Here is a 144,179-nt window from a genome sequence, read left to right as displayed (position 1 = left end):
TCATTGCCTTCCAGGTTCTAAACCACCTTATCCCTCAGGCAGCGGGCCAGATGAAGAACAGATGATTCCTTTTTTTTTCTATTGTTTTAATTTAATTCTAATTGAATGTATGGCTGGAGAGGCCTTAAATGGACTTTTATTTTTTTCTGGTTAAATTTCCTCAGGGATTGTACCCCAAGACCTCTCTCTTTGTGATAACTTATTCTGGCCAGCAGAGCCAGGGTCTATTTATTACTTCTCCCAACCACCCCCCTGCAAAGCCCTAGCAGGAGGGCCCCCCTCCCCTGCTCTGCAGTTGCTGATGACTAGAGAATTACTCAAGTGTGAACTGTTTCACTGTCTGTCACTTTGCTCATTAGGCAAGTGAGAAAATGTATCTATGGCTCTGTCTCATGGTCCTCATTAGCTTAGCGGCACATTTTTACTTCCCTTATTTGTTTTAAAGATGAATGCATAAGGAAGAGTATTCCGTTGGTGTTCCTCAGTATAATTTTAAGAAGCAAAAGCCTGGATAATCTTATTATCTTCCCAATAATTGTGTTGTTCAGACGATAGGGAGAGGGTAATTGCCTCTACTACATTTCCAGCCAGGGTGTAACTGTTTTAGTTGCAGCGAGGATTGAAGTCCTTAGCACTGGGGTAAGATCACAGTGTTTTCAGAAAGATAGTAAACAGGCACCCCAATAAGGACAAGTTAAATAAATTAATGAGACTGTACCCTGAGGATGTTGTTTTATTTCCTTCCAAATACACTAGCCCCTGTGGATAGAAGACATAACATTATTATCATTACCTCTGTTTAAATCTGATTCTATTTTCACCTGGAGATTTAGCCAAAGGTTTGGTTTGGGGAGGGGCAGTGATAGAGGAGGGTTATGTGGAGTACATTTAAGATTTGATTTTTATGGAGCATTCTTTACAGGTATTTATGGTTGTTTATCATCTCTAGATTTATTTACTGAGATGATAAAACAAAGCTGAGATCACCCAATATCATTCAAGAGTTTGACATTCTGTATGCCTTCCTGATAGAAATGTGTCAGGCTATTTCTTGTTTGCTGCGCTTGACTTGGGGTGTTTAGGATCCATTTTTGTTCAGATACATAAATGTTTTTCCAAACACATTAGCATCCATGTGGATTCCCCGTCAGAGATACACAGTGGCTGATGATATAAGTGGGGAACATCTGTCTCACAGGGCTAAAGGACAAAAAGGGGCTATTTTCTTTCCTTTAAACTGGAAACTTCTATCACACATGTAGCATGCTAGAATTGTCACTAGCAGCTAGGGTCAGGTCACACAAAGATCTGCATTACAGAACAAACAGATGAGCAAATATGCAGACTATGTTCCGTTTATTTGCATTTTCAGATCTAGAATCCTAGATCTAAGAAGTGTGGTGAAAAGCATTCTCCTAATTTTATTTAAAGATGAACTCTTTCTTTTCATAACAATGCCAGCTAAAATGCCCGATTTTCATCTCCTGCAACCATTTTCTTCATTCAGAGAAATGAGAATGCACATAATCCATTCAAGGGAAATAGAATGCATTATTAGAATATGACTTGGCCTAAGTAGCTAATCACTTTTTATTAACACTTTTTGGCCCAGGGAGTTGGGATTTCTCCAAGCTGACTGTCAGGGTAGGGATTCTGGGAGTCTATATTAGTAATTAGCATTACAAGATCTAGACTCCTGGGGTGATTCAAATTAATACAAAATAAAAGTGCAAATTTCTAAATAGCTTTGAAAGCCATATCTATTATTAAATTTATGTTATTAAAGCCCTTTCCAGCCAGTACGACAGGAGTCCAAAGCAGAGGGCTTCCTTAAATATTTCTACAACAAGTCTTGGGCTCTTTAAAATTAAATAAAGGAGCATACAATGAAAGATCAAACGAATTTTCTGTACAATTGAGTTACGCCTTGGCAGTCAAGGTTTCCACCAAACCAAATCCCTACAAAGCAATACTAGTTTCATGGTCACAGTTTCATTTGGACTTTCCTTGATACATTTGGCAGCTAACTTGAGAGCATCCAAAAACTGCTGGTTGCATTGGTGGTTCAGTGGTAGAATTCTCGCCTGCCAAAAACTGCTGGCAACATCAATCACTCATTTCATAAGAAGGCACAAAGAGGCGATAGGAGGGCACTTGGCATGTTACCATTTCTCCACCATGAAACCCCTCCCAGGCAGGGTAAAAGAGAAATGGTGTAGCATAGAGACATTATGGAGGATTCCTCTCCCAATAAGGTCCTACTAATGTGTAAATAACCTGCTTTCTCTAACCATGTCTTTAGCAGTCTAAGTGGTTAATTGTTATTGATCAGCTCTGCCCACTGTTCCAATATCAGTCATTATTGAAAATAATCTCAGTATCCTTCATTAAGCATGCATCTGTTTCCATGGGAATGCATTTTAAACACAGAAAGCTACTTGAGCATTATTGGTTTCACTGGTTGTGCCTGCACTGAGGGCTGTGGTTGCCCAATCTGTCATAGTTAATCAACTCTCATCTCTTAACACTGGCTGCAGTTATCAATGAGGTAAGGATTAATATTCTGGGCGAAGCAGATGATAAATCATTTGTATATAATTAGTGTACAGCAAGGTTACAGCTGACATGAATTTTTATCTTAATTATGAGAGAAATTTGTTCCATTAATTTAATTTAGTTTGCATGAGTGGCTAGACACCTAACAAAGTTAATCTTACACCTGTCATTACAACATTAAGGAGAGAGCCTTGTGTTGAGGCGCTAGACTCAGGTCCTCCTGCAATGAGGATAATGTTGTTCATCCTGATGTGAAAATAGATGATCGTAGACAGGAGATGTAAAGTCGACTCTTTTTAAGTTGTCTCCAGGGATTTATGGGAGAATATTGAAGCAACTCAACTGAAGTTGCTGCGCTTTGGATACCATAAGTCCCCTTTCAAAAATTACCTCTCTTCTGCCTTGTAAATCAGGGGAAGACACTAGATACAAGAAGAGATTTGTTCTGTTGTAAATGTATATATGCTAACTTCAAAGCCTTGGGCCAGAGAAAGCTTTGCCTCATGACAAGCTATTGTTGCATTTGTATCAAATGCAATGAATTAAGAAATGTGTGCTGTTTGGGTTATCTATGCTAAGTGCTTTGTGTTTATATTATAATTGAATAGAAAAATTCACATACCTTGATCTACTGTACAAGTGGTAATTATGCAGGAGTCCTGTGGACTTCAAAGTACTCTACAAACCTAAACCCTGTACTGATTATCCAAGTAATTAGGAAGCCTGATCAATGACATTTGATTGATAGATTAGGTGGAGCTGTTTATGCAGCCAAATGTGATCTTCTTTATCTTCCAAATGATTATGTACGCATTTAAGATTTTATATATATATATATTTATATAAATATATATATATTTGCTAACCTGGTTTATTTTAAATGACTTTCTTGTAGACTTGCCTCTGTGATTACTTTGCTCTGGATGTCTGACCTGGTGCAGTGGAAATCTTTAAAGGAAAGGGGGCAGGAAGTTACAAAGTCACAATACAAAAATCTTTGTATTCATTATAATTGAGGAACCATTACAGTGAGGTTGAAACAGAACTAAAAAATGGGATCATTCCTGAAACTGCACCTTTGTAATATAAGCTCCAGGGTCCAAAGGAGTGGGCCTTTGCATTTAGGAATCCCCCAAATCAGCCTGCAACTGTAACGCTAATTGCACAGTAAGTCAGATTAATGTATTGTAATATTAGTCCACAATTATCACTTGGAGATAGGGTCAAGAAGTGTATAGTTGGTTATTCACAAGAAATGACTGATTTAAAAACAAAGAGCTCTAATGGAATTCAATAGTGCTTTTCAGTCATTCTGCTTGGCATCTCTATTACCTGAGATGATTCACAGTCCATTATGGGAGCTTCCATGCTAATAGAATGTCTATCTTCTGTAATACAGACACATCAGAGCACTAACTGGGAATCTGTCACAATGAATTTCATCTAGATTTCACTTCATCTCTTCATGGACTGTAAAATTTGCTCTTGTACAATGCCTAAATTTACTGTGGGTAATTGAGAGAGATCTATAGATGCAGCAGCACTCGGTAAAAAGCAGTTTTCCAAAGATCTATTGTAAATTGTGCAGCTTTGCCTCAGCTGGGGGAAAGATTATGGTGAGCTGAATCTTGCCTTTACTAATGAGATGTTTTGGCGAGTTCAAAAGAGAGAGGTGGGAGTTGCTTTGGGGGATTCTGCCACGTGGAAAAAGGAAAATAAGGAAGACACCTATCTTTCATACCCAGGAAAGCTTTGCAAAAGGGACAAAAATAAGTTTGGACACAGGCTTCATTACCTTCCATGGGAAGTATAAATCAGGGCTACGATAGACATAATATTTTCCAAATCTGCCTGCGTTTACTTGGCAGAAAAAGAATGTCTCATCACGACCCAGCCTTCCAGGAGCTTCCATTCACCTCCCCTTGCAGCTGTAGGTAGAGCAAATTCCATCTCTCATTTGCTAAACCTTCTGTTTCACAGGTTGTTAATCCTAACTAAAATATTTGGTATTAAGCTATCTGCATGAATTGTTGATAAAGAATTAAGATAACATTTGAGCTATTAAATATAATGTGTGCTCATATTTTTTCAATGGATACTTGGGTTACTGCTCATAAAGTATACACGCTAACCTTCTTTTTTTTTTTTCTTCAATCCGTTTCCCTTTCTTTATTGTACTTATCCCCATCAAAAGCTAAACAGAATCACTGGGTGCCCTTAACAATCATAGGGTTTAATATTTGTTAGCCAATTAGAATTGTGATATATTCTATAGCTTTTTTCCTAAGCCAGGAACTGAATAATAGCATCATGCTTCACTGGCAGTGAAGTGAGCTGAGCCTTTACATTAGGAGAAAATCAGAATGGTATGACTGCAGTTCATTACTGAAATAGGTAACTGATGAACTGAAAAGACAAAGGGCATTGTTAAATGAAATGTCATTATTAGAGGTGCTCATGTTTAACAAATGTACTGTAAGTTAATTCAGTAGTGTTTTCTATAAAGTTCTTCCCTGAATGTTCACTGCTCATTTTTACTGTCTCTGCATACCTAACATCTCCTTAAAAATTGTTTTAAAGGAAACAATGTCAACTCCCAATTAGGGAGAGTAATTAAACCTAGGTCAGAACCGTCTTCTGAGCTTGGGTACTAGTGTCACTTTCAATGCAGACCCGGAGCAGAAGCCATTGTGTTTCCTTAGCTAGATTTACATGCAATATGCTATGATGGAAATAATGCTTAAAAAAAAAAAAAAACCCAAACAAACAATAATTTGGCAGACGACATGAGAAAAATGTTTTCCGCTTAAAGAGAAGAAAAGCAGAGAAACCCCCTTTGGCATCTGTGCAAAACTGTTTGCTTGGCTTTGGAGGTGATAAAAATAATTTATGAAGCTCTACATTTTTAGCAAGAGGAAATGACCTCAGCTTTTGGCAATCTGATGCAGCTAGTGAAGCCTCTCTACTACTTTTATGGATTTCCTTGAGCTGCATATTCTGTGACCTGTATTTCAGATTTATTGGCAGATACATAAGCCACATTAAGTAATATAAAATGCAGTGAATGCATCAAACAACTCAACAGGGACCGACTGACAGCGAGCGAGGAGAGGCTGCCTCTTCGAAGAAGTCACTCCGAATTGGATACCTGTTTATGCATTTGTCTAACCAGGCTCTGAGTTTTTGCTTTAAATAAAGACATTATTTCAAAACAAAAGCATCTCCAGATGAACACATAATATATTGGGTGGCAGGAAGAGGGTGCATGGCCAACTTTAAAATCTAATCAAACCTTCAGGATTTTGAGTTTGTGAACACTTTGTGCTTCCAGTGTGGAGAGAAGCGTGACTTCTCAGCAGGAGAAGGGGATTCTCCAGCATGTTATATAGGATTCTAAGTAAGATAAGTCAATGGTATTTTGATGAGGGAGATACAAACTGACCAACAATGTATTTTGGTGAATATATATCTCCCTGAGTAAGAGAAGAAAAGTATATTGGCGGAAAAGTGTATAAAATAGTGCCATGCACTAAGCATTTAAAAAGGAACTAGGAGAATTTTCATAAAATCTATATTCCCATCCTTGACGCCATAAAAGGCTGAGGTCCAGGGTGGCACAGTGGGAAGGGAACCAAGGTGGCAGTAAAATGACCCAATTTCTAGGAAAGCCAATTTTGTCACCAGGGGCAACTCACACACACTGCAGCTCAGCATGGGACTTCTGGCATCCCTTCCAGCACAAAATTCCTTTATTCTTTAAACAATGAGGTCCAAACAATTGATGGGAGAGAAATGAGATCACATGGTACAAGGACACCTAGACAGGCAGTGAACTAGTTAGGAAGATTCTGACCCTGGCATGAACACAAACAGAAAAAATGGTGGACTTGTGGACTTTTTATAACTATTACATTGTACTATTAAGAATTACCTTTTCAAGTTAGTCTTGTGAGACTCAGATAAAGATATTCCTCTCCAAATTCCTTCCCTGTAAATTCCACCCTACTGTGACCTCTCCTCTGAAAATAGATGGCTTTGTTTGACCCACTTAATTCTGTGCACAGGAACAGGCTCAAGGCTCAGTTTAAGTCCTGGTTTTGCCACTCTTAGCTGTATGACCTTGGCAATTCTCCTAACCTCTCTGAGTTTCACTTCCTTCTTCTATAAAATAGGGGTGACAATAGTAGTACTTTAACAGATTTTTGTGACAATGAAATGAGATCCAATTTGTAAAGCATTTAGCACAAGGTATGGCAAGAGTAAAAAATTCTCTATATTAAATAGTATCATCATTATTGTTGATATTATTATTAGTCTATTTCATGCCTTTTCTTAATAAAAGAGCAATTCATTAAAGTCAGAGTCTCAGCAATTCATGTCATTTGTGTCCCCTCCAGAGCTGGGCTCACATGATGTGTTCAGAAAATAAGTAGTAAGACATAAAGACCTGTTAAGGTAGAGAAAGGAGAACGAGGTTTAGTAGTAATAGAATAAAAGTGTCTGTGCTCCAGTTTCTTGAAGAGGTCCTTTCTAATAAGGACCTCAGTTACAAAACGCTTACCTCATGCCAGGTACTTCATATGCTATTTCTAATCACTATTTTATGAGATATGCATTGATATCCCTGTTTCACAGAAACAAAACTTGGAGTTCATGGCAGGTCAGCCATATTCACAAGGGATCCATCAAGGAAGTGAGAGAAGGCAATGCAAACCCAGGGCTGTTAGCTGTAATGTCCATTTCTACAGCACAGCCCTTTTACAGACAGATGCTCATTCTCTGATCAAGCAACACCGTCACCTCCTGCTGGTGAGTGTGGGAAAAAATGAAAGATAAGGGAGACATAGAGCACTCCCTGCTGAGTCACAGAGCAAAATGTTTAGCAGGCAATGGCAAGAGTGAAAAGCTGGCAGTCGGTCTTCAAAAATGCACAGTAGGAAATGGAAACAAAGTTCCCGGTCCTTTAGGGTTTGCCCCCTAGCAATTACCACAGCCAGAGGTTTAGGACAAAAGATGATAAACCTTGACTACAGATACTGAGAAACAACAGATAATGAATGCCTCCTTACTTGGAAATAACATGCCTCACACTTACCAAGGTCCTCTGCCTCCCCAGATTGCTCATCAGCTTTAAGTTAGGAGTGGAATAAGATGGGGGAATCCATACTGGCAAAGTTGGCATGGCCTAAAAAGAAAAACAGGATGGATGAGGAGAGGCAGCTAAGACCTATGGTAAAATCCCAATTGGAAGTGCTGATGCAGGTTATGGCTTGGACTGGGGCCAGTGGGGAAACATGTGGCCCAGGCAGGACATGCTGGTGGCATATTGTCAGGGAGGACATGGTATTCGAAAGCCTTTGTCTGACTAAAAATATCTGGTCTTTCCAAATAAGCATTTCCAGATCTGGATATTATCTACCCTCCAAAAGTGTTTCATCCTGGATCTCAGTTATTTTCTAGTCTACCCAAAGGTCAGAAACCCTGGTTGATAAAATATAGAGCACAGGAATACATTTGCCGTGGGTATGCATTCTTAAAACGCTTCACAGTGAAGGAGTCCAGAGCTCTGTGAGCTAATTTAATAGGAGAGTTGAGGCAAGAACCACTTCTAATAACTCAGAACTGAAATAAGACAATCACCTGAAAAATTCAGGTAACCGAAACAAAAACGAGGGGGACTTTGTTTATTTAAATTATGAGGATAATTGCCTCAATTCTCCAATTCCCCTCACTCGGGTAGACTTGGCTTGAGTGTATCAGTATCCATGGTGACTCATCTAATAAGTAAACTGCATTAGCTCTGCTACTAGCAGAGAGGAAAGGGAAAGGTCTTGAAATCTATCTTTCGTGGCTTCCTTCCAGAAGAAGGGATTTCATTATATCCTGAAGACATGAGGCAGTTCAAAGAGATTTGAAATATGGAATGAGAGAGAGGAGGAGGAGAAACGCAGGCTTATATACTTGCTTTTTAGTTTTATTTTCATCTATGAGAATCAGACGCTAGGAATAGAGACTCCAGGGGGAGGCTTCATTCTTCTGGGCCAGGGTTTTGTTTTGGTTTATTCTATGGTTGATAGGTTTCCAAAGAGTTCCCCCACATGAGGAAGCGCTCACATTTACCCTTATGTACATAATTTCAAATAAGCTGACAGAGGATCCTTGTTCAAAAAAACAAAACCCAAGATTTTATAATCCATGGCTAGAATGAAACTCGATGGAACAAATTCATGATAGCACCTAGTTTAATAAATTCAGACAGTGTGGAATGATATTAGAAATCATCCCAAAAGAGGCCCCACAATACCTGCAACAGCAGAACAATAACTTGCTTTGCATCCATCTACTTTCAAAAACCATTTTATGATTACAAGCGTGTAAGCTATTCTAATTATTACTGTAAATAATTAATCATTTCCTTTACAATCACTTATTAATTAGCTGTCATAACACTGTTGTGAGTTAGTTGGAAGACAAGGATTCAATATTCAGTTATTAACACCTAATTAAAATATTCATTGTTTTCCATATGTTGTTTATAGCTTTCCTTCCTCACACTGGATCACAGGATTTCGCTAACAAGGAACATTGTTCCCTATCTGCTTAGCAACATCGCCATCTGTTGTTGGGACATGGAAAATATCCTTTTCTGTTTTTTCACATAAACAATAGCTCAATTCTTACCTCTCCACTTTTATTTGGAATTGAAAAAGTCTGGCGCACAATGTTCTCCCCCCGAAATATTTTTCTTGACTTTATTTCTCTTGCCACAAAAATATGTCCTACTGACCAAAGCATGCAGTAGCATCACCCAAGTGGCAAACTGAGTGAGCCCATTAAAATACCAGGGTGAAAAATTCTAGGTATGCCAACTTAGGCAAAGTTCAGGAAAGGGAATTAGCAAACAAACTTGGCTCACATAAAGGCACAATTAAGGGAGATTTAAAATTGAATACCGGGCCTCCAGGCGCTTGAGCGCCTCGCTGTGAAGCTGTCAGCAGCCAATGCAGCACAGGTTCAATCCCGGCCTGCTGGCCCGCAGGTGAGAATCCCACATGTCGCAGACCTCTCCTGTCTTACCCGCTGCTCCCCTCAGCAGTGTATTTCAGTCAGTCTGCCTTTTCTGTTCCTGCTCTGTCTCTGGTGAATCCTTTCACCCTCCTGCGCCTCTGGCCTGTACCCTGGTTCTTATATAAATAAATAAATCTTAAAAAAAAAAAAAAGAACTTGATTTAGGAAAAAAAAAATTGAATACCAACTCACCTACAGGTATACTCTGTACCAATTCAATTTTATACTAAAAGCTCATATTTGTTGGGTGATTGCTGAGGTTCAAGCACCGTTCATTCTTGCAACGACTGAGTGATAGACTGTTACTGTGCCCATTTTATAAATAAAGAAACCAAGGCACTGAAAGGTAAAGTATTTTGCTGGTGCAGGACCAGCTACATAAGTTCTGAGGTTTGGTGCAAAATGAAAATAAGGGTCTCTTGTTCTAAAAGCAGGAGTCCGTTCTTTTTAAAAGAACTAAAATAGAAAGCTTTTTCTTTTCTCCCATAATCTCCCAACTGATGATTTTTTGTTTTTTTTTTTTTATATAGAGGCATGTTTTATTTATTTATTTATTTGTTTGTTTGTTTATACATGCACTGGGTACAGTCAGAAGTGCGGGAGGGTGAGAGAATTCACCAGAGCCAGAGCGGGGAGCAGAGCAGGCAGAAGGACCGAAGTACACTGCTGAGGGGAGCAGCGGGCGGCAGGAGAGGGCTGCCCGCCATGTGGGACCCTCTTCCAGTGGCTGGGGAGCAGCCGGGGATCGAACTGGCGCCACAGAGGCCGCGGGCAGCTTCGCAATCCAGCGCTCAACCGCTGCGCCACCGGGGAGGCCCTGATTTTTTGTTTTTTAACATCATTCTAAGCAAGGAAAATTTTCATTGTAAGTTATTAGTATGAATTATGCCATACATTTTTATATTATAAAATGTAAGTTTAAATTGCAAATACAAGAAGACAGCAGAAATGCTGCACAAAATTACCTCAAATGTTTTTATTTCACTTGATATGTGCACATGCTACCAACACTAATTTTTGAGTAAGAAAGAACTGAAAGAAAAAGAAGTTACATGGTTAGCATGGTTAGCTAAAACAGAAATAAAATAAAGGATGTGGTATAGGTTACCTGTCATTTGTGTTTCTTCAAATGCCATTGTCTTCTTTCTGCTCAAATGGAGAGTCAGTCAGACACAAAACACTTCTATTCACTTCAAGTCTCACTGAACTCCCACGTACTATGGGTTCCCCAGAACTCTGTGCTCATGAGGCATTGTGAACTCCACGCGGGGATGAAGCGGCTGGAACGGTGGACTCCCATGCTGCTCTAATCTCCTCTACTTACCAGCATGCCACAGTGATTTGTCTGACTTTACTTACAAAACACAGTTCAGAGGGCCTCCCTGGTGGCGCAGGGGTTAAAGACAGCACTATCAAGCTACTGCCAGTCACTGCAGCACAAGTTCAATTCCCCAGCCAGCCAGGGAGCAACAGACATGGCGCAGCAGACCTCTCCTGACTAGCCCACTTCTCCCCTCAGCAGTGTATTTCAGTCAGTCTGCCTGTTCTGCTCTCTGGTGAATCCTCTCACCTCCCTCTGGCCTGTACCCCAGTTCTTGTATGCATAAATAAATAAATCTTTAAATAAAAAAACCACAGTTCAGAGATAAAATGAACAAGGATTTCAAGACAGTGACAGCAGCATTAAACTAAGAGTGAGGAACTCTGCATATGGGGTATCATTAGGTCACACACCCACAAAGCAGTCCCTGGATGATGGTATATGCAGAACTTGGGCCATCTGAACCCAGGGCTCATACTCTTAACTACCATGCTCTGCTGCCCCTCAGACTGTGCCCAGAGGCATCGCCAAAAGGTTCTATTTTATATGTCCATTATTCGTAGAATTAAAATAAATACTATGGTAGCTGGAAGTCCTTAGAAGTCCAACATCCTCATCTTACAGATAAGGGACAAGCAGCCTAAAACGTCAAGATGACAGCCCTGGTGTCCTGAATCCAGACCTCTTCAATCAAATTGTCAAGTGGATGCCTATCTCTTTTCCCCTATGGAGCTCTTCCTCATCCCACCCTTCTCCTGATGATCCCCTTCTCCATTCCTACTCTAAAGCAACCCCAATCAGTTCCTGAGTTGAAGAATATGGTCTCCTATCCCCGCCACCAGAGCCCAGAGCTGGTGGGCAGTCCCATCAAAGCCACATATTCCACAAGAATCTCTCCACAGCTGTGGGAAAAGTGGCACCCTCTTTCCCTGGAATCTTGAGACATCATGCAACATCCAGTGGTCAACTTGTCACCATGTGGAGAGGGACTGTGTAGAATGAGGTCAATGTGGAGGAAAGTGGAGCTGAGAGATGCAGAGAGAAACAAATCCCAGGGTGGGTACAGCTTCTGCGCATCTTGGTTGAGTCCACAGTTACAAAAACGATCAAATTAATTCCCCTTTTAAACTTAGGCAAATTTGAATCTGATTTCTGTTATTTGCAATTAGAGATCCTGATCTCACACAAATCAAGATAGAAATTTGGGAAACATTATCTAAACCCAGTCATGGGGGCCTCCCCGGTGGCACAGCGGTTGAGCGCTGGGTTGCGAAGCTGCCAGCAGCCTCTGCAGCGCCGGTTCGATCCCCGGCTGCTCCCCAGCCACCGGAGGAGGGTCCCACATGGCGCGCAGACCTCTCCTGCCGCCCGCTGCTCCCCTCAGCAGTGTACTTCGGTCCTTCTGCCTGCTCTGCTCCCCGCTCTGGCTCTGGTGAATTCTCTCACCCTCCCGCGCTTCTGACTGTACCCAGTGCATGTATAAACAAAAACAAACAAATGAATAAATAAATAAATAAAACATGCCTCTATTTAAAAAAAAAATAAATAAATAAACCCAGTCATGGAAACCACGCTGAGAACGCAATCCAAAGACTAAGCTCTTAGGACTTTCACTGGAGGCGAGAATAAGGTAGAAGAGCCAGTGAAGGAGACCGAGTAGGGCAGGAGAATTTCCAGGAGACCTAGCACAGGAGACTTTCACAGGAGAGAAAGTCTACCAGGTAGGAGTAGGAAAGGGGTGTAGACAAGGTCAGGTAATACCAGAAACTTAAGTAAGATAGGACTGAAGAGTTGACTGACACTTAGGAGGTCAGTAGAGACTCCAAGTCAGGAGTCCCTTGGGTGGTAGAAAACAAGGCCAGGGGTTAGGGGTTAAAGAGAGACTGGGAAAGCTTTGTGTTTAAAACAGGGGTGGTCAGGGCAAAAGGGCAGGAGGCCAGGTGGTAGGATGGAATGGCCACCTACCTGCCCAGGCTCTGTGACAAGAGAGCCACTAAAAAACCCAAAAGGTCAAAACACCAAAAAGCAAAACCAAGGGCTATAGCAATACAACACCCACACAGCAGGGGCCTATGTGCTATAGCCTACCAAAGGACAGTGCCTAATAAGAGGACAGGTCACTGTCTATGGGTTCTCACCCCTGCCTGCACAATTGCAAAAGACCTTAGGCCAGGAACAACAACCATGAGGTTTATTTTACAAACAGGGGAAACAAAGAACTTACTGTAGCCACAAGTAGCTGCCTATCTTGCCCAGATAGTGTCCGTGATGGTCGCCACTGACACAACTAGACAGCACTGGCCAAAAGTGATGGTCACTACTGGTCCCCCGAGGCAGTGTCAGAGACACCATGTGTTAACAGCTCTTTGTGAGTTGTTGAGCTACACCGACAACAAATAGCTTTTTGAGACACCGGGCCCAGGAATTTGGTGCTCCTTTCAGGCAACAGCAGAGACAGGACCCAAGGCCCAGCCTCTGACAGAGGTCATTGGCTTCTCTCCTCGGATGTCATTTGCTGGATGCTTCTTTCCTTCTTTCTTCTTCGGAGGACAGGAACGGAGTCTTCCTCTTCTTTCTTCTTCCTTTGGAGGCTGGAACAGTCTTCTTTCTTTCTTCAGAGGCTAGAACTGTCTTCTCTGTTCAGGGGCTGGTGTCATCTCTTCTTTTAGGGGGCTGGAATTGTCTCTCCTGTTTCAGGGGGTTGGAACCATGTCTCCTTTTAGGGGGCTAGAACCAACTCTCCCTCAGCTGTCTCTGATCCTGGCTTATATCCTCTTTTAGGGTGCCCCACCCACAAGTCTGATTGGACCATTTTTCAATTCTGTGGCTGATTGGACGATTGAGCACCCATCAGTTCATAGCTCATACCTGACTGATCCATTCCATGATGCAGGAAGTGCGCTGTTATATAAAAGGGTCTGAGGAGCAACTGCCACAACTGACTTGTGGTGGCGCTGCAGCGGGAGAGAACAGCGCTCCTGCCGCTGGCTCCCACCACTGAAGTGGCTGGGTTCTGGCAATAGATAGAGTATACGTATTGATGGTGACTTCCTCCAGAGTCACAGCTCACATGGAAAGAAAGTAATCTCTTTTTAAGTTGAATCTGCAAGGACCAGGGGAGCCAAAGCGACCTCAGTGGGTGAAAACTGGCAACTCCAAATGAAAATGTCGAAACACTTTTGGAAGAAGGAAAACAGACAGGACTGCTTTCTGTCTTGCCTAACAAAATGGAGGAAGAGAGATCCCTCCTGGCCCACTTGGGGAGACGGTGGGGATTGATTCACCTGAAACAATTAGGACTGAGGCCCCAGATAGCTTGGAAAGCAGGAGTGGATCTCCACTGAAAACAGGGGGAACAGTCTGAAAACCTGTTAGACCAACTGGACATGTGCCTCGGTTCCCATGGCTTTCCTGTTGGCTCACTAATTCTCTGATTCCCACAGGAAACCAGAGCATTAATCTCCAGAGACATTGAAGGGTCAGAAGCCTGATTCTAGAAGCCCCTAGCAGAGTGAGGCTCGGGCCCTAAACTGAGGGACTAGTGAGCCGCTAGTACCCAGAGATCCCTCCTGCCTCCTGTCTTTTACCTGGACACCAAAAAATCCTATGTATTTGTCCCAAGCAAAATATAGAGTCTCTCTACAGAAACAAAGCAGAGAGAACAACCAGTGGTTTGTACTTTGGCACTTCAGCTAAGTGGGAAGTACATTTAGCAGAGTCATCTTCCCTGTGTTGCTGAGTTAGGGTCAGAAGAGGAATCTGTGGTAAGTGTGGAGAGAGGAAAATTGGTGCAGTCTCTGAAGGTTGATGCCAGGCTCCCGGCAACAGGCATTCTCCAGATGTTATCACTGGCTGCTGGCTCCCCCTGGTGGTGCAGGGCAGCTCCTCCAGCCCCCAAGATCTTCAGTTGGATATTTGGGTCAGACAGGTATCCAGCTCCAAAGTGAAAAGCTCCAGCTGTTTTAGCAGGTCACCTGCACCCGTCATTGAAGCTGAGGTAGTTAGAACATCCATGCAGCCTCTCCCAGTGGAAATTTCCCTGGAGAAAATTTGGGACATGAAGGAAGAAAAGCCCTCAAGTCAAAGATGCTCAGAAGATTCCAAGGTATGCCCCCCTGAGCTCGGTCACTGGAACCTGGGAAGTGCGGTTCCAGTATAGACGTGCAATAGGTCAGAGCATGGTTCCCAGGGCCCTTGGCCAATCGCAAGCACTGCAATTGGAGACCTAGAGGCACATTCACAAGGGCAGTTGGAGACAGTGATTTTCTTCTTTCTGCCTCCTGTTAGTTTTCTAGAGCAACCATAACAAATACAACATGCTAAGCGGCTTTAAACAATAGAAATTCACTGTCTCACAATTCTGGAGGCTATATCTAAGATCAAGTGTCACTAGGGCCATACTCCCTTGAAAACCTGTAAGGCAATCCTTCCTAACCTCTTCTTAGCTTCTGGTGGTTTGCTGGCATTTCCTGACATGTAGCTGCATAGTTATATGTGGTTAGATTTGAGGATTTGCTTTAACATTAACTTCACTTCTTTATGTTTCAGGTCTTCAGCCGTAAAATGAGAGGGTTGTATTAACTTATAAAAGGAAGAACACCCACACCCTATAACACACACCAAAAAACCACTTTATTTTTCAACAAAACGTCTGGATTTTGTCCCTTTGCCAGACATAGTACTAGGCCCAAGGACATTCCTGTCAACAACACAGGCATATTCTCTGCAGCTTCATGAAGTTTATAGTATGGAGGAGATGTGAGTCAAAATAGAATAAGCAAGTAGTGGTACAGTTCTACAATGGAATACTGTAGCAAAGGTGGGTGTGGCATATACCCCTAAAACGTGCAGTTTTGTGAACTAGCATTATAGTAATCAATCAATTAATAAATGTTGCTACTCACAATGAAGTGGATGTTTTTTTACAGGCACAATGGAGAACATCTAGACCTCCTGGTGGCACAAGGGGTTAAGTCTCAGCACTATGAAGGTATCAGCAGCCACTGTAGCACGAGTTCGATTCCCCAGCCAGGGAGCTACCCACATGGCACAGCAGACCTTTCCTGTCTCGCCCGCTGCTCCCCTCAGCAGTGTGTTTCAGTCAGTCTGCCTGTTCTGCTCCCCACTCCATCTCTGGTGAATCCTCTCACCCCCCGTATCTCTGGCCTACACCCCAGCTCTTGTATTAGTAAATAAATAAAATAAATTTTGAAAAAATAGTCAGGAACAGGGAAACTCGCCCATGATGAGAAAAGTGAGAAAAGAGAATTAGTGGACACAGCTTTCTGTGATGTCTGAAATGTTCTATAGCTTGACCTGGTGGGTAGTTCCTTCGATTTATGTACATGTAAAATCTCTTCAAGAGCATGCATTTTACTGAGCATATGCCATGCCTCAATTCAATGTAACTAAATATCCCACATACAATTTGTAGCAAGAGCTACCATCAAAAATGACAGTGTTCAATAAGAGGCCTGGAACTAATCTGGGGTGTGCAGCATGGCTTCCCCGAAGAAGCTTGGAGTACAAAGAGGGGGTCATACTTCACAGAGAAATGAACCTGCAGGAGATGCTGAGGTGGAAAAAAAAAATGGTCTCTGGAACATGTGAAAGAATACCAGAAAGACTGCAACACAGGGAGCCATGAGGGAATGGTGTGAGACAAGCACAAGATACCCGGAGGGGTCAGAGCAGGCAGCAACCTGGACAGCACACTCAGATGCAGGAACTATCAAGGGGCATTCTAGGAGGAGAGACATCACAGATTGTTCAGAAAAAAAAGTGGTTCTTCAGTTCAAGCAATATGTCTACTGGCTGAGTTGACCCATGAGAGTCTGTAGCAATATTTTATTTTCCAATTTGCATTTGGAGGAGACCTTTAACATAGCCCTTCACTTTTCTTCTCATTTTTCCTGCCTATTTTGCACAAAATAACAGTGCCACTGCCACTGTGCACACAGGACCATGTGTGCACTCCTCTCCCAGATGTAACCTCCAGGGATGGACAGCATTGGATGTGCAGACCAAGACCGTTTTTGGTCATCCAGTGCACCAGGCTCAATCAGGCTTGCATTGCAACAGCAGCGCTCCCCCTGGTATTGAATGACAAAGTTAGGAATGGGTACAGGCAGTCAGTTAGGAACCGGGTGCCCCAAGCCCTCAAGCCCATTAATCAATCTGGCCATTTATCAGTCTGAATAAGGAATAATCGGTTGGAACCAGGAGGTGCGCCCCAAACTAAGGTGTCCCAAGTGCACTGATCAATATCATTGAGAAACAATCAGTTGGATTCAGGGTGGGCCCCAACCCAATTAAAAATGCAATATTCAGAACACCAACACAATAATATAATGCTGACGCAACAGACCACAGCTATTTCTGGAAAAACACGCCAAATAATGTGGGAAACTCAGTGGGTTTCAGTAACCTAGGAGACCCCTCGGGCCCCTACCAATCAGTGAGACACAATCCAGAGCTGTTCAATGGCCGAGCCCACATTCAATACACATATAAACACTTACTTCTTGCCCCTTCAGTGGCTACCCACTCGACACCCCTCGCTTCTCAGAAAGCTTTCCTGTCCTTCCTCCTATCTATCAATAAATCTCTTGCTGTTATGCGTAACTCTGGTCTCAATGTTCAATCTTTCTTCGCCTCTGGAACTAGAACTGAGAGCAGTCGCCAGGTTTCCCTAGACGCCCTGGTCTGATTCATCATCTGTAGTCAAACAGACATGTAGATTTTATCAGGGGTTCGCTATCTATGGTTTTAGCTACCCATGGTCAAACGTGGTCCGAAAATATTACAAGCAATTAGAAATTTTCAGGAGGAGAGAGCACATTCACATACTTTTATTATAGTATATTGTTATAATTGTTCTCTTTTTACAAGTTTTTATTTTAATCTCTTACCATGCCTAATTTATAAAATCAGCTTAAAATGAACTTTATAATCATGTAGGAAACATATATATATATAGAGAGAGAGAAAGCGAGATAGAGAGAGCTCAATACTATCTGCAATTTCAAGCATCCATTGCAGGGCTTGAATATGTCCCCCAAGAATAAGGGACCAAACAGCATTTGGTCAAAGTTACTCAGGTTTTCTACTGCATTTCTCAGGGTGTTTCCTATGTTAATATGCATTATGACTCTCCAAAAGGGGGAAACAATATGCAACCTATTTCAACCAGGGAGCCCTGGGGGCGGGACATTATTAAGAAGGTATTATTCAGTGAAGAACACTGGAAAATGGTTGGAAGGCTGACAGCACAATGCTAAGGTACTTTTTACTACTCAATGATTGGTGGCACTACAAAAAGCAATAATCTCCTTTTTCTTATAAGGCAATCTTCTGCCCTCCCTCCATTCCAGCCCAGATCCACATCCAGCATGCCATGGCCCACTTCTATCTTGCTCCTTTGCCATGGGTAAATTGCCCGGGTGGGAGACAAAGTCCACCTAAGCTTAGTCAGCGAAAATGGAGGCACAGATGTGGGGAAGTCAGGGAAATGAGATGAGCTCTGAGGGTTGGGAGCTGGTCTGAGGACTGGCCTGCAAAGAACCCTGCAAATGTTAATTCTGCTGGAACCCTGGAAATGAAAATTTTTGGTATTCAACCCTAGCTTTGTATTTTCTTTGCAATTTTCAAAATGCGTAGTCTCATTTATTCTAGAAGAATAAATATAAATAAGTGACATAAAGCTGAGTTTTTATTTTACTTTTGCCTTTAGCAAAGTTTTCTTTTTTCACCATTATCTCCTCATCTTCTTCTACATTTGTTCTTTGAAAAGTTCTTTCTTCTTCATTGGCTGTAGATTATTCTCTTTTCTGGTAATTTTAAGTACCTAAAAAAAACTTTGCTTAACTCCCTATATTGTTTACTCTTTAACCCTTTTAATAAATCACCATGAAGCTAATTGGGCTTAGCTACCCATCCTATTACTGTTAACAGGTGAAATAGTGTTTTTCATATCTCAAGTCTAAAATCATGTTATTTGTTGCAGATAGTTTCAGTGCAATAAACTGCAAAGAACCCTGAAAGTGTTAATTCTACTACATCTGACATATTGAGAACTTTTGGTATTCAACCCTAGCTTTGTATTTTCTTTGCATTTTTCAGAATGCACAGCCTCATGCTCTCCTTCAAAGGCTTGGTGTTATCCAGAAGCAATTATGAAGAAAAACGAAATTACCTTTCGTCATTCTATCTATTCCGGGCCCTGGAAATGCAGACTGACAATGAGTTGACAATTATTTGCAATCCACTTTCAGTTAATTTCAACATAAATTGAGCTTGAGGACTGCTGACAAATAAAATATATTATTCATCTGAAAACATTCTCTTTGGGGCTCCATTTTTCCAATCTATTTCATTAGCGATCATGATCAAACTAAGTTGAGAATTGATTTATGCAATAGTTATCCCTCTGTAATAATTAATTGAGAAAATAATACTTTGGTGGCGCTTTGAAAAGGAGCAGTTTCTAAGGCTCTTTGATAAAATAGAAAACTTAAAATAATTATGAGGCAGTGATCCTAAGGGAGTAGATATGCATTGCCTTTGCGTTTTTCCATGAGACACTAGACTTAAATCAGAGTCTGGGATAGCTCCTTGAATCTCAATTCAATTCATCTAACAATTTTTGCATACGTACTACATGCCAGGCGCTGTATGCTAGGTCTGTGAGCACTACAGAAATGGAGCATCCTCAGTGAATGTACATGAGCAGATAGCAATATATTGTATTCACAGTACTGATAATGCTATTGTGGACATACAACAGAGATTTTTTTCCTAGTCATAGAAGATCCAAAGATCAATTCTGCTTGAATCATTGGGAGATACCTCATGGGAGAAAATGACATTGGAACTGTTACTAAGGCAATGGGTACACACTTAACTGACTGGGATGAATGGTTGGAGGCTGGAGGAATCACAAGTGCAATTACCCGAAGAAAGGATAGTACAAATAATTGCAAAGAACTAAGAAAATTGTGGGTAGATTTAAGAAGAGGTGAGAAATCTAGGGATGCTGCAAGAGGTTAGGAGAGGAAAACATACTGGGACTAGATTGTGAGGGGGAAATAAGGCCCATGGATTATTTTTATTTGTTTTTTGTTTTGCTTTGTTCTGTTTCTATTAGCTTTTTATTATTCTCTGGTCCCTGGGATGAATTCTATATTCATTTTTTATTATTAATATATTTTATTTTATATAATTTTTACATCCTTTTTCATTTTTGCACACTATGCATTTTCATTTTGGTTATATTCCCCATATGGTTCCACCCCCCCTTATTTTGACCCAAATCTTTCCTCTCCTCCTCTCCCCTCAGTGTGTCTCTGGTTTATAGTTGCTTGTTGATGTTTATTTTTTCTTTATTATAATTAGTCTTTTCCTGGTCTCTTATTTAGCTTTTCTAAATTTCCCACTATGAGTGAGACCATCCAGGATTTTTCTTTTTCTTTCTGGCTTATTTCGCTGAGCATGATCGCTTCCAACTCCATCTATGTTGCTGTAAATTGCATTAGTTCATTTTTTTGATTGCTGAGTAATATTCCATTGTGTATATGTACCACATCTTCTTGATCCAGGCGTCTATGTATGGACTATTTTTAATAAGTGGATTCTTTTAAGTCAGGAGACTGTTATTCAGATAATAAATCAGATGATAATGTCATGGGATGAATGATATTGCAATCATCCTGGTAAGAGGACTTAAAAAAATTAACAAGAGGAAATTTTCAAGGATAAAAACCTTGGGAGTCGGGCCTCCCCGGTGGCGCAGCGGTTGAGCGCTGGGTTGCGAAGCTGCCCGCGGCCTCTGCGGCGCTGGTTCCATCCCCGGCTGCTCCCCGGCCACTGGAGGAGGGTCCCACATGGCGCACAGACCCCTCCTGCCGCCCGCTGCTCCCCTCAGCAGTGTACTTCGGTCCTTCTGCCTGCTCTGCTCCCCGCTCTGGCTCTGGTGAATTCTCTCACCCTCCCGCGCCTCTGACTGTACCCAGTGCATGTATAAACAAAACAAAACAAACAAATAAATAAATAAATAAAACATGCCTCTATAAAAAAAAAAAAAAACCTTGGGAGTCATTTAGTTCTTTCCCTTGGAACTTAGGATCATTGAAATTAGAGGTTGGAAGGATCTGGTGGGTGTTGGAGTCATGGAGATTGTCAATAAGAGGAAAACAAACTATGAATTCTGTGCTAAGGTACTGAAAGATGGTGGAAATGTCTTAGAAGGATTAAAAGGATATTTCTTCATTCTTTGGTTCACTTATTCATTCAAAAGTTTATAATTGAGAACCTACTCTATTGGCCACTGGGTCACAGACACCAATAAGATCTATCCTCAGCAGCTTTGATCAAAGGGGGAATTTTTATGGGGGGGAGAGGGATTAAAACAGGGGCAGGGAGAGCAGAAGAGACTATAGTGATGGTTCACGGGCGACTTGGTGGTGGGAATTTATGGGGACTGTACATGAGAAAACAAACTACAAAAATGAATAATATTATATATCATTATTATACATCAAGCAACAAAAGATTTCAAGGCTAGTTAAAGAAGCAGAAAGCAGAAGTCATGGAATTCAGGACAATATGCATATTACAAGGTCAACAAGACCTTGGAAAGAGAAGGCAAACTAATGCTGCTCTACTTTGATGCTCACCTCACTTTTCCATGCAGGAGGACAAGAACAGAAGGGGGACAATGTATATGTTGTATCTTACCCCCTGTGAAGGATTTTTCCTAGAAAATACCTACTTGTATTTTATTTCTCAGAAGTGGATCACGTATCTATCCTATTCCTCATGGGAGGAGTTTAAGTGAGCACATTTTTAAGCCCAACAAGTTCTACTAGTGAGGAAGAAGCAGAATGGACACTGCATAGCAACCAGTAAGTACATCTTACATGTTTAAATATATATTTTATTATATCCTTCTGATTGATTAAAATCTGACCGGAGTACAGAATGCTAGTTTAAAAATCTTTTTTCTTTGGAATTTTGAATGCATTACTTCACTGTATTCCAGTTTCCGTGATACTCTTGAGAAGTCATGCTATTCTGATTCTTATTCCTTTGGTATGTGACCTGGTCTTGCTCTCTGTAAAATCTTAGCACCATTGCTTAATCTCTAATGCTTTGAAGTATCATTATAATATGCTTTGGGGAGTCATTTTTTTTTCATTTATTATGCATGACATTTGGAGGATCTTTTTAAGCTGGACACTTCTTTTATTATTTGTCTGAAAACCACCTCCCCTATTGTCTTTTACTAGGATATCTTACCTCTTGGACATTTCTTTGACTCTATCTTTCAACTTTCCTATTGAGTTTTTTGGTTTAACTTTCATTTTTTAAAATTTCTAAGAATGCCCTTTTATTGTCTAATATTACTCATTAGAATTATAATGATCTATAATTATAATTATGTAATTATAGTGTACAATGTTGTTAAAGGAGGATTTTAAAAATAAATTTGGGATTTTGGCTGCGGCTCAAAGCCCAAAATGTTTTCTACCCCGATATTCCAAAGGGAGCTGCAAGGCCATTCATACAAGACTAACTACAAGATAGTAAAACAATCCTGTGCCTTAGCCCACCTCTTGCCTGTAGCACATATATGAAGATAGATAGATAATGATAATGAAGATAGATGGATGGATGGATAGATAGACAGACAGACAGAAAAAATAGATGATGGATGTAGAGACTCTTCAGAGTGAGTCAGGATTTTTTTTAAGAGATGTATGAATATGAGAGTGTGAATATTAAAACTAGCTACTACTCTCCATCCTGTAAGCCAAGCAAGGAGAATGCACACTCCAGACTGCATACTTTATGATTCACACTCAAGACTGCAGTTGTCTGTATGAGTAGAGACCAACATCTCAGCCCCCAGCCAACTTCTGCTGAGCTACGGAAACCTATGCAGAAACCTGGGTAAAGTGTGGGGAAAAGAATGTTTTGGGGAGAATTAGATCCATGTCCTCTGAACTTAGGAAGTCAGGTAGGCTGGGGTGGGGGATAAGAGTATGCACAGAGATCAATGCTTTCTAATTACCTAAGACTGCCTAGAGATACCCAGGTAGAAAAAAGGAGGGACTAGACTGGGAATGGTCAAACTTCCATAGCTGGATTAGACAGAGATTCATGAGTTTTCCCAAAAACTAAGTATAAAACCAGCAAAGTAAAAATGAGTTTGAAAGGACTCCATCTATGGTCTCTGTACCACTAGAATGAGCTTCCATCAGTAGTATGTGAAGGCAGAATTAAGGGGATATCATGAGACATCAGCTGCATGATGTTTCTAATGAAATGTAGAGAGAACGCCAAGGTCAAAGTTCCATGAGACAGTATGCAAAACATCTTGGAAAAGCATCTTTATCAGAATGGGTCGACTTTGGGGCACCTGCCATACAGAGGCATCAATACCAGATAAAGTAGGCCAATCAAACACAAGCTGGGGAGAGGAAGAGGGTGTGAACTAGGTGAGATGTTGAAGATTATATAGACTGGGCTATTCTGAAAAGGACACTAAAGTGCCCAGAAGAACCTTAGCATATGTACAAGTTCTCATCCAGGTGTGAGGGAGAGGAAATCTAACAGAACAACTTTAAAGAATATGGATGAGAAGAAATCCAGGTTCTTTCCTGCTTATCCCAGGTAAAACCCATTTTATAAAACTGGTTCTAATAGTATTTGTCTTCTATTCTGTTCTCCTGTCCTTGTGGAATCATATTTTTGCCATCATTTTATTTGCACTTTAAGAGAGAGATACCTGTGTTCAGTTCCCTTTTTAACTACAAGTTAATGCAACTGTTACAGGAGCTTGGGGTCTGGCTACTCACAGCTCATAAGCCAAGAGACACAAGAGTTGGTGGAAGGAAATCAGGTTTAATTAGGTACCTGTAAACCTGGTGACACAGCAAATTACTATCACATAAAGGCAGTGATTTTTTTTTTTTGGGGGGGGTGAAGGGGAGTTAGGGAGTGAGCACCAAAAGCTCCTTTACCAGGAAAGGTTAACTTACTGAAATTTGAAATAGGAACTCAATGGGTTATCAGTTAGTCCCCACTACATTTTTCACTTAAATATTAGGTGTGTTCCATTTACATAACCTCACATAAGAGAAAAGTTATAACTGGTCAATTTTCTTGGAACTACCATCTCAATGCCTTTCTCTGAAAGGACAATCATTGTCATATCGGCCACCTGGTGGCCACTCTGATGAACTCAGAGTGTTCATCATTGCTGCTACATCACCTCCACTTTTTTTCTGTTCACCCTTTGGTTCATCATCCATCCATTCAACCATCCATCCATCCATCCATCCATCCATCCATCCATCCATCCATCCATTCATCCATCCATCCATCCATCCATAGTGTACTTGTTTGAGGCAGGCTGTGGACATGTAGATAAACAGAACACATAGAGCCTGTGTAAACAGGGAGAAAGAAATGTATTTTTAAAGGAAGATTTGTAAAATCTAAGACTCTACGTTCAAGTCTGTCTCAATGTTTTTTTTTTCTTAAGTGACTTCCTCTCTGCAATTCAATAAAGGATACTTGAGCCACTGCATCATTAAAAAAAAAAGGCCAAAGAAACAAATTCCATCAATCCTACTACCTTCAGTTTGTAGTCAGGTTTCTCCAAATAGGAGTCTACTCACTCTGTCTTCTATTTGTTACCTGTAAATTTGTTTTAGTAGTTGTTTTTCTTAATTTTAATTTATTATAAAATCATTAAAGTATGCCAAAATAAGAATAATATATTACCCACATATATCTCACTCACTTTTATCAAATATTGATAGGCTATCACATTTGCCTTAGATCTTCTTTCCCTAAGAAATAAAACATTACAGTAGAATCGATGCTCTCTGATCCTCTTACTTCTCCCTTCCTGTTCCTTCTCCTTCCTTCTGCCCAGAGAAAACCGTTGTGACCATAACTCGCATGCATGTTTTCATGCTCCATCATGTTCCATAACATTGAATTATATAATTTTAAATGTTTGCAAACTTAGAAATTCATTGTTTGTTGCTTTTCTTAAAAAAATCACCTATATATTTATAAGCATACCTTGTTTTATTTCACTTGGCTTTACTGAGCTTTGCATATATTGTGTTGGTTTTTTTTTAAGATTTATTTATTTATTTATACAAGCACTGGGTACAGTCAGAAGCACGGGAGGGTGAGAGAATTCACCAGAGCCAGAGCGAGGAGCAGAACAGGCAGACCGATGAAATACACTGCTGAGGGTAGCAGCGGGTGCAGCAGGAGAGGTCTGTCATGCCATATATTGTGTTTTTTAATAAAACCCTCCACCAGGAAAGCAATTAGGACTCACTGAAGGCTCAGATGATGACAATATTTTTAGCAATAACGTATTTTTAACTAAGGTATGCGTATTTTTATACATAAAGCTGTTGCACACATTATAGACTACAGTATAGTAGGAAACCAAAAACTGGGAAACCAAAAACTTCCTGTGACTCAATTTATTATATTTGATTTATTGCTATAGTATGGAACTAAATCTGCAATATCACTGATGTATGCCTATATGCTTTTCATATTTATGCGTATTTATATACATAACTCTAGCTCTCTTTTACCATTATATATTAATTAACTGTAAGGAGATAATTATAAATTATACACCCATTCTTCTTTTGATGAATATTTACACCATCAATATTTTTCCACCTTAAACAATGTTTGCCATAAGCAGTCTCATGTACCTCTCCTTGTCCACATGTGTTGTTCTTGAGAAGAGAGTCATTCCCTCCAAGTCTGAAAAGTGAGGAAGAACCTCCCCAGGAGTCCTCTCCACCAAGGGTCTTCACTGATTCTAGTCTCTTTGCCAGAGACTAGAAATGCTGCTCCCCAGAATGGGGTTCAGTCATGTGTCAACACAGCCTGAGAACAGAAATGAGTCACTTTCCAGGTTGATTCTATCTTGTAACAGCTCCACTGCTTAAGATGCAGGACCAGAAGATGAATTGTGGTCTCTGTATTAATCAGTAATTCTGATTTCCTTTTCTCTTACTTTTGTTGCTGCTATTAAGTGATGATACAGTGGTTTGAATAGAAACATGTTATGATTATAATTTTTAGGACAATATTTTATATTTTGATCATTTAATTGACAATCTTATAACTACTCCCTTATCATACTATTTGTAAATGGCGTGATTAGATTTGGTTTTTTTAAGATTTATTTTTATTTATTTATGCATACATGAATTGGGCCGTAGACCTGAGGTGCAGAAGGTGGGGGGGGTAAGAGGATTCACCAGAGACAGAGTGGGGAGCAGAACAGGTAGATCTACTGAAATACTCTGCTGAGGGGAATAGCAGGTGAGACCAGAGGGGTCTGCTGTGCCATGTGAGTAGCTCCCTGGCCAGGACCACAGTGGAGACAGCTTGATAGCCCTGAGACTTTAACCCCTGCACCACCAGGGATGTCCCTAGATTTGTTTTTGTTTTTTTCATTTTATTTTTTTAATATTTTATTTTATATAATTCTTACATCATTTTTCATCTTTGCACAATGTATGCATTTTCATTTTGGTTATATTCCCCATACAATTGCACCCCCCACCCCTTATTTTGACTCTAGTTCTTCCTTTTCCCGCCCCTCCCTCTTCCCCCCCACGGTAGTGTGTCTCTGGTTTATAGTTGCTTGTTGATTTTGATTATTATTTAGTATTGATTAGTCTTTTTCCTGGTCTCTTATTTAGGTTTTCTAAATTCCTGCTATGAGTGAGACCATCCGGATTTGTATTTTAAAAATCCACTCAAGGGCCTCCCCGGTGGCACAGCTATTTGAGTGCACGCTGTGAAGCTGTCCGCAGCCTCTGCAGTGCCGGTTCAATTCCTGGCCGGCCAGGGAGATTCCCACATGGCGCGGCAGACCTCTCCTGTCTTGCCCACTGCTCCCCTCAGCAGTGTACTTTGGTCCTTCTGCCTGTTCTGGTCCCTGTTCTGTCTCTGGTGAATTCTCTCACCCTCCCGCACCACTGGCCTGTACCCCAGTGTTTGTATAAATAAATAAATCTTTTAAAAAATCCACTCAAAAAATCCTGAAACACTGTGACAGTTTGTCATGCCAAGAAAAATGTGAAGTGTCTTAAGCTAGCATTTCATAAATCTATAATATATATGTGGAGCTTCTTAGTAAATTAGTTTCCTCTGACTTAGAGAAAAATGAAAGTGAAGTGTGTCTTATTCCTAATGTAACATCGCTCCTCTTAGTCCAGAAAAAAAATATTTTTGGGTCTCTATTTACAGTAATTTTGGATTTTCTCATTTATCTCACATGGATATTTGATAAAACTGTAATTCCCGGGATAATGTTATAGAAATGTAGTTTGTATAGAAAAGAATTTCTTAAGTCAATGGTTTCCTATTCTTCCATTTCCAAATTGTTGTATTTTGGCTCTTACTGTTTACCAAGTTCCCATCACATGAACTGTAGCACGCGTTTCATACTAGTAATCACACCACTGAGGAAACTTGAAACTCCAGGTCATTTCTATAGGTCAAAGGCTGAATTAACTCCAGCAATAGGGCTGACATGCTAATTTAGCAAATAATTACTTTTTTAAGCCCTGTAATGGCTCTCATCACATTTTGGTGACATCTAACCTCTGTCCCTCCTACCCCTTCCCTACCCCCATGGCCCATGAGGTCCTACCCAGGGTGCACCCGTGGCTGGCTCACTGCCCCTGCCCTCTCTGTTTCTGTCTTTCAGAATCCAAGCTCTTCCCACTCTGCTATGTGGCACCACGGGCTGGAAACACTTTCCCTTACTCTGTCTCCAGCTCACACTCAACCCAGGTCTTAAATGTTATGTCCATGGAGAAACCTTCACTGACTTCCACTCAAAATCATTCCTCTGTTCCACTTTGTCATCCACACTTTCAACGCTCCATTAATGGCACTTATTTCCACATATAATCACACTTTTTTAACGTGATTATTTGTGGGTTTTTTTGTTTGTTTTTTTTTTTATAGAAAAACCCTATTTATTTGGCTTAAGGTCTCACTAAAGCATACATGTTCCAAGTGATTGTTATCTATTTTTTCTTAATTTAAAATTATGAGGGACTAGGATGCTGAAATAAATGCCTAAAGCAAATCAAAGATTTAAGACTGAGAGGATCCTGGAGCACTGAAACCATGTTTATCATAAACTCAATATTCCAACACTTACCAAACCTCTTTGTTCTATTTCTCAGTTGCCTTTTCACAAAAAGTTACTGGTATAGACAAGTGAATGACACATACTTGCCTCACAACATTCAATTTTAGATCACTACAAAATTTCTTATTTTCTATATCCAATTAACAATTTCAAGTCATCTGACACTGTTACTATATTCCTCTTGCCTGTAACACCCTTAATATTCCTTTGGAAATCAGATTCAAGCCTTTTCTCTGTAAAGTCCTTCAGTAAAACTGTTTGTTACTTTTCTTAGCACACTAGAACTGACTTGAACTGTTTATTTGCTTAAAAGTTTGAAAGGATAATCAGCTTAAGGAAAAAAAAAGTCCCAAATCAATGACGACTTTTATTATTGCATCTTAAAGATGTATCACAAATAGGTCTAAGAAATCATCCATTATCTTGCTGCTCTGTAGCTGGACAACTTAAATCTTACTCATCAGCTTGCTGAACTGTTCCCTTTTCAGAAACATAGATACCATCCAAAAATTTCCTGATATCCTTGTTTTTAACTGTCGTGGCTTGCTGAATCAAAGCAGCTGAATTTGATACAAGTTCAATGTCGTTTCCTTCAAGAATCAACTCATCTTTCTGGGCTTGAGATACTGAACAAGCAACACCTTGTCTCATTCGAACCCTGCGAATGTATTTTTCACCCAAGAAATTTCGGATTTCAACAAGAGACCCATTCTCCTGAATAACAACGTTGATAGGGAAGTGAGCATACACAGACTTCATCTTATAACGGAAGCCCAGTGTAACACCCTTGATCATGTTCTGTACATGACTACAGATAGTGCGAACAGTAGCCAGTTCCTTTCTATTTCCCCACCATTTGTCAACCCGGAGCCTCTTCTTTTTCTTCCCAAGCAAACTGAGTTCGACATTGATGTGATTGAAGTCCCTCCGCAGGGTGCCTCTGGGGCCCTTCACAATAACAGTGCGACCCTTCAGGGATATGTCAACATTTTCTGGAATGTCGACAGTCTGATTGCTGAGAATGGTCTTCATTCTTGCTGTAGATGCGGCAAAAAGCAACGTGATTATTTGTTGACTGTGCATCTTCATCCCTCAGCTTCATTTTGTATACTAGTGTTTTCCAAGCAGAGATTAAATCATAAGGCATCTGGAAAGACAGTTCTCCTCTGTGCCTGGCTTGGTCAGGTTATGTCATGCTGACGATGCTCAGGAACAACCCACAAGTCTCAGAGCTATGGCAAACACCGACCTGTCTCACGCGTCTGGGTTCAGCAGGCCTTGGGCCCAGATCCCCTCCCTTCTCTCACCTGTTGCTCATCCAGGAGCCCAGGGAGAGGAAAAGGTGGTTGCAGGGGGTTGTTCTCATGATGGGTGATGGAGTGAGGAGAAGAAAGTGAGGGAAACACAGGCAGTTTTTAGCACCTCGGCCCAATTTCATATCTTCCCACATTCCTCTGGTCAAAGCAAATCTTATGACTGAAAGTCAGGGCAGGAGTTTGATGTCAATAATGGCTGAGTGCCAACTACTAGTAATTCCTCCCAGTCCCTGTGAAAACCCCAAGTGCTGCTGGAGTGCTGAATCACTCTGCAACTGTTCTCAGGGCCTCGCACACAGCAGGTACAATGGATATTTGGTGAAAAATTAACTTTGCCTCCAGACCCCTTATAAATAACTTTACTCAGTGACTAAGGAGTGCTATGGCATTAGATAAAGCTCTTAAAAACAATTATTTCTTCTATGCAAAGGTACCTCATTTTAACTTTTTAATGTGAGGCTTAGAATACATCTTTCATTCATTTAGTGACAATTTCTATCAGGAACTCTCTATTCCTTTTATTTTTCTATTAAAACTTTACTCATTTTTCTATTAAAAATTTCTTTCATTTGTAAGAACTCTTGTCACAGATAATGAATATTTTTGCACTTTGTCTTAAATGTTTCAATGCTTTTTGACAGGCAGATATTGCTAGTATTTCCTTCATGGCCCACTGAGCCAGCATGGCTTACTGGCTACAAGATGTTGCTGCACATGAGTATGCTATAATGCCTTTAACCTTTCCCTTATTACGGACTATTTACATAAGCTCCAGGTTTTTCTCTCATGAATAAGACTGCATGAAGATCTTTGTACATAAATCCTAAAAGTTGGAGTGTCATCCAAAGATACCTTTTATGTTCTTGATACACTTTGCCAAATTACTATTGAGACTTTATACTTTATACCCACCCCTAATCCTCATATCCAAGATGCCCATCCTCCAGACCCTGCTCAGAAAGCCTCACTAGCCAGCGCTGAGCAGCAGCAAGCAAGGTGAGGGGTGAGAGTGGGTCTTGAGGGGCAAAGGGAAGCTGTTCATACTCTGACGCTCCTTCTACCTAGAATGTTCTTCCCTGAGATCTTCCCACCATACCTTCTTGGGATTTAGGTCTCCCTTCAAATGGCACCTGAGAACTCTAAACTGACTGATCCCTTCTTCTAAAAGAGCCTCTAACTCCATCTATTCCCTATTACATTACATTGTTTTTTTTTTTTTCTGAAGAGCACTTAATCCTACCCATTATTGTCTTATTAATCTCCATGTTTAATTTCTGTTGGTAATTATCTTGTCTGGTTTGCTGACTGCAATATCTTGACAACCAGGAACTGTCCTCAGGCACAGAGCAGAAGGGTTCTCAAATTGGCTCAATGCACTCGCCTGTGAAATTTCAAAAATCCACTTGCCCTCCCAAAGAAGAAATGTTTAATTATTAAATCACTTTATCAAGAAAACTTAGGCCATCATTTTATTTAGGAGATACAGAACACAGCATATATTGCCAAGAATTTTTACTTGTTATTATATAGTTGAACCCTTCTCAAATCTTTTCCAATGGAACAGTTTGGGCAAGAAAATTATGGAAATTGTTGGAATTCTTGAATAGCTTTCATTTACTTGGGAAAATGCACTGGAAGAACTCGTGTGTTTGTGTGTGTGTGTGTGTGTGTGTCCACGCTCACGTGCACATGCGCATTCAGGTACTGCATTGCAAGCAGAAGTAGAGTGCTTATTAGGTTTATTTCACCCACTGGGCTTCCGTTTTTACTATAAAAATGTGACACGCTAAATAAAAGATGTTGCACTGTAAAATTTTACTGCCTGAGACTAGACCAGCACACAATTAAGAATTTTCAGGAAGAACTCATTTAACATAGATTCTTAGTTAGTTTATGGATCTTAAATTTAGTGTGCCATAAAGAAACATAATCATAATGAAGTTATTGTTCTGTTTTATGTAGATGTAAAACAATACATTCCAAGTGAAAAATTCAATGTTTATGCCTCTCTGTGGGCCAATTAAATCAGCAACTCTGGGGGTAGAGCCCAGGTATTTGATAGCTTTTGAAATTCCCCAGGCAATTACAACGTGCAGCCCAGTTTAAGAACCACTACCATGGAAGGCACTCAGAAAGGTTTGTGAATGGACAGATGGATGATGAATAAACAAAAGGACATTGTGACCAGCATAAATATGGGACTTTGGTGCCCAGTACTGCCACAAACATGCTATGGGACCTAAACTGTGTCACTCTACTTTTCCAAACACTCATAATTGCACTAGATGCCTTCTAAGTCCTTTCCTGCTTCAAGACTTCACCATTGGGGCCTCCCCGGTGGCGCAGTGGTTGAGCGCTGGGTTGCAAAGCTGCCCGCGGCCTCTGCGGCGCCGGCTCGATCCCCGGCTGCTCCCCGGCCACAGGAGGAGGGTCCCACATGGCGCGCAGACCTCTCCTGCCGCCCGCTGCTCCCCTCAGTAGTGTACTTCGGTCCTTCTGCCTGCTCTGCTCCCCGCTCTGGCTCTGGTGAATTCTCTCACCCTCCCGCGCCTCTGACTGTACCCAGTGCATGTGTAAACAAAAAAACAAACAAACAATAAATAAATAAAACATGCCTCTATTAAAAAAAAAAAAAAAGACTTCACCATTGACCTTTTTATTAATAGCAAGAGCCTTCCACAGAGTGGAAGAGCTGAGAATCACAAGGACAGGATGAGTGAGGCCTTATAGAAAACATCATCTAGAATAAAGGTGGTTCCAGCAGGGAGCTCTTTATTGTGGCTTCCTTTTATTCAAGAAAGTATTTGTGATGTTCTGAGAGTCTTGCACTTAGAAGACCAGCATATAGCTCTGTGCTGGATTTGCAGAGCAGGGACAGAATGACCTTCAATCCAAAAATATTCACTAGGTAGACAAAATGCGTCTGGGTGCTCTGAGCTAAGGGAAAGGAAGAGACATAACTTTATCTGACAGAGTCTTCTCTGACATTGTTCAAAGTCTTCTCCAAGGCTGTGCAAGGGTTCCTCTATCAAACACAGGCATCGTGAACTTCCTTAACTGCTGCCAGAGTTGTTTTGCTGGGATCTTTGGGGGGAGAAGGGGGAAAGCATGATGGTAACCCAGCTCTGCTACTGTCACTCAATACAGACAGTAAAACAGGACAGTTTCTTACTAGGAAAGATAACTGCTCATGTTTATTTAAAACATTGCAAAGTCATTTACAAAAGGGCCTCCTAGCCTACCTGAGTCCTATTATTTTTCAGGCCCTATTCCCCTGGCTGCTTTATATACAGCTATTTATGCTTGCCTACTAGGTGAGACTTTGCCACTTGTCCCTGGGCATTAATACCTGTGTGCTCACCCAAAAGGGTCAGAAAGTATCACCATCAATATCCCCTTATGCTACACTATCTCAGGAAAGGACAATTTTAGGATTGCAAAAATAACATATTTGAGAAGTTATGAGAGTGGGCACCTTCTAGTTGAGTTTCATTTGCTTTACAATGGATGAGAGCAAGATGTCACACAACTTGGACAACAGAATACCTGTCTCAACATTGTAAGATGAAAATTCAAATTTCTGAAATTATTAGGGAGTAGGGGTAGGAGTGGGGAGTGGTACACAGTTCTGCATTAATTTGCTGACTGCATTTAAGAAGTAAATGGCTGTTCTTAGAGATGTTCCAATTTGTGTACTCTGGTTCCAGAGAAATCTCTGTTCTGTTAGGATAAACTCCAAGAGAGAACAAAAGGGGCAAACAATATCTTCAAGAACAAAGATTTATATTAAGTATCTTACTTTTTAAGATGCTAGGGATGCAGGGAACGCACACAAGTAACAGGGTGGTCCCCAGGAAAGGGGGAGGTTCCAGGTTTCCTGCCCCACCCAAAGGAGGGTGGAGCTGAGCAGAGAGAGAAGAAGCTGCAGAGGAGACTGAGGAAGGATGCAGGATGGAGCCAGAAGGAGACCTGGAGGAAGCACATGGAGCGGAGAGACACGTGAAGAAACTACACTTGCCTTTTGGTCGTGGAATGGGTGACACAGATGTGGGTGAGACCCGTGGGGAGGTGACAGTGGCAGTTTTTGTCTTGATTTTGATTTTGCTCTTTTCCTTCCAGACTTGTCTGGTTGTTTCTGACCCTTTTCTGTGGGTCCCCACTGGAAGATGCTTTAGTCTTGTGGCAGACTTTGGGGGCCTTGCTCTGGGCCAATCCCATTTGGATGGAGTTCTACCCACAAAGGGACAGGTAGCTTTGGGTGCTTGATTTAGAAACTAGATTCTTTGCCTTTCCTGTATTGTTTCCTAATGGTATTAAAGTTCCTTCCCATTAAAGTCTTGTGTTTTGTGTTGATGCAGCGGATGGCACAACCCATGTAGAGCAGGCAGGTTTGCGGGGTCTGGGCTGCCCCTCTCCCTGCCCTGTAACACACAGACACACACAATTGATCTCAAGGAGTTTCTAGCGTCACACCCCACTCCCCAACACACAAGACTCTCTTCTACAGTCAAAGTTTTCACAAGTCATTTTTTTCCATGCAGCTGGCACAGGGCGTGGAGGCGTGGAGCGGCTGGGATTGTGGCCAGGGAGGCAGTTTTGCGCCCTCCTCCAGGACAGAGAAGGAGAGCATCATGTAAATGATGTGGCAGCTAAAATGCCTGAACCAATTCCAAATTCTCAGAGATGACCTTCCCCGTGAAAAGACAGGCTGGGGCGGCGGTGCGGGAGGCAGGGGGCAGGGGGCAAGACCATCATCCACATAAGCTTTCCTAGGGCATGAGACGCACCGGCTCGAGGGCGGGGGGGGGGGGGGGGGGGGGGGGGGGGAGGGTAGCTCCCCCAGTGCGCGCCCGGAGGCCGCCCTCATCCGGGTCCCCGGGCGCGTCGCGCTCGGACTTCGTGATCGGGACGCGCCGGCCCCCAAGTCCCACTCGGGGCTGGAAGCCGCCCGGGCATCCGATGCCCGTGAACAGCAGAGACTGATGCCCGTGAACAGCAGAGACTGGTGCCCGAAGGAAAAATCCCCTGAAGATACAGGAGCAGCCCCTTTTTTTAACAAAGCATCTCTCAGAAAAACTGAGCGCCCTGAAGGGCAACCGCAGAGAGCGCCGGGCCCGGCCGGAGCGGAAGAAACGCTGCCACTCGGAGCCCGCGCGGCCCGGCCGTGACCGGGGCGGCTCCGCGCAGGCGCAGTGCAGCGGCGCGAGCTCAGCCTCAGCGCGCATGCGCGGCCGGCGGCGCTCCGGGCTGGCGCTGGCGGCGGCGTCGTCGGGGGGAGTTTCCGCTGCGCGCCCCGCCCGGTAGCAGCTTCGCGGCCGGCGCGGGTCCTCCGCGCGCCCCGACGGTCCGCGGCCGCTGCACGTCAGTCGGACCCAGCCATGGGGCTGCCCAAGGGGCCGGAGGGCCAGGGTCTCCCAGAGGTGAGGACTCCGGGTCCCTGGCGCGTCGGGGTTCCCGAGCAGGGGCCGAGCCCCGGGGCGGCAGGCTGGGGGGCCCGGGCTGCATTCGGGGCGCCCTGCCCCTTCCCCCGTGTGTGCCCGCGGGGCGCTCCGGCGTGGTCGGCTGCGGGCGCCGCGGCTCTCCGGGTGGGCGTGGGCCAGGCTGACCGGCGGCTCCGGGTTCCCCGGGGACCGGTCGGCCTGCCCAGCCCTGTACCTGCCTGCACGCAGCCCGGAGGGCCCGGGGCCCCACCATTGCCGCTTTCCTGGGCAGTCTCCCCGGACCCCCAGCGCGCGGGGCCGCCCCGAGGGCCGAGCCCGCTGCGCCCGGAGTCACGAGACGCGCGCTGGGGCGGCCCGGGCTGCGGCTGTGCAAAGGGCGAGGACCTTGCCGCGCCCGCCGCCGCTGCCCGGGGCCCGCCCCCCGCCCCAGCCTGCTGTCGGCTGGGAATGCCGTCCCACCTGTACCCCCCACCTGGGCCGGGCCGGCAGAGGGGAGTTTGGGAACCGAGCGCGCGCCTGGTTGTGACCAGGGTTCGGGGTGGCCACGCGCTCTCCTGGGGCGCTGTGGGGACCGGGTGCGGCCACCAAGCCCCTGGCGAAACGTGGCTGCTTCCCCAGGAGATAGTGGGGAGCTTTTCTTCTAAAGGTGTTAGGGAGGTCCCCCACTCGCTGGTGGGGCAGGAGAGTCGGTGGTGTCTGGATTTCCACGTTGGCGTGGAGTGGCGGGAACGTGCAGTGTCTTTGGCCAGGTGGTTTGCGTATCCTCTTGTCCAGTTGGTGTCCTCAGAAGCTAGTTAAGTTTACTAGATGCATGAAAGAAATGGAATACATGCTGTACCTCTGTCCCTCTCTGAAGGTTCTGAAGTAGGCATTTGGCAGAGACTAACTGTTCCTGGACATGGTGAGTGGTCCTCGTATTGAGCTGCCTGTGCTAGTCTGGCCGCACCCCCAAGTCCGCAGTTCTTTCATCCCACAAGTAGTAATTGAGGGATCACTGTTCTCTGAATAAAAGCTGAGGATTTAGTTATGGCATGACAGAGATCGAAATGTGGTCGTAGAATGCAAGATCATTTTGTTATCTTACGAAAACCTAACAAGTAATCTCAGAACCCTTGTTTTAGGCAAAACCCTAAACACAAGGGGTGAAAAAGTTGCTCTGATGGAACGCAGGATTGTGAAGACTAGGATATGTTGTGTGAAATTTGATTTGATGATTCTTTTTTGCCACTTGTTTATTCTAGGCTCTCATCAGGTTTTCACTGGGCCTTTTGCTGTAGATTTCTGTCTGGTCTCCCGGGTTCTACCTTAAACCCCTGCTATTTGGCGCCCCATAGTATAACCAGTAGGGCTTTTCTGAAATAAAAAGCAACTTACTTCTTGTGTCCTGTGTTAATTCTTTTCTGACTGATAAGAGCCTAAGATGGCTCCTGGCATTAGGAGGCAGACAGGGTGAATATAATCAAATTTTTATTATTCAGAACAGTGTATATGAATATGGATAGTCTGTGTCATTAAGTTATTGCTAGTTAATTCATTAAAATCAGGGTTTTTAAACCCTTTACTGTATGTGCTGTAGAGAAAGGTAGGTCATCCTGGCCTAGCATTCCAGCTTACATTATGTGTATAGTACAGGGCAATTGAAGAGTTAGAGTATCTGGTTTAAGAGCCTACAGTTATCTTTATTAGAATTTTATCAGTCTTTTAATGATTCAATGTATTAGCCACCCTGGCCACCCTGGTGGCTTTTTATGGCTTCAAGACAGTATTCTTCCATTCCTTGTAGTTAATCTGTGAAGTTAATTTGGAGTCTTATTAATACTTTCCAGTCAGTATGCTTTGCCAAAGTTATTTCACAGGTTCTTTTGCAAAAGTACCCTTTTCCATTTGGGGGTGATAGACAAGAAGCATGGGTCATCTTTCTTCCCTAGGGTGGCTAGTGGGTGCCATTAGGTTCAAATTGAGACAGATATGATCCTTCTGTAAAGTACTGTCTTGTTGGGGGTGTTTTCATGATAAATGATGGTCAAACAAATGAAGGTTTCCTGTTTCACAGCCCAGGAGTTTTACAAAAAATACTTGTATCATTCTATTTCCCTTTTCTTCTCTATCTTTGTGAATCTTACAGCTCTTTGCTTTCTCTTTATGTCTCTCTACGTGCAGATATTTCTGAACCATCCCAGATTTTTCACAAAGAAGGAAGGCGTGAATAATTAATATTACTTTATTTTTTGCATGTCCACTAGGACCTAGTGAATGCTATCCTTCACAATCTCTGATAGACTGGACCAGTGTCATTTGAGAGCGAACTGGAATAAGCAGTAGCTCAAGGTTGTTACCTCCACCATCCCTCATTGCACGGGATTATTAGTCACTTTACTAGTTCCATGTTCAACTATATGTTAATGTATATGCCTGCTCTCAACAGTTTGCATTTCATAATAAACTTAAATTTCCATTATCAGCTTTATGACTGTGAAAACATACTTTTTTTTAAGCTTTTTTTTTAATTTTTAATTTTTTTTTTTTAAAGATTTATTTATTTATTCATACAAGCACTGGGTACAGTCAGAAGCGCAGGAGGGTGAGAGAGTTCACCAGAGCCAGAGCGGGGAGCAGAGCAGGCAGAAGGACCAAAGTACACTGCTGAGGGGAGCAGTGGGCACCAGGAGAGGTCTGTGCGCCATGTGGGATCCTCGCCCGGCGGAGGCCGGGGATCGAACTGGTGCTGATGAGGCTGCACACAGCTTCGCAGCCCAGCGCTCAACCGCTGCGCCACCAGGGGAGGCCCTGAAAACACATTCTTAATCCATGACTGACTTAGATCACGCATTTTATATAATGATGGTGCATATCATTCCATATTTAATGAGTGTGTCTTTTAAGCCAAGTGCTGCTTCAGAGGAGTAAACATGGATGAATAATATATATGATTCCTCTCCTGAACCAGCTAATAGTTCACTTGGAAAGACAGACATGTATGTTAACTTGAGGCATGTCACTCAGAAGAGGCTGAACTGTGAATGCTATAAACGAAAAAGAACTGCAGAGGAATGATGAAGTCAGCCTGTATTTGTCAGGGTTGCCATCGAATAGGAACTAGAATTTGAAGATGGTTTCTGGTGGTTGGAGAATATCAGGAGAAAGGGAGGGGGCCTGAACAGTGAAAAAATGGGATCAAATAGTGCTTTTCTAGGTTGGCCATAGCCATGTCTGGATTTTTGGTGGGTAGAGCATGGAAGTAAAGGATGAAGCTTAAAAGATAAGTTGTGGACAAAGATCTGAAGCCAAACTGAGAAAACTGACATTTATCTTACATATTATGGGTAGTGCCTTACATGAGGACAATGTGGTGAGCCTGAAAGCTGTGATTTAGGAAGTAATGAGTAAGACAAATTAACAGGGCAGAAATTAACGGTTATTTTCTAGAGCCAGGTAGTTTTTGATTTTCTGCAGGAATGGAGGAAGAGAGAGCATAGTTCATGAAAGTAAATGGAGTCAAAAGTACTAGAATATTTAGTATTAATTAATTAATTAATGTATTAATTAATATAAATACATCTGGAAGTGAAAGTGGGTTATAAGTTAACATTTTTAACTTAAAATTCCTATATGATCATATTTATTAAATTTGTTGTTATTAAGATAATCTTGTTATGTAATTGCCCACTAGTTTATATGGGTTGAAAGTCTTTTTATTTGCTTTAGAAATCAAAAAGAGAAGGGCAGAGAAGGAAACTTCTTTGAAGTCCCTTTTTGTTCTTGCTCTTCTTGTCAGTGACTTCTGGGACCAAGATGAATATAAAATTAAAAACAAAAATCCCCCAACTTGTTCTTATCTGTTAGGAGTTTAAAATCTAGCTGAGAAGATTGTCAAGTATATTGTGTATTAGCAAACAGGGAGGTATTGTGCGATAATCTTCCTTTCTCTGGATTCTTTCAGTGTCTGATGAATAGTTTGTACTGTGATGATTAACAACTGGTTAAAGATTAGGGACCCAGTTCTTTTTGATTCTGCAGAACTATGTCCCCAGGTTCCTGCATGAGTGCAGTGATCGTGTCATCTGCTCCTTGGCAGTGAGATTGTAGCATCAGGGAATATACCTTGTGTTCTTGTATTCAAGGCAGCTTTTATCAGCTTAACTTTTACCTTTTGTTTTAGGTAGAAACAAGAGAAGATGAAGAACAAAATGTCAAGTTGACAGAAATTCTGGAGCTCTTGGTGGCTGCTGGCTATTTCAGGGCAAGAATTAAAGGCTTGTCTCCTTTTGACAAGGTAAGAGGAAATCTTTCTTACCATTAGGGTGTTCTTTGTCAGGATGGCATGGTAAACCATGGAAGGAGACAGAGATTGTATTTTACTTTCTCCATGTCCATGTTTCCATTCTCTCCAATTCAGGTTCATTATGGAAGTGTTCAGATTTTCTATTAAAAGAAAATAATATGCTTTGAATTTCTTCACTATGCATGAAACTTTGGTAAATGAGAGAAACAAAAAAAAAAAATTTAGTTTGAAGGCAATAAAACTTCTGTAGTATGAAATAATATGAGTTAATAAGAAGCTGTCCCAAGTCAGTGTGCCTGATATACTCTGAATGGTAAATACTAAGTTTGGAGGCGGGATAGTCAGTATGGGATGAAGTCTTTTTTTAATTCAGTAGAACTTTAAACAATTATGTGCATAAGACATAATAGGAATTGAAAGCACAAAGACAAAGCCCTTATACTCCAAGAACACAATGTCTTCAGAGTGGGAGAGACAAATAAACCTATACACATAAAATAAGTGTCATTATGCAGTTAATTTTGTCAGTGAACCATGCACAGAATCGAAGCATCCTAATCAGACAAGACAGGCCAAAAAAATCTTCCTGGTGGAAGAAAGTGTTGAGTGATCCAGTGTGCGCCAATGCTCTGCTGAGCCACATAACGAAATCGCTGTGGGCTGTTTTGTAATACAGATGTCTGGGCCTTGCCCATCAAAATTCTGGTTACTTGGTCTGGGCTGGGGATTGAAATCTATTTTTCCAGCCATCTCACTTGAGTCTACAGCAAAGCCAGAGATAAAAGAGTCACTGTGTTTTGTTGTTGTTGTTATTTTTGTTTTTCTGGTATCAAGATATGTCTGAAAGGCTTTTGCGTCCAAATAGATTTTTAGCCTTAGTCTCAGTTGCAGCTCAGAGAAATTGTGTGAGAAACGTAGAGCAGGGATTCATAGCAGGTAGATGAAAAAAAGTAAAATGTGTGGAAATTAAGTAATGAGCCACAAAATGTCAGTCTTGCTATTCACATGTTTAGGCCATAAAACACTTATTTCCTCTGGAATCTGGCACTTGCCTGAAACTGGGTTAAGACTTCTCTTGATTGAGAATTAATATCTGTGTCCCCTTCACTGTATAGAAGATCTACATATGATATATCCATCTAGTAATAAAAGTCACATGGCCCCATTCCCAGAGCTCGTAACCACATGTGCCTAGTAGCCATTGGACAATGGAGAAAGTTTCACTCAGCACTGCTATTTTTAGATGGCTTATTATTGATGGAATCAGGATGCATATACTCTCTTTTTGTGTTTACTGGTTCTGTGCAAACTATGTATAGTTTATCTGTATTCTTACCCGCACCCCAAACTGGAAAGAGAAAATAAATGTTTTCTTTGTATTTTACAGGTTGTGGGAGGAATGACTTGGTGCATTACCACTTGCAACTTTGATGTAGATGTTGATTTGCTCTTTCAAGAAAACTCTACAATAGGTCAAAAAATGTAAGTGATAGGATTTGTCATGGAGAAGTCTAAAAGGGGAAAAGGGGCTAACTTTTGAGTGCCTGCTATGCCAAAGGTTATACTGAATGCTTTGCATATTTCATTTTGTAATTTTTTAGATTACTTTATTTTCTTTACTTTACTTTATTTAGATTACTTCATTACAAATGAGTATTTTCTTTTTTTTTTTTTTTTTTTGTTTAAAGATTTATTTATTTATTTTATACAAGAACCAGGGTACAGGGATAATATACCACAATCAACTGGGATTCATCCCAGGGGCACATGGATGGTTCAAAATCAATCGTTGTAAGAAAATCGATCATTGTAATCCAACACATCAACAAAAAGAAAAATAAACACCATATGAGCATATCGATAGATGCTGAGAAAGCATTCAACAAAGTCCAACATCCATTTATGATGCGCAGGAGGTCAGAAGCGCAGGAGGGTGAGAGAATTCACCAGAGCTGGGAGCAGAACAGGCAGACAGACTGAAAGCACTGCTGGGGAGCAGTGGGTGAGGCAGGAGAGGTCTGCTGCGCCATGTGGGGTTCTCCCTGGCTGGCAGGGAATCGAACCTGTACTGCAGAGGCTGTGGACAGCTTCGCAGCACGGAGCTCAACCGCGCCACCGGGGAGACTCACAAATGAGTATTTTCTTACCTTCATGGATTATGAAATTGAGACCGAAAGGAGTCACGGTCATACAACTAGCATATACATGTCATTTTATATTCAGGTTATTTTTAATAGTTTTTCTTGATTGAAGTTTCTGGTGACTTTTTAGTGTATCTCATCCCGAAGCTAATTTGAAGGGAAATGGAATAGGGTGAGGAAAGGAGACTCTCCCTCGCCATTACCCCATGTAAAGCAGAGCCTCACTTTGTTTGTCATTAGGAGGAGGCAGCGTGGACTCCTGCTGGAGTTCCTGCTGAGGTCAAGTTACCCTACCTTGTCTTCCATAACCCCCACCAGGACTTGGTGATTTCATTAGGCCATTTGGGATCCCATTTCTTCCCCCTCTGGCAGTGGACAACTGTGTGACCTTGGGCAAATCTCAGATCCCTTATTTGTAAGTAACAGAGTTTAAAATCTCAGATTTTTATTCTTTTATCATCACCTTATTTTCTGAAGCCTTATCCTCCCCCCAAGAAAAAATACTTCTGAAAGGATTAAAGATGGTTTACAAATAAATGCAGGAAGCAATAACAATGGAAAGATGAAGAAACAAAAGCAAAGCAAGGAAAAAGGGAAAAAAAGAGACAAAAGGTAGAGATGGAGATAAAACTATTACATAAATTTGACTCAAATCTTTCTGGCAGCCAACAAAAAGAGAAAAGCAAGACAAATTGCCCAATTCATGGTTTCTATAAAGTAAGAAAAATGGTTGCATCAGAATTGCAGAAGTTCTGAGAATATAAAGACCAAAAGACTTATCTCGACTCCTCATTAGAGTACATACTGTGAGCACAGTGATACTACGCTCATGGATGCCCAGCCACAAATAACAGGGCTCTACATCTTAACATTTGTCATTCTGAGACTGTGGTGTTGCATCCCGAGACCTGTAGAGAGAAGTCCCTCCCTAGGAGGCAGTGTGGTAGAGTCCAGGTGGGGGCTCTGTTCTCTGCTGGTCAGGCTGAATCCAGAAGTAGATTTTTATTCTTGTTTTGTTTTTGTTGTTATATAGGGGTTGCAACCATCAAGTTCAAAAAAAATTCAAATACCACCAGAGGGAACAAAATATGCAGCTCATATCCCTTCCCTTCCCCATTCTACACTCTAGTTTTATTCCCCGGAAAGAATCATCTTTGTTTAGATTTTCATTTCTTCAGTGTGGTCACTTACATCTCCAACCATGTGTATACTTTCATTCAAGTCTAATGTGAGGAGGAAATTAACCCACCTAGGCTTATCACTGCACCCCCTTCAGCTTTTCACCATTGAAAATAATATTGGCAGCGGGTTTGTCATATATGGCTTTTATCATGTTAAGGTGTGTTCCTTCTATTCGGAGAATTTCAAGGGCCTTCATCATAAATGGATGTTGGACTTTGTTGAATGCTTTCTCAGCATCTATTGATATGCTCATATGGTGTTTATTTTTCTTTTTGTTGATGTGTTGGATTACACTGATCGATTTTCTTATGTTGAACCATCCTTGTGCCCCTGGAATGAATCACAGTTGATTGTGGTGTATTATCCCTTTGATGTATTGTTGGATTCTGTTGGCAAGGATTTTTTTTTTGAAGATTTTTGCATCAGTGTTCATTAGGAAGATTGGCCTGTAATTTTCTTTTTTTGTGCTGTCTTTGTTTGGTTTTGGTATTAGTGTAATGTTGGCTTTGCAGACGTATTTGGTAGTATTCCTTCTTTTTCAATTTTCTGAAAGAGTTTGTGTAGGATGGGCACTTATACACTGCTGAATGTTTGGTAGAATTCGTTTGTGAAGCCATCTGGACCTGGGCTTTTGTTTTTTGGGAGTGCTTTGATTACTGCCTCAATTTTGCTGCTTGTAATTGGTCTGTTTAGTTGTTCTATTTCTTCTTTGTCCAGCTTTGGATGATTATATTGTTCTAGGAGTTTGTCCATCTCTTCTAGGTTGTTGAATTTGTTTGCATATAAGTGTTCATAGTAATCTTTGATTATTCTTTTGATTTCTACTGAGTCTGTTGTGATTTCTCCTCTTTCACTTATAATCCTATTTATATATGTTTTCTCCCATTTTTTTCTTTGTGAGCCTGGCTAGAGGTTTGTCTATTTTGTTTATTTTTTCAAAGAACCAACTTTTGGTTTCATTGATCACTTGTATAATTTTAATGTACTCAAGCTTCTGTTTCTTGATCCATTAATATAAGATAGTTTCTTCTGGCTCCAAACTACATGGAGTAAAACCTTTGGTGTCTCAGCTTTTCCTTCTATCTTTCAATCTCCATCTACCATCATAATATTTCTTTTGTGATGTTCAGGGTGTAGTATCTGTTCTCTAATAGTTAAATTGCCCATACTTTACCTGTAGGTAGATTCAAAACATAGATCTATAAATTGTGTTTATGGTAAAAACTAAGAATTGTGAAGGGGTCAGGGAAACAAAAATATAATGTTCTGGATAGTAATGGTGTGGTTTGAAGGAAACTATTCAAAATATCACAATCCAATGGAATTTCTCTTCATTTATTCATTCACTCAGCAAATATTTATCCTTACTATAGCATCAGTCATAGTTCTGTGTACTTTGGCTGCATTAACGAAAACTGTTCTGCAGTCATGAGCTTATAGTCTAGGGGGAGACAAACTTTAAAGAGCTAATTTGATAAATAAATAATACTTAGAAGAATAGTGTGCTATGGGGAAAATTAAAGCTGGGAAAGGGCAGGAAGAGGGATAAAGGATAGGTGGTGGTTGTAAATTAAGTCAGTGGAGGCCTCATTGAGAAGGTGATAAGGAAACCAAGATTGGGGGGAAACGGGTCCAGGCAAAGAGAACTATCAGTGTACGGGCCCCCAGAACAAGGTTGCCTGGACTGGATGAGAAGGGGGAGCTGTAAGAGGGAAGCACATAGAAGTTTCGGGAGCCAGACCAGGCAAGGTCTTGTTGGTCAGAAAAGGACATTGTGCTGGGCCTCCCTGGTGGTGCAGCGGGTTGAATACTGCCCTGTGAAGCTGTCCTCAGCCTCTGCAGCGTGGGTTTGATTCCCGGCCGGCCAGGGAGAAACCCACATGGCATGGCAGACCTCTCCTGTCACGCCTGCTGCTCCCCTCAGCGGTGTCCTCAGTCCATCTGCCTGTTCTCCCCACTCTGCCTCAGGTGAATTTTCTCACCCTTCTGCACCTCTGACCTGTACCCCAGTTCTTATATAAATAAATAAATTTTTTTTAAAAAAGAAGCTTTTGGCTTTCAGCTCGGAGGAGGCCAAGGTGCAACTTTCTTCAGTCGTCCCGAATCCGGATTCATCCGACACCAGCCGCCTCCACCATGCCGCCTAAGTTCGATCCCAACAAAGTCAAAGTTGTATACCTGCAGTGCACCGGTGGGGAAGTCAGTGCCACGTCTGCCCTGGCCCCCAAGATTGGACCCCTGGGTCTGTCTCCAAAAAAAGTCGGTGATGACATTGCCAAGGCAACTGGTGATTGAAAGGGACTGAGGATAACAGTGAAACTCACCATTCAAAACAGACAGGCCCAGATTGAGGTGGTACCTTCAGCCTCTGCCCTCATCATCAGAGCTCTCAAGGAACCACCGAGGGACTGGAAGAAGCAGAAGAAGCAGTGGGAATATCACGTTCGACGAGATTGTCAGCATAGCCCGGCAGATGCGACACCAATCTTTAGCTAGAGAACTCTCTGGCACCATTAAAGAGATCCTCGGTACCGCCCAGTCCGTGGGCTGCAACGTTGATGGCCGCCACTCTCACAACATCATCGATGACATCAACAGCGGTGCAGTGGAATGCCCTGCCAGTTAAGAAAAATCAAGGAAAATCACAATAAAGGATCATTTGACAGTGGAAAAAGAAAAGAAAAGAAAAGGACATTGGGCTTATGCTGAGCAAGATGTGAATCCTTGGAGCGTATTGAGTAGAAGAGGAGCATAATATTGGGTTGTCAGAAAAGTCATGACATATTTTCCTATGAATGACTTTTCCAACAGCCCAATATTTATTTTGTTTTAGAAGGAATCCAGAGATTGATGAATTAGGAGGATGATGATGGAAGCTGGCAGGCACTAGCATATTATAATCCACGTAGGAGATTAGGGCAGTGGGCTAGCAGTGATGGATTCTGGATCTATTTTGAAGGTAAAGCCAACAGAATTTCCTTGAGGTTTTTCTTGGTTTTTGGGTGCAAGAGGGAAGTCAAGGATGATTTCAAGATCTTTGACCACCTCCCAACAAATGGAGGTGGTCTCTATGAGTCACTGATAATCAGATTATGTATTAATACAGCATTTTTTTCTTGAGTTTCTGATTGCTCTTTTCTTGTTTACAAAGAAGCACATTCCTTTACCGATAGCTAAGATCAGCCAGCTTCTCAATCATTTTATTTACTTAGCAGGAATTTATGATCTTCTTGTGGATACTCTTGTTTGAAGTATCTTTTTGTTCCACTTTGAGCTGATTGCTTGTTATCCCTTTGGCACTTCTGATGCACATCTCTTTCTGGGCTAACCTTACTATTTCTTAGATTCTGTGTATCTTTCTTTTGAAATTACTTTTGCCTTTTATAATGGCTCTTGGCCCCATTTTCACCTTGGTGCAGTAGTACTCTTAACAGAATATTGGAGCATAGTTTTTTTATATGGGTTTTTAATCCCTTATCTATATTTCTGAAATGTAAACACCACCAAAGCCTTTTTTCCCAAACATGAGTACAAAATTTAGCTGGAAGCAAAACATGACCTGAACTGACCTAAGACTATTCGTAGCCTTTATTGATCCCACTGACCTGCAGTTTTGCTGCAGAAATGTTAATTTCTTTGATTACAAGGTGTGCTGTAGATTACACCAAGATCCTGCATAACACATAGTACATGCCCCTTAGATAACACAAAGATAGAAACTTCTGAAGAAAAAGTCCTGAATTCTGAACCCCATCTGACCCTAAAGGGTTTTAATAAAGGATTAAGGATCTCTTATGTTCTAAAGTAAGTGTTTGATGTATAGCTTTTAAGTGTGGAGGCATGAACTATAATTGTGGGCAAAGCTGGGGACAGAGGTTTCCTGACTAAAGACCCACCAGACTCAGCAGTGCACTTGGGTTTTTACTGTCTGAGGGGAAAGTCATAGCCAGAGGGCACTGAGTTATCCAAAACTCTTTTCTGTTTGGTTTGGGGATGTGTTCTGTGTTTGAAGTTCCTCCATGCAAAGCTTTTGGTTAGGTGCAATTTAGACTAATGCTGCCTTATGTTGTGGGGTGCCTTAGTGTATCCCTGTTGGTGTAATGGGTAGCCAGGCAGCGCTGTCTAAGAAGTTCACTAGTGAGGGCATAATTTTCTTTTAGGCTGTCTTCCTGATCCTTCTTTCTTGAGGACTCCATCTGCTTCTGCCATTCGTCTCCAGCATATCTTAAAGCCCCATTACTAAAGGGGCCTATGTTCAGAGATCCATAAATGAGATTTTAGTCTTATATCTGAGTTTAAATATCACACTTTTACTATATGTGGAGTACTTGCACATGCATTTTATTAGTTAGCTTTCACAACAATCTTTGAATCAGCAGGGGAGGGGCTATCCCCCATTTCATAATGAGACTATTGGACTAGAGGGAGTCGAGTGACTTGCCAAAAGTCTTAGAGTGAGTGACAGAGCTGGAATTTGGACCCTGGTTCAGTTCACCCTTTCTCTGTTTGCAGTTGCAGAAACAGCACACTGAACACTCTTAAAACTAAAGGAATCAATCACTTGCTGTTGTGAGTGAGCCTATTAAAATCTTAGACCAGGAGACCTGCCTGCAGAGACTTCAGTAGTAGTTACTTTTCTGATTTTCAGAAAGTCAGAGGCTCCTGCCTGAGCTATAGGGAGAGAAGTCAAATAGGGACTGCTAGATTTCTGCAAGAAGTCTTCTTGATTTTTCCTGGCACCCAGCCTGCCAGTGTTCCCTCTAGTTCCGCAGTCCTTGGCAATATAAGTGCTTTCAGCCGTTTCCAACTGCTGCTGAGACTGCAGACTTAGCAGTAATCTCTGGGAGGTAAGCTTAAGAGGGTTGTAAACCCTGGGGTGATCCTCAACAACCTTCCCTCAGGGCCTTTGTGAGCTGGCATAGAAAGCCATATCTGAGTAGTGAGTGGCCTAGAAAAACCTTATCTCAGGGTACAGGGCCCCAGTCTCTTGTTTTAGAGCTAGTGAATGGTTCTAGACAATCAGTAACCCCATGTAGACCCATGGATCTGCATCCACTAGAGGGAGCTTTTCTCCCATGGAACCAGAAGGTAACGGTGAGAAACAGTGGCCCTGCATGTACAAATAGTTAGACCTGCACGGAGCAAGGGTGCAGAGCCCAGCTTGGTGATCATCTTCATTGCTCAGTTTGGACTGTGGGGAGCAGAGCTAATTAAGGGTCCATCTCTTCTCCTCACAAGTTTCAAATAAGAAACAAGGTATGTGAATCTGATGAAGATCAAAATAAAAAATTAAACTTGTCGGAGAGAAAGCCATAAATATGTCACAAGGTGGTTTAGTTAATACTTCCTTACTGAACTGTCCCATTTAAGTCCCAGAAAGAGCTGGACAACCACTGGCTCCCTCCACCCCCCTCATGCTAAGCCACACATCTCATGGCAGAAAAGACAAATGAATCCCAAAGACAGGTGCTCAGAAAGGAGGGACTGCTGAGCAGCTTAAAACTACATGACAGTTTCCTTCTACCTCTCAGACCTTTAGGATACATCTCCCTCATGCTTCCCTCTGGGGAGCTGGATAGTCCCTCCTCCTGTAAATGTGTGTGGTGGCTACCAGTCTTCCTCTCTCCATGTCTTTCTCTTAACATGTTATACTTGACATTTGATATAACCAGTTCAGCTCATGTGGTAAGTTCTCACCTTGTAAAACTTTTTTCCAAATAGAAGCATGGGGTTGACTTGTGTTCTCTGGGAGCTGTCCCATGGCAGCCATTTCGTTTTTGTCTCTAAATTACTTGGTTCTTACCAAGACCGAGGGAGTGAGACCTCAGGGGAACGTGGTAAGACTATCATGACCATCACCACATTTTGATCTTAAGAGTTATCTAGCGCCTAGAAAGGATTATTGAACTGTAGAGAGACAACATAGACAAGTTTTCTTTGAGTAAGAATTAGGGGGACTGATAACTATTTTTCCATATAAAAATGTTAGAAATAACAACTACTACCTCTCATAACATGATAATTTTATCAAGAAATAAAGTAGAAAGAGCATATTTAAAGGGTGAAGGCAGTTTTGTGCCTTATGTTCACACACACCCCTAAATTGTGGTGATTTTTCTCATTTTGTAGTCAACCAGGAGAAATTTGGTCATGATCTGGCACTGAGAGGCCCTCAATTTTTCTGGGCCTCTGCCCAGACTAGAGACATGTTAAGGCCACTTAGTGTGTTCTCACCCTCTGCTTGTTGTCTTCTCCTAACAGAGCTCTGTCAGAAAAAATCGTCTCAGTCCTGCCAAGGATGAAATGTCCACACCAGTTGGAGCCCCACCAGATCCAGGGGATGGATTTTATTCATATATTTCCTGTTGTTCAGGTAAGAGCCTCCTGTGGTTTCTTGTCTTCAGTGTGGTGTTTTGTCCTCTATTAGAATTCCTGTAATGGGTCTGACTCCTAGGCCATCTGGCCTAGATCCTGGATCCATGGGTATGGTATGGATTTGATAGCAGCAGAACAGCTTCAAAAGGCCTCAAGGAATGGCGTCTACCCTAGTTTCATACTGTCACCTGTCAGGATTTTGAAAAAGTCCCATTAGTTCCTTTTCATTGCTCTTTTAGTGAAGCTGTAATTCCACGTGTCCTCTCCCCCAACCCCGCCTTGCTGTGGACCCTTTTGACCTAAGCAGCTTCATTTTATTCCTTGCTTGTCCTTGTTCTTTCTTGGTAACCCATCTTTCTTTCAGGTCTCCTCATACTTAGGCTATTTCTTTTCCCAGGAACTTACCCTCAGGTTGAAAATTTTCCTCTCCTTACCTGCTCGCTTGACATCTTCTTTGGACCTCAGTTCCACCAAACCTCCTTGAGAATGCTCCCCCAACCCACTCATCTAGAGCAGGTCTTTGCTGTGTTTACTTATACAGCCACATTCCCTTCTGGAAATCTTCCTTACTGAAGTTCGTGACCATAGACATTCAAGTGTGTGCTTATTCATCTCTCTTAGCCGACTGTAAGCTTCAGGCACGAGCCCCACGAATGTCTTTGCTCACTGTTGTGTGTCCAGCACTTACAGAATTTTAGTCATTCAGTCTTTATTTGATGATTAAATGTCTGGTGGGAGCCTCTCACCACGTCGGCTCTGATGTAGTCCCAGTATGTGAGGAAAGTCTCTCCAAGAGGGTAGTTGATTTGTTTAAGGGCAAAGAACTGGTGAGTGGAGAAACAAAGATGCCAGCCTAAACTCCCTGTTGCCATTCCACCATTCACAAAGCCAGTAAGAAGTAAGCTGCATAGCCCTTGCTAGAAAAGTTTTCTAATTCTCTGATAAGATTATATAGTGTAGGGGTAAAGAGCATGAACTCTGGAGACTTCCTGTGTTCAGGTCTTGACTATCCCACTTTCCAGTGGGTAACCTTGGGCGGATGACATGCCTCCTCATCTGCTAAAAAGTAAAAATAATAGTACCTACTTGACAGGATGAGAATTAATGTGTGTGCATCTAGTTGATAGATGGAACACTTTAGTAAGTTTTTCATGTGTTACATACATTCAGTTTTTGCTGTTGTTATTACTCATCCTGGGAATGTTCCTTCACAATCAACTTCAAATCAAATAACTTAAAATTTGTAAATGTGAGACTGAGACTTTACCTCAGTATTTGATTTGTATGTTTGTTATACTTTGACTCTCAGACGCAGGGAGGTGGTATCTGATCCTTTTTTTGAAAACAGGAGTAGGGACCCTGGATGATTATTACTGAAACCTTCAACACTGGCATGCTGTGAAGTTGTTGCCTTCCCCCCTAAAGCCTGGCTGTCTAGTGATTAGACTTTACTCCTCCTGTGCTAGAACTTTGGGAACAAAAATCTAGTCCAGATATGAAAGGATGATGGAGAAGAAATTGATCTTCTGGAGTTATGGGGGCATTTTGAGTGTCTGAGGGTGTTCCATGTTGAGTGGAATGCTGGAGGGCTTCCTGTCTGATTGTGAGAACCTCACTCAGCAGTTATCAGATTTCTTCATTTCACAGACCTGTAAAATTTTAAAACTAGAATGGAGGTTGGCCTTTGGTTACATCTTTATTTTGCCCTACAAGGAAATTTTAAAAAGTAACTACTATCATGCTTGCTCTGTTATTTCCTAAGAGAAAGGCCATTTAATCCCCAATCTCAAAATAATGTACAATCCTTCAAATTGAATACATTCAGCATTATGAAAAATTTGCTACATGCCTGTAATTTCTTTCTGTTTTGCTGGAGGTCAGTGAACAGTCACGGGCCAGCAATTGGGAACCATTGAACTAGTTGTCTTGCATGGTTTTAGAGGCCTATCACCATCTTCTTACCACTTAGAAAAGCTTTGGTAACAATCTCTGAAAGCCAGTCAAAAGGAAAATGGATCTCATGTGCAATGACTGATAGTTCTGGGTCATATCTCTTTCTTCCATGTGGGACTTAACGAATCCTATGATAGGAGGCATTTTCCTCAAATATAGGTACCCATGGCAAAGCGTGATCACCCAAGAGGGCAGTTCCGGGCCTCCCCGGTGGCGCAGCGGTTGAGCGCTGGGTTGCGAAGCTGCCCGCAGCCTCTGCAGTGCCGGTTCAATCCCCGGCTGCTCCCCGGCCACCGGAGGAGGGTCCCACATGGCGCGCAGACCTCTCCTGCCGCCCGCTGCTCCCCTCAGCAGTGTACTTCGGTCCTTCTGCCTGCTCTGCTCCCCGCTCTGGCTCTGGTGGATTCTCTCACCCTCCCGCACTTCTGACTGTACCCAGTGCATGTATAAACAAAAAAAAAAAAAAAAAAAACCAAATAAATAAATAAATAAACATGCCTCTATTAAAAAAAAAAGAGGGCAGTTCCTGTCCTTCATGCAGAAACTGCAGCAGGGTAATCTGTTTTTTAAGGGAATCTTGAGCCTCCACGGGCTTCACCTTCCATATCCGAGCACACTCTTCAGGGTCCAGTAATAACTCAGTGTAGCTCTCATTCACTCAGGCAGACCTGAAAAGGAAACGAGGATGAAAAGCCAGAAACTGGATCTCCCAATCCAGATACAAGCAACAGCAACACTGAATTGAGTTGAGCAATGAGTCAGCCTCCTTAGTTGTCCTGGACTGTGGTGCTGGGATGGAGAGGCGGGCGAGGAGCTGCAGTAGTTCTGTCTGATCTTCTGCCCCTACTTGTGAAATTTAGTCATTGTTTCAAGGTGGAATGGGGTGAAAATAAAGGAAAGATACTAACAACAAAAGAATATTCCTCATACAATATAAGCTACCATTCTTATCCTGGGCAATTACGTCCTAAATACATACTTTCCTTGAGCGGGCTGCCCTCTGGGAACACACTTTTCTTCCCTCCCTGCCATGCTGTGTACCATGTCTCTACTTTCTCAGTAGCTAAACCTCCCCAAGTGTGGCTGCACTTTCAGGGAAACACAACTACTATCCCAAAACTGAGATGGTATAGGACTGTCTGAAGAGAGAATGGCAGCCCTGGCAGATGGCATCCCCCTCCATAATGTTCTTCAGTAATAAAAGGAATGAATAGAGAGGCAGGAAGGAGAAGCTAAGGCTGCTTTTGTACTTTGCATTCTTAGCCTCAGAGGACCTGGATCTTCTATAGATTATGGGCTGTTGATGTGTGTATATGTGTGTTTTAATTACCTAGTTTTAAGAGAAAGGAAGAGCAACTACTTCTGCATATCAGCCCAGTAGGATTGGGAAACAGTTCATAAAACCCATCTGTTTACTCTTCTATAAAGGAACCTCCAAGTTCTGAGTCCAATTTTGTGGCTTGCTAGCTATGAATCAATGGGCAAATTATATATTCTCTTTGATCCTTAGGTTCTATAAAGCACAAGTAGTATCAATTTCCTTATAAATCTGTGCATATTAAGAGAGAGTATTTTGAATGCCAAACTTACCTAAAACCTAGAGCTGTGTATAGTACACCCTGTTCTCATATATGAATATTTTGGAGATTTTTTTTCATCTGTCCAATGAGGGATTAACTAGGTATCCTTAGTATTTCTCTCAGACCTTTTCTTTGGTCTATAGTACAAGCAGCACAGGAAGGAGTTACATTAAACTGGTATGACCACTAGGGAAAACAGTATGAAGACGCCTCGAAAATTTAAAGACTAGAAGTACCAGATAGATGATCCAGTTATTCCATTCTGGATATTTACCCAAAGAATACAGAAACACTTACTCAGAAACATACATCCAACCCTTTATTCATTGCTGCATAATTTTTTTTTTATAGAGGCATTTTTATTTATTTATTTGTTTGTTTGTTTTGTTTATACAAGCACTGGGTACAGTCAGAAACGCGGGAGGGTGAGAGAATTCACCAGAGCCAGAGCGGGGAGCAGAGCAGGCAGAAGGACTGAAGCACACTGCTGAGGGGAGCAGCGGGCGGCAGGAGAGGTCTGCGCGCCATGTGGGACCCTCCTCCGGTGGCCGGGGAGCAGCTGGGGATCGAATCAGCACCTCAGAGGCCACGGGCAGCTTCGGAACCCAGCGCTCAACCGCTGCGCCACCGGGGAGGCCCCATTGCTGCATAATTTTTAATAGCCAAGATTTGTAAACAACCTAATTGGCCATCAGTGGATGAATAAAGGATATGTGATAAATAACAGTCATGCATCTTTTAGAAATGGGGGTACATCCTGAAAATTGCATCCTTAGGTGATTTTTGTCTTTGTGCAGGTATCATAGAGTAGTTGCACAAATCTAGATGGTGTGGCTGTGCCGCACCTAGGCCATGTGGTCCAGCCTGTTGGAACCACCATCATACCTGTGGCCCACTGTGACCCGAATGTTAAGTTAATCAACACTTGACTAATGGATGCTGTTTATAAAAAGATGAAATCTTGCCAATTGAAACAACATAGATGAATCTAGAGGGTATTGTGCTAAGTGAAATAAATCAGGTGGAGAAAGACCTCATGTGGTCTTTCACTCATGTGAAAGGAAGATTAAAAAAATAACAACAGATTTTTAGACTATGAAAACAAAACGGTGGCTACCAGAGGGGAAGGGAGATGGAGGTAGATAGGTCAGATAAAGGGGTCAGGTCTGTGGTGGTGAGTGGAAACTAGACTTCTGGTGGTGGTCACGGTGTAGTTTACACAGGAATTGAATGAGAATGTTGTATACATGAGACCTGCTACTTAAATGAAAATTAAACAAAAAAAGAATTACATTAAGATCTACTAGTAGACAAGGGACTATGATGATGGTAAACGGGTGAATTGGTGGTGGGAATTTCAAGGGGAAATCATACATAATACAAAAATGAAGGATGATGTGATAAATATATAGAGATGTATATATTTTAAAAAAAAAAGGATTGCTCCAATGAACGTAAGAGTGCATTTAAAAAAAAAAAAAAGATCTGCTAGTAGAATCAGGAGGTTGCAGGGAAAGGCTAATTTGTGTGTTGTATTATCAGGTATTACAAAGCACTCTTGTACTTGTGATTTCATTTGCTCTGACATGAAAGGGACTGACATTCTCACCTTTTACACAGCGAGTGAAACTGAGACCTAAGGCTCTGACGTGAGGCTTTAAAGCTCTCACACAGCTGCTTTGCTCCAGGCACCACTGGATCTTAGCGTTACAGATGCTTACTGGTCACAGTGGAACAGTGTGTGTTGCTAGTTTCTTAGCATCTCATCAGTTCACATATCGTGATTTGGGTTCACAGGTTGTGCCATCTCAGAGTTGGCCTCCACTGCAATGGCATTTCTTTGCTCTCAATTCTTACTTCTCAACTTTCTTCCCCAGTGGCTGGTGAAGAGAGCTATAGAAACTAAAGAAGAGATGGGTGACTACATCCGCTCCTACTCCATATCCCAGTTCCAGAAAACCTACAGTCTGCCTGAGGTCAGTGTTCTGCTTTTCTTTTCTGGCTAAGAAGCTGAGTGTGCATTTAGAGATTCCCAGGAAGGAGTGGAGTGAGCTCAGCCTCCATTACAGTCCTGCCCCTCTTCTTGGCATCTCTGCCTCTGTCTGGTCAGCATTGAAAGTGGGCCTCATGGCTCATTATAGAACTGCCTCTTTAAATGGGTATTGGGTGTAAAAACCTATAGTTTTGTGCTTTTCTCTCAATGTTGTTATTTCGTCCAGATCTTTACTAAACTGTAACACGCGTTTATTTTTGCATAGCCAAGCAAAAGTCTTCGAGAGACCACCTTCCTAGGATATTCCTGTAGTAAGCTTAAAAATCATTGCCACAACAGCAACAGTAATAGTTGATAGCCATCAAATGCTACCTTCCAGTTCTAGCACATCTGCTCTTTAATCTTTATGAGGATTTTCCCCTGACTTAGGTGTTGTTCTTGTTTTACACATGGAAAAACTGAGGCTTGAAGGTTAGGTAACTTGCTCGATGTTTCAGAGTTCAGGATTTGGAATGAGAACTCTTGCTTTCAGCACCACACTCTGTGATCCCCCTTTTTCTTACTGACTCTAGGGACTTGTTTTGGAGCCCTCTACAGAGGCCCTACAGCTTTTTCCCATGCAAAATATATCCTAATTTTTGAGAAAATTGAGACTTTCTCCACCAGAGTTGTGATGAGAATTCAATTTATAAGGCAGATTTCTGAGCAGTCCAGTTGAGTTTCAGTCTTCATACAGAATTTGTTAACCCCTGTATTTTGTCTTGCAGGATGATGACTTCATGAAGAGAAAAGAAAAGGCCCTCAAGACAGTGGTTGATCTCTCAGTAAGTTCCTCTGCCCATGTTTTTCTGTACAAGAGGTAGGTTCATAGCTTCCCAGTGGGCTTTTGATTTAATCAAAAGACTGCTCCCTGAGGTCTCCATCTGCTGGGGTTACCCAGGATCTGGCCTTGGATGTGAGAGATCCTGCCTGCCTCTTGTGCTCAGTACCAGGACACCAGCATTCATGGGTAGAACTTGCCACAACTACTGCCCTGGAGTTTTGTTCGTTTCACTTTTAAGGAAGAAATATTTCAAATCCTTTCTCATGTCTGCCAGTAGCAGGTAAACCTTGAATAGGTACAAAGAACAGATAATGAACTGGAGATGGTAAGTTGAGGTAACCACCCACCCCCACATGGCCTGGAGAGGCAGAGTAGTCTCTGAGTTTTGTATGGGGAGCTCTGTGATAGACTTTTTTATTTCACTTATTTGTAATATAAGGAGAAGACCCGTCCCTTAGTAAAGGGAATAATATCTTTCCTAAATGACCAGGGGCTATGACTGGAGAAGTACCAACACCTGCTGTGTTTGTGGAGTCAGATGTAAAATTAGAACCTCTCACTTTTCACCGGGTCTTTGATTTTGCACATATTCCTGGCATCAGTTTTGCAGCATGTTCATGACTTACTTGAGGACTCTGGGTTGTTATCCATCTGGGTCTCAGAGACTCAAAAGTAATCAGAGTAGTTGGATACCTTCCCCCTCTCCCCATCTTCAGACCCTTATGGTGACATCTGCTTTGACCTTACCACTTGAAGGCCCCTTGTCCGGCTGCAGAATGGATGCCTAGTGGAGGCTTTCGTGTTATCTTCTCATTTCATCTCTTACATGTCACCATTATGTCTCAACCAGCATGTCTTTTTTAGTATTACTTAGAACCTTTTTTTAAAAGTTAAATAATAAACATTTTCAATAGTTTTTAAAATATTTAGCTTATTCATGTCCTTAGGCATCTTTAGAGGACGATGCCAGCTCTTTGCATTTGTATTTGGTTATTAACACATTTATCTGGCTTTTTTGGCACATGATGTTTTGTTTTAAAAAAGTTATTTTCTTTTTCCTTCTGTATTAGTACTGTAGTAATAATGATGAAAAATTAGGAAATGGAGAAAAAGTGCAAAGTCTAAACCACCCATGATACCACCAGCTAGAGTTAAGCACCGATACTCCAGATAGGAAAACCAGTTATGTCTATCAGTATGCAGAATTTAAGGTCACAAAATGTGGCTCTGTAGTATTTTGTTGCTTGCTCGTTTTGCTCATCAGTATAATGGAGGCGCGCTCTCCATGCCTATGAACATACTTCCGTAGTGCTTTTAGTGACTAGATTATTCATTTGTGGTACTAATTTAACTAGCTTAGTTGTGTCTTTCTTTTTCCTTCTAGCCATTATGTAGGACATCTTCAAAGCTAAGTCTTTTATTTTATCTCTAATTATTTACTTAAAATGCATTCCACAAAATAGAATTGGGCCACAGGTCATGGGAAGAGTGTTAGTACCTCCTTCAAGATTGTAAAACAGAAAGATGGCTGTGAACTTTCTCTTTTGAGCTCATCACTTTGGATGCTCACTTTTTGTCTTGGCATCATTTTTTTTTCCCCCAGTAATTGTTCTCAACAAGTTTGCTTTCTTTGAAATGTGTGACTTTCTTGACTTCTGCATACCTCCTTTTTACAAAATAGCTAGCTGCTTTATAGAAGCCCTGCTTGAAGGAGGTGGTATTTTCAAAGGACATAGGAAAACTATATTACAGCCACCCAGGAAGGCTGGACACCTCTTACCACCTTCAGGTCTTGAATCACAGTCATAATGGTTCATTTGTCTTGCTTGATATGCGGTAATACAGTTCACTGCCGCCTTTTCTGAGCTGTCAGCCTTCTGTAATCATGAAGTATCTGTCCTGTGCATTAAGGTTAGAGGATCCATATACGCATTTACTGTTGCTTGAGCATTTTTGGGTAATGTTTAGAATTTTGAATGAGAATAGAAAATAGAACAAACACAGAAAAGACTTCTTTGAGCTTCTAGTCTAGTCGAAAGGAAATGCTTTGTTGAAGTGGTAAATTGAATCACCTAAGACACTTAACTGGTGAATTGAATCACCCATGCCACTTAAAATCACTGCTCCAGTGTTTCTTCCATAGTTAATGCTGTGAGGACACCCTTTTCACCTAGCAAATAAAACGTGAATTTGAGGACATAAGTAAAACAATATTTGTACACTTTATTAGTAGTAAAACATATACGTAATATGCATGTGAAAAACCCATGTCCTAACTCTTACTCCATGTCAGTACTGTTAAGTGTGTCAGTTGGTTAATCCTCACAGCTCCTCTTACACCTGTTTTACAGGTGGAAAGCCAAAAGTTAAAGTAACTTCACCCAATTTGGACAGGTAGTAAATATTGGAGCGAGGACTAAAACCCCATCTGCTTGACTGCCTGTGTTCATTCACCAGTGTAACTGCATACTCCCTGTGTGCCAAACTGCCTTCTAGGAGCTGAGGGGAGAGCAGTGACATACCAGCTGTAAGGGAATTGGGGGCTCATCAGGTAAAAGCTATGGCCATGCCTTCGTGGTGGCATGCATGGGCTTTCTTTGGTGCTTTGACAGGTTGGCTTGCAAGGGAGGGGACTCTGTAGCATGGGACCATCCAGAAGCTTAGGCAAAAGAGGCACAATCCAGAAAGGGAAGGTGAACCTCCCAGAGTATCACAGTGGGGGCTCACATGCCTCAGTTTTGTTTTTCAGCAGAGAGCAGGGAGTTTCTGGTTCAGAGATCTTCAGGGCACCATCAGCAACTTGAATTTATCCTGTCTGGCCAGCAAGTATTAGATGAAGTTTCCATAGAGTTTGTAAAGGACTAAAATTCTGCCATTTTGGGCTACGTTTGAAATAATTGGTTGTGTAAAAATTTTGAATTTGGTGCTAGTAGCAGGCTAATAGCAGCCTGCTGTGAAGAAATAAACCAAGGAGTCAACATATAGAAGTTGTCTTTGGCTCACTTACATAACACAGAGACCTTTTTGTTATCCACCAAGTTATATTGTTTGGTACAGACGCAAGGAGACCTGAGGTAGAACTTATACTAGACCTCAGAGAACAGAGACATGCCTGCAGAACAGAATTCATATAGAGAATAGAGAAGGAAGGTTTGAGAGTGTTTGAGAGTGCCCTTGGAGAAAACCCTCTCTCCCAGCTATCTTCCCTAACTATAGACATGTTCATCTCTACAGAAAAGATTGCCATGCATCTAGCCTGTATCATGTCCTCCATTCAATACCTAGGGACATTGTTTTGTTTGTTATTCCATTAATTTGAGAATCAAACAGCAAACTGTCCCACTTAATAACTTTTTCTTATGGGATCTCTCAGGATATTGCTCTTGGTGGCCCCTCTTTACGTGGAAGGTGAGATTGTTCACAGGACTCCCAGGCTGGTGTATCTGTTAGAGTTGGATTTATGCTATTAAACCCTGTGAGAATGAGATGTCAGGGTCTGTGGAAACTACTGGAGAATGTCAGTTTCTACTGCATTGGGTGTGGTCTGGCCCAAGGGAGCTTTTGAGTGGAGAATGCCAAATCGGTAGTAGCAGTTGCACTACCTGCTCTGTTGTCTCAGAAAGTAGTCATGAGGGGCCAGGGATCAGGGCTTTGCTGCAGACGCTGCTGTGGCTGTGCCCTACACTGCTCTTCCCCATCTTTAATCTCACTCATAATCCAACTTGTTGAAGTAGCCATCCATGATTCTCACAGATGCAGGAGTTCTTTGCTTTACAGGAGGGTCACCTTCATTGTTTATCCCCACTCATGTGTCCTTTGGCATCTGCTGAGATGCATGATCAGAACCCACCATGACTAGTGATGAAAGCTGAGGTATAAAACGTCTTGTGGAGTGCTGCAGAGTCCCAGTTCTGGAGTCATTCTGTCTTTGTGATTTACTTCCTTTGTAACTATGGGCAAGCTATTTAACTTCTGTGCCTGCTTCATCATCTGTATACATGGAACAAGGATAACAAGTCTCAGAGGTGTAAATAGCAAATGGGCAGCACCCATATAGAGGAGTATGTATCTGCCTGGACATACAGTATTCAGTACATGATAGCCATTTCTGTGGTTCCCATTGTTGATGACAAACGATAAGTTGATTCTGCATACCTTTTTAAGAGCTCAATCATATATCAAGCATGAGGTGTTTCTCTTTTATTAATCTCAAGCTTTAAGTTACTGATAGAATTGTGTTACCAAGTCAGTAACTTCGCAAGATTAAAAGAACACCAAGGATGAGACACTAGGAGTATCCAATATCTATTAGTTCAACACTCATTTTACAGATAAGGAAATGGACCTGTTGAGAGGAACTGCCTTTCCTAAGATCATACAACTAGCTAGCGGTGGAGACAGGACTAGATAACCTAACTCTTGTTGGTTAAAGGGGTGATAGCAATAATTTTTTTTTATGGTTGTCATTTAGGTCCCTATTAATCAAAGTATTGCAGTAATCCACATGACTGCCTTAGATTGTATAGTGAGTCTCCTGAGAGGGTTCAGCTGAAATGACTGGTGAGTAGAACATCCACCAGGGACAATATAGTGCAGTGGGAAAGCCTCGGGACTAGCAGCCAGGGCTCAGGAAATGGACCTGTTGAGAGGAACTGCCTTTCCTAAGATCAGGCGCAGAGGACTGGGCCTAATACCCTCCCAGTGATCCTAGAGAAACGACTCACTCTCTGCTTCTTAGTAATAAAGTGGAGGTAATATGGAGGTAATAGCACTGCTTGCCCCTGCCTTGCAGTATAGTTATCATCTGCCAAAGGTGAGGTGTATATGAGTTGCTTTAAAGTGTAAGGAGTAATTACACAAAGGCCAACATTTTCATTGTTTGGCAGAATAAAAGGTCCTTGTACTGTTGGTTTCAGCTTGCTATTGTTTTGGAGTCAGTCCTGTTTTTAGAAGAATCCAATTTCTGTCTTGGGTCATTGACTCTATCAATGGTAACTAAGGAAGATAGCAGTTAAGCTCAATTATATAGTACTGCTGTAACAGTGGGGCTCAATGGAAATTAAATCGTACGCAGTAACTGACGTCATATGGGTTCATTCTATTTTTCATTTCCCCATAAATCTATTTTATGTTACTTAGAGTTTCTTATTCATGTAGACACCAGCAGCAAACTAGGGAATATTTGTGGCAGCAAATTATAAAAACAGTCTAGCAGCATTTTTTCAGACCATATTCCATTCCTTTTCTACAGAATTCTTGGGATTATTATAGTTATGTTATAGAAAGAATTTTTTTGATATGTTTGAAATTTTTCATAATAAAAAGTAAAATTAAGTAAAGTTAATTAGAATTATCAAAGAGTGGACAATTCTAATTGAATAAAAATGTCACCAGAGAAATAACACAGTAATGCTTGTCCTGGTGATGTCTGGTGGAAATTAAATGTGGTGGACTCTGGTAGTGGAGAAGCAACTTGCGTGAATAGCTGCCAACTTGTACCCAGAGCCCTGAGCAGATATCACTAAGGTATTATTTGACTGCCAAGTTGGCAGTCAGGAAAGACATTCAGTTGTAGAATGACAAGTCAGGTCATATGGGAGTAAAGATGTTCATGGAACACCTTACATGCTCTGTGCTTTGTTTAGGACACACACACACACACAAACATTTATAGTGTCAGAATGTGTCTTATACAAGATAATCTACATTTGTTGTGACATAACTAAATCATATTCTAATTAAAAAATTAGTGAAAGATTATAGTGCATTTTTGGTTTTCATTTATCTAAGGATAAATTCATATCACTTTTATAAAAATTTCATATCTCGGAAGGATTTGGTATCTAATTTTCTGGTTGTAGAACCTAAGAATTGAAATGTCCTTAACTGTTTAAGGATTTTTTTTTTTTAAGGATTCTGAGTAGATAGATAGATATCTGTAGATAACATATAGATAGATAGATAACATGTATCTGTGCCTCTGTGGTTTGTGCCTCTCTGTAATAGAAAGAGCTGGATATGTAGTAACTGTAGAAAATTGTATTTTTTCTGGAAAGTCTTAATAAATAATATAAAATGTTTGAATGGAGAAATAAGCTTTGCTTCTTTCTTGCTTCTGCAAGATTCAGTATCATAAAGGTGTTGGTTCTTCTCACAGGAATGTGTAAATTTGGTGTGATTCTAATTAAACCTCCACAGTTTTTCATAATGAACTTGAAAGGCTGATACTAGAATTAATTTGGAGGAGAAATGTGTAGGAATAGCCAGGAAATTTGGAAAAAGACAGTGGAGACTGGATAGAGCCAAAGAGATTGAAGAGGATGCAATTAGCACATGTTGCCTACACATGCCATTTCAAGTCAGGGAAGGGAAAAACTATTGGTGATGGTGGCACTATTCATTTTCCATTCAGAAAATGGAAAAAAAGTTAATCCCTACTTCTTACTACAAAAAAAAAAAAAAACCTGAATAGATTGAAAGGCTGAATTTAACTATAAAAGTAACATACAGGAACTTTGTTCTTCATAATCCCTCACTTAGGAAGTAAGATAAAACTGATGTTTGACAAACTGATGTCTTAGGACAAAAAAACACCAAGGTAAAACAGTTTTGACATTAGAATGGGTAGAAATATTTGCTACCAATATAAATGTCAAAGGAGCAGACTGCTTCCTTGAAGGTAGGCCGGGAACCCCCAGGTGCCTGCTGTTCTGCTGGAAAGCTGTACCTTGCTGCAGTGGAAGGCTGGCACTGCAGGCTGGCTGTGTGGGTCCAGCAGCTGGTCAGGAGGATAGCCTTCTCACTCAGTACCTTGTCTGCCTCATCCACCTAGGATGTTTACAAGCCCCGTCGGAAATACAAACGCCAACAGGGAGCAGAGGAGCTGCTTGACGAAGAATCGCGAATCCATGCTACACTTTTGGAATATGGCAGGTAATGGGTGCAACCCAGTCTAAACTGTCTATTTTATAAAACCATTGAAAAGAAAAACTAATTTCAATTGCTTCAGTGGGATTACCTTCATTGACTTTTATCTGCCTGAGTTTACTGTTTGTGGACTGAGATTTCCAGCATCAAAGACTGCCTCTCCCCTTCTCGGGGTGTTGGGTTGTTTGAAGCATTTGTGGAAAGTGGGATGGTTTGTCCTTTGTGCCTTGGCCATTTGTTAAAATCTTTAGGTATACTGAAGCATTGAGAACAGTTACAACAGTTTTGCTTTAAATATTGGAATAATAGTTTTAGTTTTCTGTGAAAATCTGTCCAGATTAGAAAAATGAATTTAAAAGTAGTTTTGTCACTTCCTAAAAACCATCTCTAAAATTTAAAAAAAAAAATTCTTACAGCCTCAGTTTTTACTTAACACACAAGGGAGTACTTCTCTCATTGGATTTTTTCCTGGGGTATTAACGTTCATTTATGTCCTGCATTTTCTACTTAGGGTAGCTGATGCCTTGATGTGAGTATGTCTCCTGGTGCTTCCTTCCTTTGTGCTAAGAGTGCTGTGTGCTGCTCTGCCTCACAACCTGACCCTCCTTAGGTGGCTAGAACTAACGGCTCTGCCATTAGCATCTCCCTGAGTGAGCTTCTGAGGGCTTCCCCTCTAGGTACTGCAGATAACCAGAAGGAAATTTGGCTTAGTTGGCTTAATTATATCATCTTTCAAATGGATTGCAATCACCACTTATTTTTGTTTTTTCTGTTTCAGAGGGGGTACTGTGGGGTCAGATCCTTTCTTCCTAAGTATGAAATCCAGTCTTATCTCATTCAAAGGAAGTTGTTAGTTCTAGCTCTAAACTGAGTGTAATGACTTCCCCCACAACTCACCAGTTGCTGCTGTGAATTGAACTTCCCTTCTCAGTCAGGCACTACCAGACCAGCTATGTAATTTGCAGGACCAGATATAAAATGACAAAGCATTGTCATTGTTAAAAATTATTAATGACTAATTATAAAGAATTTCAAGACAGCAGCCACAACCAAGTGTGGGTTCCTTCTGAATGTGGAACCTGGTGCAGCTGGATGGGGTTGCACATTCTAGGCACTGTGGTCGGGCCTTTCCAGCCAAGGCCACAGAGTATGGGGGGTAGGGGGCAGGGGTTGTGGTAGATTTTGTTAGTTTGTGTTGATATATTTACATTATTGTGGAGACTCAAGCATCCCTGAGGGTGAAAAGGAATCAGAGATTCAGTAAATGGTTTGCTTCACTGAGATTAAGCTGGCAATTCAGTTTTTTGTTTTGTTTTGAAATTCTCAGTTTCAAACGATCTTTTCCATGTGTTGGAGATGGTGGTTGCTCTCACATGTGGTAGCCAGGTAAATTCGGAGCATCCCTGCTCTTCCTCAGGATGGTTGTGCATTTTGATGCCAGAGTCTAGCTTGGCTTTTCAAATTTGCAGTGTAAGAAAGAACAAAGTGTCCCAATTCCAGCTGATTTCTAGTGTAGAATTTGTTGAAGGATTTTTATTTTTTTTATGAAAGGAGGTATGTTGCTTTCTTTTAGCTTTTCTGCTGAAGAGAGAGTGGTTTTGTGAGAGGTAGAGCTATGGACACTTAATGGACATACTGATTATTAGCTCATTCTCCTTTTTGAGAATGATTACGACAACATAAGGAAGTTTTTAAAATAGCTTACTCAACATCAACTGTACTGTTAAGAACTATTAAGAGCCTCCGAATGTCAACTTGAATCAGGTCTGTTGGACTCCAGATGTCATTATCATCATACAAATACTCTTTGAGCCTCCAGTGAGAATTTGTCTCTTGTTTTTAGGAAAAATAGCCCTAGTCTTTGTTGTTTAGGCTGAGACGGAATAAGAAGAGAGTAATTATTAAAGTTGATAGAGCAAATTGGATAAAACTTAAAGCCTCAGCTTGTGCGTTTTATTCCCCCTCCTTGGGAAGACCCCCTCCCCTCCTTTCTGGCTGTCAGACTCTTACCCCAGGATTCTATTCAATACTCTCCACTGTGTGAAGATTGTCCTCATTAAGTGAGGATTATTTAACACTATATATATATATATATATATATATATATATATATATATATATATGTGTGTGTGTGTGTGTATATATATATATCGAGAGAGAGAGAGAGAGATAGTGTTTTACATATATATAGCATTTGTGTGTGTGTGTATGAAGGACTTTCAATAGTTTGTCCTGCATAGTAAACAGTGAATGTCAACTCCTAGGCATAGTCATAATCATCATCTATATCATTAGCTGCAGCAGTTTTTAGTTCTCAAATCCCTTTAAATGTGACCTTTTGATTCCAGTGAGGATCCTGTCCAGAAGGTCCCCTTTCAGTTCTTGTCCCTGTATAATCATCTCCCCTACTCTAACCCTCCCCCAGCCCTTTTTGGGGAGTCTTAACCCCTCTCCCTTCCTTTCCTCAATCAATTAAGGATTCTCCTCTCCTGGCTTGGGACTCGCCCTGCCCGACACTCGCTCTCTCCTCACCATGATGAAACCCCTTAATTGCTCAAACGCCACCTAGGAATCCAGATCTCCCTTTTGTTGTCAGTGCTTCTGTTTTCATCTCACCCTCTTGATATGAGAGAAGGCGTTTGCCTCCAGGTCTGGGGCATGAGAAGATCAACTGGGTGGGGGTAGAACCAAAGCTCTATTGATTCTGTAGGACTTTAGTAGGGTGGGTAAGCCAGAGCTCATGAAAGGAAAGGTGGGGCCAAATTGAAGCATATGGCATTGCAAATTAACTGGCACTTAAGAAAGTTCAGGACTGACAAAGCAAGAGGAAAGGGAGAATTCAGGCTGGAGTATCATACCTGGGAAAGATAAGAGAGAAGTAGATGCGTGTGTGTTAGGAATAAGTTGAAGCATCTTACTGCTCTTTATAAGGAAGAGATGATAGACATAAAGGGATAGTTTCTCCCGGTGAACCCCAAACACATGCAGAGTCTCCCAGAGATCTGGGACCATTGAACAATGAAGCAGGGATTAATAGGCAGCTGAGCACAGCTCTTCTGTGTCATGGAAACATTACCACCATGTCACATGCAGATGACATCTTTAGAAATGTCAGTTGGACTCCTCATTCATTCAGCAAACCAGCAAACATTTGTTGAGTATTTATTTATATGGCAGGTACTGGAGATATAAAAGTAAGTGAAACTATACATTAATATCCATGGCAGCATTTTTCACAGTCATCAAAAAGTAAAAACAACCTAACTCTCCACAAATTGTGGAATGGATAAATGTGTTTATCCACACAGTGGGTATTATTTAGTCATAAAAAGGGAATCAAGTAATAACTTGTACTACAGTATTGATGAAATTTGAAAACATGCTAAGTGAAAGAAGCCAGACACAAAAGGCCACCCATGATGTATGATTCCATGTATATGAAATGTCTAGACTAGGCAAGCCCTTGGACAGGCAATCCATCAGTAGTTTCCAGGGATTGGCATGCAGAAAACAGCACTAACTGCTAACAGGTCTGGAGTTTCTTTTTGAGGTAATGGAACTATTTTTGAATTAAATAGTAGGAGTGGTTGCACAAAATAATGAATGCATTAAAGCACTGAAGTATACACTTTAAAATGGGGAATTTTACCTCAATTTTTAAAAGGTAGTGAGTGAAGAGTGAGTGAATTTTTAAAAGCAAGTGAAGAAAACCCCCTCCAGGACCTCAACAGATCACATTTAACATGGTTATTGTGCACTGTGGGGTGGGTGCATTGGTGGCATAAACACAGAAGCACACATCTGGGGGCCTCACATAGTTTGGGGTGGTCAGAAAAGTCTTATGAGCCTCTGTCTTTAAGGAGAAGTAGCTGAGACCCCAAATGCAATTGAATTACTCATATTTGGTTGTTTATTGCTTTATTTGGGAAATCATAAAATTCCTAGGCCTTAGAAAAGGGCATTCTGCCTGAGCAGATGTCTTCTATCCTAAGGTCTCCACAGAGGAAGGGCCCGGAAAAGCAAAAACAAAACCAAGGTACAAGGATTCCTCAGTGAGACCCTCTGTCAGTCAGAGTGCCCTGGTTGAGAACACAAAACCTTCCCATTAGTTTCAGCAGAAGGAACTGATTATAGGGATTGATGGGAGGGCTTGAGAGCTGGAATCTAAGTTAAGCCAGGGTCACCTCCCTAGCTTCACCTTAGGATTAGGCCTCCTAGGATGCCACGACGGCCTCCACACTCGGGTGTAACTCCAGCAGTTACACCCTAACTGCTGACAAAGAAACCGCGCCACTCCTGCCAAATTAGGAGGCCACTATGTGAGCTGCTGGCCCCAGAACCAAGTTGCTTCTACAGTAATCATCTGCACCAGCGCAGTGAATCTTTTGTGTCCCCCATCTCCTATCTAGCTGTTGCATATTCAGAACTCCCAAAAGAGAGCAATAGGTAAAAATTAAATAGTTTTCAGAGTCCTTGGTGCAAGGGACTGTGGAAAGGGTTTTTTGTTGTTGTTGTTTTCCAGCCTCTCTAGTGTGGGAAGATGTAATTGTTACTGATTAATACAAGGTCCTTTATGAAATTTCTCTGGATACTCAATTTAACTTTTGCCATACTCTGGGCCTGTAGATTTATGCCTCATGGACGGGCGCATGAACCAGCAGTGACTTTTTGATCTCTCCAGTCATAGAACAACCTATTGCAAGGTGATACTTTTGGCTTCTTGATTTTTGCATTTTCTGTGGCTTATGTTTAATTTATTCCTTCAACATACAATTCAAATACAAAATGTGCAAGTGGCATCGGTGCCCTCATGGAGAAGTGTACAGATATGCAAATGGCAGATGGACAATTACCATCTGGGAAGCGAGGGGACATGTACAACTGCAGGATTGGGTCAACTGGGGCAGTGTCTGCGCATAGGGGCTGCTTTAGAGAGGAGGTAACTGTGGTGCTGAGGTGTGAGGAGGGAGGAGGAAAGTGGGAGGAGTGAAGAGAATGCCCGGTGTGTGCAGAACTCCCTGTTCAGGCAGTGGGTGGAGGGGAGCAGTAAGATGAACCCTTGTTAGACAGCTCCATAGAGGAGAAGCCCAGTGAGAGTGCTGACGAGGTCCTGTTTCTCCTGAGGACAGAAGGACAGAGACCTGCCATTGATCAATGCAACTCAGGCCAGTGGGGTGCTGGATATGGAATGGGGAGGAAGAGTGGAGTGAGGTGAGGCTGAGGCCAGGTAAGAGGCCAACACATGCCGACCCAGCAAGTGAGGCACGTGAGGGCAAGAACAGAAACTCTTCATTTGTCTTTCTTACATGGTTACAAGTAACTTTAATTCCTTATAAACTATTTAAAGGTAAGTGAGTTCCTAATTCAAAGAGTAATGATGGCGCTTAAAGAGAACTCTGTATGAAAGTTCCCAGGTACAGTATTTACATGGCAAATGGAATGGCTGGCCTTTATTCAAAAACAGTAGAATCTGATCATGGCTTAGGCACTTCAAACATTGCATCTATTCACCAAATATTCTACTTTCTCTTTGGTGTGTTTCATTTCAAAATCTAACCAAAATGCATTTGACCAAATATATGTGATTTTTGAATTGTAATTAAACTCCTCTTTTTTTGTGGCCTGCAGGAGGTATGGATTTAGTCGCCAGAGCAAAACAGAAAAGGTAAGAGAGCATCAATAATGGGAGAGCATGTTTGAGAGCTGGACGTCCCCCTCCCCTTGGTCTCTCTGACGCTGTCAGGCTGCCCAGCAAGGATAGGAGGGCTCTGGGTCTTGGACAGCAGGGGCAGCAGGGATGTGCTGCTGCTCTTTCACTGCATCTCCACCTGCTGGCACCTCTAGCCTGCTGTCTCCACTAGTCATTGTAGGGCTAGAAGTGAAGGGCAACTGAAAGTCATGGCCCCAGGGTCTAATCCTTGGGCTCTAAGACCTATAAAGATGTGAAGACAAAGTCTACTCCTATGGCACTGAGCACTCAGCTGATGAGAGACCCCAGTCAGGTGTGAATAGGGTGCTGGCAGAGAGATAGAACACAGGCCTGAGTCACAGGCCTGCTCTGAGACAACCTCATGTGGGAAAATCAGGTAAGTTGAGATGGGGTTTTCGGACTTCCCATGAGTCTCAAGATTCTCCTTCGCTGTTTGTTATGATCCCTAACTGTTAGCAGCAGGGCAGGCATTTAAATCTTCCCATGTCAAACCTTTACTGTGTTCCAGGCCCCTGTTCAGGGACCTCCATGTGTTTATTTTTACTTACTCCTCTGTACAACTCTGTGAGGAAGGTAGATTACTGTTTCTCAGTTAGAAAGCTGAGATTGGAAGCGGGTCAGTGGTTTTTTTGAGATCACATAGCTCCTAAAGTATCTTTTTTTTTTTTTTTTTTTTTTTTTTTTTTTTTTTTTTAATAAATTTTATTGTTATATTCCCCATACAATTGCCGCCCCCCATTCTGACCCCAATCCCTCCCCTCCCGCCCCCGCTCCCCTAAAAGTGTCTCTGGTTCATAGTTTTTTGTTGATTTTGATTTTCACTTTCTTATAGTTTTTCATTTTCCTGGTCCATTATTTAAGTTTTCTAGATTCCTGCTATGAGTGAGACCATCCGGTATTTTTCTTTTTCTTTTTGGCTTATTTCGCTGAGCATGATCCCTTCCAGCGCCATCCATGTTGCAGCAAATTGCATGTGTTTATCTTTTTTGAATGCTGAGTAATATTCCATGGTATATATGTACCACATCTTCTTGATCCAGTCATCTATTTTTGGGCATTTGGGTTGTTTCCAAAGCTTAGCTATTGTAAACAGTGCTGCTATAAACATAGGGGTGCAGGTGTTCTTTGGAATTGATGTTTCTGTGTCCTTTGGGTAAATACCTAGGAGTGGAATTGCTGGGTCATATGGAAGCTCTATGTTTAGTAGGTCCAGAAATCTCCACACAGCTTTCCACAGTGGTTGGACCAGTTTGCACTCCCACCAACAGTGCAGAAGAGTTCCTTTTTCTCCACACCCTCGCCAACATTTGTTGTTGCTAGTTTTTTTAATATGTGCCATTCTCACTGGTGTAAGATGGTATCTCATGGTAGTTTTGATTTGCATTTCCCTGATGACAAGTGATGTTGAACATTTTTTCATATGCCTGTTGGCCATTTGCATTTCCTCTTCAGAGAAGTTTCTTTTAAGCTCTTCTGCCCATTTTTTGACTGGATTATTTTCTTTGTTGTTGTTGAGTCTCATCAGCTCTTTGCAGATTTTTGTGATCAGTCCTTTATCATTAGTGTTGGGTGCAAAAATGTTCTCCCAGTTGGTGGGGTTTCTCTTTGTTTTTGTTATTGTCTCTTTTGCTGTGCAAAAGCTCTTTAATTTGATATAGTCCCAGCTGTTTATCTTTGCCTTCACTATCACTGCTTTGGGTGATGTGTCTGTAAAGATGTCTTTGATGTGCAAATCACGTAGTGTTTCGCCTATATTTCCTTCTATATATTTTATGGTTTCAGGTCTTATGTCTAGTTCTTTAATCCATTTTGAGTTGATTTTTGTGTATGGTGTGAGGTGGTGGTCAAGCTTCATTCTTTTGCATGTAGCGACCCAGTTTTCCCAGCACCATTTATTGAACAAACTTTCTTTGCTCCAATGCATAGTCTTTGCTCCTTTGTCAAAGATTAGTTGACCATAAATCTGTGGGTTTATTTCTGGATTTTCTATTCGATTCCATTGGTCTGTATGTCTGTTCTTGTTCCAATACCATGCAGTTTTGATGATTATGGCTTTGTAGTATAGTTTGAAGTCTGGGAGTCTGATGCCTCCATTCCCTTCTTTTTTTTTCAGGAGAGCTTTGGCTATTCGGGGTTTTTTGTGATTCCATATGAATTTCATCAATAATTTTTCTATTTCTTTGAAGAATGACATTGAAATTTTGATTGGAATAGCATTGAATCTGTATATTGCTTTTGGAAGGATGGCCATTTTAATAATGTTTATTCTTCCAATCCATGAGCAGGGGATGTCTCTCCATTTCTTTGTGTCTTCTTCTATTTCTTTTAACAGTGTTTTATAGTTTTCTTTGTATAGGTCCTTTACCTCTTTTGTTAGATTTATTCCCAAATATTTGATTTTTTTTGTTTCAATAACAAAAGGGATGGTCTTTTCGATTTCTTCTTCTTCAGATTTATTGTTTGTGTATAGGAAGGCTACTGACTTTTGCGTGTTGATTTTGTATCCTGCCACTTTACTGAACTGATTGATGAGTTGAATTAGCTTTTCTGTGGAGTTTTTGGGGTTCTCTATGTATAATATCATATCGTCTGCAAATAGTGATAGTTTGACTTCTTCTTTTCCTATTTGGATTCCTTGGATGTCTTTCTCTTGTCTTATTGCCCTGGCTAGGACTTCCAGTATTATATTGAAAAGCAATGGTGAGAGTGGACATCCTTGTCTTGTTCCAGATCTTAATGGAATTGCTTTCAGCTTTTCACCATTGAGAATGATACTGGCTGTTGGCTTGTCATAGATGGCCTTTATGATGTTGAGGTATGTTCCTTGTATCCCAAGAACTTCAAGGGCTTTTATCATGAATGGGTGTTGCACTTTGTCGAAAGCTTTCTCAGCATCTATTGATATTATCATATGGTTTTTATATTTCTTTTTGTTGATGTGTTGGATAACGTTGATTGATTTTCGGATGTTAAACCATCCTTGTGCCCCTGGAATGAATCCAACTTGGTCGTGGTGAATTATCTTATGGATACATTGTTGGATTCTGATAGCTAAAATTTTATTGAGGATTTTTGCATCAGTGTTCATTAGGGAGATTGGCCTGTAGTTTTCCTTTTTTGTGTTGTCCTTGTTCGGTTTTGGTATTAGTGTAATGTTGGCTTCATAGAACGTGTTTGGTATTGTCCCTTCCTTCTCAATTTTTTGGAAGAGTTTGTGAAGGATAGGCACTAATTCGTCTCTGAATGTTTGGTAGAATTCATTTGTAAATCCATCAGGTCCTGGGCTTTTGTTTTTGGGGAGGTTTTTGATTACCATTTCAATTTCGCTAATTGTAATTGGTCTGTTTAGGTGTTCTATTTCTTCTTTATCTAGCTTTGGGTGATTGTAGAGTTGTAGGAATTTGTCCATCTCCTCTAGATTGTTAAACTTGTTTCCATATAACTGTTCATAGTAGTTACTGATTATTCTTTTGATTTCTGCTGTGTCCGTTGTGATTTCTCCTCTTTCATTGATGATCCTGTTTATTTGTGCTTTCTCCCTTTTTTCCTTTGTGAGCCTGGCTAGGGGTTTGTCTATTTTATTGATTTTTTCAAAGAACCAGCTCTTGGTTTCATTGATCTTTTGGATTGTTTTTTTAGTTTCAATTTCATTTATTTCTGCTTTGGTTTTTATTATTTCTTTTCTTCTACTGGTTTTGGGGTTTTCTTGTTGTTCTTTTTCTAGATCTTTGAGCTTCGAGATTAGGTTGTTTCTTTGCGTTCTTTCTTGTTTCTTGATGTGAGCTTCTATTGCTATATATTTTCCTCTTATTACTGCTTTTGCTGCATCCCATACATTTGCTCCTAAAGTATCTTAATTAAGAATCTGAACCCAGGTCCATATGACATCAAAGCCTGTGCTCTTAACTACTGCCTTTGTGCTAACTAAAGTAGTAAGTAGTGTCTTAAAAAGTACAGTCCTACAGCTTCAGATCTAATCTTTTTTTCATTCCCACTGTAGAGAGGAGCAGCGGGTGAGGCAGGAGAGGTCTGCTGCGCCGTGTGGGTTATCTCCCTGGCCAGGGATCGAACTCGTGTTGCAGTGACTGCTGACAGTTTCATAGTGCTGAGAGTTAACCTCTTGTACCACCGGGGAGGCCCACAAAACAGAAGTTTCACCAAGTGGTACTTAACCATTTTCTAGATGAAAAGCACTCTGGTAGATTCTGATCTGTTGTTTTTATTTAACTTATTTAGATGCTAATCATACCTGCCAAATTAATTTCATGTCCCACTAAGGGTCTCAACTGGCAATTTGAAAAAAACACTCCTTTAGCCAGTGTTAAAGGTGTTAATGTAGGGGCAGACCCAAACTAGGTATAAGTAAAACTGGCAAATATGTATGACCTGGTAAGAATTTAATCAGTGAACATTTCAGAAATGGAGCTAGGCATTGACAAAGGCCTGGAAAGCTGTAGTTGGGATAGAAGCTCACGTCTCTGGATTTACCACACTTTCTCAGAGATTGGTTCAGCTCTCCAGATCTGTGTGTTTTCTTTTATGGACTCACACCTCTTTGCAACGTTGACCTTTTTCTACTACATCTCCAGCTCCAGTGCTCAGTTGTTATTGCATCTTTCCTTTTAGATTGAGGATAAGAAAACGCCACTTCCCACAGGGCTTTCGGCTACAGAAAAATCTGATGCCCATGAAGAAGATGAGCTTCGAGCTGCTGAAGAGGTGTGTGACCCTGGTAGGCCCCCTGGGGTTTCTCTTTAAATTGTTCAAAGAGAAGTTTCACTTTCATCCCCAGCTTTTCAAAATGGCCAGGTGCCTCCCATAGCTGCTATTAGCTGGTCTGTCACACCCTTTCCAATTTCCTTTCTTTACTTCTCATGAGGCTTACCATAGGACAAGAACAAAGTAAACGACCCTTGGAGTCTACTACAAATACCTATTTAGAGATACCGTGTACGTCTTACATGGTCAGATCCACTCATTGCTCCTTCTCCCCATTCCTCTTTTAGCAGCGTATTCAGTCGTTGATGACCACGATGACTGCCATGGCAAGTGAGGAGGTGAGGTGGAGTGGTTGTGGGGGAAAGCGGGGTGGCATTGGGGATGTGGTTTGCCTGCTCAGCTCTTTGGGGCTTCCTCCCAGAAGGACTACCTTCTGAGAGCCTGGTCTTTTCGGCACTAAGTGCTTCCTGTTTCCTAGGAATCTTTCTTGTGGGAAGCTTTTTATAGAGACATAGTACTGCCATCCACAGAATCCTCTGGGGGGAAGACTTGAGGTGCCTGTAGGCGCAGGGTGTCCGTGCTGAGATGCCACCACAGGGTCTCTGGAAGAGCCGTAGTTCAGTCTTGCCTCTCTATAACCACAGGTCACACCCCATCAGAGGAGCCCTTGTCGTGTTTCCTCCTCACACTCTCTAGGTAGAAAATAGAATGCCAGGTTTATAGTTGCTCTTCGCAGAGTTCAGGGTCCGTCGGAAAGGTCTGCCAAGTGCTGTGAAAGAATCATTCCTTTTTAGGACAGAAAAGGCCTTTGAGGTATTTTAGGAGTTCTGAGCTTCCTCTTCCTCTTTCATTTGCACTCTTTTCCCTGAGAAGGCACAGCAAAGTTCCCTGCCAGCTATGTTTACTAATCATCAGGAAGAGAAACCTTGGAATAGAATAGAAAGCATGAAGGATTTTCCATGATACCCAGGCTCTGAGAAGAATCTAGATCTTTCTGATGAATACTTGAACAAAGACCAGGTTATTTTTTCCCTGGAACATGACCTCTTTGGCTCTACCGCTTGGTGTTCAGGTTTGAGCACACACCTTCCCTGTGATTGCAGAGCCGTCTCACCGCCAGCTCCGTGGGCCAGATTGTGGGACTCTGCTCCGCTGAGATCAAGCAAATTGTATCTGAGTACGCGGAGAAGGTACGTGGGGGCCCAGCTGGAGTCTTTCCTGCAGGTAATGCCCCAAGGGTTTGTTTTCTTCCTTTCTACACCCTCCGCTGGCAGTGCTGGAGTCAGATTGTAATTCATCAGCCATATATGCCAAGCTTGGCCATGTACAGTCATCAGCATTTGCCCATTAGCTATAAAGAGAAAACCTGTCTCTCAAAACAATTATTACATCTGGTAAATTGATGCTTAAGGTGCAGCACAGGCATTTTTCTTTCTCTATCGGGCTTCTTATAACTTGGGCTGTTTGGTGATTGGGCTGAGGAATGAAGCTTTGCCACTTAGGAGATAAACCCAATAGCCCAGCCAAGCCCAGGGCAAGATTTTCTGTTCTGCTTTATTAAAAGAGTATAGAATGAACAAAAGCCAGAAAGTCATATTTCAGCATTAGATTGTTTTCTATCCTAAGAATAGGCAGCAGGACCTTGAATATTTCAGGTGACAGTGATTGATCATTCTGCACATTACTAATTCTGGCCTGGCTGAGATGCAGTATGGGTGAAATCAGATTTACAGGGCATTGTTTCATCTCCTCCCAGCCATACTCATTCTGCCCTTCTGAAATGCTGGTGACTCTTGCAGCCTGCAGTTCTGCTTTCCTTGTCTCAGAAGCCTTAATGGTGTTAGCCTGCTCCAACCCTCTATCAGTACTCTTCTGAATACTACTCTGAATCTACATAGTGTAGTTGAGGAAGGGATGTCCTGTAAACAAGGGAATCATAATCTACTTATGAACACAGTAGGGGGTTGTCTCTCACCACAATGGCCTTCTAAGCATTACAGTGAGAGAATGGCTCAGAGTGTCTGGGGGTGGCGCTTTCTTGTTTCCCGCCCCTCCCCCAGTCAGTGCTTTTTAATATGTGCTTGCAAATAAACTTTCATAGGATCCAAAGTATCTCTGTTTCCATGTGCCATCTAGAAAAGGTGACAGTGGTCAAAGTGTCAACTGAGATTTGACCAGAGAAGGATTCAGATTATCCTAAAAGTACAAATAAACTAAAGACTTGAGGGCCTCCCCGGTGGCGCAGCGGTTGAGCGCTGGGTTGCGAAGCTGCCCGCAGCCTCTGCAGCGCCGGTTCGATCCCCGGCTGCTCCCCGGCCACCGGAGGAGGGTCCCACATGGCGCGCAGACCTCTCCTGCGGCCCGCTGCTCCCCTCAGCAGTGTACTTCGGTCCTTCTGCCTGCTCTGCTCCCCGCTCTGGCTCTGGTGAATTCTCTCACCCTCCCGCGCTTCTGACTGTATCCAGTGTTTGTATAAACAAATAAATAAATAAAAAAAAAAAATAAAAAAAATAAACTAAAGACTTGAAGATGTCGTTTTGGTGCAGTGATTAATTCACTTTCCTCAGAAGAAAGTGTGTTTGTTTGCTGTCAGCACATGCACCTGAGTGGCAAGAGTGAGCATCTATACCTGCCCTTATGTTGCCACATAGCATTGCTGAGTTGGGTTTTTGGAAAAAGGCACACTCACTGCTATTTCTAGAGACCTTGATTTTTTATTTTCATACTTGCCCAGTGCAAGCAGATAAGAGGGAGAGCAAGTGAGTAGACCCTCCTGTGGCTGGTAACACCCTCTCCTTCCCAGGCCTCTGCTTGTCTGGGAGTCCTGATGCTTACCTGTGTCCCCCAGTTAGCACTGTATTGTCCTGTTTCTCCCGGGGCTCATCCCCTGGACTTTCCTTCTCACCACTGTGAGAATGACACATTCTTCACTGTAGAATGACTCAGTCTTCAGTGACGCATTCTTGTATTCTTTAACTTGGACTGTTCTCTGCTTACATTCTTTTCTGCCCAAAAAGAGTAAAATTATTAATAGAAGTATTTTTGGACAGATCTTTTTCCAAGGACATACATAATTAAACTTCTCAGGGAGAATTTAGGTCAAGAGTTCATTGTGCATTAAGTAGATCATATAATATTAATGATGATGATTTTTTTAATTAAATTGCCTTTAATCCTACTGCCATATTGTGATTATTTCACATTTGCATATTATCCCCCAGTGTTTCTCTCCAGATACCTGGATCTGTACCTAGTTGTAATCATCACGTATGTATAAAAGGCAGAACAGTGTAAGGAACAGCACAGCATTATGGACTCTTATCTTGATTCATATCTGTCTCTCCTACCCTCCCACTTGTGTGACTTGGCCAATTTAGTTAACCTTTCTTTGCCCTGGTGTCTTTATCTATAAAATGGGAATGATATTGCTTTCCTGGCAGGATGTTGTGAAGTAAAGCAGTCCCTGGCACGTTACAGCTGTTCACCAATGGTCTCCTTCATTTATGTTTTATAGTTTGCGGTTTTTTTCTTGTCACATCAAACTCCCAGCATTTTCCATGTTTCTAGCCTCCACAATTATTTTAATGCTAGGTAATCCATGTCTTAATACAGCACAATTCATTAACTATTCTCCTAATGTAAGGCTTCTATGTTGTTTGTTTGCCATTGTAGATGACATTATCACAAAATCCGAGTAGTTTCTACTAAAAGCTTCCATAAGCATTGATCATAAGGCTGGGACTTCTCTGTGTTGCTTTGAAAATAAGTTGTAATAATATAAGACATGCTTATTGATATGGGTGTGGTCCCAACATTTCCAGCTCTGACTGTTCTTGTATCTCCCTTGCAACCTTAGTAACTATAAAGTGGCACCTCTTTGGACCACAAGGTTCCTTGTTTTTGTTTGCTCTTTCTGGTTCTTCTATATGACCCATCAGTTAGTTATAGCCTTTGCTTACCTTTTGAATATCTCTTTTTCTTATAAATTTGAATAGTCTCTTTTCTAGATTTAAGTATTTTGTCACTATAATGCAAAATATTGCCTAGGTTATTCTTTTAGTTTTGGATTGCTTTTTATTATATGCAAGTAATTTAATCCCTAAATTGGTCAATCTTTTTCTTCGTTAATTGTTTTCAAATGATAAGAGTCATCATTTTTCCATGCATCTGATAAATAATCCATTACATTTCAGTATACCTCTTATTACTGATGTCTGATTCCTTAACCTATGTAGAGTTCAGTTTTATTTAATCTAAAATGTGGATCTGCCTCAGTGTTCCTACTCCTATCCACTTACCCTAATATCATTTATCACATAATTTTTATACTCATTTGGAGATACTGTATTTGTGTTTTATGTCAGATTTAAGTTGTAGACTAACTCCTTGCTTTATTAGTTTATGCTTCTATTTTATGTAGGTTCCATGATAAAGTTTTGTTTTTTTGTTCTTGTTTGCTTTATTTACTTACTTGCTACTATTTTATCAATATCCTCCAGCCACACACCACTAAGATCAAGTTGGATTGTTGCTGCTTGTAGGGGAGATCACACACCAGTGGGGAACCTATCACCAAAAAAAAAAAAAAATGATTCTAGTATGTGTTAGGTGATTTGGAGCAAGGTTCAAGGAAGTGGGGCTTTGGTCTTTGTTGGATTCTTTTAAGGATGGTCAGTTCAGTAAATGGGTATCTAAATAAGCCCTTTCAACAACAGGAGAATGACTCACAGGTAAAATTGTGTTCACATTAGCCAGTATAGGGGATGTCTGGGCGTGTGTGGGATTTGCACAATGTTTAGGTTTTTGTGCATGTTCAGACATTAGAGTGACCATGTACTTGCCTTGATCTTATGATCTTGTCATGTGAGATCTTAAAATTCATGGTGTTCATGTTTAACACCAAGGGCAAGTATGAGAGCATGCCAGCTTCCAGCAAAATCATGGTCTTACTGAGAATACCAGGTTAATGTTCAGGTGCTAGGTGCTGCTTTCCTCTTTCTCTATTTGCTTTTGTATTTACTAAACTATTACTACATAACAATATTACCACAAATGTGGTTGCTTAAAACAAATGCAATTTTATTATCTCATGGTTTCTGTACCTCAGCCATATGGCAGAGCATAGCATGGTCCTTTGTTTGACTCCACAAAGTTGCAGTGAGGGTACTGGCCAGAGCTGCAGTCCCATTTGAGATTCTAGTGGGGAAGGATCCACTTCTAAGCTCGTGTGGTTGTTGACAGTGTTCAGTTCCTAGACGCTTGTGGGCTGAGTTCACTTCCTGCTGGCTGTCAACTTTCTTGTGAGTCTCCTCAAATTGCTGCTTGTTTCATCAAAGCCAGCAGGGAGGGCACCTCCTCGCAAGACAGAGATTACTACAGTTTTTTGTAACATAAATGCATACCTGGGTCACACACATTCCATCTTCTTTGCTGTGTTATCTTGGTTGGAAGCAAGACGCAGGTCCCACCCCCATCCTAGCAGAGAGATTTCACAACTACCTGACCACCAGCAGTGGAGATCAGGGGGCCATGTAGGGGTTGTCCACCATAATGCGGTTTTTCTCTTTAATCATATTACCATAAATTGGGCCAAAATCAAGTATAGGCATTTCCTTTGAAGCCCATGTGCTGCCTTCAGGGTATTAGTAATGAAACCCTTGAAACTAAAGATAGGATTGAGGAATACCCAGGAGGGAAGCCATCAATGGTCCTTGAAAGAAACCCTGTTGGGCTGAGATGAGAACTGGTTTTTGCTTAGGGAAGAAAAGGAACAAGAAATATTTGGAGGGCCTCCCCTGGTAGCGCAGCAGTTGAATGCTGGACTGTGAAGCTGCCTGCAGCTTCTGCAGCACTGGTTCGATTCCCGGCCACCGGTAAGGGTCCCACATGGCGTGACAGACCTCTCCTGCCGCCTCGCTGCTCCCCTCAGCAGTGTATTTTGTCAGTCTGCCTATTCTATTCCCGTCTCTGGCCCTGGTGAATTCTCTCACCCTCATGCGCTTCTGACTGTACCCAGTGCTTGTATAAATAAATAAATCTTAAAAAAAAAAAAAAAAGAAAGAAAAAAATAAACATTTGGAGGATGAAAATTAATTTTATGACCAAGGAATGAATAAAACAGCCTGCCTGGTGCCAGTTACGAAGATCAACAGGCATTGGAATATAAAATGAAAAGTAAAAAACATGAACAGGCTTTTCTTTCATTTATAAAGTTCACAGATTCTTTTTACAGTGTAGCATGATAAATAATCCATGTATAAATCTCTGAGATATGTGACTCAATTTAATATGGTTCCTGTAAAGCAGCAGGAAAGAGGAATGGAAAGAAGGTTCCGAATAAATAATTCATGAATGTCAGTAGGCTCTGGGCCAAGGAGCACCATCTCCCTTCATTTCCAAGGGTGATTCCCTTCCCAGAATGGGCTAGGTGAGGCACCTCTGATTTTTGGTGTTGATCACGTAATATGCACACTTCATCTTAGCACTCATTTTTCAGAGAAGAGGAGTCTGTTACTGTGGTTTGCAGTAAAGTCAGCTTAAAATTTTTAGCCTGGGCCTCCCTGGTGGCACAAGCAGTTGAGCGCAGCGCTTTGAAGCTGTCCGCAGCATCTGCAGTGCTGGTTCGATCCCCGCCGGCCTGGGAGCACATGGCAAACAGACCTCTCCTGTCTCACCCACTGCTCCCCTCAGCAGTGTATTTCAGTCCTTTTGCTTGTTCTGTTCCCTGCTCTGTATCTGGTGAATCCTCTCATCCTCCTGTGCATCTGGCCTGTACCCAGGTGCTTGTGTAAATAAAATAAATAAATCTTTAAAAAAAAAAAATTTTAGCCTGACTATCCAAAAACTACTTCTCTACTCAGCTTCACTAACGTGAGCCAGAGAAAGGGAAGGAAACCTGGACCAGGGAAGGTGCAGGGTCCCTAGAAGGCCAGGAGGGGACTCTCCGTGAAACCACAGATTAACCAGCCATGTACCATTTTCACCACTGTAATACTCATCTGCCAACTAAGTCATTCCTCGGTCAATAACTCCTTGATACAGGGTCCTAGAATATTTTGTAGATCTGGAGGCACAAATCTGTTTTGGGGAATCAAAAGCATCTACCCTTTTATATCACTATTTAATTCTCAAGGGAATGTGCTGCCACTTTGTTCATCACCATCTGCCTTCCTCCATTATTACTCTGTCTAATCTGCAGTTCAGTCTGTTTATTACTTGGTTTACTCTGTTTAAGACTTGGTTTACTCTTCTCTGTAACTGTAGAGCCTCACCAAGTGCCTGGCACTGTTGGTTCTTGTTAAATAAACATGGGAGATCATACCCATTTTGCAGATGAAGATAATGAGGATCAGAGGGATTCAGTAACTTGTCCATTACCGCCTAGAACTAATAACTTCTAGGTTTGCCTACAGGACTGTTTGACTCTGAAACCTGTTACCTTGGCGAGGTAGCACATCCTTGGTGGGCAGCAGGGACCGCCTTCTTTGCCATCCCGGCGTCTGTCTTCCAGGCTGTGCAGCGACAGGGCCTTTCTAGGCTCTCCTGCCATCTGTCAGCTACCATCTGACACATGTTGGGAACTAACAACAGAAATAAGTAAACATGAAAATGGTGTAGCTCAGGCAGTCACACACAATCACACCTAAGCTGTTGAAAGCTATGCAAGTTTCTATTAGGAGTGTAAAAGTGATTTTTCATATCACTGGAAGTTACCACATTAAAATGTTCTCATCCATCTTTCTAGGTTGTAACATCCTTGCCAGAAAACTGTCAACATCTTGATCTTATTTCCATAGTGATAAATTTTGAGTCATCAGGGAAGGAATTATTTGTGGAAAGGGAAGGGAAATTTTTTTTCCATAATAGGTTTTGGAAATTTTCCTGTCCAGCAATTAAGAAATTCTGGCACCATTGCTTTTGACCTTTTGATTTTGAGAACTATTTTCTGGCAATTAATCAGAAGCCTATACTTGATCTTGAAATTATATCCTTCAAGAACACCTGGGTAATGTAATTAGATAATAGAGTTTGGGTGTGACCACAGGGAGGTAAGGGCCAGAGTATGGTCAGGGATGCACATATGAAAGGCACAGACAAAAGAAAGACTTCTCTAGAGAATTCAGACAACCACATTTGATTATAGCAGGTTTTGTTCCATTTATCATGACAATTTTTACTCCACGTTACTATTCAGGAAGCAAAGAAAACTGCCTCTTCAGTTCCATTGCTCACTAACCTGGACAGTGTGCTTTAAAGGAATCTTTTGGTACAAGTGATAGAAATTCTGCCCAAAATGGTGGAAGGGAACTTTTATCAGCTCATAACAGAGTAGGTTAGGGGATGTCCTTGAATGCACAGGTCCAGGAAACTCAAACAGGTCCAGGAAACTCAAATAGCCTCATCACATCTCTTTGTCCCTGGTCTCTTTTATCCCTCTGTTTTTGCTTTAGAGGCCCACCACAGACTCCAAGTCTCACAGCACCTTTCCCACATCTGTGTTTGGCCTGACTCAGGTCCGATGCTTCCATGATCCAATTGTTCTGGCCTGGAGCTGACAACCTTCTGATTGGCAGTTCCTCTGGGATGAGAAAGGGTGGGAAACTCGAAGGAATTGCTGTTATAAAACCAAAGGATGCCTCTCATACATGAAGCCTAACACCTCCATAAGGCATTTATAGTAGGCCTTCAGGAAGTTCTTCTAGCTGAATTGGTTGGAATTGACTGTTAAGAATCAATAGATCATCTGCTCTCTTGAGGTAGATGCCTCATTGTTGTATTTCTCTTCACTGGTTTTGTAGTTCCAATTAGTGTTATGGAACCTTCTCAAACATTTACAAAGAAAATTGGTTATAACCTTGGAGGTATTTTAAATCATCCATTTGGTTTCTTTTCTGCTAGACAACTGACAGAATTGCCTCAATAGATGGAATTCCTTCTTTTTACTGTGACCCACATAGTGTCAGATGTATGGGACAGGGATTAAATGTGAGTAAAGCATTCATGCTGCTCTGAGGAGCTCTTAGAATCTAAGTGAGTTGACCTGTAAAAATTACAGAGTAATTTAATTTTAATTTCAAGTGGATGCAAGTTGCTACTTGGTTTGTCTTGCATCTGAAATGTCAGTATCTGCCCAAAGAAAGTGGTTGGCCTAGTTGATAATGATTTTTTTTTTTTCCTGTTAGTAATTAAGCTGAATGGATAGCTTTTAAAAATTCTTCCCAGGTAAGGTGCAATAGAAAAGAAGGGTGCAAGCAGGCTGGGGACAAAGTGAAGACACCACATCCCAGGGACCTGGCTGGGTTGGGTCATGGGAAGCTTAGCAGCCAGGAGACCCTGACTGCTTTGTCAGAGACTCAAGCCTGAGCTGGGACCAGTGTGATTTCTATAAGCTTAAATATGTATGTCTCTAATCCCACCATCTGGTCCCACCTTCCCCAAAACAATATTGACCATTTTTCAGCAATGGGTGTGGAATTGGGGAAGAGTATAGGATGAGTTGCCCTATTGGGAACCTCTTACTGTGCTCACCTATAGAAAAACCCAGGATGGCATCAGTAGGGGTAAAGGTATGGGGTGCATTTTTATACTACTTCCTTCTAGACTTCATTTCTTCATGTAAGGCCATAGGATTTATACGCCATACCCTGAATCAGCAATTTTCTGGAGAGGATTGCTCTGTAGCAATCTTCTCTGTAGCCCTATTGCCTAATGCATAAGAAATGCTCAGTGGCGGCAGATGGATGACTGAAGACTCTGGAAACTTACCCAATAGCCGTAAAAAATGACTTCTCTTGTGCCTCCCTGGTGGCGCAGTGGATTGAGCGCAGCGCTGTGAAGCTGTCCACCGCCTCTGCAGCATGGGTTATAGATTCCCTGCTAGCCAGGGAGATTCCCACATGGTGCAGTAGACCTCTCCTGTCACGCCCGCTGTTCCCCTCAGCAAAATATTTCAGTTCGCCTGCCTGTTCTACTCCCCGCTCTGTCTCTGGTGAATCCTCTCACCCTCCCATGCCCCACGGCCTGTGCCCCAATTCTTGTATAAAAATAAATCTTTTTTAAAAAAATGACTTTTCTTCCTCAGATGGGCTTTTGTTGATATGTGAATCAACTTCTGCATATCTCCTTCCTAGCACTGCTAAGGGTGCACTATTTCATTAGGAGAATATTTAATGAATTGTGCTATATTAACACATGGATTATCTAGCATGTTTTCTGTGAGCAAGGGCTGGGGTAACTATATATCCCCAGTGCCTAACATAATGGGGTTTTCATAAGCATTTGTTGAAGGAAGGAAAGGAGGGAAAAGGAGGAACAAGAAGAGCCTTCAAAACGCTCTTCCTCTCTCTGGCACAATTTAGGCTTGAATAGAAAGTGGAGGGAGGATACAACACCCTTGTTTATAAAGGAGTTGGTTTTAAGTGGCAAGACTGTGAAGGTCCAGGGTTAAGTTCTATTTTCATCTACTTCCCCAGTAGCAGTTACTGTGTCCCACACTTCATTGGGTCTGAGTAAAGGTTATTTGAACTACACAAAGCTGTGGAGAGAGATTTAAAACTGCAGTCAGAATTTAGAGATTAAGGTAGTCTGTAAGTCTGAGAATGATGTTAAATATTCTTGCATTTCCAAATTGCATCAAGACTTTAAATTATTGGCAACTAAGTTATGCAGTACACAATAATCAACAGGGTAGAGAATGGAATTGACTAATGAATTGTGAGCCTGTGTCAGACCACACAGCACAGCCTACATCCTCCAGGGTCTCTATCAATTTGGATAAAGACAAAAATTAGCTTTATTAGATTTGAATATCATTTGCCGCTAGAAAAGAAAAGGTGAAGTCAATGTTCAAATTTATGAGCCCTAACATAAATTCATTTTTTTAAGCAATGAAAATGTGAACTACTTATTTACTTTCAGAAAAATGAGTTGTACCAGTTCAGAGACAGGTTAAGTTTCCAGCTGACCTGACAGTTCATAGAGATAAAAGTGGGAGACTTTGGTTTTTTGTTCACACTTCCTAAACATTAAGTACATATCGGGCAGGGCTTTCTTGAGATGCACAACTGTCCCTTAGACTCAACAAGGTTTCATGAATATGGGTTTTTGAAATTCACGGAATTTCAGTGAAATTCATGATTTTATTCTTGACAGTGGAAGTCAAGAATAAAAGAATGTTTATTTATCTGGTTTAATTAATCCAAGTAGAGTATAGATGAGGAGAAGTGGGTGAGCCTGTCCTGTCTGCTGTGCTCGAACTCCACTGGGAATACTCGAAGGGCTCACTTATGAGCTGCATGTATCTAGAAGTTAACAGCCAGTACGGAGAAAAACACTGACATCTTGTTACAGAAAAGAAGAGGAAAGAGCTGCAAATGCTTCTAGATAAGATCAATCAAACTGTCATGTGAAAGAATGATAAAGCTTAATCTCTGTTGTCTTGGAGTGTAATGAGCACGTGTATGTTTGAGTCTTGTCAGGTCTTATTCTACTGTTTGGCCATGCTTTTGCTCATGACACTTTGATAGTGTGTGTTTTGATTTTTGACTGTGAGCTTGTATTCTTTTGAAATGTATGTATAGGAATTCTTTAAGGCCGAGAGTTTGGTTCTTCTACATACAATTTGCTTTGGCTTCTGCCAAAGTTCACTGACTCCTCAATCTAGGTCCATTGTATACAATGGACTTATAGTTTTATGGACCATCCAGATAGTGTGTGGATTTAGATCACAGAAGTGCATGAGGATCAATCTGTTGTTACAAAATCTCATTGCAGATTTTTCCTTCTCACAGCTGTGTCAAGGATTTATGCAAAGCAGTTGTTGGATTGTAAAATTCAAAGCTTGAGAGCACCCAGTCCTGGCCAATATTCTTAAAAATAAAAGCTGACTGTAGTGTATACTCATATTTTCCTGGATTCCTACTTTTCACTTTTAACCTTCCAGCCTTTTTTAGCATTCTTAGTGGCTCATAGAGTTTTTTCAACATTTAAAAATATGTATGTACTTTTATCTTGTTTGTTTGCTTGTTGTCAGTGGGGTAGTTCATCAAGATTCCAGAAACTGAAGTCAGTCTGTTCAGTTCTGGCATTCTCCTGAACCAGGCATCCTTTATGTTTGACAGCTTAGTGACTATATTTGGGAGGGGGTGAGATGGAATAGGTTCCAATACTGGGAAGAAGATTGCTATGTAGATAACCTTTTGGGTCTCTTTCATTATAAAAGTATATAGTTATAGCCAAAGTGTAATCATTTTTTGTTTCTCTTAGGAATTTACTATTTTGCACCAGAATAACGTTTTAGAGTGACATTTAAATCGGATTCCCCTAAGAATAGAAGTTGCAAATATCTGTCAGTTGTTAGAAAACATTAAATCTGCACTAGAAGTCATCTTAATCCACACTGTGGTTTTGAAAGCACGTTTTTAATCTGAAATTGTTGAACAAAATTAGATTGGTACTTAAGCCCTTGCTCCAGTGTAAACACAAATGAAATATTTGTAGATGGTTGGCATTCTTTGAGAGATGTACTTTTCAAGTAGAAATCAAGCTAAAATACCCTGAAGATTTATATTTTTTTCTGTCAAAGTTTTAATATAAAGCCCCCTCTCCTCCATTTTCCATCTGTCCAACCTCTGTCTTACCCTCAAGATCCAACTTGGTCATCTTCAATTCTCTCCCCACTGTGACTGTCAGTGAACAGAGTATCAAATGAGCCATACTGTTTTAAAGACCTGTTTCCACCTCATCTGCCCATTATTCATGGCTTTGAGGATTGTGTTTGAAGGAAATGAAAATTTTAGGTTATTTAATAAAACAGAACAATTAGCTTTCTGTTGAATAGGTTAAGAACTCATTTCAGTTCAGCTCCAGAATAAACAATTTTATCTGTACAAAGTAGCTTCTCATGTTAAAAAAAAAAAAGGTTATGTAACACCATTCTAGACTCAGACAAATAGAAGAAATACACACACACACACACACACACACACACACACACACTATGGGCCTGTTCATATACATATTGGTCATTTTAAAGAATTGGACTGGAGAAATGGCAAATATAGAAATGACACTTAGAATCCTGGTATTATTGTACATTACTTTGCAGGTGCAAATTTAAGGGACTCCACAAAGCAATGAGATTGCTACCTAGCAATAAAAGAAAGGATTTTGAAAGCTCACATTTGCTTGGAATATATACCATTATACAGATATAAGAGTAAATATAGAGATGTCAAGATTCTTCCTGTGCACTTCGAGCATTTTCTCTCTGTATGGTGCTCTGAATCAGCTGTCTAGTGTAAAGATGGAATGAGAAAGAACTTTCCCCTCTCAATGTTATATAGTTGATGGGTATGTCCACTCCAGTGTTAATGAGGCTGTCCCAATCAATGAATAATTCCCAAGTGAGCCAGGCTCCTTAAAGTAGTGTTCTCAAAATTTTTAGGTTCAGCTCTTCTGCACTGTTGGTGGGAGTGCAAACTGGTCCAACTACTATGGAGAGCTGTGTGGAGATTTCTGGACCTACTAAACATAGAGCTTCCATATGATCCAGCAATTCCACTCCTAGGTCTTTACCCAAAGGACACAGAAACATCCATTCCAAAGAACACCTGCACCCCTATGTTTATAGCAGCTCTATTTATAATAGCTAAGCTTTGGAAACAGCCCAAATGCCCAAAAATAGATGACTGGATCAAGAAGATGTGGTACATATATACCATGGAATATTACTCAGCATTCAAAAAAGATAAACACATGCAATTTGAAGGAACATGGATGGCGCTGGAAGGGATCATGCTCAGCGAAATAAGCCAGAAAGAAAAAGAAAAATACTGGATGGTCTCACTCATAGCAGGAATCTAGAAAACTTAAATAAGGGACCAGGAAAATGAATAACTATAAGAAAGTGAAAATCAAAATAAACAAAAAACTATGAACCAGAGACACTTTTTGGGGGGTGGGGGACGGGAGGGGAGGGATTGGGGTCAGAATGGGGGGGTTGCAATTGTATGGGGACTATAAAAATAAAATTTATTATTTAAAAAAAAAATTTAGGTTCAGGACCTTTGCAAGCTGTTAAAATTATTGAGCTCCCAAAAGTTTGTGTATTGATCATTTACAAATAACAAAAGTACATTATTTATTAACATCAGATCAGTGATAGCATATGTGACATCTGGAATTTTCACTTTTAAAGAGGAAAAAAATGATATCCTAATATTATGAAAAGAAATTTGATACTAGGGCCTCCCTGGTGGCACAGGGGGTTAAGACACAACCTGTGAAGCTATTCGCAGCCACTGCAGCACGAGTTCGATCCCCGGCCTGCCAGGGAGCTATATCCACATGGCGCAGCAAACCTCTCCTGACTCACCTACTGCTCCCCTTAGCAGTGTACCTCAGTCAGTCTGCCTGTTCTGTTCCCCACTCAGTCTCTGGTGAATCCTCTCACTTCCCTGCACCTCTGACCTGTACTCCAGCTCTTGTATGCATAAATAAATAAATTTAAAAAAAAAAGAAATTTGACACCAAGAACCCCTAAAAAATCTTGATTGACCATGTGGCAAAAAATTTTAATTGAGAGAGAGAGGTTGAGAAATATTAGGAATGAGAAAGAGATAAACTGCCAGCCTGAAAATTCTATTTCCGGATAGTGGGATAGCTATTGGCTTTCCTACAAGTAGAAATCAAGTGATGAAGTTGAAAGTCATAGTTTTAAAACAAAGTCAGGTATGCTTATTATACTGATAGGAGGTTGTAGATGCTGGGTGTAAATGCAGTTTTCATTGTCTTGGGACCTCGGCCTTAAAAGCAGCTAAATCCGTAGAAAAACCTGCTAAGAGTTGGAGACATCACCCAACCCAAACCAAAGATTCTGGAACAAACCTGAATGAGTGTGCGCTTACCCTCAAAAGTTGGAGGAAGTCTGGGAAGTGAGAGAGACAGGGATTCCCTGGTGTATGTTGCCCATATGCAACTGGGAGAGGCTGGGGACTCAAATGATCCTGGCAGCAAACAGAGACATAATAAGGAGGTAGTTCTAGTGACTGGGGAGTTGATTGTGTTTAGAAAGCAGTAAGTCATGAGATAGAAAATTTATGTAATTCTGCTCTAAAATAAAATGCTCTGAGGATATGCCAGTAACACTTTGGAAATCAGTGTCAAGGAATCTCAAATTAAATGTTAAAACACAAATCTAAAAGTAGGTATATGAAAATAGTTGCTAAATGTATAGCAGACAGTAGTGGCCAAATAATACAGTTTGGGTTGGTGCCATCAGAGTTAAGGAAATATAATTATTTACAATTCTGTTTCTGACAAGTGATTTGAAAATCTAAAGGGAGTGATCTTTCCCTTTCTCCTTTTTTCATACTCTCATAGGATTTTTGGTTTCCCTGACTTCAAATTATAAATACATTGTGTCCAAAATTAATTACAAGGAGATACCCACCTGGCTCGGCAGACCCCTCCTGCCTTGCCCGTTGCTCCCCTCAGCAATGTCTTCGGTCCTTCTGCCTGCTCTGCTCCCCGCTCAGTCTCTGGTGAATCCTCTCACCCTCCCACGCCTCTGGCCTGTACCCCAGCTCTTGTATAAATAAATCTTTTTTTAAAAAATCAATTACACTTTTAAAAGTAATTTGAAATCCAAATAAACTTGAATATGTTGGTTAACTTTTTCATGCCTCGCTGTGTTACAATACCAAATGTTTATTTTTTCTATATTTTTTATGGCCTACCAAGTCCATGGACAGAAGATGATGTCACTTATCATTTTCTGCAGCCACATCCTGCTGGCTATTTCCTACCTCTGGAGTTGTTAAGCAGAAAGAAGTCATCATCTGTTAGTAATGCTGCTGATTTGCTTAAGAGAACCCTTCACCAAAATAAATGATGGCTGTATATTTCTATTTCTCCTCCTCCTCACTTTCCCATTTCTTTCCCTTCTAGGTAAATCTTCCTGGATTTCAAAGCTGTGGTCACTGTGAAAACTTGCAGCAAAAATCAAATACCCAACTAGTTTTTTGCACTTGGGCTTAAAATCAAACATTAGCCTAAAATTAGAATAAGCCAGTAAAAAAGGAAATGTGGTTATAATGGGTATCTGACCAGTTAATCAAGCTATCTATGATCACTAAGATGTATTTTAAGTACACCTGTTACAACAGTGTGAACCTTCTTGTTTCTCTTTCTTTTTTTTTTTTTTTTTTTTTAGAGGCATGTTTTTTATTTATTTGTTTGTTTGTTTGTTTATACAAGCACTGGGTACAGTCAGAAGCACGGGAGGGTGAGAGAATTCACCAGAGCCAGAGCGGGGAGCAGAGCAGGCAGAAGGACCGAAGTACACTGCTGAGGGGAGCAGCGGGCGGCAGGAGAGGTCTGCGCGCCATGTGGGACCCTCCTCCGGTGGCCGGGGAGCAGCCGGGGATCGAACCGGCGCCGCAGAGGCCGCGGGCAGCTTCGCAACCCAGCGCTCAACCGCTGCGCCACCGGGGAGGCCCTCTTGTTTCTCTTTCTTGAAGTTTCACAAGGGCTCATGAGGCAAATGTTTGTATTCGTCACATACATCAAGCTGCTTCCTTCTTTGTTTGGTTTCTTAGTAATGTTACTACTGCATTACTACTAGGCACTTCACCACCCCATCAAGTAACCTCTCCCTTACTCCCAATTCTGACTATCTATGTCCTCTCCAACCCTTTTCAGTTTCCTCCTCACACAATTTCAGGCATTTCCTACTGGCCTCTCAGCAACTTTTATCCCTCCCAGATATAGCCTCTGTGAGTACCAGAAAAATAGAAATAAGACCTGGTAAAAATGGATGTGGAGAAATACGTTTGGAGGCTGTTGCTTTTTTTCATTGTAAGTACTGTAAATGGTTTTTTAACCATATACTTATAGTACTTGAATGAAAATGAATCAATTCATCATTCTTGATAAGTCTCAAATGGTGATTTTATTTATTTTTTTTAATAAATGTATTTTTTATTGATATAATGTTGATTTACAATGCTAAATATGATTTAGGAGTATAATTCGCATTCACACCTCTTTGGATGTATGTCACCATACCATACCCACCACCAAAGAACCTATAATCTTCCAGCACTGCCCACTGGGTCTCCTCCCCCTCATTTTCCTTCCCCCTCCCCTTCCCTTCTGGTAGCCTCAATTCTGCATACAGATTTCTATGGTTAGTTTTGGTATAGTTTGTTTATTTTGTTTCTTTATATTCCACATATAAGTGAAGTCATCCAGTATTTGTCTTTATCCCTATTATTTATTTTGCTTAGCATAAACTCCTTAAATTCCATCCATTTTGTTGCAAATGACTAGATTTTACCTTCAAATGGTGATTTTAAATGATTTTAAATGTTTTTCCTCTGTTTATGAACCTTTCACGGTGCCCTGCTCCCTATATGATATAACCACAGTTACATACCCTCTGCCTCTGAGGGGGATACGGTCTGTTGACAGGGTCAGTGATCATTCTGGCAGAATCTTTTTTTGTACCTGGGTTTTACTCAGGACCCCGTGGCTGCACTGGCATGATTGTCAGTGGCTACCCAGACTAAGCCAGGTCGATTGTCTTACATGCACCCAGAGGGACTAATTAAATTACTTGGTTTTTCCCTCTCTGTTTCCCACAGCAGTCTGAGCTGTCAACTGAAGAAAGTCCAGAAAAATTAGGAACCTCCCAACTCCATCGACGGAAAGTCCTCTCCTTGAACAAACAGATTCTGCAGAAGACCAAACATCTAGAAGAGGTTGGTGTTTTCTTTCTATAATTTTATTCAATTAAAATGACCATTCTTCAGGATGGGAAAAATTGGGGAGAGTGTTAAGAGCTTCATAGTAGAATGGTCAAAGGTGACTTCAGAATAGGGGCTGGGATGCTATGACCCTGGGGCCAATCCATTCACCCGCATTTTTGTAATGCGTTTGTTGGAATACATAGTCATCATTTGTTTACGTATTTTCTGTGGCTGCTTTCAAGTTCCAGTGGCAGAGTTAAGTAGTTGCAGCAGAGACCACATGGCCTACAAAACCTAAAACATTTACTTTCTGGTCCTTTATGGAAGAAGTACCCCAACCTGTTCTAGAAGGTGATCACAGAGCAACAATAGCACTTGTTAATTCACACTGTTTACTGAGACTACTATGTGTAAGACACACAACTAAGCTGTGTGGATGAATACAGAACATGTTATTGATCTCAGCTCTCAGGGATCTTAAGGCAGTAGTGTCATACATGTCATTCTTCACTTACCATGTGATAGTGCTTGAAGAAGTGGTCTAGGGAGCTGAGAAAGCGACTGACAGGAAGACCTGACCTTGTGTCACAGAGGACCGCAACTAGAAGGATGAGTAAGCATTGGCTGGGCAGGAAGACTACATGGGCAGCGTGGGTGGGGACTTAGAAAACAATATGCTATCAGACCTGGGAGAGGAACAGTCTTGTCCAATTTCTGCACTGTAGCTGTCGTCATGAGTAAGGGAGCTGGGTAGTAGAGTATTATCAGACAAGGTCATGTTCAGGAGGAAAGGGCATAGGAGGGGGGCCTCCCTGGTGACACAAAGAGTTGTTTGAGTTAAGTCTCAGCACTATGAAGCTATCCACAGCCACTGTGGCACCAGTTCAATTACCGGCCAAGGAGCTACCCACATAATGGAGCAGACCTCTCCTGTCTCCCCCACTGCTCCCCTCAGCAGTGTATTTCAGTAGATCCGCCTGTTCTGTTCCCCACTCTGTCTCTGGTGAATCCTCTCACCCCCCACATCTCTGGCCTGTACCCCAGTTCTTGTATGCATGGATAAATAAATCTTTTAAAAATGATAGAATATTTGTCATAAGCCTAGAGAGGAATATTTTGTAAAGATTTAAAAACCAACATCATTTTCATAAACTATGCAAATCTATTTCATTCTTTCTAATGACTTCACAGTGCAACAGAGTATACATATACCTTAATTTATTTAACCTGCTCTCTACTCATGGACATGTAAGTTCTTCCTGACCTGTCCTCTATTCATGGCTGTGTAGGTTTTTCCAGTGTTCCCCACCACCACCAATTTCAAATATATACTACCATGAACATCTTTGTACAATCATTTGTGTGCAAATATGTAAGTATTTCTGTAAGAGAGATTTTAGAAAGTGGAATTGCTAGATTAAAAAATGTATTTTTTTAATTTTGCTAGAAATTGTTGAATTATTCACTATTTTATCAATTTACACTCTATCACTAGTATATGAGAGATTTCAAACTCTTTTAAATCCAAGAACCTCTTGCCACATGATCACGCAGGTAAAAAACAACCAATATGCACCTGTTATCTTGATGATCAGAATCGTGGAGAGAGCCTTAACCCGCCATAGACACAGGAGGAGAGGCCAAAGCAAGAGCAGAGTAAAGAACATCTTGTGGTCCAACGAGGGTGTGCTCTGCAAAGGCAAGGGGCAGCTAGTGGGGCCAGAGAAGAAACCCAGTATTGAGGAAGCAAAGCAGACTCCAAGTAGAAGTGTTCATTAGTGATTTAATCTGGGGGGTAAGTCACAGAGTCTGTGACGAAGAAGAAAATGGAAATAGGAGAATCATAGAGGACTCTAACAATATGAAAACTAAGCTAAGCTACTGGGTGGGATATTCCCCATTTAAGACAAGATGGTCAGATGAAGAGTTACCTTCTTTAGCTCCTTCCCACTGAGATCCAACTCTCATGAGTCTTGTTGGTGAAACCTTCCTTGAACTTCATGGTGAGCAAATAGACTCTTTTTTCTGGGTCTCCCCCAGGCCTCTACTTCCCCCAGTTCTCCTCATAATTCAGTTCCCAATTTACTGGTCCAACCCTTGAAGGCAATGACTGTGTGATGTTTGTCATCTCCCACACATACCTCATTTGAGCAGAGCATTGAACAAATCTGAGATGGGTGGTATAGGGGTGAGAGGTAGGCAGGAAGCAGGATGTAGCAGATGGAAAATAACAGGACCCCTTCTTGCAACCCCAGAAAAACTTTAAACCTTCAATCACAAGAATATCAAGAGAAAAACAAACTTTCTCTAGAAATACTCCCATCTATCAATTATACAAACAGGTTACTAACAACCTTCATTGCACAGACAACACCCTTTGAGAAGGAGAAGCCAGTGCCCACCTGCCTCCCTCCTTTATCACCTCTGTTTTCTGCTTCAGTTGTCTTCTTGATAGTCTTGTTGGAAGTGTAACCATTTATCAGTCATGGAGACTGGTAACTAGAAGCACGACATTAGGAGTGATGATTTCTGAAGGTGGCAGAATTCTTAATAAATTGCTTAGAGGTTCAAGGATTATAATCCAATAATCATTGAGAGATAATAAAACTAATTGTTAATTTGTAGGTAGGCAATAACCAGAGAATCTGATGGTGGTTTTCTGCTATTCCCCCCTTTTTAAAAGTAGAAATGTATGATTCCATTGAGCTTTCAATGGAATATTTTTTGATTTCTGGAAGTTCATACATAGCACAAGGATTTCCCTCTTCAGTAAAGAACAGGGAGATGACATTTTTGAGATGTAAGTTTACAACTATATAACTTTGAATAATAAAGGTAATTCTTTCTCATAGTATTGAAGTCCTTAGTCCCTCCTCTGTCTGGCACTATTTGCCAACCAGTCATAGTCTGACTAACTAACATGTAGTTAGTGTCCTATGAATAGGCAAGTTGGTTAACTGAATTGATTGTAGCCTCACAGAAAACTCAGATCTGAACTTGAACTTGAACCCTGGTTTATCAGTTACCAGTTATGAAACTTCAGTCAAGTAACTTAACCCCTCTGAGTCTGTTTTCGTTATCCGTAATAAGAATGTCTTCCATTGACTGTAAGGATTTAGTTGTAGTATTTACGCCATATACCTAATACATCACCTCACACATAGTTGGTGCTAATGTGTTTTGTTCCTTCAGTTATTGTAGGTGCCTGCCCCTTCTAAAATTCCACGCTTACCCAGCTTAAATATTTCTGAGTTTCCATGTTCTCCTTTATAAAATGGGTTTACTACCCACATCTGTGTTGTTGTGAAGATCAAATGAGAGCAGGTATTTTTTATCTTTTCATTTACAGCTCCAGGCAAATTATTCCAACCTGCAAGCCAGATATAATGATGCTAAGAAAACACTGACAGAGGTGAGCAGCTTTTCCTTCCTCCTACGCTTTGTTAAGAATCGCTTTTGACCTTTGTTGCTGACATGATGCCGTGAATCATCCATCTGTGTGGAAGAGTCGTGGTCCCTTTCTCGAGGCTCAGGTTTGCTTGGGGACTCAGTCAGTCACGTGGTAGGATGTGATCCATGCCATTGGTTGTCCATCCTTCTGTGTCCTAAACCATTAGCGATCTAGGTGGGAGACAGCTCTGTGGGCTGCCAGGGTCAGGAAAGCCTCTTTAGGGAGATGAGCAGGGAGCAGGCCACACAGAGGAGTAGAAAGGGTCCTGTAAATGATCAATGCTCAAGCATCAGGTGGTAGACTAGTGCTGAAATCCTGAGTTTCTTGAGAGTAAGGAAGTTTCTTTTTCTAAGGTAAGAAAAGTTAGAAAACTTTTTCTAAGGTAAGAAAAGAGTCATATATGGTTGTTCCTCAGTATCCTCAGGGGATTGGTTTTAGGACCCCTCAGGAAACCAAATCTGCAGTTACTAAAGTCCCTTATCTAAAATGGGAGTAGTATTTGCAGTAGTATTACCTGCACACATCCTCTGGTGTACTTTAAATCATCTCTAGATTCTTGTAATACCTAACACCATTAAATACTGTGTAAAAAGTGGTTATATTGTACTATCTAGAGACAAGTGAGACGAAAAGGCTGTACCTACGCAGTACCTAACATGGCCCACAACCAGTAGACCTAACTACATAGCAAGGATGTTAAATCTGTAGTGGGTTAAATTCACAGAGGCAAGCCCCTGAGGATCTGGAGGGCCGTTACTTGTTGTTCACAATTGCTGTTTAGCTCCTAGGCAGAATGGGGGAAGGAGTTTCAGGAGGAGGAGGAGGAGGAAGGTTGTTGGTATATTTTGAACTATGGATCCATTTTCTAATTCTGGTTGCAAGTGTGTCATCTCACATCAGTATTATATTTACCTCCCACTTCTGGTTGCCTAGGAAACTGGACAAGGAAAACAAACGCCTTTGATGCCAGCTCTGTCATGAGGGGCATTTAGGTGTTTCTGTTGGTTTCTATAGAAAGCTATCCTCACCGGGATCAGAAAAGCTCTTCCTGTCGTTTTGGCTTTTGGCTCTGAGGCTACAGATGTTCTCCACAGGACCTCCCTGCCAGGGCCCTGCCGAGTATGTCTGAATGCTGTGGAAGCAGAGCTGATATTCAGAGACATTTCTGAAATAAGGCAGGCCCTATTTTTTTTTTATGAGTTCCATAAAAATTGTATATATTTCTTCAAGGTCAAATGTTTCGTATTTTCATCATTTAAAAATCTTGTTATTTCAATATTCAGATTATTTTGGAGGCCTGTTTACTTTTAATATTTGTATATGTGGTTTTTTTTATTTCAACTGGAATTTACCCATTTAAAATTCCAACTTCTAGAGCAGTATGCAACACTTAGTTTACTGCCTTCCTTTAAACCTGACAGAGATTTTTAATTCTGACATGGACTAGTCTCTTCAGTTATGTTCAGCATGTTTGAAAAAGACAGGCCTAAGAATTAGTGACTTTTTTTTTAATTCTTCCTAGAGATGCTTGTGTTGCATTTGGACAGATTAGCTTTCTTCATACTCTTCTGGGACTGCATTCCTTATAGGTTAGATGGCACACTCCTGGGGTTCAGTCCCTGGTGCTGTCTTACTTTGAAAGCTACAGAGTGTCTGACCTGAAGTTTGCCATGTCATGGACTCATCTTTATATAACAGTTGGGAAGAGATTAAAGGCAAAGCATCTTGCTATCAATGTCTTACAACACTTATTTGCCTTAGGATATAAACCCTAAGTAGCTGTAAAGTCACTTTTTGTGCTGAACACACAAAATCGAATATTGGTTGAAGCCCTTTCACTTGATCTTAGCCAAAAGGCCGAGAAGTGATTTGGTTGAAGCCCTTTCAAGTGCTAGAAAGGTAGAGGGTATAATTTTAGTCAATAATAAGGAATAGTCTTTCTATACACAAATAATAATAGTAGCCAGCATTACCACGTGCTGGGTGAGCTCTGGGTATATTACTTAGATTAGTCTGTTGAATCTGCACAACAGCTCTAGCAACATGGTTATCATTCCTTGTTTTCTGATGAGGAAACCAAGGCCAGGAATCTTTGCCAGGGTTCCAGTGGTGGCAGTCAAATGGGAAGGTGTTTAAAATCTAGTGCTGAGCAACTTCTAAAGAAGCTTGATTTCATTGCTTCTCGGCCTTTTGGCTAAGATCAAGTGTAAAGAAGCTTGACTTGATGAGAATAGTGCAGAGCAGACCCCTAAATAAGTAGGGAGCTTCATCTCTGCACTTCAGCTTCCATATCTATTCAAGGCAAGAACTGGGCAAAATGAACCATCTGAACCTTTCACAACAGTGTTCCCAAGTTTTACCTTCCAGGAAAACCTAGTGACACCAAAAATCAAGGAAGCCCTGTCCTTGCAGTACCCCTAGGAAAAGTAAAGCCAGGCGTGGTGTGGCAGACCAGTGACAGTATGAGACGCCCGTGGGGGTTACACGCCATTGCATCAGTGGGACCACCAGGTTCTAGCCCACCTCTGCTCATGTTTTAGCAAGCACTGCTTTCATTTCCCGTGTTGGAGATTCATTCATGGTAGTGTAGGCAGCATGGTCTCATGGGTCTCTAAGAGCATTTTGTCTAAAGTTTTTCTTGATCTGGAAACACAGTTTCCAGGGTGGACAGCATGTGGAGAGAGAAGCAGAGAAGGCCAGTTGGAACTCAAGAGGCTCCTAGACCACCCTCCTATCATGTCCCAGCAATCACTGTGTGCCTCACTGCCCTTTCGTTTCCGATCAGAATTCATTTGTTGAGTTGATACGTCTGTTTCATAGTCTTATCTTTTCTTCAGATGTTGGTAATTCTTGGTGATATGTTCATCTTAATTCTGAAATTTCTTGTTACGAATTGTGTGGTTTCTGTGTGCTGTATGTGTGGCAACTGCCTCGGGTGATTATTTTGGGAGGGTGGATCCTAGTATTTGGTGTAATCAGGCAGTGATAACTGACATTCACCGTTGAGTCACTCCCAGAATCTCTGGGTATTTCTAGCTCTCTGGGGACCTGCCTGTCGCTGGAGCTCCAGCACCAGTCCTCAGACCTGCAGACGAGTCCTCCCCACTGCTGCTAATCCCTTCACAGCTGTTCTCCTCAATCCATTCCTGTCGGCAAAATCCAACCATTTTGTGCTTGGTCTTCTATTTTCTACTTGAACCCTTGGAACTTTAACTTTTTTTTTTTTTTGAATAGGTAACATATTCGTGTATTCAAAATTCAAAAAGTAATAAGAGTGGGGCCTCCCCGGTGGCGCAGCGGTTGAGCGCTGGGTTGCGAAGCTGCCCGCAGCCTCTGCGGTGCCGGTTCGATCCCCGGCTGCTCCCCGGCCACTGGAGGAGGGTCCCACATGGCGCACAGACCTCTCCTGCCGCCCACTGCTCCCCTCAGCAGTGTACTTCGGTCCTTCTGCCTGCTCTACTCCCCAATCTGGCTCTGGTGAATTCTCTCACCCTCCCGTGCTTCTGACTGTACCCAGTGCGTGTATAAACAAAAACAAACAAACAAATAAATAAATAAATAAATAACATGCCTCTATATAAAAAAAAAAGTAATAAGAGTGTACCCCCAATCCTCCCATAACCCAGCCACACAGATGACCTATTCAGCAGTTACCAGTGCAACCAGTTTCTTGTGAATCTTTTTCATAAACATTTTCTGCGTGTACAAGTAACACTTACATTCTTTTATACCTGTATACATTCAGTATATATATTCCTTTATACATTTTATAAGTATGCTATGCTCATGGTTTCGCACTTTTTTAATAGCAGCCTAGTATTCTGTGGTAGAACTTTGCACCTGATAAATTAAAATCTGGGCCCCTGTAAAAAAAATTTGTTTTTAAATCTCACTATCTGACTCAGAAACTGAAGGTGGAATTATTGGAGCTGGAACAAGTTGCCAGGAGATAGGATGCTGCCCGTGCCCCCTTCCTACTGAAAAGCACTTGCTATTATCATTACTTGTGACTTTTACCCATTTGCTGCTGTGATTTGAAGTCATTGACAAAATTTCTTTAACCAACAGAGAATGTCCAGAAAAGTCAGATTTGAACTTTCCCTGTATTCCCATCCTGTTTCTCCTATCCACCTGTTTTCTCAGTGTACCACCAAAACCAGTTTGTTTGGCCGTATGTCAGAGTAGGGGTACTGGTGGGGGTAGGGGGAGGAGAATAGAAGTGCTTGCTCTTCCCTACTATCAAATCTCCAGCAACGGGGCCCCCATTCTTTTGCAGCTGAAGAGTTACAGTGAGAAATTGGACAAAGAACAAGCAGCCCTCAAGAAGATAGAAGCCAAAGCTGACCCAAGGTAAGAGGTTTCAGGTTATTTTTATTTCTCTTTGAAGAAAGAAACTTTGCCAGTACCTGGTGGTTTAATTTCTTTGGGCACAGAAATGAAGACCCAAGAATCATGCTCTGACCCTTCCAGGTCAGTTTCCCATGCTGATCCAGGATGTGCCCACTGCCGGGCTGCCCTGAGTAAACCGCCTCTCTCTCCACTCTCACTCAGAGTCAGAAGCAGCAGGTTCTTGTTATTTGGTTTTTTTTGCCTTTCTATTTTTAAAAACGGGGGAGGGGGGGGGAGCAATACATTCGCAGTACAAACAAGGGGGAAATGTTTCTCTCCCATCCCTCCCTGCAGCCCTGGAGTTAACCATTAGTAACAGTTTTTTAATAGCACGCATTTTAGCCATGTCTTATTGGGACAAAAGGTGCAGTATTTGCTAAAAGACAGAAGATCAGTTGTTTTTTTTCCATTTTAAATTGTCTTAGACAATTTAAATTAAATAAAAGAAGCACTTATATTTAGCACCAATCTGAAAAGCCAGGAACAAACTGGATGGTAAATGCTTCTAGGTGTCACTCATTTGCAGAGATTGTAAAATCATAAAAAGTTTCAGGCACAGACTGAACAATTCTGAGTTTGTTGGACATTTTTAGCAGAGATGTACCTACAGATTATTTGACTTTGTAAGTGGAAATCCTCTTTTCATGATGTGGAACAAAGTACTATCAGGTACTTGACATTATTATTTTCAAATTAGTGCTTTTACTGATTTACACAACTTGTTTCCTTTTCAGAATGGAAATTAAAAATGGTCAGCGATACTATCTATGCTCTGAACACTATTGACTAACTGATATCACTGAGTATATCTTGTACTCTTTAAACTTATTGCTGTTTCTGCAGTTGACATTTTCATGTTTGTTTGGATGTACTGGGGCATAAAGAAAGAGCGTGTCCGTTAAATGGCAGTCATTACATCTATGAAGACCCCCTTAGATACACTTGAGAGAGGCAAAGGGTAGTCCTTTTTAGCTGGGGACTTGGTTTTAGCTGTAATTTGTAAAATTGCAGTGGGTTGTGGTGTGGCATTGTACAGTCTTTTCTCTTCAGTATCCTGCAGAACTTGAGAGCACTTGTGGCCATGAATGAGAATCTGAAAAGCCAGGAACAGGAGTTTAAAGCACATTGCCGAGTAAGTTTGCCAAATGTGGGCAGATTTTAAACTGGGACTTTTGTAAATCTCTTGCTTTATTTACCTCCTGTAGTCCTGTTGGGTCATAACATCCAGGGGAGGAATAGATTCACCCAGCAGTTATGTGTCAGTTGTGTAAGCTGAGCAGAGCACTGTGATAGGGACCCTGCTAGATGCCAGGTGTAAATTAGATTAGTAGCTATGCGTGCAGCACCTCAATTTGAGAGCACAGTCTGACAAACAATGTTTTTTCAATTTATAAGTGTATTTAACAGTATAAAAAGAATAAAACCATGCGAAACCAGGGCTGTCCTGATAACCTGGGATGCCTGTGTGTCTTGACCATGCCTCAGTTCCTGCCATCTGAGGACACATAGTCTAATGGTAGGGTGATGCATGCACAAGTGATCTGGCAGGTTCTGTGTGAGCCCCAGGTGAGGAGAGGCCACTCAGGCACAAGAACCATCCAGAAGCAGGATTTTCCTTAAAGCCAGGCAAGAGTAGCAAGTGGAGGAGGTGGTTGGTGAGCTCTAGGAAGGGTGGACAGTGTGTGAAGAGAGGAAGCAGAAAAGGTTATTTGGAACTCAAGAGGCTCTAGACCACCCTGTTATCATGTCCCAGCAATCACTGTGTGCCTCACTGCCCTTTAGAAACAAAAAGCCCTCTGTAAACTGCCCCCCAATCCAAATTTTTCCAAGGCTGAAAATTGGGAGTAAGGGCTGCTGATTGCTAATTGCTAGTGGACTTTTCTAGCATATACTCACAGAATGTGAAAATTAGACTCTGGCACAAGTGAAATAATTAAATCCAGTTATAAGCCTGTCCAGGTTCTATAAAATACATTCATATCACTTTTAAAGGAGGAAATGACAAGGCTACAGCAAGAAATCGAAAACCTGAAAGCTGAGAGATCACCGGGCGGAGGTGAAAAGGTAAAGCTCTGAAGGAGTCTGTGAGACTTTCAGGGGCCCTTTGGACTTGCCCTGTGAAAAGATTTCTAGGGCACTAACCAGCACACAGCCTGGTGTTAAACAGGACTGGCCCTTTTTCTTAGTCCTCTGAACACACATTTTTCAAATGTTCATCACAGGATTTTCTTAAATTTCCATCCCTGTTCTTTCTCTTCTTTCTGTAGTATAAAAGGCAGAGTTCGATCCTGGCCAGGGAGCTGACCCACATGGCTCAGCAACTTCTCCTGTGTCACCCAGATCCACCTGTTCTGTTCCCAATCTGTCTCTGGTGAATCCTCTCACATACACCCCCCCCACACACACACACACACACATCTCTGACCTACTCCACCCTCCAGTTCTTATATGAATAAATAAATAAAAATAAATCTTAAAAAAAAAAAAATGGCAGCAGTAGTTGTGGATAGCAGCACCCCAGACAGGAATTACCAATTACAACTCTGACCTCTCCCTGCATTTAGGAAAGTGGTGTTTCCAGGAACTGGGCTGTTTCCCATTCAACCTTTTCTCTGAAATTTTTATCAGTTTACTCACCCTCCACTCCTTCCTGGGTTTGTGTCTTATCCCTAAAGGAGCACAGTGTTAACTTATATTAAACCCTGGCTGTGCAGAACATTGTTATGGGACACATCTGACCAGCTGGCTCTCTGAACAAAGGACGTCAGCTCCCAAGGAGTTTGTGTGGATTTCCATGAAGCAATAATTACAAACCACCATTTGGTGGTTTCTCTTGCCAAATTAGATTGCTCAGATTCCTGTGTTTTTGTTTTCTCATCTCACATTTCAAAGCTAATATCCTGAGGCTCCTTGAGCTTGATGTACGAACTGAAGGTAGCTCAGACCCATCGATTGCATCCTCTCCCTTATAGAGGAGTCCTTGAGGCTCAGGGAGGGAATCAGCTCATCTGAGTCACCCAGCACCAGTCCATGTGCCCCTCTGCTTGGGGACAGGCAGTGCTCTGGCTGTGCAGGACACTATGAGACCCCATTGCAAACTCTGCCTCTTGAGTTGTTTCTGAAACTTTGAGCCTTAAGAGTCTAAAATCATCAGCTCAGTCAGCCTCTGACTTTGTACAAATCACAGATGTGTGATTTCAGGTTCACATTTCTTAACAATCACATCTTGTTAGAGGGATTACTACTCACAGTCAAAGTCAATTAGGCTTGGGCCTCCCTGGTCGCACGAGGGGTTAAGACGCAACCTATGAAGCTAGCCGCAGCCTCTGCAGCACTAGTTCAATCCCCTGCCAGGGAGCTACCCACATAGTGCAGCATACCTCTCCTGTCTCGCCTGCTGCTCCCCTCAGCAGTGTATTCCAGTCAGTCTGCCTGTTCTGTCTCTGGTGAATCCTCTCAACCCCTCAACTCTGGCCTATACCCCAATTATTGTATGTATAAATAAATAAATCTTTTTTTAAAAAAAGACAATTAGGCTTGCTAGTGTGTTGCCAACAGACATTTAAAAACAATTTAAAATTTCCTTTGGGCTCCCTATTCAGACACAGTTGATGAATATCCACTATCCTCACTCCTTCCTACAACTAGACCCTCAGCTTCTAGCCCTTTTCTTACTCAGAAGAGGTGTTTGTTGCTTTTTATCATTTCAGACACTCACCAGTGGAGAGCCGCCTGATGCTGTAACTCCTGTGATGACTCATAATGCAAGTACCCACCCATTCTCAGGATTGCCATTGTCCCTGGGGGTGTGGTACCTGGCTTTGCGGTCTGCTAGGACAGTTTCTCATGCCTACTTTAATATTCTCTGTCCCCACTTCATCCATGGGCTCTCATGGGCATAGTCCCATTTTACACACCTATCCGTCAGATGGAGGCAAGATCACACCAGCCATCGCCACCTTTCAGATGGGTTTCCTCCAAGCACCGTGCACAGGCCTGCTATCTCCAGTCTTGCCTCTCAGCTGAGTGGGGAGAGGCCTGCATTAGCCACATATGTGGCCACAGCCCGGGACTCTGAGGGGATGGAAGTGTGCCAAGCAAGAACTCCTCTCTCTATTATGCTGTATCCCAGGGTCAGCAAGCTGTAAATAGCCAGAGAGTAAATATGTTCAACTTTGGGAGCCAATCTGTAGTAGTCATGGTCAATACAGAAATAAAAGGGCATGGCCATTTCCAATAAAACTTCTTTACAAAAATAGGCAGAAATGCAAATTTGATGCAAGAGCTGTAGAAGTTCGCTGACGAGCTATTGTTTTCTGACTCCTGTTCTGAGTTAAGCTCCCAGCACTTCAACAGACATCCTGAGGAAAAGATGGGAAATAAAGAGGAGAAGAAAAAGAAAAGCAGGGAAGTCTCTACACCTCTGCTTCCTTTAGGGTTCCTCTTCTCCCTTGCCCTCATATGCTCCCAGAAGAGTGAGGTTTGAGACCCCCTACGACAAACTGAAGGGGTTTGCCTTCAGTTGAGCCACTGTGGAAGAGACTTGTGTTTTCCTGTGTGTGTGCACGTGTGCTAAGGGAGGGCTCCTCTGACCCCTTTTATAGCTTTCTGGGACACAGCAATCCACCTCTCCATGTCTCTTACCTCACTGGGTTCAGAGGGGCTAGTTTTGCATTTTAATTTAAGACTGCCCAAAAGAACTTTTTGGCATGATGCAAATACTCTAAATCTGCACTGCCCAATACAATAGCCATTAGCTACCATGGCTGCTGAGCACTGGAAATGTAACTGCTGAAATTAAGAAACTGAATTTTATTATAATTTTCATTAATGTGAATTTGAATAGCTGCATATAGCTAGTGGCCATCCTGTTAGACAGTGCAAGCCTAACAAGACACATAGAAAGCAAACCACCATCATTTCCAAACACAGAGGGAAAAACAACACATTCTTTAAGTTGTGACCATAATTTGAAGTTTCTTTTTTTTGAGGGGAGAGGAAAGGGCACATACATTTGGGGGGATAGTTCAGTTCAGTTAAGAACACTGGATTCAGCCTGGGTTTCAGAAGGAAGAGTTATTATAAAGTGACATGCAAGGATATCAGGTGTCTCTCATGACCCAAACCCTAAACACAGCCACTGAAGAATAGAAATTCGGAGCGTCAGGATGGGGAAGATATGATAAAAACAATATTCAACTTCAAAAGACTTCATCAAAGAAAGTTTCCTGTTTCCAGATAATTGTGTTCTTTTCCATTTTTAGGAAGACCTAGATAGACGATATAATATGGAGAAAGAGAAACTTTACAAGATCCGTTTACTTCAGGTAAGTAAAAACAGCATAAGTACAGGGCTTCCCTGGTGGCACAGGGGTTAAGTCTCAGCGCTCTCAAGCTATCTCCAGTCACTGCACCATGAGTTCAATCCCCGTCCAGGGGGCAGCCCACGTGGCGCAGCAGATCTCTCCTGTCTCGCCCGCCGCTCCCCTCAGCAGTGTATTTCAGTGGATTCGCCTGTTCTACTCCCCACTCTGACTCTGGTGAATCCTCTCACCTCCACCCCCGCATCTCTGCCCTACACCCTTGTTCTCGTATGCATTAATAAATAAATCTTTAAAAAAAAAACATAAGTACATCAAACTAGGTATGAATGTCCTATGGCAGAACTAGAAAGTCTCAGTACCTAAGAACTAGAGAGAGTTGTCATTTGAAACTACTGTTGCCCGTCTTCTGTCCGGAGTAGAACCCACTGCTTTAAGAGGTTGATGGCAACATCTCTCATTGGTATGGCACTTTCATAATCATCTGGCTTTGCTTGTTCCTCATCCCAGGGCAGAGTAATTGAATTAGCCTCATTTACTACAGGAAGAAATTGACTCAAGTAAGTTAGGTACTTGTCCAGTGTCAAGCAGCTGTAAGCCAAGAGTCAGACAAGTTCTAACATTTTTAACTAGTACTTTTCCTCTATAATTAAACAGCATTTTAGCTGTCATATTTGATAACCTTGGGAGTTTGTAGAACACTCTCAAACATGCAGGAGGTAGATGTTTAAGTTCGTTCTAACTTCCATTGTAAATGCCCTCTCACTGCCAGCCTCTGGCTCACGGAAACTCAGAAAAACCAGAGTTAACATATGTTGCTTTTGGCCTCAGTCCTTTCTATTATCTGGGAAGGGAAGAACAAAGGGCTGCAGACACCATGTAGTGAGACCCTGTTTCTCCTATCTCTGGCTTTGGCTTATTTTGCTGAGCTGCTTGGTTAAATTCACATGAATCATATTTGTCCTGGATACAAGGACCCTTGCTGTACTTATCTTTAAAAAGGCAGAGAATTAAATAAAATCAGGATGGTACAGCTGCATACTTGGAAGCTTATTGCATTAGATTCCAGGAATATGGGATGGCTCGTCTTCTGGGAGCTGGCTGGCTATTTGAGGATCAAGACACATCCATAGACAGCAGAGTACAAGGAAACTGATAGCGAATTGTTTACCAAGGGCAGTTTCAGGCTGTCTGGAGAAAAATTGCAATTAAGACCCAAGCTCACTGAGGGCCTGAACCAAGCAGGAGCAATGGGAATGGAATGTCGGAGGAAGGATTGAGGAGATGTATCTGATGAACTTAAGACCAATTGGATGAGAGAAAAAGAAGACACAAGAGAAGTGCTTAAATTTTTGGCTTGGGCAGTAGGGTAGATACTTGTGTCAATTGCATAAGGAGAAAAAGCATAAAGGAGAAACCACAGGGCTAAAAGGGAGTGTGAGGATGAATAGAAGTGTTAATGGGATCTGCTCAGGACATTTACAAGGTGGGATACTTGACCAAGTAAAATTGCCCAAGAAGTGGTTGGGTCTTGGGCCTGATGCTCAGAATAATCAGGCTGAGATTTGGGTGTCAGCACCAGGCAGGTTATAATGAAGGCTATGAAAATAAGCTTAGAAGAGACTCGGGGACTTACCCCAATGGAAGCACGGGCAGAGAAAAAAGAGGACTCTACCAGTGAGCGGGCGACGGGGCAGCAGCTAGAGGCATGGGGAAAAGCACCTGTCTTTATGGAAGCTGAGCAGAGGGAATGGCAAATGTTGCTAAAAATAAAAAAATCTCGAAATTGAGAATTGTCTGTTATTTGTACCCCGGAGAGACTCTGTCATGACCTTGGCCATAGCAGTTTCAGGGATATTGGGGAACCCCACTGCAGGGGTTAAATAATACCTGGAGGGGGTTGAGGGGGGAAGAGTTAGAGGCACTGAAGGTACCTGGCTGTCAGGAAGCTTGTTAAAGAGAAAAGAAAGTTTGGTTATGGAAGTTGATCAGAGTTTAAAAAATGACTTTTTTACCAGTAAGAAATTTGAGCATATTTAAATGCTGAGAAGCAGCAGCAAGTGGAAATGGAAAGTTTAAAGATAAAATTAAAAGAATAAATAATCATATCCTAGGGGTGGGGGGAGGGAACAAACAACCAGGAGTCAGAACCTGAGCGCCCTTGGGGAGTGTAGCCTTAGCCTTGGCTGAAAGGAGAAAGACATCTTTGCCTCTAGCCAGAGGTGCAGAGTCCCTGTGTTGGTTTGGTTGCAAGAATTGTAGTAGATTTCCGTCCTGGAGGCTTGTATTTCGGGATGAAGTAGAGACCCGCACCTGCTGTTATGAGGCCAGCAGCTCGGTAGAGTGGGAACGTGGGGCAGCAAGAAGGAAGGCAGTGCTGAGGCCAGTGTGTGGAGGGAGCAGTGTGTGAGCTGAGCCCCCGCCCACCTCAGCCGCTGCTATCTCTCTGCGCCTCCCCTGAAGCAGTGAGTAGGGCAGGTATACCCCCGGTTCATGGTAGGGTAAAGATGCTGCAAAGGTATTTTAGGAGTCAGCTGTGGGGGCTTTTCAGCCATGCTGAGGAACTTGGAATGTGTATGGAGGGAGCAGGGTGGCGTCATCAGTTCCTGTTGACCTTTCCTCGCCTGTTCCCGCCTGGCTTTGGTGGATTGTCTACTGCAGAGTTCTTGGGGGTCTAGTGAGCTGACTGGGGGCTCTGTGCATAAAAGCCCTTCCCATTCAGAACCTTCCTTCTGGATCCTTTAATTTGATGCCTTTTGTTCACCACCACACCTTCTCCATCTGCTGCAAAGTGAAAGTCAGAATCACACGGACCTCAAGTCAACAGAATTTTGTGCCTGTATTCCAGCACATGTGTTTAGGCTCAGTTGGGGTGGGAGGGTACTATTAGACTCCCGAGAAAGAACCGTGAGGCCTTTTACCAAGTAGTGTTGTCTCCGCTTCCCTTTTGCATTTAGGCTCGAAGAAATCGAGAAATCGCAATTTTGCATCGCAAGATTGATGAAGTGCCCAGCAGAGCCGAGCTAATACAGTATCAGAAGAGATTTATTGAACTCTACCGCCAGAGTAGGTGCTTTGACCACAAACAAGCTCTCCAGGCTGGCCCAGGGAGGGTCAGGAAGCGAGGGGCTCTGTCCCACTTTATTGTGGTGGGCGGATACCATAGCACATGCCTGAAAGCCACCCAGAAAGGGCTTCGTTATCATTGGGCCCTCTCGGTGCTCATGCCACAGAGCCTGCTGGTAGATGACCCACAGCCCTGGGAGCAGCACCATGGTGATCTCAGTGCCCTTTCCATGGAGATTGTGTAAGCAAAATGAGCTCTGAGAGTAATGTTTGAAGCCAGCCCTCATCCCACTCAGCCATTTGACACCACTGAGCTCCCCATCCACTTTGTAGCCTCACATGGGACATCATGACCTCGACATCCTCGATCAGTCCTCACTCATTTGTCTTCTCTACAAACATCTTGCTGCCATGGCCCCTACCTTTATCAGCTTTGTATTGACCCAGTTAATCTAGGACTGGCTTCCCCCTGGCTTCCCCCTCTGCTTGTTGGGTCAGGCTCTGAGTGTACCTCAAAGCTGTCATTGTTCTGTTCCCAATGCTACCACCATATCTGTTCTTACTCATGTCACAGCTCAATTCAGTAGTCTATTGCAGTCCCTTCTCCAAACCCCTCATCCACACACACCTCTCTCTGCTGGCAACTCTTCAGGAGCTCCACAGGGCCTACTGAGTAAACCTCTCTCATTATGCCCAGTATCCTAAGTTGCCTCCCTGGAACTCCCTTTCCTGCTTTGAGCACATGCTCTGGTCTCACCATCCACACACTACCTGTAAACACACCATGCACTTTGACTTCTTGTGCCTTGACATCTCCTCTTAAGTTGTGCCTAGGATCCCTTCCCTGCCAGACAAAATCCCTGAAAACCCAGCTCAGATATCCTCTATAAACAAGTGCTGGACCATCCCTCCTTCTTCTAGGATCCCATTCTTTGCCATCCCCTGGATGTCTCAGACACAGAAAGAAAGCACTGAATTTAGACTCCCTAACCCATTTGCCTCTTGGTCACTAGGATCACTGTCTGGCTGAGCTGGATCCCACTTAGTCTTCTCTGACTCTGCTGGAGTCTCTGACTCCAGTTCTGTTTCTGAGCAATAGTCAAGTTTGTTTCTTCTGGACTACTGCTGCAGCCACCTTCGCATCATGCCCAGAGTGTAACCCCTTCTCTGCACTCTTGCCTGAGATGGCCTTTTTAAACATATACTTGGTCATCCTACTCTGTTACCTTAAAATCTTAAATATTTAATAGCTTCCCATAACCTGTTGGATTATCTTCAGAATCATAAATGTGCAATGTCCTGTATCATCTGGATCAGCTTCAGTTGCAACTTCCCCTGCATTAGTTGGTGCTCTCCTGTGAGCTGGCCTAGCATGCCACTGCCCTGCACTTGGCAAAACACAACTCCTTTCCTAAAATCAACTCAGATTTTGCCTTGAAATCTTGGCCTCGCAGGCATTCTTCCTAGTTCAAGCTGGAGCACTGTCCTTACCAGAGCCCACAATCCAGCTTCCTTTTATGTATCACCCACCATCCTGATGTTTTATACAGGTCTCACATTTGATTTAAATCCTGAGGAACAGATGTCAACAATGGCAGTTTCTCAGCAGAAACCTTAAGTTTCTTCTGCCTACCTAACTTGTAACATTTTAATACTTTTCATCTGTGTATTTCTCAGAGCAAATTTCATATAGGGTAAAGTCATTTTGATAGACTATTTTTATACCAGGCATTTTCAAGCACTTGCACCAAAACAGCAGTATCATTTTTTATTATCAACAAATATCTGCTTCTCTCATCCAGTCCTTGAGCTGAGTGGGGTAAGGGTGACAGACACATTCCTGGGCAGTGAAGCAAAAGTTAACTTTTATTTATGGCAGTGATTTTCAACTTTGGTTACCCATTATAATCATCCAAATCCCACTTCCAAAATATCGTACATAATTGGTCATGAGACTTTAAAAGCTCCCCAGTTAATTCTCTCTTTCATACAGGGCACCCTTGTTCTAATGCTTATAACATAATAATAATACTTTACATTGAGTAGTTCATTAAATGATTTTCATACAAATTAGACATTTTGATATTGGGGACATTTTTAAGCTACAAAATACTTGTATCAGATTCTTCTATTTCCAAATATGTACAGCAAATGTCCCCAACCCAAACCCATCTTTGAACTGCACAGCTAGAGAGACATGGCTATTAACTGGGTAGTAAAGTTGAAAGTTTGGTTTAAAGAATCAGATGTAAATGTTAATGACCGTAGTTCAAAGAAAGCAGAAGTGGGGTAAGCCTGTGTCCTGCTCTGCCTCTCCTACCCCACCCATGATCCTCCAGAAGCACCTGTACTCAGGGAACAAGAGCCAGTAGGATACCAACCCCACCAGTCTTGACCAGTGCCTGATAATTGTTCGGCAGCAGGATTCTTTTAGCGAGAGCTAAATTGGAGCACTGGGCACAGACTCAAAGCCTGATTATGAATCAAGGTCTTTGGATTTTATTTTTCTCTGGATGACTATACATTATGGGAATTCAGAGCAATAAGAGAGTCACAGAAGGGGTCTGTTTGGGTTAGAACCCTCTACCCCAGTACTTATTTTCTGGTGAATATTGCACTCACAAGTGTAGAATTGGCTTTTTGTTCATAAGCCATTCTGGAGGGAAGAGGGAAGAAGGAGAGGTAGAAATGCAGAGTAATTTTATAGGTAAAGCTGTTGGGATCCTTGGTAAGTAAAGTCCCCCCTTACATGCACAGGAAAATTCACATATATTAGGCTTTTATTCTGTGCTGCAATAGACCATCATTTGTCCAGGAGATACTTTGGAGGACCTAATTGATGGGCCTGTGCTAAGCACATGGTTTATAAAAGTGGACAGACGGAGTTCCTGCTCCCATGGGGCGGGGGTTGGTTGGGAGAAGCCACACTAACAGGACGAGTGGCGTGGTGGCTTCCTCATCGATGCCATTTTCCCTGCACACCTACCTAAAGTACTTTGAGAAACCCACCTGTCCCACACTGTGACTGGTCTGGTCAGTCCTGGCCACAGCAGCTCTGCACAACCATGTGCGCTGTTGGGCTTCCACACAGACAGCAAGTGAGTGCCAGCCCATGGGTGGGTCTAGGTCCAGTCCTTCTGGGGCACCTCAAGGGGCGAGCATGCTTAGGGTGCTTTTCATATATTTTCTTATTCATGTGCTGATGCCCTTGCATTTACAGTTTCAGCAGTACACAAAGAAACCAAGCAGTTCTTCACTTTATATAATACCCTGGATGATAAGAAGGTGTATTTGGAAAAAGAGGTAAGAGCCTTTGTTAAAAAAAAAAGGGAGAGAGAGAATCAGATGAACACTTACCAGTCAGTGCTGTTGACCCTGAAATTTTACATCTGGAATCCATTCACTTCAAGTGAAAGGCGTGCCTGTTGTTTGCCTAGTGCTGAGATAAAAATCAGAAAGTACAAGACTTAATGGGAGCACCCTTGGTATGGGGTGGGTAGCTGTTTCCTGGTGCCATGTGAGTAATGCTTTCATTAAAAAATACTTAGTGAAGATCAAGAGGTGCTTGGGGTGGGGTCGGGGGGGCGCTCCTGGAGTTGGTGAAACGAGTTTGAGTTCTAAAGGAAGGCAAGCACCAGCTCAATGAAATAAGGATTGTGGTTCTAATAGTTTATATGGGGGAAGTAGCTATTTAACTATGAGTGACCAACATGGGTCTGAACTAAAGGAAATGTAAAATTCAATGCAGGAGTGAAAAAAGGTGAACATGGGCACTGACGTGCCTATGTATTGCTCTGGCTGTCACTCAGGTTAGCTCCATTCATGATTCAGGACTCCCCCCAAGTTGGCCGAGAAATGATTAGGGAGGGTGTGCAATTATGTTTACAAAAAACAAAACAAAATAATCCTGGTCTTCAAAGAGTAGCTCAGTATAGTGGAGAGAGATTGAACTTTGGAGTCAGACAGGTTTGGGCTTTAGTCTGGCCTTAATTTTCCTCATCTGTAAAATGAGCTTAACATCTGCTCCACGGGATTATAGCGGAGACAGCGAAGTTCCTTGCAAGGTGGTGGTTCTCAGCACATACAAGTCCCTGCCTACCCCCTCACCTTGAGGTTGACAGAATTTGTTTTTATCACCTTGCAACCTGCACTACCTACCACTTTAATTAAGAGCAATATTACAGATGTATCTTTTACCTGAACCCAAATAGAGGCATCTGTAATTATTGTCACCTTTATTGCCTGTTGTCAGTTAAACCAGAGAAATCTCTTTCGTCATAGAAGAAGAATTGAGTTCCTTTTTTTTTTCTGTATCCTGAGCTTTATGCAGTGATGGACATTTACAGAGCATTTGATAAGTGAGTTGAATGTATTTGGTAGAATTTAAATCAGACTTGGGGGGATAGTTCTAGTCCATGTCCTGGCTTGGGGTCTTCCTACCTGGAGAGTAGAAGACTTGCCAGCCGATCCACCTTCCTTCATCAGCAGTGTTTAAAGTCACTGCTTTCTAATTTGCAGCAACATGGATGGAGCTGGAAGGGATCATGCTCAGTGAAATAAGCCAGAAAGAAAAAGAAAAATACCAGATGGTCTCACTTATAGCAGGAATTTAGAAAACCTAAGTAAGGGACCAGGAAAAAGACAAATTATAATGAAGTAAAAATCAAAATCAACAAGAACTATAAACCAGACATACTACAAGGGGGGAGAAAAGGGAGTAGGATCAAAACAAGGGTGGTGGGAATTGTATGGAGATTATAACCAAGATGAAAAGGCATATATTATGCAAAAATGAAAAATGGTGTAATAAATATATAAAATAAAAATAAAAAAATAAAGTCATTGCATTCTTTTAAAAACTAGTAGTGTATGGGAGTGGAGGCTTTTAAATTCTAAGCCATATTAACACAGAACTTGGCGCTTGAATAAATTGTATGTTTTATTCCAAGTCCATTTTTGCTGATAATATTTCAGCTTTTAAACATCTGTTTAGTGTCACAAAGAGAAGAATATCATTTCCCTGTTACAGTCTGAATCTGAGGTCCAAGTATAGAGGTCCTGTGCTTACAAGGTGAATTAGTGACACAGCCAGAAAGAGGGCCTAGGTTTCTAAATTCCTAACTTGGATCCCTGCCTAGACTGTATCACCGAGACAGATGGGGGGTCCTGCAGTGCAGGCTAAGCTGGGTTCCATGGAAATGGAGGCATGGAATAATGCATTCCTGGGGAGGTTCTCGGAGCTGCCCAGCCATTGGCCACTTTGGCAGAAAGATTTGCGGAAGGGAACAGAGAGAACATGATATTCTTGCTCCCTACCCTACTCACCTTCTGCTAAGCTGATAGCCCTGAAAAAAAGTGCAGTGTTTGGCATGGTGGAGATGGCTGAGGTAGCAGCTTGCCCCAATAGCCTAGAATCTTCCGGCAGGGTTTGGATCCCTCAAGGAGCCCTTTTCCCCCATTCCTAGTGTCATGGGTAAGCAGTAGATACTCTGGGAAAATCTATGGGACTAAGAACATGTTGCTTTTTTTTTATGTTAACTTTCATCTGCACAGACAAGATGTGCTCCTTTCAGAAGACAGGTTTTGAGTGGTTTAGATAGCAAAGGGACCTTCCGTCTTAGAGTTTTGTTTCTTCTTTCTTCCCCAGATTAGCCTGCTGAACTCAATCCATGAGAACTTCTCACAGTAAGTACTGTCAGTCCTCCTGGCTGGCTGTCAGTCCCTCCATGCACCTTGCCCCTTTGTCCAGCCTTCATACTGTAGTATGGGGTCGAGCAAGAATAACTGAGTGCTGAGCATGTCAAGCACTTTTACCCCCACTGCAAGTACAGCCATACCTTATTTTACACGAGCCTTGCACTCTTGCAAAAAAAAACAATGATTATTGGAGTGAATTTTAGAGCATCTAGAAAGTTAACTTTCACGTACTGTGGCTCTGCCAAACTACTGTGATCTCTTTGTATATTTTTTTCTTGCTGAGATTAGATTAATGCCCTTTGTTTTGAGCACATACAGATTTTCAAAGTGAAATCTATAAAATTCTTTTAAAAAGAATTTTTAAAAAAGATTCTTTAAAACCTTGCAGGAGGGCTTCCCCGGTGGCGCAGCGTTTGAGTGCTGGGTTGCGAGGCTGCCCATGGCCTCTGTGGCACCGGTTCGATCCCCGGCTGCTCCCCTGCCACCGGAGGGTCCCACATGGCGCGCAGACCTCTCCTGCCGCCCGCTGCTCCCCTCAGCAGTGTATTTCGGTCCTTCTGCCTGCTCTGCTCCCTGCTCTGGCTCTGGTGAATTCCCTCACCCTCCCAGGCTTCTGACTGTACCCAGTGCATGTATAAACAAAACAAACAAATAAATAAATAAATAAAACATGCCTCTAAAAAAATAAATAAATAAATAAAAGATAAAACCTTGCAGGACATTTTGTTCTTACATTAATGTGCATCCTCCAAACTGCTTTATTCAGATATGAATTTTTTTTTCTCCAAAACTTGGGTGGCAAGACCCTCTGTACCCCAGTCCTTCCAGGCCTTTGGCTTGCTCACCGGCCTACCCACTGTCCAGGCAGTACCAGCCTTGCTCCTTGTGTTTATGGCCAGCTTCCTTTCCAGCAAAAATGTCAACTGTCCCCTGGCAGGTGACCAATGATTAAGATTTTACTGGATTACAGGCTTTATCAGAATCCAACAATGTATCCATAAGATAATTCACCACGACCAAGTAGGATTCATTCCAGGGGCACAAGGATGGTTTAACATCCGAAAATCAATCAACGTTATCCAACACATCAACAAAAAGAAATATAAAAACCATATGATAATATCAATAGATGCTGAGAAAGCTTTCGACAAAGTGCAACACCCATTCATGATAAAAGCCCTTGAAATTCTTGGGATACAAGGAACATACCTCAACATCATAAAGGCCATCTATGACAAGCCAACAGCCAGTATCATTCTCAATGGTGAAAAGCTGAAAGCAATTCCATTAAGATCTGGAACAAGACAAGGATGTCCACTCTCACCACTGCTTTTCAATATAATACTGGAAGTCCTAGCCAGGGCAATAAGACAAGAGAAAGACATCCAAGGAATCCAAATAGGAAAAGAAGAAGTCAAACTATCACTATTTGCAGATGATATGATATTATACATAGAGAACCCCAAAAACTCCACAGAAAAGCTAATTCAACTCATCAATCAGTTCAGTAAAGTGGCAGGATATAAATTTTAAGCTTCATTTCTAATTGAAAACAAACAAAACCCCCACAGCTCCCTGATAAGATTCAGATTCAATTAGTGACTTATGACCTTGTGACATTTCTTAAAAAATGGTGCTTTCATCTTTATCCCCTGATAATTGAGAATCTGCAGCTTGAATGTTTTGTGGTGAATTCTGTTCTCCATCAGCTCATCCTCTGGAAGAATTCTCAGCCTTCACACCCGTGAGCTCTGGTCCTCTGCTGTCACTCCCCCTGCAGGGCTGGTAGTGGAGGGGAATGTGTTAGGATGTCAGGGAGTCCACTCATTTAGCTACTGCTTCTAGAAACAGGACCGGGCTGCCTAGCCCTGGTTTTTAGGAAAATGTGAGAGTGTCTTCCAGTTTCTCCAAATTCTCAGATTTTTAAAAACTAAATGGAATTCATTTTTAAATCAGTATGTGCTATCTATCATTCAAAGCAGAAAATATTTTTTCATAGTAGTAACATTTTATCTTACTTTTAGAAAAAATAAATATATTACTTAAAAAATTGTAGGAAAATGGGAAAAAAGATTAATATTCAAAAGAGATTAATATACAATTAGTCAATTGTAAGACTAAGCCAATTTTCATGCCTTTCTTGCAGTTCAGAATTCTTAACCTGCCTGGGGTCCCAGGGGCCCCCAAGGGTCAGCTGCCTTGCAAAGACCTGTTTGCTTCTTGGGGCATCCTCTGGGTTCAGGTGCCTCACTCTTCTTACAGTGCTGTGTGCTGGTCTTACCTCTCCTGGTTTTTCTTTCAGAGCCATGGCCTCCCCTGCTGCCCGGGACCAGTTTTTACGTCAGATGGAACAGATTGTAGAAGGAATTAAACAAAGCAGAATGAAGGTCAGATGGGTTCTTTCCTGTAACATGACTTGCTGTGTATAGGCCCTGGAAGAGCAGGCCTCTCCTGGCTGTTCTGGGAATGTGTTCCTGGTCCCTGTAGAACTGAGTGTTGGGGGCCATTAACCCGGTTCTGCAGAGGAGCCTGCCCATTTTGGGAAGACCTAAGCACAAGACAGTATCAGTAAACTCAAGCCCTCAGCACAGACTCTGGGCAGCTGGCCCTGTGCAGACCTGTGCAAAGAGAACGCAGGATCACCAGTGGACTCAAAAGCTGGGCACAAGGTTAATATTGAACCAGACACATCCCAGTCTGGGGTGGCCTTTCCTCTGAACAAGATTGGAAAAGGTCTTAGGGACATCTAAGACCCCTAGATTGCAGATACCCAAGGTGTGGTGTGAAGGGAGACTACTACTGAGTAACGCATATCCACTTCAAATTTAACTTGGGTTTACTGTGAATTCCTTTCCAAAGTGTAACTCAAAAACAATATTTAGGCAGCAGAGACCTGTGAGGCCACAGTAAGGTAGTACTTATGACTTCATTCTACATGCTCCTGAGCACCTGCCTCGAACTAGGCACCTGCTCAGCACCTTGACTCTGCCCTCACTGGGCCATGCTGTAACTGACCCTCTGCAAATAAATTGCATACCACCACCCACTCTGCCCAAATGCCACCTCTTCAGAGAGCCCTCCCTGACCATCCAGTCTGCAGGGGTCATATCCCCACCTTCCTCTCTGTCGCTTCACCTTGTCCATTGTCTTCACAGTCCCAATCACTGCTGGGGATTTTAAGTGTCGTTCTTTGTGTGGGGTATTTGGTGAGTGCCGGTCTCTCCAGAATGTGCATGCTGGGAGCAGTGACCTGGCCTTATCACCACTGCTTTTAGAATTTAGGGTATTCACTTAAGACTTGGTAAATGAATAAGCTCTAGGTACCATAGAAAAAGTCTCTTTAATCAAAGTCTAGCCTTTAATTATGATATCACAATCCTGGAGACAATCTGACTTGCCCACCAAGAGAAAAAAAAAAAAATGGGTAATCAATGATCATCAGGAAAATTGTTGTATTTTTTAAATTTTAATTGTAGAAAGTTGATAGTAACATGGAAATAGTTTTGTTAAATGAAAACGGATACACAATTTTATAGTATGATCTCAGTTATTTATTAGAGTTTCTTAATCTCAACACAGATAACATTTTGGAGCAGATAATTTCTTGAACAGGGCGGTCCTGTGCATTATAGGATATTTAGCAGCATCACTGGGCTCTACAGAAGACACCAGAAGCTGTCCCTCCTCACAGCTATGCCAAGCTAAACTCTCCAGACATTGTCAAGTGTACCTGGCAGGCAAAATAGCCTGTGGTTGAGAACCACCAACCCTTGTGTTATGAAATTGCTTGTAGTCACAAAAAAATAAATAGCTCAGTTAAGGTCTGATAATAGAATTACTGAATAAATTATAGAGCCTCAGAGCAGTATCATGCAAGAAAATAAACCAATGTCAAAAATGATGTTTAGAATGAAAATATTAGGAAGAATCCATGAAAACATTACTAATAGTTGCACTTTGGATATGGCCGGCAGTTCTGGGTCAGACATGCCTTTCTAAATGTTTCAACAGATGGAAAAGAAGAAGCAAGAGAACAAAATGAGAAGAGACCAGTTGAATGACCAGTACTTGGAATTGTTAGAAAAACAGAGGCTGTACTTTAAGACTGTGAAAGAGTTCAAGGAGGTAAGAGGAAGGGTGGGTGGCCTGGGCTTGGAGGGTTCAGGTGAGATTTAAGTTCACCTCGAGGCGATCCTCTTAACACCAACGCATTCTTTGGTTTCCCGCTGCTCTGTAATGGGAAAGAGCAAGTTGGCAGTGTGATCTGACAGCAAGGTATGGCGCGTGGATGGTTCAAGACTGCATCGTTCTCTGGTCCATTTTGAGGCCCTAGTTGAATGTTCTAAGAGGCATCGCTTCTTTTATTTTCCAGTTCCCTAACACTTAGTAAGCACGTTAAACTCACAAAAAAACATGGCACCAGCAGCCACATCAGGAGCCTCCTATAGGAGATAGCATTTGTTATGGATGCAGACCTAGAAATTGTCTTCCCCCAATCTTAGCTATGTGGGAAGAGAAGGAGCTTTGTGTGTGGCGGGCATGAGTTTGAATCTTTCTTTTACCACTGAGCAGCCGTGCACAGAGCAGCTGGCCTCATCCCTGCAAACCTCGTTAGTGAGTGCAGATTAGGGATGAAAGCTTCAGTTCGTATCTGGCACCTGTAACACCCAACGCTCAACTGAATTGTATTTGTCCCGTTCTTTTTCCTCCCTGCATTTGGGCAGGGTTATTTTCCATTGTTCCAGAAAGAAAAGTGTTTGCTCTCTTGGGCCTCCCCGGTGGCACAGCGGTTGAGCGCTGGGTTGCGAAGCTGCCCGCAGCCTCTGCAGCGCCGGTTCGATCCCCGGCTGCTCCCCGGCCACCAGAGGAGGGTCCCGCATGGCGCGCAGACCTCTCCTGCCGCCCGCTGCTCCCCTCAGCAGTGTACTTCGGTCCTTCTGCCTGCTCTGCTCCCCGCTCTGGCTCTGGTGAATTCTCTCACCCTCCCGCGCTTCTGACTGTACCCAGTGCTTGTATAAATAAATAAATAAATCTTTAAAAAAAGAAAAGAAACAGAAAAGTGTTTGCTCTCAACAGATTTTCCAGAAGGAAGACTTTATTCTTCCACTTCCCTGGATCTCAGCAGCTTTATAATTTCAGGAATTCCTTCTCTCTAAGTGAGTGTAGAGATTGCTGAAAGTATAGGGGAACTAAAGCTAGGTTATGTCCCAGTGTTCAGTCTATAGAATAAAACATATATTCTTACCATACTAATAATTTCATTCTTTTTTTTTTTTATTTATTAAAAAAAATTTTTTTTAAAGATTTATTTATTTATACAAGCACTGGGTACAGTCAGAAGCGCGGGAGGGTGAGAGAATTCACCAGCGCCAGAGCGGGCAGCAGAGCAGGCAGAAGGACCGAAGTACACTGCTGAGGGGAGCAGCGGGCAGCAGGAGAGGTCTGCGCGCCATGTGGGACCCTCCTCCGGGGCCGGGGAGCAGACGGGGATCGAACTGGCTCCTCAGAGGCTGCGGGCAGCTTGAATATTTTTTAAGACTTTTCTTCTCTTTTCCTTCATGCCTTCTTAAGTTTTTCCTTTCCCTCCACTATTGCTTCTTCCCTGTTTTTGTAATTTAAATTTGAGGATTCACCACCTTTGGGCTTTTTGAAATCTGTCATCCTTTCAATAAGTGTTCTTCCTGTTTCTACCATGTTGCCAGGGATATATGAGGTGCTAACACAAATTGGTTCCTGTGTTTCGCAACTTGCATTTGGTGGGGAAGACAACAACAAGCTGGAAAACAAAACCAAACAGAAACCCTAGTAATTAATAACAAATAAGAAACTTCAGATTTTTGCCTTGCAGGGACTAACTTAGTCAGAGAAGGAGAGAACTTGGCCATGGGGAGAACATGAACAGACTGTGGCAGCCAGGCAGGAGCGCAGGTTGGGCATGAGCACCCGGGGAGCAGCTGCCCTGCTTCCAGGAGCCCCTGGTGGCTGTCAGGGTTTGGGGCTGAAATTTCAGAGGGTCAGTGAGTGAGCTGGCCGGGACAAGTAAAGACCCACTGTTCCCAATCAGACTTTATTCCTCCATTTAGTGTAAATAACTCACAGAGAGAAAAGACCCAGAGGAAAGGGATTACATTTCCGAACTTGCTTGGACACAGCGGCACTGCCCTGTTGATAGCAAAAACACAAAGCAAATAAGTTGGAAGGATAAATATAAGCTGTCACAATCATAGCAAATAAAAACAAAATTGAAATGCTCATTCTTGCACTACAGGCTCTGGGGGTGGAAGGCCTGGAATGATCTCCAGAGGAAACAGTTCCTTTAGATGTGCTAAGTGTCAAGATTTCTGTGTTCCCAACCGTAAGGCACAGTTGCTGTCACAACTAAGACCAAGGGTGGGTCCTTCAGAGCCAGCTAGAACCCTGTTGCTTGCCCAAGCAAGTCACAGTAACACTGAGGGGCCATGTAAGACATGCCAAGTTCGTTTCACTTAAGGGAATCACCTTCTTAAGAACTTGCATGGCTTGTTGTATCTTAAAATAGCCTCTATTAAGATAATGTGGATGATGAGTAGTCCTTTTTTCAAAAAAAAAAAAAATTCACTTATTCAGAAATTTAAATTAGCAACCATTATCAGCATCCCAGAAGCTCAGCCTTTCTTCCATAAGCTCAAGTTACTTGAGGTTACCACAGGTATTGGGGAGTTGGTGTAATGGTGGGCTTGCTTGCTGCTCCCAGTCTCTACCCTAGTTTTCAGCCAAAGTAATTCTGCTGTTTCGTATACTGCAGTTGCAGGTGAGATCTTATTTATAGTAGAAAAACAGTTTGAAAAATGAGAACGTTCATCCCAGGGTAGAGTGTCCACCTATAACCCTCTCTGTTCTTCCCCCTTTACCTGTCTCCCCACCTGCTTGGTCTCCTCCTGAGTTCTATATTCTCATCACAGCCTGGTCCCTAGCAGTTGTGCTGGGCAATGATTATTCTTCATGCAGAGCACAGTATCTTTATCCAGAACACGGCCTTTGGTCACCCTAATAGTTCCCTTTGCTGGGTTTGGCTTACATTAATTGAGCACCGCCAATGTCTATGGTCTCCATGTAGAACCAAGTCATGCCCTCATTTTGGCTTCCAGCCTCCTCTGATATCAAGATTTCTTTGAACTGGGACATTAGGTTATCTCTCAAGTTGCACTGGCTTCCTTCCCCAAAAAGTTTGCTAATAACAAGTCAGCCAGGAAACAACCATAGACTCTGAATCACACTAGTACATTAATTAACAGCGTCTCTAAACCACTGTCTCTTACAGGATCACCCAGATTTAAATTCTAGCCAAGTACTGATGGATGCAAACCATACATTTTTATGAAGCTCACTTTGGGTACATCACCTCGAGTGAGCTGAACTCCCTATAAGTGAAACAGGGCTGTGGGGCCCCAGCTTCATAATTGCCATCTAAGTCCTAAAGGACTCCTTGTATTTGCTTTGAACAGAGTATCATTCTGTAGTCTCCCAAAAGCTTCTAGTAGATCACATGAAATTTAATGAGCACTTGCACACACCAGGTGACAGCTTAGAATGTCTTGAAAAATTCAAGCATCAACTCAGTAGGTGTGAGACTTTGCTCTGGTGGGGGCTCTCTGCTGCAGGAGTGTTTTGATGCTTCTCAGGTTTTTTTGCCTCATTAAAAGGGAAGAGGTGAAACAATTGAAACCTATTTATTATTTCATCTTTCTGTGTGAACATTCAAAAACACACAGAAGTAGGGAAAGTAGCATAGCAGTATTATAGTATCACTCTCTGCCTGTGTTTGTTCTGCCTCTGCCCTTCCCCACTTTGGGGGAATAAGTGGAGACTGAAGGTTCCTCCCAGCAAGCATTTCTCAATAATTGTAAAAAGGAAATTTTTCTTAACTTTCCTAATAGGACAAATGTTACTCAACTTGCCCTTCATTCTCTTCCCACCCCCAAGAGAAAATTGCTTCTGTCCTCCAAAAACATGTGCTTAAAAAGTGTCAGAGTACCTTGCTTCTGACAGAATTCAGTCTTCCCGACTCAAGAGCCTTGCTGGTCCCCATCTCTTAGCGGAAGATAAGTGTAAATTGCACCTGTCTAGTAAAATCAGGACCATTGCAGCCATGAACCACAGAAAACAAGGGGCCTCAGAGAGTGAGGCGCACCTAGCCAGGCCCAGAGAGATGAAAAGTGTGACTCTGGGATGTTGGGTATCGAGGGCTCAAAGGTGAAAGATTTTTTCTTGCACAGTAAGTAGACCTCCAGGGAAGCAGGGATGCTGAAGGCCTGCGCCCTCAGCTCTACCTTCCAGGTCTTTCATACTACCACAGTCACCTCCCAGTTTAAAGCAGGGTTCCTTGTAACATGGCCCAGGGAAGGGGTGGAGATTTGTGCTAGCAGGTATGAGTATGTATACTCAGCTCTCCAGGCTGTGGGGACGAAGGGGCAGAGGAGGCACAGCAAAGTCTTTGAAGATGTCTGAAGAAGGAATGCAAAATAATGCAGAGGTGACTTCAAGCTGCCTGAGGTCAGATTCCCCAGGCAGAGGGTGGGACCTGTGACCTCCCTCATCATCTCCCTCAGCACTGAGTGACAGATTTTATACACTTCATTTTTAAGGGGGAAGTGGAGATAGATGTATCTTTGAGGACTGCCTCTCATCCCAGTTCTGAGTTTCTTTCTGAAAGCTAAGGATATTCTCAACTTCCACTGCTGTGTCTCAGATGGTCTCACTTATATGTGGAAGATAGAGAAGCCAAACAGAAGATCAAGAAAACGTCAAAACTAGCAAGCTGACCATAGAACGGAGGCATGCAGCAAAGGAGGGGGAGCAAAACAGGGGCGGGATGAACACGGGATATGGTGATGGCTCACGAGTGACATGGTGGCAGGAGAACTATGGGGACAACAATGAAGAAAAAAATAAATTAAAAAAATACATTTTAAAAAACCAACACTGGTAACACCTTAAAAAAAAACCGTTTCGGTGTCTTCTGCCTGCTGTGTAAACTTAGGGATGCCTTTTATCTAAACTCCTACACTCTGTCTCTGCTTTCTGCTTCTGTCCCCTTAAGATGTTTGAGACATCATGACATCTTTGGGATGATAGTACCCAATCCTCTCAGTCTGAACAGTCCAGAAATCAAGCATCATTTTAGCTATTTTGGTATTGGAGGTCAGCACAGCACAAAGACATTTCACTGTGGTGGGGCCTGCTAGGAGGTGGGGTTAGGTGGTCAGAAGGACCAGGGAACAGACAGTGAGACCACCTGGGTCTCACGTGGGTGCTAATGTAGTCACCACTCTCTGCTTCCCCTCCAGGAGGGCCGCAAGAACGAGGTGCTGCTGTCCAAGGTGAAAGCCAAGGCCTCCTGAACATTCCCCTCCCATCATCGTGCGTCACTCATGTTTTTTTTTAAAAAATGCCATCTGTCAACTACAAGATCATGAAACGGTTGTGACCCTGAATAGAGCGAGGCAGATGTGGTGATTCCAACACCCTGGATGTTTTCTTGCTCCTGTTTGCTTCCATTTCATCTCTGTGTTGGTTGTTGGAATCAGACAGTGTGAACATGCAGCCTGGATAACACCCATCATCCTGTGGAGAATTATGGTGGGACTTGCTCTTTGTGTCGATTCAACTTTTATTTCTCTAGTAACATTGCCTATATGAAGGTACCTGTATTTGTACGGACTCTATGAATAAAGAGGAATTCATTTATCAACAAGTATTAATTGAGAAGTAAGCGCTAACGGAGAAAGAAATATGTAACTCAGCCCCTACACCCAGCGCATGGCCCAGGGAGCAGATGTCGTCCAGTGGGCCCCAGAACATGGCCACCTGGGATTTTTCTTAACAGAAACGCCAGCCACGTGAGTGCTGGTGACTTGGGCCCTTCACTTGCCCATGGTACCTTTTGTTCCTGGCTCCCTAAAGTGCCAGTCAGCAGGCTTAATGATGTAGCAAATAGAATGACAGCTCAGTGTTGTTATCTTCATCCTTACACACTACTCACGTTTGTTTCATTGAGAATGGAAAACAAGGGCTTATTTTGAAGATGCTTAAATAACAATGACACCTTCATAGGCCCCTTTCCCTCGAGTCACAGCCAGCCTGGGGCTGAGCCTGCTTGTGTTGCGTGTGCCCTGCTGTCCACTCTAAACCTGGGGCAGGCACATACTCCACTGCAGTCCAGACAGTAGATAGATCATAATTCCCAGAGACAGGCCTCGGGCAGCTGCCACTGCACATCAGAGGAGGAAGAGCAGTGAGGTGTGTGGAGATTGTGGGAGGCCTCGTGGAGGAGTCTGAAGGGAGAAGCACATTTTAATAAGTAGAGGTAGGTAAGAGGACCATTTTCAGTAGCCACAGCCACAACTATGATTGAAAACTCAAGAGGGAGCAGGGAAAGTACAAGGCATGCTTGTTGGGAGAGAAGTGCATGGGCCAGACTCTGCAGGAGGCCTTAGAGCCCAGTCCAGAAAGATGGGTGAGGAGTAGACTCGAGGGCTTGAAGGAAAGGCAGAGGGCATCATTTTGTGACCTGGAAATAAGCAGTCCACACCAAACATGGAGCCCCTCCTGCCCTGGCCCTCAGGAACCTGGCAACTCCGACCTATCTGGCAACCCCAGCACCAGGTTTGCACTTCGTTTTACATAAACCTGCATACATACCAGTCAGCGCATTTGGACCATAAAACATAAAAGCTTAAGCGAGTCAGGTAAACAGGGCACTCAGTGCAATAACAAAACCGTCTGCATTTTCAGGTCCTTAATGTATGTCATGGACTTAGAAAAAGCAGTCCTGTGCTGGATTAGCAACAGCCGTTGGCGTCTGTGCCAGGGCCGTGAGGCCTGTTGGTGCGCTGGGCGGGGACAGCATTTGAAGCTGCACTTTCCCTGGACCATGACATCACTAAGGCTCGCCCCTCGGCCATGGTCATTTTTTATTTTGAAAAGGCTCCATAACATTGAGCCAAGTAGTTGCCAAAGAACAGGTGGCGCTTTGAGGGCAGGGGAAGTCACAGCAGTTTCACTGTTTGTAAATTATTTCAGATTCAGGGAAACATCTCCACTGCCATGTTGAGAAGCTCTCAGACCCACCTGCTGACTGACAGCTCTCTGAGCAATAAAGAGATGATTCCTTTATCTGTCCAGGGAGGGAGAGGAGTAGGGGACAATCCAGGGTCACTGATAGCAGGTCAGGTATGACATGACTAATCCAAAGCAGACAATAATTTTTACTAAAAGCAGGGGCATTTATTGGGGGCTAAAGATTTTCCTTGAGTTGGATTTTGGTGTAGGGAGATACCAATAGGTCTCTTTTCCCTCTTTTTAATCCTCAAGGCCTAATACAGATTAATAGTTTTCATTCCTTGAACAAGCTTTGAATGAGCCCTCAGGGGCCAGTCTTGGTATTCCATGTTTGCCACAGGTGCCCACAGTGGGCAGTGCCTCATGTGTAGGTGCTTGGTGGTCAGGCCTTAGAGGCTAGGAGTTGCCCTGGGGCTCTGATCAGAAGTCACCCAAGGGTACCTCCCAGGACTGCATCCTGCTGTGTGCCAGAACATGGTTGTGGTATTCCGCTGAGCCCACAGGCTTTTCTGGAGTTAAAAAGAGAGGAACATCCTTAACTTTTATGAACTGTGTGCTTCAGGCAGAAGGGACAGTTTCCCAGGAAGCACACAGTGTCCTCTGCTCAAGCAGAGCCGTGAGGTTGCAAACAGCAGACTACCTGAGACTGACTACCTAGCCCTGGGCTGCCCTACCAGCCTCTGGGGCAGGGATCCCCGCTTCCACGCCTCCCACAGAATACATGGGGCTGCTTTGGTGTGAGCCAAAATCAGCCACTGTGAGCAGCACAATGCTAGATGATCACAAAGTATCTGGGGAGAAGCTTGGGGCCTACTTCCTATGCTTGACAGTCTCCCGTGTATGACTAGGGTCTATGACTAGGGTCTGTGACCAGCACTCGAGGGACGTCCAAGCGTTAGAGAACAGCTGTCACAGTAACACAAGAGGGGTCTTCCCCTTTTAACAGGGCATCTTCCAAGCTGGCCAGGCCTAAGCACTTTTTGAGACTCTGAAGTATATGGTTTTAATTGGTTCAGGTCCACAGCTCGTATTCTGTGGGCAGCCAGGCCCTGCCCGTATCCACTGAACCTGACCAGCCGCAAGGCAGATGGCTGGTATTAATAGGAGGCCTTTCCCAAGCTGCTCCCTGAGGGTGCTGGAGCCCGTAGGCCCTCCTGAAACAGGAGGAGAGGGTGGGGAAGGCCTCAGAAGCCCTCTTCCTACCCCACAAAGTGCCATCTCTGTGGCCTCGGGCTGTACCATGAGGCGCCCTGTCACAACCAGAGCTGACCTGCGGGAAAGGGTGTGCCGCAAGTAAGCAGTGACCTGTGTGTCTTGTTAATGTCAGCCGCCTCGGCATGGCCTTGTGCCCTCACGACAGGTGACTATTGTCTTTGGGTGTCAGAGGGAAGTACTTTCTAGCAGTGTTTGAACAGTTAACTTAGGCTGAGCCTGAGATGTCAGTAGTTGACTTGAAAGAGTTTAAGAAAGAGCAAAACAATCCAGTAACCAGCCCCTAGGATGAGGTGCCCACTGCCTGTCCATGTGGCTGGGCACCATCCAGGTGGGCTGTGTCGGTGATGCCCAGCCCCCAGCTTGGTCCTTTCGCCCCAGTCCAGAGCATACTCTTGTATGTGCTAGTGGGCTGAAAATGCTGCAGAGAAAGTATAACAGGCTCTCTTCTTCACACAAAAAATGTGTGAAAACAGGAAACCTTGAGTAGCTGGTCTGCAGTGTCTTTGACAATGTGAGGGATCCTCGGGGTTCTTCACCCCAGCCTCACATCAGTTCCTCCAACATAACAAGCTCACACCTGCGTGTGGCCAGGGCCTCTGCTGTTCCCTCTGTCTTGACACTTACTCCTAAGATTATGGGCAGGGGCTTTCCCCATCCACCTGATACTTGTACAAAACCTGCAGCCCTGTCCACCTCCTCCCCTTTTTCTGCTGCCCACTTTGGTGGCAGAAGTCACTATTTGATTCTCTCGGTCCACTGGGAGATCTGAGTAACTCTGGAGTGTGAGAGCCCCAAAAGCAAGCACCTAGCAGTCCCCTAAATGGATGACCTAGGAATTCTGGTCGGATATAATGCTTCCCCAAACTACAATTTTGCATCCTGCATCGGCAGACTTAGCCATCTTATTTATGCTGAGTAGCAGCTTTAGAGGGTTTTCTTGGAGTCTGTGAGGCCCTGACCTCAGAGATTGGAATCTGTCAAAGGAATTGCCTCTTACAGATGTTCCCCGGGGGAGGGGAAAGAAAGAGGAAAGGAACACACGAATATCAGAGATTAGCTCATGACTATGCTTTGCTTCAAAATCTGTCATGAATGTGAAGGTAACTTGACTGGTTGAAATGACTCAGCCACGTGGAGTGAAGGAAGGGGAGGCGACCTTGGATAGCGTTGATGAAGTCTCTGACCTGTACAACCTCCACAGAGGGCAGCTGCACAGTATCTATCAAAAGTGCAAATGCACAAATCTTTGGAGCTAGCAATGCTGCTTCTAAGAATATCCCCCTGTTCAAGGATTTGCATTGCAGCCTTGTAATAGCGACAAGCTGGAAATGACCACCAACATAGGAAAACGGTTAAACAAAGTATGACGCATTCATCCAGTGGAATATTAAAAGAAATTGAAAAGAAAGGAGCTGTCCTGTATATACTGCCAGGGAATGACAACCAGCATGCATGGTTGGGGGGTGAGGGGAAGAGGCTCTTGCTATATTTGTCTTTAAAAGAGGAAGGGAAGGAGAAAAGCATGTAGTGGGTCTATGTCTCTGTGTGTGTGTGTGTGTGTGTGTGTGTGTGTGTGTATCTCTGTGTGTGTATCAAACACACCTGCTTGCTGTGCCCAGGTGTCTCTGGGAAATGCCCAGCCACTTGGCAACCCTGGTAGCCCCTGGGAATTGGGGTGGGAATTAACCTTTCACTGTATACCTTTTTGTACCTCAAAATTTTGTACCATGTACATACATTATCTATTTGAAGAAATAAAAGTTTTTAAATTTTAACTTGGCTTAGTTTTCTAAAATTTGCTTTCCTTGAGAATAGCAAAGCATTGAGTCAGAAGTAGTTAAAATCTCCTTTTCCTGGATCTGGGGGAATAGGGAAGTGAAAAGAGGCCTCTCCTCTTCCGGTGGAACAACATTGGGGAGACACAGAAGCTGCAGCAGCAAGGACTGGTCTCCTGGGTTGTGTGAGTGTTGGGGCAACAGGGAGGAGGCAAGAGGGGGAAGTGGTCTGTGAAGTGGCAAAGCCCTGAGGACAGACAGGGGCTGCTGCAGAGTTGTCTCCATCTCCTGAATGTCACAGCGCACCCCTGTTTCTCTAGCTTATGGGCTACAAAAGATGCAGATGGTACCTCTGAGCCATGGTCCCAGGGGAACCATTAACCCCCTGCAAGAGCAGGTGGCTCTTTCCTGACCAGGCAAGCTGGCTCTGTGCTGCGCTGGCTGGGGGGCAATGAGCCCTGGCCCAGGCCCAGGAGAGGAATCCTAGAGGCAGTTCTGGTTCCGAAGCAGTCGTGGGAATCTAATTTCCATGCCCCAAGAGTGGAATACAGATGGGTGTCTAAGCCCCTGTGGCCACACAGGGAGGAGACTTGTGCTGATGGTAACCAGCAAAAGGTGCATTTGGAAAGCTGCTGGTTTTGTTGGGAAAGTATAAGGTGGCGGGAGCTCTTCAGCCATTTTGAGACTCTGAGAAGAAACATCGTAACACAGCAAGCTGAGCAGAGTGAAAAGATGGAGCGCCTGACGCCTGGAGACTTGATGAGCTGCTGAGCCAAACTGGGGACCTCTTGCCTACATATTTCTTCTCCCGTGAGGAAGATAAATCCCTGTTGACTCATTCATTCTGCCAAGAATTATTTGATTGTCTACAATGGGGCAGGCCTTGGGAATACAGCAGTGTCAAAACAGAAGAACCTGCCTCCTTAGAGCTACACGCCAATGGGGAAAAGATGCCAATGAGGTACATGTGTAAACTGCAGCGCATGTCGCGTCCGTGTGCCAACTGAGAAGGAAGGCGGGTCCAGAGTGTCTGCGTGGGGGGTTGTGGTGGTGGTGGTTGCAACTTTATGATAATGAGGGACTGGGTCACACAGATCCCTGCAGGAGAATTCCAGGCAGAGGGAGTTGGCAGGATAAAGGCCTTGAGGCAGCTGCTGGCCGAGCAGGTGAGTTGGGGTGAGGAAGCGGACCTGTGTTGGAAACCACTGGAGGGTTTTGAGAAGATCATAATAGGGATCCCGCTGGCTAAAGTGCTTTCCCCACTTTATACTTCCCCAACCAAACACAGACCACAGCGGGATAAGCACCAAAGCAGGCAACCCAGTTAAAGGCTAACTAATAATCCAGATGAACATATACCAGAAACAGGCAGCTCGCCTGTGATCATGCAGGTGCCTCTCTTTTTTCTTTCTTTCGCCTCATAAAACTGTCCTTTTAAAATGTAAAAAAAAAAAAAAAAAATGATCCAGCAATTCCACTCCTAGGTATTTACCCAAAGGACACAGAAACATCAATTCCAAAGAGCACCTGCGCCCGTATGTTTATAGCAGCACTATTTACAATAGCTAAGCTTTGGAAACAACCCAAATGCCCAAAAACAGATGACTGGATCAAGAAGATGTGGTCCATATACACCATGGAATATTACTCAGCATTCAAAAAAGATAAACACATGCAATTTGCAGCAACATGGATGGCGCTGGAAGGGATCATGCTCAGCAAAATAAGCCAGAAAGAAAAAGAAAAATACCGGATGGTCTCACTCATAGCAGGAATCTAGAAAACTTAAATAAGGGACCAGGAAAATGAATAAGAAAGTGAAAATCAAAATAAACAACAGTGAACCAGAGACACTATGGAGGGTGGGGGGTAGGGAGGGGAGGGATTGGGGTCAAAATAAGGGGGTTGCAATTGTATGGGGAACATAAAAATAAAATTTATTTAAAAAAATAAAATAAAAAATAAATAAATAAAATGTAATAAAAAAAGGAAATATACCTGAAACAAACATTTTACGAGACAGTGCTACTTTTTCTACACTGCACTTTTTCTTGTCCTTCCTTTCTTTTATAAAATGCTGAGCATCAAGTTATTGGTTTCTATTCTTTAGTACCGCAGAACAGATGCCTGGGTCATGTGACCTGGTAGTGAAAGGTACGTCCCCCGCCATGACACCGGGCTTTTGCTCAGTCTGTGGGTTTGCAGACTTGATCTGAGCAAAGCACAAAGAAAATGTGCTTGTGTTGCTGGGCTTGCCCTCTTGAGCTCCTCTCTTGAGAACGGAGGACAAGGGACACATGGAGCAGATGTGACTGACCTGCTGCAGCCGAGCCCAGAAGAGGCCAGCCTAGATCAGGGAAATCCCAGTCAACTCCTCTCTACAAGAAGAAAGGCTTGCTGCTACGCACCACCCAGATTGTGTAGTAATTGTGCACAAGCGTTGAGAACATAGCTGACGCAAACAGCATTTTGATGTCATGATAGGTTATGACCTGGGGTTTCCAACTCACTTCTCCTCACCAGAGCACTAGTGTGGAGGGTCCAAAAGAGCAGACCTCTGGGAACAGAGAGCAGCCTTAACATGGAGACCGTGTTAAAAGGGAGACAAGTTATTTACTTTATACACATCATACATGACAGAATTTATTAAATAAAATTAGTAAGTTAGTCACATCCATCTTACAGTTCTGGAAATTTCTGGAATTGTATTCTGACAAGAGACCTTAGTGACATCTTAGTCAGCAAATAAATCCTGACAGGAATGAGATGAATTCTCACAGCCTCCCAACCCTGTCTTAGTTGTGTTCTACAGGCAAAGGGTTTTGAGACAAAACAGACATTACGTTTATTTAAGGAAGCTCCTGAAATATTCATTGTACAGCAGATATTTTGTCAATAGATTTCTACTTCGGATACTCTGCAGGAAAAGGAATTATAAGTGCATCCTTACATAAAGTTAATTGTCAGCTGATCACTTCAGGAATTCAGCATTTCATAATTAAAGAAAGTACTCAGGGAAGGCCTCACCAATTGAAGAAAAGGGTCAAGTCTGAAAGATCCAACAGAAACAGCCATCAAGTTTGCAAGAAAACAGCTTCCTTTTAAGAAGGAATCTTGGGCCTCCCTGATGGCTCAGGGGTTAAAGTTTCAGCGCTATCAAGCGATCACCAGCCACTGTGGCCTGAGTTCAATCCCCGGCCAGGGAGCTGACCCACATGGTGCAGCCGACCTCTCCTGTCTTGCCTGCTGCTCCCCTCAGCAGTGCTTTCAGTCAATCCACCTGTTCTGCTCCCCACTCTGTCTCTGGTGAATCCTCTCATGCCCTGCACCTTGGGCCTACACCCCAGTATTTGTATGCATAAATAAATCTTTAAAAAAAAGCAAAAAAGGGACTCTAAGCATAAATGGCCCCTGCATGATGCTTCCACAATGATGCTATCAAAGTCAAAAGCCCAGGCCCAAAGGAACAACAATAAAGCATCCTATCCACTCATGAGGGTAAACCAAAGAACTTAACCCCAGAGCTCCCGACCGTACAGACTCTTCACCAAAGTTCCTGCCTGGAATCCACTGGAATAATGCAACCCAATCCACCACACCTGGGCCAGCCCACAGAGGTGCACACAGGTCTTGAGCTGCAAAATGCAAGTGAATTTTGAAATGTGGAGTCCAGTCGGGTTTCTCCTGGGTTCTATTCACCTTTCTCATGTGTGGTACTAGCGAGCACAGGGCAGGTTCCCTGTTGACTCAGGCAGACAAGGGTAAAGAAATTCCCGGAGCCCTCGGTGGATATTACAGGCCTTTAATGCCCTCTCGGGGAACCGGTACACAGGCAGGGAGGCTGGCGTGCAAGGAGGCAGGCACAGGCCAGGCAGGGGGAGCTGGGATCGGGCAGACAGGCAACTGAGCTCCCCAGCTCCCATGAGTCTTTGTGCTCTTTCCGGGCCTCTCTCTGGCATTCTCAGTCTCATGGTCTCATCTTAGAGGGGTCCTCCTTGCCTGGCCTCAGCACAGGTATCCACATTTACACATGCACACACACGTGCTCTCTGGACCAAGGTGCCCACCACCACAGGTGTCCGTGCAAAGCTTCAGGTGCCAGCCATAGAGGCTAATGGCGGGAGGGTGGGAGAATAAAAGCCTGATTCATTTCCCTACATCCTGTTGGAATATGACTGATTGTGTCCAGCTATGGACCAAGTTCTGTGCATTCACTGTGTGACCCTGGTTAGCTCCCTGTCCTCTTGGGATGTGTTTAGATGAGGACAGCACCTACCTTGTAGGATAGATGTAGGATGAAATGAACATTAGTGTATAAAACCTGCAACAACGGCTGCACTGGCAGGTGCTTGATAAATATACTCTTAAAATGTATTCCTGATTCTGCATTAACATTGCCTACTAGCTTTCAGCCAGGAGAAAAAGATCCCCAGTAGCCCCAAGTTTCAGCACCATCCTTTAAAAATAGGACAATGAAAGGCTGAGCATGCCATTTGATTGGTAACTACATACCTAGCTGCTCCACTTCATCCAGGTTGTCAGTCATCAACTTTCTCACAGATGATATGAGGTGGCGTAGGGGCGGGAACGGCCAGAGCAGGTTTTCTATGATCCGAGCAGACAGGGTAAGGAGAAGAGAGTCCTGGAGCCCTCGGTGGCTTCTCAGGCTTTTATTGGGATTTACCAGGTACACGGCTGGCAAGGGGTGTCAAGGGCCTGCCAGCCCGCCAGCCCCCAGCAAGTCTTCACTCTTTCTGGGCTCTCCGGCGTTCTCTGGTGGTCTCTGCTTCTCTTTCGCTCTCGTTCTCTCTGCTTCTCTGCTCCTACTGGAGTCCCCATGACGCCGCCCTTATAAGCCCAGTCTCTCAGCCCAGGTGAATCCCATCTACATAGGCCCACACCCTATTCAGGTGCCCGCCATCAGGCATGCATTCAGGACCGCAGGGATCCATCATCAATCCTAATGGTGAGAGGGCAGAAAGCCTGATACTTTTTCACTTACCCTACAGGAGGTCTGTAGGAAATACATGGAATTTGATAGCAAAATATAGATAGAACACAAAACACTAGGATAGGGATAACCTAAATAAGAACTAGAATTATAGACCGGCTAGACACATTAAAAACATAAGTAAGGGAGTGAAGGGGTCCTCCATAGATTCCAAACTTAAGCCAGAAATTTGCCTCTGTTCTTCCTCCTGATCAAAATGCACATGGAATCACAGCAATAAAGTCTTCATTATCTTAAGAAAATATGTCTTCACCAAGAGTGACTTTGACAATACATGAAATACTTTGATAGGTTTCTTGAGACTATTTCTCGTAGCTTCTTCTAATGAAAGAACAAAGCTGCAAAACCCAATTCCGAGAGAGCTGCCCTAGAGGATCATACGAAGCATCTTTGGGATGTCCCAGTCTCTAAGAACAAGGGGACAGTTGAACCATGGGCTCTCCCCAGACTCCCTTCAGAATCTCTCCTCTCAACAGAGCTGAGACCTAGCAAAGCTGGCACTGCAGCTAGCTGGGGGTGATTGGGTTCACAATCCCATATCCACGATTGCAAAAACACAAAAAGTTCAGCAAACAAAGATTGCTTCTAACTCATTAAACAACAAAATATGATCTGGACCCAACTGGCTGGCACCAATGTGAAGCAATTTTTAGTCCTTTTCTCACAGTGTAAATATTCATACATAGTACTACAGAAATATTCATGCATTTGGTTAGAGGCAGCTGCCCCAGGGCTAGCAGAGGGTGTTAAAAATGTATGAACTATACATCATGTTGCTTTTCTAAAACTGAAAATGAACATTCTAAATCCTAAAACCTACCTGATCCCAAAGGTTGGCAAGAGGTACTATGGACCTATATTCTGATTACACGCGAGTGTGTAAGCTCAAAGAATGTCTGCATACCCCAGACAGCAAGGGAGCCATGGGAGAGGCGACTATTTGGCATAAACTAAAAAGCCTTGTCAATCGGCAGTCAGTCTCCCTCCAAACTCAGGTAGATGGGCCAAAATGACATAAAAAGGCCTTTCCTGCATCCAGGCGCTTGGATTCCTACACATGTGGGCCACAGTCAATATTTTCGGGAAGGCTAAGGTTCACGATGCCAGGTTTGGAGGGCTCTGTTGGTGCTCTTTTTGAGTTCCACAGCAGGCATCTCAGTGACTTACACGTGCACGTGTATATACATGTGTTGCTTGTGTCCATATGTACAAATATGTAAGGCTATGTGTGCAGATGGCTATGTGTGAATATGTGTATGTGCACAAATGATTCTTTTTTTTAAAGATTTTATTTATTTATACGAGAGCTTTTTTTTAAGATTTATTTATTTATTTTATACAAGAACCGGGGTACAGGCCAGATGCGCTGGAGGGTGAGAGGATTCACCAGAGACAGAGTGGGGAACAGAACAGGCAGACTGACGAAATACAATGCTGAGGGGAGCAGTGGGTGAGACAGGAGAGGTCTGCTGTGCCATGTGGGTAGCTCCCTGGCTGGCCGGGAATCGAACCCATGCTGCAGAGGCTGTGGACAGCTTCACAGCACTGCACTCAACCCGCTGCGCCACTGGGAAGGCCCTGTGCATGAATGATTCCAAGCCTAGAAATGAATGCTGACAGTGTGTTTTTTGTTACACATACAAGTCAGTATGTGATAAAATGGGAGCACTTCTCACAGCTGCTCTCTTGAAGCCCAGAACAAGGGCCTCACCATGGGTTGGCAATACTGGCCACTCACTGGAATCACCTGGGAGCTTTCAAAGCCCTGCTGCCTGGATCTCCTCCCCGAGAATTGCCAATGTAATTGGGCTAAAGATCCTATGCATCCAGCAAAGTCTCTCACTGACAAAAAAAATAATCTAGAGAACTTACTAAAATACAAATTATCAGGCCTCTTTGTTGAATGTCTGATTGAGAAGAGAAGGGTTAGCTGAACAATCTTTTCCAAGGCAACATTTCAGATCATTCTCATCTCACAAATTGGGACACACTGCCTTAGATACTGGGGAACATAAGTTGAATTGGGTGGATGAGGAGTGGAGGGAGTGATATCTCACAGGGAAGTCCTGTGGCCTGAGTGGGTCCCAAGAGGCCCCTGGGGCCCTGTGCTGGAGACTCTCTCTAGGACTAGAGCATGAAACTGTGGAGAGGTGAATCAGTTTCCACTTGTGTCCACTCTATGAATTAGAGTGCTGTCAGGAAAGGATACCGGGCCAGTTCCTGCTCCATGGGGACACGGGCCATGCTGGACCCACCATGTCAGCCACACACATGGGATGAGGGCGGGGCGCACCTCACCACACATTTGCTCCGCTGAGAGAACCTTTGCTCCTGCAGTCTGGGACCAAGGGTGTGTCCCTGACACAGCTGTGAGGCGGGCTCCCAGATCACTAGAGAAGGCCAGAAACACGAGTTTCCTCCCCACACCTCTCTCGTGGGTCCCCACAAGCCCGTGTTTATCTCTGCTTGGTGAAGAGGCTCCTGAAAGCATTGTTGTAGTTCTTGTTAAATGCTGTGTAAATCAGGGGGTTGAAGAAAGAATTGGAGTAGCCCAGCCATAGGAATATGCTTTTCCAGATGGGGGGCAGGCTGCAGGCACACAGGGGGCTGATGAGCTCCGCCAGGAAGAAAGGGATCCAGCACAGCACAAACACGCCAATGAGAATGCCCACCATCACGGCCGCCCGCTTCTCCTTCTGCTCCCGCCACGAGTCCCCGCCAGCCTGGAAAGCTACCGCTGGCCGCCGCGCTGTGAACACCATCTCAGCCTCGGGAGGTGCCTCTTTTACCTTGGAACAAAGAAATGTGGAATTAAAAGGCTAGTCAGGGGGCCTCCCTGGTGGCCTAGGATTTAAGTCTCAGGCTCTGACCACTGAGGACTGAGTTTGATCCCCGGCTAGGGAGCAACCCACATGGCACAGCAGACCTCTCCTATCTTGCTCGCTGGCCCCCTCAGCAGTGTATTTCAGTCAATCTGCCTGTTCTGGTCCCCACTCTGTCTCTGGTGAATCCTCTCACCCCCAACCCACATAGACACACCTCTGACCCGACCCGCACCCCAGTTCCTCTATGTACAAATAAATAATCTTTAAAATAAAAGACAAAAAAAAAAAAAAAACACAGTGTAAGCCGTAATACTGGGCAGTAAAGTGGCTTGAGGCTACTCCCACCTCATCTAACACCTCAGTTCACTTCATTTGAGATGCATTAATACCGTAATCCATTAAAAATAGAAGTGGGGCCTCCCTGGTGGTGCGAGTGGTTAAGCACAGCACTATGAAGCTGTCCTCAGCCTCTGCAGCACAAGTTCGATCCCCAGCCAGCCAGGGAGCTACCCACAGGGCGCAGCAGACCTCTGCTGTCTCACCTGCTGCTCCCCTCAGCAGTGTATTTCGTCAGTCTGCCTGTTCTGTTCCCCGCTCTGTATTTGGTGAATCCTCTCACCCTCCCACGCATCTGGCCTGTACCCTGGTTCTTGTAAAAATAAAATAAATCTTTAAAAAAAAAAGTTCTTCAGAGAGTAAGAGTGGTGATCCCCACAGTGTTAAAACGATACAAAAAGGACAATAGAAAATAGGTATTTTATCATAGGAATATAATACTAAATATGATAGAAAAGGTGGGAGGCAGCTCAGAGAAGCAGGCTTAGTGTCAGACTCAGACTTTAGTTCCAGTCGTGCTGGCCGAGCTCCTTTCTGTCCATGAGGCTCGTGATTTTATCACCTGTCACAAGGTGATGAAACGGGAATGCGTGCCAGCCTAGCCTCTGGCACATGCACATCAGTAGTCACTCTGGAGGAGAGCAGGCTGGGTGATGGGGGTCAGGGGGCTGCACTAGGAGCCCAAGGACAGCAGACCCAGGCCTGCTCCTCACAAAGTCCTCAGCTGGAGAGGCAAACTATAAGCATAAATATTTCAAGAAACTATAATTATTGGGCTGAGTGGATTCTGTTTTAATTATGGGAGAGTTCTGTATTTGCTAGCTTCGAAAGAAACAAACTGTAAATGGCTTGGCGATAATAACTGGCTTTCCTTTAAGGAGGCTCTGGCGCTCCCCACACTTCCTTCCCTGTCCTGTGATATCTCCCACTTCCTAGGCCGCCAGCCCGCGCAGTGGGGCCTTCCTGACACTGGAGGCTCAATCTCATCTCCCTGTTTGGCACCGCGTTGTCCTCTTTTGTGGCCACTGTGTGATCATGGGTGTGATGTCCGGCTGAACGAGGCAGGGTCGGTGCTGTCCTTGTATTCACTACCCGCCTGGCAGCAGCCCCTTGTGTTTACCCGGGAAATAGCTGCTAAAGGAAGATTGAGCCTGAGGACAGACCGGCCTGCCGCTGCATTTCCCTTCCTTTTTTGGAGTGCTGCCAGACAGGGCCACAGATGGTGCTGAAAACTCAAACAAGAGACTCCCAAGCAAGGATGGAGAATAGTTTTTCTCCTAGACACAGCTAGAAGCAGCCGTCAGGACAACTGGATGACATGGGGCACTTCACAGTGTCCACACACACTCACCGCTCTCCTCACTGGGATGGGACGGCGGGAGGCATGATCATGGGGGTTCCCAAATGTCCTGTCTCAGAGAAACCCAGGACTCCCCTCTCTCAGCACTACCTTCCAGAGGATCTGTGCCTTCTGCTACGTCCCCTGACCACTGCTGACTTTAGTCAGGAAATCGCGAAAGGAACTCGAAAGCAGACGGATATGGGGACAAAGCAGAGTCCTGCCCTTGGCAAGTGCACACCTAGCCTCCTGCCACTCGTCACGTGGAGAGAAAGGAAGCTGCTTGATTCAAGAAATAGAATAAGGCCTCCCAGGTGGTGCAGGGGTTGAGCTCTGGGTTGTGAAGCTGCCCGCAGCCTCTGCAGCGTCGGTTCAATCCCCGGCCGCCGGGCGAGGGTCCCACATGGTGCGCAGACCTCTCCTGCCGCCCGCTGCTCCCCTCAGCAGTGTACTTCGTCAGTCTGCCTGTTCTGCTCCCGCTCTGGCTCTGGTGAATTCTCTCACCCTCCCGCGCTTCTGACTGTACCCAGTGCTTGTATAAATAAATAAATCTTAAAAAAATAAAAATAAAAAAGATTTATTTATTTAAAAAAAAGAAATAGAATAAATAACACCCACCCCACATACCCTGCTGCTTCCACTACACACCTAGTTGGCTTCACATACGCTGTGGCTGTTCACCGGAGCCCCCTCTTTAAGGAGTGGCACCAAAGCCTCTCCGCGCTCATGGGAAGGTGGGAGCTCCATGTCTACTTCTTTGAGCCAAAATCATACCAACCAATTAATTCCCATTCAGAAGATCATCAGCATGTCACCCGAGGAAGTCTGAGTTAAAAAGCACAGCCTCCTGAGATCTCTAAATAGGGAAGGGAAAATATGGCACGAAAGGAAGTGAAAGCAATTCATTTGTTTTCCTCCCACTAAGCTCATTCACAGGCACTTCCAGGCATTCCTCTGCAGACCTAGAGGACTGCCTAGGCACCTGAGTTCCTCCACTGGGTAATGCAAACTCCAAATCCTTGTTATGATACTGAAATACAGAAATGGGGTAAACTCCGTGCCAAGCTCTGCTGGGAGACAGAAATATTAAAGGCAAGTGCTCTGGTTAAACAGATTCAAACAACCCAGCCTCCACCCCGGCAGCATGTTTGCTTGCCAGAAGCCCATGTTTGCAGACTTTTCCCCTGCCTTCTAGAGACTTCTGTGACACTGGAAGATGGTGCCCCCTTTCCAGAAACAGCGCAAAGAAATAGGTGAACCAGGGATATCCTGCTTTGGAAGGAGACTGATAAGTTGGATTTTTTTTTTCATTTAAAAATGTAATATTCTGGACTCCCTGGTGGCACAAGGGGTTAAGCACAGCACTGTGAAACTATCAGCAGCCAGGCCGGCCAGGGAGCTAATCCACATGGCACAGCAGACCTCTCCGGACTCTCCCACTGCTCCCCTCAGCAGTGTATGTCATAAGATCTGCCTGTTCTGCTCCCCACTCTGTCTCTGGTGAATCCTCTCATGCCCCACACATCTGGCCTGTACCCCAGGTCTTGTATGCATAAATAAATAAATCTTTAAAAGAAATAAAATGTAATATTCAATGGAAAACCAAGAGAGACAAAAATTCCCATGAATCCATTATGAAACAGATACTATATTAACTGCTTGTAAGGGATGATTTAATTCATCTTCACAGCAAACTCTTGTGTTGTTATTATTATCCTAATTTCACAGCTGAGAAAAGGCTCCGAGAGGTTAAATACTTGTCTAAGTTGCCTAGCGTTGGAGCTGGAAGTGAAACTCAAATCATTTGAACCCAAAGTCACACACTTAACTCCTTCATGTTATTCTGTACCCTTAAGTAAAAGTGATTGGGATTATTTTCAGTGAAATAAGCCAGAAAGAAAAAGAAAAATATTGGATGGTTATAGGAGGAATATAGAGGAAACAAATGAGAGATGGGGGAAAGTAATTATAATAAATGAAAAATAAAAATCAACAGGCAACTATAAATCAGAGATATTCTGCAGGGAAGAGGAGGGAGAAGGATGAAAACAGGGGAGGGAAGAGCACAAGGGACTATGGTGATGGGACACGGGTGAATAGGTGGTGGGATTTCATAGGAACTACACCTGAAAGGAGAAAGCATACATTGTACAAAAATGAATGATGCAAAGAATATATAAAAATTTTTTAAAAAGTAAAAGTGATTGATCTCAGTGGCTTCCCATAGACCCCAATTTTAAGAATCATATTTGGGGGCCTCCCCGGTGGCGCAGCAGTTGAGTGCTGGGTTGCGAAGCTGCCCGCAGCCTCTGCGGCGCCGGTTCGATCCCCGGCTGCTCCCCGGCCACCGGAGGAGGGTCCCGCATGGCGGCAGACCTCTCCTGCCGCCCGCTGCTCCCCTCAGCAGTGTACTTCGGTCCTTCTGCCTGCTCTGCTCCCCCTCTGGCCCTGGTGAATTCTCTCACCCTCCCGCGCTTCTGACTGTGCCCAGTGCATGTATAAACAAACAAATAAATAAATAAAAAAAAAAAAAAAAAAAAAAAAAAAAAAAAAAAAAAAAAAAAAAAAAAAAAAAGAAGCAACCTATGAAGCTATCGGCAGCCACTGCAGCATGAGTTCGATCCCTGGCCAGGGAGCTACCCACATGGCACAGCAGACCTCTCCCAACTCGCCCGCTGCTCCCCTCAGCAGTGTATTTCAGTCAGTCTGCCTGTTCTGCTCTCCACTCTGTCTCTGGTGAATCCTCTCACCCCCCACACCTCTGGCCTGTACCCCAGTTCTTGCATAAATAAACAAATCTTTAAAAAAACATAGAACTTTATATTTTTTAAAGATTTATTTATTTATGCATGCAAGAGCTGGGGCAGAGGCCAGAGATGCAGGGGGTGAGAGGATTCACCAGAGACAGAGTGGGGAATGAAACAGACAGATTGACCAAAGTACACTGCTGAGGGGAGCAGCGGGCAAGTAAGGAGGGGTCTGCTGCGCCATATGGGTAGCTCCCTGGCCCAGGATCGAACTTGTGCTGCAGTGACTGCAGATAGCCTCATAGGCTGCGTCTTAACCCCTTGTGCCCCCAGGGAGGCCCCAGAAGAACTTTAAAAAAAAATAGAATCATATTTATGCTTAGGTGCTTTCAAAATGGACATCTCTATCTTCCTGGGCAATTTTTCTAGATCTCAAGCAACCTGCTCTGGGGCCATCCCTGAGCTTCCCCATCTTTCTTCTCTTGTCTTATCTCTCCCAGGTCTCTTTGCCCTGGTTCCCTCTGTACCTCTATCTGACGAATGACCATTTATAGGCTTAAGAGTCCTGCGACCATAGGTTAGAATTTCTATGCTGCAGGCAAGAATACAGACCATTATTATATACAAGGCCCCGTATAAAAGAAGAGCTCTGATACACAGATGGTTGGAGACCTCAAGTGCCATGGCCATTACCAAGGCCACACAAGCTAGAAAAGCAGAACAAAGGTGTCTGCTCAGTCTGCTGATTCCAGGCCTATGTGATTTCTCTCTGTCATGCTAAGACATGTCTTAAGAGTTCACCTAAATACCTTCTTAGAGTCTGTGGTTTTCCATCTATAATTAAGAAACAACTCTACCAAATAATTTGCACTCAGACATCTATTAATCACCTGCTGTGTGTATAGGGACCACCTACTAGAGATCCATCAAGTTCCAGTTTCAAATATTCTGTCCTACTCTTCCTACAAGTACTGGATATCAGGCCGTGGACTTTGAATCGTCACTCAAATACTGTGTCATGACTGACACTCCAGGAGGGGACAATGAGTCTCCTGAACTAGCACCCAACATAATGTTATACATATAAGAAAGACTCGATATATATGTATTGAATAAATAAGTGTTTGGGAGGAGACAATTCTCTTTCCATTTCTGCACATTTTGTCAGCAAAGTCTCTGGGAGCCTTGTTGTAAACTAGTTTGTTGAGGATGTTTGTAAAACAAACAGCCTTGGAAGATAAAGATAGTGTCTCCCAGTGGAAAGAGGGCACGCTTGCTTGCAACCTATCATAAAAATTCAGGTCTCCTAAGAGCAGCTGATTGATTTATTATTCAACACTGGACAAAAACAGATTTGAGTTCCCTACTCTGAGGGTTTCTCTACTGAAAGGCAAATCCATCTGGGCCCTTCTATGTCACTCCCATGGGATTTTGAGAGACAGAAGTGATACCAAACGTGGAGCTCTTGCTGCTTGTGGGCCAGGAACAATAAACACCCTTGACTCCCATCCAGGAGTCTTGGGTCTTCTGCTGCATTCAGTGTACTATGGCAGACTGATTTCTTAGCTTGCAAGCGTGGGGTACCTCAGCTTTGCACAGTTCCTGATGTATGTCTAGTACTTAGCTAGGCGGCTCTGCTCACTGTCTTAGTTACAACAGCAACATATTTCAAGTCAGGTGATTCAGGAACCATGTGCTGGACAATTATAACACACAAACTTCCTACCTTAATAAAGAAGGTTGGTTTAGCGAGTCAAATATTTTATAATATAGCATTATCTCAGATGCACTTTTACAGTTTGAGTTTGTCATCACAAACTCTAGAGCTCAATACTACACATTTATTTCTGCCTGTACAGGCTACCAAGTGCTTTCCCATACACTGTCCAGCCTTTCGGGGCCATTGTGCTATGGACAGACGGGGCCTTCCTGGTGGGCGGGGGGTTTGAACACAACCTATGAAGCTGTTCGCAGCCTCTGCAGCACGAGTTCGATCCCCAGGCTGGCCAGGGAGCTACCCACATGGCACAGCAGGACTCTCCTGTCTCACCCAATGCTCCCCTCAGCAGTGTATTTCAGTGGATCCGCCTGTTCTGTTCCCCACTCTGTCTCCGGTGAATCCTCTCACCTCCCCCCCACCTCTGGCCTGTACCCCAGTTTTGTATGCATAAATAAATCTTTAAAAAAAAAAAGACCTTGGGCCTCCCTGGTGGCGCAGGTTGTTGTACGCCGCACTGTGAAGCTGTCCGCAGCCTCTGCAGCAGGAGTTTGATCCCGGCCGGCCGGCAAGAATCCCACATGGTGCAGCAGACCTCTCCTGTCTTGCCCACTGCTCCCCTCAGCAGTGTATTTCGTCAGTCTGCCTGTTCTGCTCCCCACTCTGTCTCTGGTGAATCTTCTCACCCTCCCATTCATCTGGCCTGTACCCCAGTTCTTGTATAAATAAATAAATCTTTAAAAAAAATAAAAGTAAATAAAAAATGACTTCATGCATTTATAATCCTATAATTGTGGTCTACTAAAATTCTTCCCTTGAGAGCAGAGACCATGTTTGTTCATTCTTTGAAACCTCGGAGGTTGTGAGGTGGTCAGTAAGAGTCAATTTAATTTTGAACACTACCAGTGTGTCTTATCATGAAGGTTTTACATATCGAGAAGTTCATTGGTCCTTCTCCCAAAGATAGAATCTAATTCTCCTTCCCTTGAGTGTGGGCTGAAGTAATGACACATTTATTATGAACTGAATATAGGGGATGGGATCAGGTATAACTTCTGAGACTAGGTCAAAAAAGGCATTGCAATTTCCCCCTTGCTTCACTCCTGGGGGCTGGGGAAGCCAGGTGCCCTGTTGTGACAACACTCAACAGCTCTGTGGCGAGGTCTTCCTGGCACAGGGCTGAGAAGTTCTGCCCATAACCATGACAGGGGGAGCCGAGCCTGGGGCAAGCTTGTGAAGGCCACCACCTCTCACAAGACACCTCGGGCTAGAACTTTCTACTAAGTCGTCCCTGAGGCCTGGCCCGAGGAACAGGGGGTTAGGACATGTTTGTCATTTTAAGCTGCTAAGCTTTGCAGTAATTTGTTACACAAGCAGTAAATGACTAATCCACCTATGATGGTAGGTAATAAAATAATTTATTATTTGTAATCTATCAGAGGAAATTAAAAATAAGCATGAAAATAATGCAGCATCTATCATATATGGATTATTTTAGATACTCTCTACACATTATTATTTCATTGACTCTTCACCAGAATATTATGGGGCAGGTGGCAATATTTCCATTTTACTGACAGGGAAATGCAGGCTTGGATTAAGTCACTTGGTGAAAGTGAGACTCAGTGGCACAAAAAGCATGAAAACTCAGCTCTCTTTTGTTTCCAAAACCCTGCTCTTACCCACTGTGCTCACAGTCTCCCAACACACTTATTGATAGAGTGGATGAGTGAAACGGAGCAAGCACCTAGGAGAGCCCTAGGCACCGTGGCCTCTGGGGGCCCCTTCTTCCATTAAGAAGATATTAAAAATTGGGGCCTCTGATGGTGCAAGGGGTTAAGACAGCACTGCGAAGCTTCCCGCAGCCACTGAAGCACGAGTTCAATTCCTGGCCAGCCAGGGAGGTGACCCACATGGCGCAGCAGACCTCTCCTGACTCGCCTGCTCTCCCCTCAGCAGTGTATTTCAGTATTTCTGCCTGTTCTGTTCCCCACTCTGTCTCTGGTGAATCCTCTCACCACCCCCCAACTCTGGCCTACACTCCAGTTCTTGTGTGCATAAATAAATAAATCTTTAAAAAAAAGAAAATATTAAAAATTATATTTTATGGCCATATTATAAAGGCTAATAAAATCGAGGCTGGGGTCATTACTATATATTCATTACTATTATGTTCATTTTCCTCTAATTTTACAAGAAATTAAAATTTAGACATTTCTATGGCCATGGGCCGCTACCTATGTGTGGCTTTCAGTTCTGGGCCACCATGCTAATAAACAAGTGGGCCTTGGCGTTGGCCTCGGCCTCGGCCTCTCTGTGCCTAGAGATCAGACAGCAGTGGAAAAGAAGAAAAGCAAACCTTTTTATTTTATTCTTTTAAAGATTTATTTATGTATGTATACAAGAGCTGGCATGTAGGCCAGAGATTCAGGGGATAAGAGACAGTGGGGAGCAGAACAGGTGGATTGACTGAAAGACACTGCTGAGGGGAGCTGCAGACGAGTCAGGAGAGGTCTGCTGCACCATGTGGGTCACCTCCCTGACCGGAGACTGAACTCATGCTGCAGTGGCTGGGGATAGCTTGATAGTGCTGTGTCTTTAACCCCTGGGCCACCAGGGAGGCCCCGAAAAGCAAAACTTTTGATGTCATAATATGTCACTTCTATTGACCCTGCTTTTTCCTTCCTCTAAGGACAAGTAAAGAGCACCAGGCAGTATGAAACAGCTATAAACCACAAAGGCAGCTTGGGGGTGGGAAGCAGAATACACTGCACACTTAATGCTCAGCCCACAAGTTTGGAAGAAAGGCTGGCAGCATGGGAATTCACCTGTCTCCTGGCTGGCAGTGCCGCTGTGTCCAACTGACTCCCGCTCTCCTGGAAAAGACACTTTGCATGTGTAGGTTTGAGCCTCTGCACCTGGTGAAATATCTTGACTAGGCTGTGATGGCCTGCCTCATCCCTGTGAAAGTGAGAGGCCTGTGGAAGTCCAGTTTCTGGAGACAGCACAGAGTCAGGGAAGTGTAAAGAAAAGACCAGGGATTCTAGTTCTGGTGCAAATTCCAGCACCCCCACTTTATAATTGTGTGGTCTTGGGTGACCTCACGTGTGGCACCTTGGTTTTGTCATCTGAAAATGAGGCTTGCGTGGCAATGGCAGTCAGTGCTCACCAAACACTGGCTCCTTTCCCAGCCTCCCTTAGATTTCACAGCTTGTGGCTGGCCATGGGCTGTGAGCAGAAATGACATGTGGCTGCTTCAGGGTAAGGCAGTTAAAAGCTTCTGTGTCTTGGGCCTCCCCTGGTGGCGCAGCGGTTGAGCGCTGGGCTGCGAGGCTGCCCGCAGCCTCTGCAGCGCCTGTCCCCCGCCAACGGCGAGGGTCCCACAAAAAAAAAAAAAAAAAAAAAAAGTGGCTTTTGTGTCTCCACATATCTCGTCTCCATCCACATGGAAGCCATATGTTTGGGCAGCATAGTGAACAATGATATGGGCCCTGCCCCACGAGTGAGTGCCTGGAGAAGAGCCGTGCAGTGGGGCTGCCAGGCCCACACTGAGCTTTGGGTGAGAATGAAGAACTGTAGGTTTGGGGGTCACATATTACTGAACCTATGCTAGCTTGTCCTGTCTAATGAGACCGTAAAGCCAACTTGACTGAATCATGAGGGTCAAGTAAGAGGATGAATGAAAGCATCAGAAACAGTGTCTGCAAGAGGGAACTCATTCAGCAAAACTTTGTTTACTTCTCTACTTTCAAAAATTGCATTTTGGGGGCCTCCCTGGTGGCGCAGAGGTTGAGCGCTGGGTTGCGAAGCTGCCCGAAGCCTCCAGGGC

At 42.9% G+C, this 144,179-nt stretch overlaps 3 protein-coding genes and 1 pseudogene across 3 annotated transcripts in view; 2 read left to right on the top strand and 2 right to left on the bottom strand.

The window, feature by feature from the left end:
- Positions 1 to 28,433: 28,433 nt before the first annotated feature.
- On the bottom strand, positions 28,434 to 29,201 carry LOC119254733 (60S ribosomal protein L9-like). The gene has a single exon (XM_037521821.2). The coding sequence runs from the start codon at positions 29,199 to 29,201 to the stop codon at positions 28,623 to 28,625; it is 579 nt and encodes a 192-aa protein (XP_037377718.1). The 3' UTR covers positions 28,434 to 28,622.
- A 5,601-nt stretch (positions 29,202 to 34,802) lies between these two features.
- On the top strand, positions 34,803 to 126,346 carry CCDC93 (coiled-coil domain containing 93). The gene is made up of 24 exons (XM_037523248.2): positions 34,803 to 34,905; positions 39,086 to 39,199; positions 40,596 to 40,690; positions 48,793 to 48,904; positions 54,317 to 54,415; positions 55,200 to 55,256; positions 62,088 to 62,188; positions 67,811 to 67,847; positions 72,519 to 72,611; positions 72,899 to 72,949; positions 73,715 to 73,801; positions 90,257 to 90,373; positions 93,711 to 93,773; positions 98,089 to 98,162; positions 99,252 to 99,333; positions 100,194 to 100,265; positions 101,912 to 101,965; positions 103,466 to 103,528; positions 106,480 to 106,588; positions 109,809 to 109,891; positions 112,236 to 112,273; positions 114,588 to 114,672; positions 116,297 to 116,410; positions 121,612 to 126,346. The coding sequence occupies exons 1-24, from the start codon at positions 34,864 to 34,866 to the stop codon at positions 121,663 to 121,665; spliced, it is 1,896 nt and encodes a 631-aa protein (XP_037379145.1). The 5' UTR covers positions 34,803 to 34,863; the 3' UTR covers positions 121,666 to 126,346.
- On the top strand, positions 44,596 to 45,290 carry LOC119255764 (60S ribosomal protein L12-like; annotated as a pseudogene).
- Positions 126,347 to 132,719: 6,373 nt separating the features above from the next.
- Positions 132,720 to 144,179, bottom strand: part of LOC119254732 (5-hydroxytryptamine receptor 5B) — a 14,946-nt gene continuing 3,486 nt past the window's right edge. Inside the window, exon 2 of the mRNA XM_037521819.2 lies at positions 132,720 to 134,175. Within this exon, the coding sequence (XP_037377716.1) occupies positions 133,843 to 134,175 (333 nt within the window). The 3' untranslated portion in view covers positions 132,720 to 133,842. The remainder of the gene's footprint in view (positions 134,176 to 144,179) is intronic.

This window comes from Talpa occidentalis, unplaced genomic scaffold (genome assembly GCF_014898055.3).
Source record: "Talpa occidentalis isolate TD23 unplaced genomic scaffold, MPIMG_talOcc4v2.1 talOcc4.3, whole genome shotgun sequence".
Classification (NCBI taxonomy): Eukaryota; Metazoa; Chordata; class Mammalia; order Eulipotyphla; family Talpidae; genus Talpa; species Talpa occidentalis.
The sequence above is the reverse complement of the archived record's forward strand: the minus strand, read 5'-3'. Positions and strand labels throughout refer to the sequence as shown.

What these genes read in the sequence shown, in the direction of transcription:
- LOC119254733 (XM_037521821.2), bottom strand. Translation starts at nt 29,201, where the DNA reads ATGAAGACCATTCTCAGCAATCAGACTGTCGACATTCCAGAAAATGTT.
- CCDC93 (XM_037523248.2), top strand. Translation starts at nt 34,864, where the DNA reads ATGGGGCTGCCCAAGGGGCCGGAGGGCCAGGGTCTCCCAGAG. An exon ending in GCCAGAGCAAAACAGAAAAG is followed by an intron (nt 67,848 to 72,518) that starts GTAAGAGAGCAT and finishes CTTTCCTTTTAG; the next exon opens with ATTGAGGATAAGAAAACGCC. An exon ending in AGGTGTATTTGGAAAAAGAG is followed by an intron (nt 109,892 to 112,235) that starts GTAAGAGCCTTT and finishes TTTCTTCCCCAG; the next exon opens with ATTAGCCTGCTGAACTCAAT.